The sequence below is a fragment of the Theropithecus gelada genome, chromosome 15, assembly GCF_003255815.1.
Source record: "Theropithecus gelada isolate Dixy chromosome 15, Tgel_1.0, whole genome shotgun sequence".
Classification (NCBI taxonomy): domain Eukaryota; kingdom Metazoa; phylum Chordata; class Mammalia; order Primates; family Cercopithecidae; genus Theropithecus; species Theropithecus gelada.
The window spans coordinates 18,495,443-18,639,621 of NC_037683.1; the positions used below are offsets into that span (position 1 = coordinate 18,495,443).

Below are 144,179 nucleotides of genomic sequence, written 5' to 3' on the forward strand. Positions count from 1 at the left end.
CAATCCCGGACAAGTAGTTTCTGCCTAATGTACTGATTCTGCCTCCTCCAGGCCCTGCAATTCTGGAGGCCCCAATGGCCCCCTGCATGGACTGGGTCCCCTGTTTTAAAATCACTTAAGGAATCTGAGGGGGATGAGAGTTAGAAAGGGCAGGAGGAAAGCATTCCAGGAATTTTCTCCTGGGGTGCATGTGGAGGTAGGGATGGAAGATTCCTTTAGGGATCTTCCTTCCAAAGCTATGTTTCATTTATTCATCCAACGAATGCTATTCAGTCCTGGAGCTAAACGCAACACCACTGATGGGTGAGAATGTTCATTCATTCAGCACCAACTGTGTGCCACAGAAGAATATGCACGTGGCCCCTGCCTTCCTGGAGACCACAGTCTAGAGGGGGAGGTAGGCAATAGTCATTGCAGGTGACTTTTGCTTAAATGAGGGTGGTGAGATTTGCAGGATGATACAGAGTGAATAAAGGAAGTTTAGGAAGAGGGGAAGCATTTCAGGCAGAAAATACAGCAAGTGAAACAGCCTCCAGAGAAAGAGGGTCTGATGTGACTGAGGAATTGACAAAAGAATGAATCTAAAGTTTAGGGCGTGAGGGGCAGTGGTAACACCTGAGAATCAAGCTTTGCAGGACACCAACCATAAAGGGTCTCAAATGCCATGCTAAATTGTTTGTACTTTATCCCGAGGACACGGAAGCCATGAGAAGGCTTTGAGCAAGGGAGGAACCCATTGTCTGCCATTTCTGTCTCAAGTGCTCACTATGTGCCAGGCATGGTTCTGAATGCCTTGTGTATGGGAACTCATCTTATCCTCTCATCAGCCCCACAAGCAAATACTCCAGGCTCATAATCCCTTAACCACGAGACCGAAATTCAAAAAGCTTCAGTGACCAAAAAGGTTTTCCGTAGGTCTGATGCCAAATCTGACCTGGACTAAGGAGAGGCTATTTTAGGTCTTCATTTCACTACCTGATATGAATATTTATAAGTTTTTGGGGAAAAAAAAAGAGTGAGTTTAATTATAAGAAATGCCGTAGACCCCACTGGGAGGTCACGCAGCACACAGGATATGTTTTGCATTAGACTTTAGAATAAGAAAAACTCTGAAACTCAAACTTTACAGGTTTTAGAGAAGGGACTCTGGACTTAGAATCTTTATGTTACAGATGAGGAGACTGTCATAGAGCTGGGTTAAGTACCCTACTCCAGACCACACAGCAATACAGATTCAGGCAATATAGATCCAGACTGTACTGGCTTCGGAGTCTGACCTCTGCAGCGCGCACCCTCTCTGATGGTGTCCAGGCCCAGCTCAGAGTTTCAGAGGCCCCTGGAGATGGGAGAAGGAGCTAGCACTGCTCAGCACTTGCTGTGAACCTGGCCCTGTATGGACCCTGCTGGCCCTTGCTGCACCCAGCTGTGGGCATATCTACCCCATTTCAGAGGTGGGGAAAGCAAGGATCAGAAAGGGGCATCAGCTTGGCCAAAGTTCTGCAGCAAGAGGGTAGCAGGCCAGGCGTGGTGGCTCACACCTGTAATCCCAGCACTTTGGGATGCTGAGGTGGGCGGAACACTTGAGGTCAGGAGTTCGAGACCAGCCTGGCCAACATGGTGAAACCCCATCTCTTCTAAAAATACAAAAATTAGCTGGGTGTGGTGGTGCATGTCTGTAATCCCAGCTACTCCAGAGGCTGAGGCAGGAAAATCGCTTGAACCCGGTGGGGCGGAGGTTGCAGTGAGCCGAGAGCGTGCCACTGCACTCCAGCCTGGGTGACAGAGCAAGACTCTGTCTCCAAAAAAAAAAAAAAAAAAAAAGAGGGTACGGTAGCAGAATTGGGAATGGGGCCCAGGTCTGGAGTCACCAGAACCCTGATCTTCTTGCTTTTCTAGGGACCAGCAGATGAGACACAAGCTGGGCCTGGTGGGGTTAAGGACGTAGACCCCAGTCAAAAGCAGATCTTGGCCAAGAGCCCCAGCCCCAGGCTGCAGGCAGCACAGCTACTGTACTCCAGGCCCTAGGTGACAGCCCCCACCCCACCCCCACCCCCATCAGGCTGCCTCAGCCTCACTCCTGGGCTGCCCCTCTGCCTCTGTGCCCAGCTCCCTCCAGAAAGCCTGTCCTGATTCCTCCAAGCCAAGCTTCTGTCTTCCTCATATTCAGGCACTCTGCTTATGCCCTTCGTACTCCCCTTCACTAACTCAAAGTGTTTTTAAGCCATTTTACTCACATGGCCTCACCTGCCCAGGGATGTGGGGGTCCTCCCTTCAGAAGGCCAAGTGGTGCCAAGGGACTGAGCACCAGCTCTGGAGCCAGAATAGACCAGGATTCAAATCCTAGCTGGGATCATTGTTAGCAGCGTGATTCGGGAAAATCACTTTACTTCTCTAGATCTCAATTTCCTGAACTGTAAAGTGAAAACAATAGTAATAGCATCTCCCTCACCGGCTGTTGTGAAGATTAAATGAGGCAATGCTTGTCAGATGCTCCAGCACGAGGCCTCTACTTGCGGTAGCTGCTGCCATAATCACTCTTAGCTGCCTGATTCATTTTTGACCCTCAGTAAGTTCTGATCATTCCTTTCCCTGCTACAAGGGATGCTCAATTTTAAAAAGGAAAAGGAAAAAAAGCCCCCGAGCCTGGCCCTTCACACTGCCAGGATGTGGCCCTTGCCACTTCTGCCTCATGTCCTAAGACTTCCTTTTGCGACCCCTGACTCTGCATTTGTACTTCGCATGTTCATGGTTCCCTGTCCCCTCTCCAGGGTTTCTTACCTCCTGCCTCTGCTTGTACCATTTTGACACCTGGCACTCCTTCTCCATGCCCCATTTATGCATGTCTCAATTATATGATTCACTCATTATTTACTCATCCATTTATTCATAACAAATGTTTTATTGAATGTCTACTTTGTGCCCAGCTCTGTACTAGCTACTTTCACATAAGCTAATCTTCATGACAGCCTTGCAGAGGAAAGAGTATTGTCTGCATTTTATAGAGGAAGAAACTGGGCTCAGAGAGGTTCAGTCACTTGCCTGAGATGACACAGCTAGCAAGTGGCAGAGCTGGGATTTGGCATGGTCCCATCAGCCTCCAGAGCTCAGCTATTTCCTCTCCATCCTGCATGTGCTAATGCGCAGGTTGGAAAGCAGGCATGGTAGGGGAAGGCAGCCCTCTGTGCCTGGGAGAGAGGGGAGTAGGGAAAGGAGAGGCCAGCTAGGTTCATTCTGCCAGGAGAACCTGGGGGAGGGGAGGCAGGAAGGGAGCTTCTTTGGGGGCAGTCTGCCACAGACAGCAGCAGGTTAGTCTAGGATGATCCCAGTCAGCTTGAAGAGTCAGTGGGAGTCCTCTTGAACCCTCCCCACCCAACTCCAGCCCCCTCTTCCAGCCTGAGTGAGAATGGGTCTGTGATGAAAGAGAGCTGGCTGCTTCCCCGCCGTCCTTCCCTTGTCCTGGGAGGGAAGGACAGATGACCCAGTGCAGGTCACTGTAGGAAGGCTCCAGAGTTCAGAAATGAGCCCCTCCCCAGCCTCCTCCTTCCAGGGCCACAGCTCTAAGGGGGAGCAGTCCTGAGGATCTCAACTCTGCCAATCCCAGGCAGAGGCCAGCTCTGGGCAACACGTGATCTGAGAGCAAAGGAGCAGATGTGGCCTGGGAAAGGGAACACACAGCCAGACCCAGGGAGATGGGGAGATGGACAGGGAAGCAAGGGAAGGGATGGGGGAGGAAGGGACAAGGAGACACACAGGGAGATGGAGACAAGGAGAGATAGGAGAGAAATGCACACAGAGATGCAAGCAGAAAGAGCCTAGGGAGGCTGAGCGAAAGCAGAAGTAGAGGCAGAGGCGTAGGCAATGAGTGGATGAGGGGGGAGTCCATTCAACCAGGAAAGAAGACACCTTCCTGACTACACACAGAAGGACAGAATGATGAGGGAATGGTCCCCAGGGGCAGCCAGAGGAACAAGAAAGTGGCCCTCAGCCTGCATCAGGAGGCTCTCGCTTCAATGCTGTGTGACTTTTTACCCAGACCTCCCCGCTCCAGACTTCAGTAGTCCTGCCAGCCACACGGGAGCCCTCTGCTCAATTCAGATTCCTGCACCTCTACAACCCCAATCTAGGGAGCTGAGGGCAGTGACGGGAAAGAACCTGAGCCTGGAGCGGCGGCTGCACAGGTGTGTCTCGTTCCTGCCCATGGTTGGCTAGCCACTTCCAGCTTCCATCGTGTCCGTGATGGCAGTAGCTTGGGTCCCTGACTTTTTGTGCATCCACATGTCTCTCTCTGGGTCCCATCAGGTCTGTGTTTATGTCTGAAGATTTTATAAAGAAGCTGCACAAAGGAAGTGAGGTTTGCAAAGTGCAGACCCCTGTCTTAGCTCTAATGCTTAGCGTGTGGGATATACAGCTGTTAGCCCTGGGTCCTCTTCCTCCCCACACCCACCCTCCAGCCTTGGGCCTGGTGTCAAGTCCAGGCCTGGACTATGAATCGTGACAGCCACCAGAAGCATTTGGAGGGCAGACCAAGATAGGAGGCTGGAGGCTGCCATCTGGGAATGGAAGCTGCAGGAATCGAGATGACCAGCCCTAGGAAGGTGACCCAGGAGAGCACAGTCACCAGCGGCTGACCTCAGGGGCTATAACAGGGCAAAGGAGCAGAGGTGGGCTGGGCCCAGAGCGCACAGTCAGGGCTGGGGAGGGTGGCTTCAGGAGTCACAGAAAGCACCTTCTCACTGTGGAACTATGTGAGGTGGAAGAGGGTCTTTACAGGGAAGGAGCTTCTCATTCCTGGGGAGGATAAGTTTCCAAACAATTGGACAAGGGTGTTATAGAGAGGATTCAAGCATCAGATAATGGATGGATTAAGATACTTCTGAGGCCCAATTCTGAGAATATCCTGGCCCTCCACCCAATAAAGCAATAGAGAAATCCAGAAAATGATGCCGGAGACAACTGCCTCAGGCTCCAAAATTTCCCACCTGCCTCGGGCTGGGTTTTGTCTCTTACTGGTTGCCCACAGGGTCACAGCTCAAGCCCTCCAAAGGGAGTAATGACAGTGATTATGATCATAACAACAGCAGCAAATACACAGCAGGAATGCACTGTTATAGCCCCACCAGTTGTTAAAAGATTGAAACATGTCCACACCAGTAGCCACTGCTCCAAGCATCTTGAGCACACCCACCCCTGCCAGCCCAGCTGCCAGGCCTTAACTTCACATTCCAGTCTCTGCCCAGAGAGAGAGCCTGTCCCACTCGGAGCATCCCTGTGCCTCAGTTCACCTGGAAAACATTATCCTGAATGGGGTGCCCAATCTTGGCCACAGAGGCTGCCCACTGCAGGTGCCCCCTCCTCCAAGGCCCCTCTCCCAAAGCCTGAGCAATCAAGGCTGCTGCCTCCCTGGGCTGGTACAAGTGCCCGCCTCCTCCCAGCCCCTCTCCTCACTGCAAACCCAGCTCATTTGCATGTGGATCGCGCCTGCCACCATGGGTGCTGGGGTCAATTGAAACTCAAGAAAAGAGAAGAAATTTATGCAAAACTGTTGATTGCATTTGTATGTAATGAAATCATCCAATATTCATCTGACTATAGAATCTAATCTGAGAAGAGAACTGAAGGACATGAGTGTCACTGCAAAACCGTAATGAGCCACTGTAGTGATTAAAAAAGCTCTTGAGCCTTCTGAAAATCCAGGCAGAAATAGCGTCTAATCAACTCTGAATATAGGAGGCGAGATTGGGCTGGCGCGTTGCGCACGGCCCGCCATGGCGCTGGGGGTGTATGGTAAACCCTGGTGGCCGCGGTCTGTGGGTGCCAATCGCCCGGCACCCACCACAATCAGCCGAGTCCTCGGTGCACAAAGCAATCGCTGCCTCTCGCCATGCAGAAAGAGCCCAATCACAGCTGTTGTGAAGAGCAGCTTGAGGCTTCTGCACCGGCCTCAAAGCCTCACCTAAGGCCTCTTCTGGGTTCCTTCCTCCAACCAAGAGGCAGGAAGAGTTTGGGGACCTGGGCCTGCCGTACCTGGACACACCTGTGGCCCAGCCAGCCCCAGGCAGGGGAGGGTCTGTGTCTCGCAGAAGCCCTGGCTCGTCACTGAAATGTCACCTCCTCTGTGAGGCATTCCCTGACTGCCCCATCTAAAGTGACAACCCCCTACCCCCACCCCCGACACCGCCCTCCCAATTCTTTTGACTCCTGCTTTGTTTTCCTTCACAGCACTCAGCTATGCCTGGCACTACGTCATTTCTCTATGGATTTAATGCCCGTCTCTTCCAAGTAGACTGTGAGCTCCACAAAGGCAGGGACTTTGTGATGGTTTGTTTGCCCTGTGGAGTGTGGAGAACCATGCCTGGCACTTAGTAGGTGCTCAACAAGCATCTACCAAGATGCTTAAATATTTGTTGAATGGCTAAATCAGTTTCACTAAGCAGTCACATGTATTTATTTGTGCATTCAGCAAATACTTGTTGAGTATACAGTGTGTGTCAGGCTTCCTCCTGGGGACTGAGCATGCAGTGTGAATGAGACAGTTCTTGCCTTTTCAGAGCTCACAGTCGGGGCAGGAGACAGACATGAAAGTCATTACATATAGTCAGACGGGATAGTGCGGTGTGGGAGAAGACCAGAGGCTTTCAGACCTGCTGAACCCAATCTGGGGAGGTCAGGGAAGGCTGCCCGGAGGGAGTGACATTGGGTTGAGAGCTAAAGGATATATAAAAGTTAGCAAGGCCAGTAGGGCCTGGAATGACCCAGGCAGAGAGAACAGCATGTGCAAAGTCCCTGAAGTGACACTTACCGGTGGGGAGCTGAGAGAAGCCAGAGCAAGGAGAGGCTGGGGTGAGATGGGGTCAGAGAGATAGTCAAACCTTGCAGTTAAGACCTTGGGTTAAGAATTTTGGATTTTTTCCTGGGGGTAATAGAGAGCCTCTGAAGGCTAGTGGCCTGATTTGCATTTGAAGAGTTTATCCTCTGGAGAAAACCGATCAGAGGGCCAGGCATGAAGAACAGAGAGACTGGTTAGGAGGCTATTCAGTCATCCAGGCAAGGGGGAGCCACTGAATGTTTTTGAGCAGGACATTATAGCAAAGGCTGTGTTTTTTTGTTGTTGTTTGTTTTGTTTTTTGAGACAGAGTTTTGCACTTGTTGCCAGGCTGGAGCGCAATGACGCGATCTCGGCTCACCGCTACCTCTGCCTCCCAGGTTCAAGTGATTCTCATGCCTCAGTCTCCTGAGTAGCTGGGATTATAGGCATGCGCCACCACGCACGGCTAATTTTGTATTTTTAGAAGAGACAGGGTTTCTCCATGTTGGTCAGGCTGGTCTCCAACTCCTGACCTCAGGTGATCGGCCCGCCTCGTCCTCCCAAAGTGCTGGGATTCCAGACGCCCGGCCTAGGCTGTGTTTTAAGGTTATTAATCTGACGGCGAGAGATAGATGGGAGGAAGAGAAGTGAGATAGAAGCCAGAAATCAGCCTGGCAGTCCATTCATTCATTCATTTGTGTATTCCTCATTCAACAGACATCTCTGTGTGAAAGCTGCCCTTCTCTGCATTGTAATTTATAGTTTCCAATCTGCTCTGGGTTTTGATACCAAGTTACCTGTTATTTTTTTTTTTTTTTTTTTTTGAGACGGAGTCTTGCTGTGTAGCCCAGGCTAGAGTGCAGTGGCCGGATCTCAGCTCACTGCAAGCTCCGCCTCCCGGGTTTGCGCCATTCTCCTGCCTCAGCCTCCGGAGTAGCTCGGACTACAGGCGCCCGCCACCTCGCCCGGCTAGTTTTTTGTATTTTTAGTAGAGACGGGGTTTCACTGTGTTAGCCAGGATGGTCTCGATCTCCTGACCTCGTGATCCGCCCGTCTCGGCCTCCCAAAGTGCTGGGATTACAGGCTTGAGCCACCGCGCCCGGCCAGCAAGTTACCTGTTATTAACACAGGTTCTAAAGCTGGCATCAGTCAGTTCTGAGACTCCAAGCGACTCTGTGGATCATGAGGCTGCTTATTTTGGCATGGACTTTCTGACATCAGTGTTCTTGTGAGTCATTTGCCCTGTTTAGGCCTTAAATTCCTCATCACTACAAAGAGGGTGCCAAACTAGATTATCTCTAATACCCTTCTCTGCTCCCCAAACTCTGCAGTTTTTTGCCCCATGAAGGCTTAAAGACGCCTCAAAGCCCGGTGGCTCAAAAATCCCAAGGTGTGGTCTGACCTGCCGTCTGTTAGACTCCACTCAGCAGCCAAAGCAGCAGGGAGGAATCAGGAAATCTGAGTTCAAGTCCCAGCTCTGCGATTTACTGACTGTCGCCAGTGGATGAGTTCTTCCCTTCTCTGTGCTTCAGTATCCCACCTGTAAAACAGAGAGCTGTCTAGAAGTGGGGAGAGCTATAGCAGACTCGAGACTCCCCCAACAGGTCAGACGGGGGTCCCAGTTCCAACACTCACTGCCACCTGTGACTTGAGCAAGGCACTTGGCCTTTCTAAGCCCGTTTTCTCATCTGTAAAAAAAATCTAAGCCCAAAGGGCTGTTGTGGGAATGAAGTTAGATAATGTGGCTTAGGGGCTGAGCATCACGTAAATGCTCCATAAGTAGTGGCTGCCTGGATGGGAGAGATGGGACTGATGTCCTTTCTCCTTCCTTCTCTACAATGGCTCCACTTTAACCAGCAACTGGGATTCGCTGGGGGCTGGGGAATCGTTTTTTGTTTTTTGTTTTTTTTTTTTTTTTGGAGATGGAGTCTTACTCTGTTGACCAGGGTGAAGTGCACTGGCATGCAACCTCTACCTCCCAGGTTCAAGCGACTCTCCTGCCTCAGTCTCCCGAGTACTTGGGATTACAGGCACCCGCCACCATGCCCGTATTTTACATCCATCCATGGAAACCCCACCCTTCAGCAGGTAAATAAACATGGTACATCCATACGGTGCAGTGGTCAGCCGGGGCCATATGTTTCAACAAGAATAGGGCCCTCAACACATGATGGGCAGTGGAAGAAGCAAGCAGAGTCCTATTACAGCACGATGCTATTTATACAAACTGGAATTACATAGACACAAAGCAATTCCTTTAAAAACAATGCCTAAAATGTTTAAAAGGGCAGGACGAATTCTGAGGGATTTCTATTTTTAGTAGAGACAGGGTTTTGCCATGTTGGCCAGGCTGGTCTCAAACTCTTGACCTCAGGTGATCTGCCCGCCTCTGCCTCTCAAAGTGCTGGGATTACAGGTGTGAGCCACCATGCCTGGCCAACAATGGCTCCATTTTAACCAGCAACTGGGATTCGCTGTGGGCTGCTAGAATTTGGGTTTGTTTTCTTTTTTAATCTGTAGCTTTGGGTGGAAGGGGTTAAATGCATCTCTAGCCCACTAGGATGGGTTGGGGAACACTGCTAGCTAGAGGCCTTGTTAACAATGTGGCCATAAACAACCAGCTAACAAGCAACAAAGGATTCCTTGGCCACAGTAAACAAGACTTCCTCCTTCCTCCCTGAACATTTTTGAATAGCAGCTCCCCACTAGAGGTAGATCCTCATCTAGAAGCCCTGCTTGGAATTTCAGGAGCCCCACCCTCCCACCTCCCCACACCATAGTGGATTGTGGATGTTGGAGCTGAGAAATAGTCAGCACCTTCTTGGCTTTCTTCCTGCAGTAAGAGGGTGGAAGACCTAGGCTCAGTCTCAAATACCCCTGTACTGGGAGTCCCTGCCCTTGAGGGGCAGCTCATGAACATCACAAGGGGAAAGGTGAGGGAGAAAGTGCTTAGAGCCCTGAGAGTTTGGTACAAGTGAAAAAGGGAGACCGTGTCTGATTGGCGGATGCATTCCTGGAAGACTTCCTGCAGTCGGAGGTATTTGGGATGGGTGTGGAGGATAGCTAGAATCTCTCTTTCTCTCCCTGGGAAAAAAAAATATTAAAAGTACAGGGGAAATAAAAACAGAAAATGAGGTTAACAACCACACCTATTTTCACAGCTCCAAATTAACATTATGTCAAGTTTTCAAGTACATGTCCACACACACACACACACACACACACACACACACACACACACACGATGACTTTAGCGTATTCTTTAAGTCTTCCCCCCACTCCCCAGTGTCAATCACCATTACGAATTTAGCAAGTATCCCTCACAATTCCCCCTGCCCTTTTAAACATTTTATAATGCAAAGTAGGCATCATTTTTTAAAGGAATTGCTTTGTGTCTATGTAATTCCAATTTGTATAAATAGCATCATGCTGTAATAGGACTCTGCTTGCTTCTTCCACTGCCCATCATGTGTTAAGGGCCCTATTCTTGTTGAAACATATGACCCTGGCTGACCACTGCACCGTATGGATGCTTACTTACCCGCTGAAGGGTGGGGTTTCCATAGATGGATGTAATCAGGGGAAGACATTCCAGGTAGAGGATGTGGCAGAAGCAAATGCATAGGGATAGAAAAGCAGGGGTCCAGGGGGGAGGGAGCACCGGGCATATTTGGAGGAGCAGGGGAGGTGCAGTTGCCACACTGGACATCTGGGTTGTGGGGGAAAAGGCCCCCCACTCAGAGCCACCGCAAGCCCTCAATAATTCCACTTAACCACTTTCCAAGTCCTCCCCAGGGAGGCCTATGTTACTCTTTCCATTAATTGTCTCATTAATGACCCACTGAAGTCAAGTACCCATTGTTCTCTGGGCCTGGGGCAGCCTCCCTGGCTTTGCCCCTAGAGGCATTTGTAAACGTCTTTCCTTCCCCTGCTTTCCTTTGGCAGGCATCCTTATCTAGTCCCTGCAGCCCCGGCCGGGCTGATGTGACACTTCCTTTACCCACACCCTGAGCCAGAACCTCGGGCTGCCCAAAGCCACCGGGCCTGGCTCACCCTCCCTCTCCCCTACATCTCCAACTGCCTCACTCCGTCTCCACCTATATATGTGTCTCTCTTCTCTCTGCTCCCCTCCCCTCTTTCTTTTTGTTTTTGTTTTAAGGAGCGAAAAGTTTAATAGGCAAGAAAGAAGGAAGGAAGAAGAAAACAGCTCCCCTGCATAGAGGCGGGTGGAGGGGGGGTGGTCAGATTCGAACAAAGAGAAATCCCTTCCCCTCCCTTCTTTCTAAACTGTTTCTCTTCCTGGTTTCTGTTGCCTTCTCTGTGTACTTCTCTGTCCTCCTCTGTGTCTGTCTCTATCTCAGTCTCTGTCTTCGTGGGTATCTCTTTCAGAGTATCTCTACAGATGATAATGTCTCTCTCTCACTGTCCCTGTCTGTTTTCTGTCTCTGGGACTGTCTCCATCTCTCTTCCTGGGTGTCTCTCTGTATCTTTGTCTCCTCTGCTGATCTCTGTGCTTGTATGTGTGCATGTGTGTGTGTTCCTATTTTTGTCTCTGATTCTGCCTCTGTTTCCCTCCCTCTGTCCCTGCATCTCTCAGTCTCTGTCTCTCGCCTCTCTCTGACTCACCTCCCCCAACCTGTCCTTCCTCTCTTGTGGGTCTCTGAACCCTTCTGATTGACTATTGTCCTGTTTCCAACCTCTGCCTCACTGCCACTGCTCACTCACCCATGGGTCCCCAACACCCACACAGGTCAAACCACCTCCCTCCCTTACTTCTCTCCCTAGTTACAGCTCCAGCTTCCCTTGGATGACAGCCATGAGGACATCAGAACTAGGAGTAGGCGTGATGTCCCATAGCTCCGAGACTTTGGGATTCATACATCTGTGAAGTTAAAAAACAGAATGAAAGGAACCCACAGAATGTGACCAATTATTTTTTCTAAATAAGGATTTCTAAAGAATCACCAACTTATCATTTTATATTAGAAAGGATATTTTAATTCCAAAAACAAAAGAGAAAGCTCTAAGAATAGGTAATAGTCCATTAACTTAAATAAGCAATTTTATAAAAACATTTGCTACATTACCTTTATTTTACTTATTTTGCCCTAAATGGGTGAAGATGTTAGGAATTGGCACAGGCTCTCTGGCCTCATTGGAAACCAGAGATCTTGCCCAAGCCTTTCCCACAGAAAAATGGAGAGACCTTTTTTTTGCGGGAAGAAAGGGCAAAACTGGAACAGGACCCAGAAGCTCTCACTGGCTACTCAGTACTTCACAAGTCCCTTTCCAGCCCCACTGGTCTCTTCGTGAAAATAATGTATGAGGCTGCCTAGTTGGGGGTCAGACAGCAGACTCCCTGATGCCAAGTGTTCCTCTGTGTGGAGACAGAGTCCTGCTCTGTTGCCCAGGTTGGAGTGCAGTGGTGCAATCTTGGCTCACTGCAGCCTCTGCCTCCTGGGTTCAAGTGATTCTCCTGCTTCAGCCTCCCGAGTAGCTGGGATTACAGGCACCCGCCACTACACCTGGCTAAATTTTATATTTTTAGTAGAGACGGGGGTTTCACCATGTTGGCTAGGCTGGTCTCGAACTCCTGACCTCAAGTGACCCGCCCACCTCAGCCACCCAAAGTGCTGAGATTCCAGGCATGAGCTACCGCACCAGGCCCTCTGTGTGTCTCTGGACATGTAAGTTAACCACTGTCTGTGCTTCCTTCCTCACTTGTAGAATGAGCGAAATAACAGCTAGCTCCTTGAGTTGCCTAAAATGTAGTAAAACTTGTTAGCCACTATTATTATCAGGAAGAGGGGGCCTGGGGAGTGGTGTCTTGAAAGAAGGGAGTTACCTGGATCCAGGCCTGAGCCAGGAAAGGAAGAGAATAGCACGGACTTCTGCCCTGCTCTCCCCTAGGCAAGCTGTGAGCCTCTGTCAGGGGCAGCAGCCAACCTGCGGTGGAGCTGTTGTCTAGGGAGATTTAGGGGCTCTGAAGCCCAGTGAGGCTGCTTTGGAACTCAGGGATGCATGGAAAATGTGGGATGTGGGCAGAGACCTTCTCCCTTCCTCTTCAGGGCTTCCACTCAGCATGCTCAGATGCCCTCAGCCCAGGAACCAGTACTTTTGTCACAGACACTGACACTCCCAGGAGTGGAGGTAAAGCTCCCTCAAGTGGCATTTGTGGCTGTAGATGCCAGCAAAGGGAAGCGCCAGTGGGAAAAGAGTACAGTAGATGCCAGTGGCCTTGGATGCCATGTGGTCCCTTAAGATGTCTAGAAGTGCCTGAGGCCGACTTAGCAGATGAGGTTGAAGGTCCTGGGCAGGCAGGTGAGGGTAATTAGAGAAACTCTGGGTTATTAATACAAATGTGACACCGCTTGCATCAAGCCCTGGCAGGCCCCTTAGAATCAGACAAACATTTCCTCAACACCTGTTCTTGCCAAGCACTGTGCTAGTCAGAGAATGCACAGACTAAGAGAGCAGGGGACTTTCTTGCCAGGAACTCACACAAGGCTTATCTAGGGTTACCCATGTTCTGCCTCTGAGTCAAGTGTCCAGAGACCCAGGTGAGGCCAGCCTGGAACATTTGCCACCTCTCTTCCCTGGTGAGCACCACTCAGGAAGGAAAGGAAAGGTATGCTGAAGGTAAGAATCAACAGGACTTGGTGACTTATTGGGTGAGGGACAGGGAGGCAAAAGTGGCTCCCAGTGTCCTGGCTTGGCACCTGGGTGGATGGTGAGGCTTTTCTTGGGAGAGGAAGTGCAGTTGGGTGGCTGAACTTCAGATGCTTGAGGCAAATCCAAGAGCTTAATAGGCATAGGCAGGTCTAGGGATCACGAGAGGCATCGGTATGGATAATGAATGAATGAATCGCAAGTATCGGGAGGGATAATGAATGAATGAGTTAGTGTAAGGAAGAACATGGGACCAAGAAGGCCTTATAAGACTTTGCCTTCTGGTGGGAAAGGGGTTTAAGGGAGCACATACTAGGCAAAGAAAATAGCCTAAAAGGCTTGAAGGTGAGAGAAAGCAGCACAAAATTATTAGCTTTCAGACAAGGTAAGAATTCCGTTTAGCTTAAGCACTGGTTGTATCAGAGTAGTTGTAAGAGATGCATCACAATTAAAGGAATACATCAGATCCAGATTGCAGAAGTTACTGAATGCCAGGGTGAAGAGTTTACATAATTCAGCAGGCAACAGGGAACCACTGAAGGTTTCTGAGAGAAGAGTGACATGATAAAATCTATGTTTCAGGTTGTTCTAACTTAACAGCGTAGGATGGACTGAAACACAGATCAGAAGAAAGAAATGTAAGAGAAAGGGCTCATCAGGCACAGCTATATATGCTCATCGGGCATATCTGCTGTCCCAATATCACTTGAGCCCAGGAGTTCAAGTACAGCCTGGGCAACATAGGGAGACCCCTCATTTCTTAAAAAAAAAAAAAAGAAAGAAAGAGAGAGAGAGAGAGAAAGAAAGAAAGAAAGAAAGAAAGAGAGAGAGAGAGAGACAGAGACAGAGATAATCACTTATTTTTATTCCACAAAAACTGAACTTCGTCTATGTGAAGCAACCCTTTTCCTCATTCTAATCTCTAATCCTTAATCTGCTTAGGGCTAGAAAACCAAATCACTTATGTTAATACTGAATATAAAGAAAAAGTAAATGGGTTCTACTAAACATATCACTATTATAAATAAATGTAAATGAATTTAAGTGTCTGTTAAAAGGAGCTTTATATATACTTATACATATATACAATAGATTATTCAGCCTTAAAAACGAAATTCTGATACATGCTACAATATGCATATACTTTAAGGACATCATGCTTGAGTGAAAAAAACTCGTCACAAAAAGACAAATACTGTATGATTCCACTTACATGATGTTCCTAATCAAATTTATAAATTCATAAATGGTGGTTGCTGGGTGCTGAGAAGGGGAAACTGGGGTTGTTTAATGGGTATAGAAAGTCAGTTCTGCATGGTAAAGAGTTCTGGAGGATGGTTGTACAACAATGTAAATGTACTAAATGCTACTGTACTGGTTAAGGTTGGGCATGGAAGCTCAAGCCTGTAATCCCAGCACTCTGGGAGGCCAAGGTAGGAGGATCACCTGAGCTCAGGAGTTCAAGACCAGCCTGGGCAACATAGCAAGACCTTGTCTCTACAAATAATAATAATTTTAAAAATTAGCCAGGTGTGGTGGTGCTGTAGTCCCAGCTACTCGTGAGGCTGAGGTGGGAGGACTGCTTCAGCCCAGGTGGTCAAGGCTACAGAGAGCCGAGATCATGCCACTGAACTCCAGCCTGAGTGCCGGAGCAAGACCCTGTCTAAAAAAAAATGGTTGAGTAAATTTTGTTATGTATATTTTACCACAATTAAAAATAAAAATAAGAAAAAGATTTTCAGAATGGTTCATCAAACAAAACCCAATTCCAAAAAAAAGAAACACCTAAAATAGTGATTCTGAAAGCCTAAAAATCAAGAAATGGGGAAAGCAAATGTAAACAAAAAGCAAGCAAGAGCTATAATCCCGATATACAACAAGACAAAATTCAGACTAATAGCATTGAATGAAATAAAGAAGATGTAAGCGTCTGGAGCGCTATGTATAAAACAACACAGCAGTACTTTCACAAAGCAGAATCCATTTTCATAAAGCAGAAAATGCAAGAAGAAAGAGAAGTGTTAATAGCAGGGGTCTGAAACACACCACTTTCAGTCCAAGACTCATCAAAGGGTCAAAAAATAATGGAAAACCTTAGCAACATAATCTATAAGCTACATCTCCTGCATACATATCAAAATTTGTACCCCCAAAATAGGGAACATACCATTTCAAATGCACATCATGAAAAATGACCATCTATTTGGGCAAAAGAGAGCCTCAAATTGGCTTTTGAGGATACAAGCTTTTATGATCACTCTTTTTCTAACCACCAAGTTTCACTGAGTGGTATCAATGCAACAAAGAATGTAGAAGCAGTTTGAAAACTAAAAAGCACCAAGCAAATATTAGTTACTGATACTGTCAATACTGTTATTGCTATTATCATCATTATTCACTGCTTGGTGAACACTTTGTTTCCTCTCTGATATATTCTAGGGCAGATGGTCAAACAGACGGGGGATTAATATGTAATCTTTACTGTCTTCATAAGAGCTACCATTTCTTTGGTGTTTACAATGTGCCAGGTATTATGCTGTTTTACACGCAGTCATTAATTAGGAACAACTTGCTATTTGTTTTATGAAAGCAAGACTTCTGCTTCTCTCATATCACTGTCCAGGTCCAGAACAGCGTGAGGTCTCCTTTGAGTAAGTGTTCAGCGAAGACTTGGGAACCAAAGTGCACTGATTAAGGACCTACTTCAGTCAGACGTGGGTTTGAAATTTCATTCTAGCACTTACTACATGTGTGACCTTGGGCAAGTTAAATACCCTTTCTGAACCTCAGTTTTTTTCACAGAAAAACAGATAATCATAACAGCTACATTAACAAGGACTGATCAGAAGTTTCAATGTAGTAACATGTGTAAAGGGTCTCACATGGAACCTGGTCCACTGTAGGCATTCAATAAATGTTGGTCTGCGGTTGAGGGAGAAAGAACAGACCTTATCAGGTAATCTTAGAATAGGGGCCTTTTTTCTTAAAAAAAAAAAAATCTTTAAATACAAATATCCTCCAATGCATGTGAAATAATTTATTTTTTAAGTAGTGTCATGGGGTAATAGTGAAATAAGTCATGGTAGATCCATATTACGGAATATATATATATGTAACATATATATATGTACAAACATGGACAGATGACCATGATTGTTACGGGGTAAGAAAAAAAAGCAAACATCAGAATATGAATAGTTCCCCTCTCTCCTTCTAAAAAATTATATGGCTGGGCACGGTGGTTCACACCTGTAATCCCAGCAATTTGGGAGGCTGAGGCAGGCAGATTACCTAAGTCAGGAGTTCAAGACCAGCCTGGCCAACACTGTGAAACCCCATCTCTATTAAAAAATAAAATAAAATAAAATACAAAAATTAGCTGGGCATGGTGGCGGGCACCTGTAATCCCAGCTACTCAGGAGGCTGAGGCAGGGAAAACTGCTTGAACCAGGGAGGCAGAGGTTGCAGTAAGCCGAGACTGCGCCACTGCACTTCAGCCTGGGCGACACAGCAAGACTCCGTGTCAAAAAAAAAAAAAAAAGATCTATGGCCAGGCAGAGTGGCTCACACTTGTAATCCCAGCGCTTTGGGAGGCTGAGGCAGAAGGACCACTTGAGGCCAGGTGTTTGAGACCAGCCTAGGCAACAAAGTAAAAAAAAAGAAAAAGAAAAAGAAAAAGCCAGGTGTGGTGGTGCATAGCTGCAGTCCCAGCTACTCAGGAGGCTGAGGTGGGAGAATTGCTTGAGCCAAGGACTTTGAGGTTGCAGTGAGCTGATTGCGCCACTTCACAACAGGCGACAGAGTGAGACACTGTCTCAAAAAGCAAAACAAAATGAAACGAACACACACACACACATATGCACAGAGAAAGGTCTGGAAGGATATATGCCTAATTTTAAAGGAGTAGGATTAGGGACTGGTGAGATGTTTTAACTTTCTACATTCCAACTTATTTTGTAATTTCCAACACACACACGAAAAAAATAAACAGGATAAAAATTATCAAATTCTCTTCAGCCTGAATATTTCATGGGACTTTGAAAGTCATTAAACTGAATAGAAGAGGTGGTTAATTCTTCCGGCAAGTGTGAGAATTTCCACTCAGCATTTCTTTTTGAGAGAGGCTGTAGGAGACAAGAGATGGAGAATGAATTGCTCCAGCATTACTCATTACATCCAAACAGGTAGTCTCATTCTTGTCCCTGTCACCACTGCAGCCCTGACACACAGAGTAACAGAGAAACTCTTTAATAAATGTCAACTGAAATTGAGTAATCAGCTGAAAGCCATTTGCTGAGCTGTCTGACTGCCCTGGGCTCGAGGTTTTCCTTTATTCATTTATCATGATACAGCTTTGGCCAACATACACACAGGAGAGAAACTGTTGACATGTGGAACCCAAGTACAGAAAATCTTTCATTTTCCTCCCTGTCTGTTCACCAAATAAGTTTTTGTTTATTTAAAGACTACAGAGGATTTGGCTGTTAAGAACCAAATGCCTTTGGAGTGGAGTTACAACATAATTTATCATTTCCTCTGTTTATTAAAAAATCCTGCATCTTTGAGAAGCACATTTGCAGTAAGTGGGGGATTTCGGCCACTCATGAAAGACTGTTGCAAAGCCCCTGTCATGTGACTTACCCCAATAAAGGCTTCTTAATTGCTGTATCTATCCCTGCTCTTCCCCCAGCTGACTTCTAATCGTGTGATGACCACTTAGGGCTGGTGAATGGGGTTACAGAACAGGTAAGTGGGGCAGGAGACTGTGTTAGTTTAACTTTGGCCCAATTTTGACCTTGAATCCTTACTGCATGTTTCACCAGTGTAAGTAAAGGGGAAAGTGCAACCCTTATTGCCTCCAGCACAGGACAGAATACGGAGGAACTCAAAGAGCAATGAGAAGTTGGATGCTGCTTAGAAAGAACTCAGCCAGGCCTTGCCACCACCAAAGTGGGCTCCATTCTGAAAGCAGACACCTTGCAGAATTGGAATGAACTTCCTACTTTTCCACCTGAGAGATTATTATAGATAGCAATTTAGTTCAGTGCACTATGTACTCCCTCAAAACAGGGGCCATATCTTACCCATTTTTGTATTGCCAGTACGTAGTACAGTACCTGACAGTTGGTGCTCACTAAATGCTAATGAAGACAGCAGGACAGTGGTTCCTTCTAGATTGGTGAGACACTGGGAGCCCAGAGAGGGCATGGAAGTCCTTCTCCCTAAACCTTGCCCTGTGTACCTCCTTCATTGGGTTGTTCAGCTGTATCTCTTATAATAAACCAGTGAATGTGTTTCCCTGAGTTCTGTGAGCTGTCCTAGGAAATTAACTGAACCCAAGGAAGTCAAGGACTCTAGTTTGTATTTGGTCAGTCAGGAGTATGGGTGGCCCAGACTCGTGACTGGCATTGAAAGCGTTGGCAGTCTTGGGAGATGGAGCCCTCAACCCATGGGATCTGACACTATTTCCAGGTAATGTCAGAAATGAACTGAATCAATAATAAAAAATAAATTTAAAAAAAAAAAAAAAGAAAAAAAAAGAAATGAACTGAATTATAGGATACCCAGTTGGTGACTGCTGGAGAACTGCTTGGTGTGCGGGGGAAACAAACTCACACACCTGGTCACAGAAGTGTTCCATGTTGAGTGTGAAAGTATAAAAGGAAAAAAAGTTAGATTTTTTCCTTTTACATTAGCACATTAGGCCTCCATTTGAATGCCAGCTCTGCTACTTGCTAGCTATGTAACCCTGGACAAGAAACTTCACTTCTATGTAAATGACACTGATAATGAATCATGAAAACCTTCTACCACTTATCAGCTTTGCTTTGTTACTTTGGGCAAGTTACCTAATACTGTCAAGACTTAGTTTTCCTATTTGTAAAATGGAGATAATACACATCTCTTAAGTTTACTGTCAAGATTATAAATAATGCCCAACTCATAATGGCTATATTAGGAATGAATGAATGAATAAAAAATAATTGGCGGGAAAAACCTAATAACCCAGCATCCAAAGATAGGCCACAATAAACCACTTGTCTGTCAACAATGGGCAGGCCCTGGGGGAAAGGTGTCTCACTGCCAAGTAAATGTTGAGACCAAGTACCAGAGTGGAAAATGATAGAAGGACAGTATTAATACCAGAAAGAAAAGAAGTCAGCATTTTCTGGGTAGCTACTATGTGCAATTTATTCACAATACAACATACGGCTGCCTACTGTGCTCCAAGCATTACACAAAGTTCTGAGGATATACAGGCTAATTAAATGCAAAAAGGATACTTAAGAGTTCGTACAAAGCAGTAGACTATGCTATGAGAGCCAGTAACGAGGGCCCTAAGTTAGAGGGGAAAGGAAGACTTCCCAGAGGATGTGATATCCAAGACAAGGCCTGATAATAAACAGGACTGGCCAGGTAAGGAGGGGAAGAGAGATCCAGGCAGAGAAAACAGCATGTGTGAAGATGACTCCGAAGCAAAACTACTGTTCTGGGTGCTTCACATACAGATCCTCAGTGATCATCAATCCAGACCAACTCTATTCTTTCCTTTGTGGTTGTTATTCCTTCCAATTTATTTAGATTTTATTGTTTAGTGAAAATGGGCCTCTAGTAAAGTGTCCAGTCACAGGTGAAGGCCAATATCAGCCCAAGCAGAATTTTAAAATGGGAACAGAGCCTAATTACTTGAAAAGGAGGCTCCTAAGATGAGGAGCAGGTGGTACTAAGCCTGCCAATGGCCTCAGTCCCTTGGCGACATCAAGTCAAAGCAAAAGCCTGAGTAAAGGCCCTTTGCCAGCAGCAAGTATTTTCTGAGAGTCACCCATGTCAGAAGGCCGAGAGCAGAAGAAGGAGGAAGAGAATGAACAAGTCTGAGTGTTCCACTGGAAGTCTGGGCCTCACAAGGACAGCCTTCTGTCAGAGTGGTGACAGTCTTCTGTGTGGATGGGGGAGGGAGAGAGGTCCCAATGTGCCACCCATGGGATCCAGCAGAAACTGGGCTCTGGAGTACTGCTGGTCCCCAGTGGACTTTCATCCAAGGAGTTCTTTGGTCTTCACTGCCAGATGCCTGTCCAGTTCTGCCACTGTGTCATCGGCCATTTGGCTGATCTGCAAGAACACAAAAAGAGAGAGCCTGATTAATGGGGCTGGAAAAGGGTAGGGGATGAATATTCCAGAAACATGAAAAGGTTATGTGAGAAATAATAATAGAGACAAAAGTTCACATTAAGTACCAGCCAGGCACTGTACTCAGAACTTTATATATATATATATATATATATATATATATATATATATATATATNAATATATACATATATATATATATATATATATATATATATATATATATATATATATTCTTTTTAACTCCTAACAGCAAACCCGTAAGATAGATACTATTATTATCCCCATTTTGCAGACAGGAAAACTGAGGCATTTAGATTACTTATTCAGGACACATAGCTAGAAAGCTAGAATGACAAAATTTAATCCACAGTATTCAGATTCCACAGCCCAAAATTCTTAACTAGTAATCTACAATATAGAGAAGCTAGTCTTATCTGTTCCTTAATGAGCCTCTAGAATTTCCTACACCTCAAATACTTTGTATATAAAGCCCTCATACAAATTGATAATAAGAATATTAAGATCCCAATAGTTAGGCGGAAAAAAAAAGCCTTGAAAAAAAAAAATGAGGTACATCTGGTTAACAAACATGGAAAACAGACATCAAAGAAATGCAAATTAAAACAAGATACAATTCAGCTATCATAGCAAAATTTGATGCTGTGGTTTTTAATTACAATATTCAATGCCAGCAAGCTATGATGAAATGGATAAGCTCATGTATCACTGATAGAAATTCAGATTGATGCAAATGTTCATACCATTTAACCCCAAAATCTCTCAACTGGGAAATTATCACATGAACAGGATCTGAAAAAATTTTCTGAAGTTCTATACACAAAGATATTTATCCCAGCTTTATATTTAATAATACAAAAATTAGAAAATCTAAAGTTATAGAATGGGGAAGTAGTTGAATACATATAGTCATTAAAAATGGTTAAGATTTTCTACTTCTTAAGGATAGGGTGTTAATATGAATAACATTCCAGTACATATCATGGAAACATGCTCACATTATCCTTGAACTGAAGAAAAGCAGGACACAAAATTGTGTATATACATAGTAGAAATGATCTCTAAAATATATAAACAAAAAATCGTGTATTTTTAAAAGCTGCAAGGAAACTTGTCAAAATATTAATAGTGGTTATATTTTAGTGATGGGAAGATAGGTAATGTATCGTTCATGTCCATCTCTGTCACATCCAGCCAAGGACTTAACACATATCAAGTTCTCAGGAAAAACACACTAAGTGAATAATTATTAAAGTTTTCTGTGCTTTTCTATATTTTCCAAATTTTCTGCAATAAACATGTACTCCCTCTAAGAATGAAAAACAAAACGCAATACAATATAGTAGCTGCTGCAGCCTCCTTCCTATGTCTAAAAGAGACTGAAAGCAGGAAGCCTTAGGCAGGAGGCTTTGAGGGCTGCAGCATGGTGCCAAGGATCTGCATGCTCAGCAGCATAGCGGCTGTTGGATATCTTTATTTGCAGACCACAGGCCTTGGCTAGGAATTGAGAACCAAATGCACTAAAAAGGGTAGAAACTAAAAAGGATTTACAGCAATTGGTCCCGGGCAGGGAGGTGGCCAGGCTCTCACCATAGCAACAGTTGTACATTTTTTCAGCTGGAAAAGCAAAGCACCTGGGGGCTGCCAGACACTGCAAGAGTGGCTGGACTCAGAATGACAGTTTGGTCCCTCCTCACTCAGCTAGCCACAAAGCCTTGAGATGCTTTTGCCCTCCTGTGGCTGCATTGCATGCGGTGTGGCATGGTGCCCAGCAGTACTCCAACACCTGCAGGCTGGCAGCCTGGGACAGCCAGGAATGATGGCTGAAAGCCTCCTCTGGAAAAATGGCTTTGAGGGTAGTTTGGGGACAAGGATGGGGACTGGGAGGAGGGAGAGTACTTAGGGTAACAATTTGATAACATGGGTTCTGGGTGAAATTAGTGGGGTGAAAATGTGTAGTCACATTTTCCCACTTTGACTCTCAGTTTCCTCATCTATCAAATGAATATGCAAACACATTTTAAACTGGTTATTTGCTATTTCGTGTTACTATAACTTTTACTATCACTTCCTAACTTCTTTCCAATTAATCAATTAATGAAAATAGGGCAGGTGTGGTTGGTGGCTCACACGTGTAATCCCAGCACTTTGGGAGGCTGAGGTGGGAGGATCACTTGAGCCCAGGAGTTTGAGACCAGCCTGGCAACATGGGGAAATCCCATCTCTTAAAAAAACACAAAAAATTAGCCGGGCATGGTGGCATACGTCTGTAGTCCCAGCTACTCAGGAAACTGAGATGGGAGGATAGCTTGAGCCCAGGAGGTGGAGGATGCACTGAGTAGAGATGGTGCCACTGCACTCCAACCTGGGCAACAGAGACTCTCTCAAAAAAAAAAAAAAAAAAATTAGTGAAAATATTTACTAACGTTTTACCACAGTACAAGCATAAGGTGTTCTTGGGGACAGCCTGCCTATAAGTTCATCTTTTCTACCTTTATCAGACGTCTTAAAATAATGATGATTAATAGCAACAAGGCCAACAACAGCTTCCACTTACTGAGTACTTACTACATGTCAGACACTTGGTTAAAACTTTACGAGCATTATTGCACACAATCCCTATAACATACAAAAGACTGTTATCTCTCTTTACCATATAATAAACATTATTTAACTTGACAGTTGCATAGTAGGAATGCAAAAGTGTTTTATCTTCTATTACTTCATTCAAATCCAACAACCTCACATAGCCTCTATAAAGTAGGTATAATAGGTATTATCCCCATTTTACAGAGGAGTAAATCAAGGCACAGAATGTTAACTGATCAGTCCAAGATCATATAAAAAGTCAGTGGTTGTAATCCCAGGATTCTGGGAGGCCGAGGCGGGAGGATCATGAGGTCAGGAGATTGACAATGACCATCCTGGCTAACACAGTGAAACCCCGTCTCTACTAAAAATACAAAAAATTAGCTGGGCATTGTGGGAGGCTGAGGCAGGAGAATGGGATGAACACGGGAGGCGGAGCTTGCAGTGAGCCAAGATTGCGCCACTGCACTCCAGCCTGGGGGATAGAGCCAGACTCTGTCTCAAAAAAAAAAAAAAAAAAAAAAAAAGTCAGTGGTGTGGCTGAGCCAGGAACTCACCCATCTTAATGGCCAGTTTGAGGCTCTTATTCCCCTTTGGAGGGGTCCCATAGCACCTGGCCGAGTCCTTCCTCATTCCAGACAGGCTGTGTTAGGGACATTAAGAGTCAATCCAAGTTCTACATTTAAAGTCGCAAGACTGGGGAGAAGAGAAGGATAAAGAAATAGGGCGAAAAATTACTGAAGACCAGCCACCATACTAGCCACTTTTAAGTATGTAGCATCATTTGGTCCTCGTATCAATCCTGTGCTCCCACTTTGTGGATGAAGAAACAGAGGTTCAGAAAGATGACACCATTTGCCGATGTTAACAGCTAAGAAGTAAAACAGCCAGGATTTTAATCTAGGCCTGTCCCACTCCAAAGCAAGAACCCTTGCCAATATAATGCACTGCCTCATAGAGATTATAACATCGTCATCATCGTTATCATCATCACATTTGCTACTTACAAATTCAGGAAAATGAAAGGCAGGGACAGAAAAGGGGAATGGCAGGAGCATGGAGTACACTCCTGTGGCAGGCCTGCCTATCAGCCATCCTTCCTGAGGCCTAGCTCAAAACACCCACTGCCTTGCCTGGACCAGCTCCCTGCCTGCCACCCGTCTGCCAGGAGCCTTTCCCTCCTTTAGCTCTGCTAGCACCCAGCTTTGCTCATTTCAGAGCAGCACTGTTTCTCAGGGAAAGGCAGCAGTGAAAGGATCTTGGCCAGAGTTACTGGTGGTTTCTGCCAAGTACTTTAATGTTCAGCAGGCGCATTTATAGCAAACCAAAGCCAAGGTGAAACAGCAGGCTGGCAGATGTCAGAGTCCTGAGCGGGAAGACCCCGGTCCCTCTTCAGCAAAGCTTGCCTGGAAGCGGGCTTGGGAAGTAGCGGGGGTGGGGGAACAGTTGAGGAAATTTGGGGGTCAAACATGACTACAGGGATAGAACCTACAAATGAATCATTTCATTCTTATTTTTATTTATTTATTTTTTTGAGATGGAGTCTTGCTCTGTCGCCCAGGCTGGAATGCAGTGGCACGATCTGGCTCACTGCAAGCTCTGCCTCTCGGGTTCAAGCGATTCTCCTGCCTCAGCCTCCCGAGTAGCTGGGACTATGGGCGCCCACCACCATGCCCGGCTAATTTTTTATATTTTTAGTAGAGACATAGTTTCACCGTATTAACCAGAATGGTCTCGATCTCCTGAATTCGTGATCCACCTGCCTGGGCCTCCCAAAGTGCTGGGATTATAGGCGTGAGCCACCGCGCCTGGCCTATCATTTCATTCCTATACACCAAAAATTAAAGAAGCATTTTTATAATAAAGCTTTAAAAAATCTGACCTCAAAAGATTTTTGAAAAGTTAAAAAAGATAATCTCACACAAAATAAAATCCAAATTGTTTATAATCCCATCTTCTGAAATGACCACCTTTAATATTTTGACATGTATAAGCTGCCAACCCTATGTACATGTGACTTTCCTTTATAAAAATAAAATCAAATGGCAGTATAATGTACCTTTTAAAAACAAATTCCAAAAAAATTTACCATGTCTATAAAATATTTTTATAACTTTCTATGTAGATTTTAATGAATGTAAAACAATTTACTTCCCACAGTTAAAAATTTATAGAGTTTCCAGTTTTCTACTATTATATATATCAATGAACATTTCTATAAATAAGGCTCTTGATTATTTATTTTGGGCAAATTCCTAAGTCGCTAAATCAGAATTGTATGGATTTTAGTGTATATTATCCTCTAGAAAGGTCATATGGATTTATACAAAGAATAACAATCTTTTCTATAGAGTGTGAAAATAAAAGCAACACTTCCCAGATAAGCAACATTTTCAGCTCAGATAAAAAATTCTAGGTTCAAGTGTTAGGGGTTAAAAAGGCAAATTAAATACATATATATTTTAAAAACACAGTAGTATGTACCAAGAATCTTATTAAAAATATGCAATCCCTCTGTACAGTAATTCCACACTTGGGACGTTCCAGTCTATTCTAAGGAAATCTCAACAAAGATACAGAGATATATATATACTCACTGCAACCTTACAAGAAAAAAGTTTAAACAAACTAAAATGTCCAAAAAGAGGGCTTATGAAAGTGAACACCACAACACCAACTATTTAACAGGCATCAGAAAGAGTTTTACAAAGAGTTTTTCAAGACATGAAAAATGCTAATGCCTTTGAGGTCAAACAGAAAATAAAAAGCTGAATACAAAATTGCATATATACTATATTTTGTCAACCATGCTTAAAAATATGTAGTTTTGTTTTTTTTTTTTGAGACGGAGTCTCACTCTGTCGCCCAGGCTGGAGTGCAGTGGCCGGATCTCAGCTCACTGCAAGCTCCGCCTCCCGGGTTCACGCCATTCTCCTGCCTCAGCCTCCCGAGTAGCTGGGACTACAGGCGCCCGCCGCCTCGCCCGGCTACTTTTTTGTATTTTTTAGTAGAGACGGGGTTTCACCGTGTTAGCCAGGATGGTCTCGATCTCCTGACCTCATGATCCGCCCGTCTCGGCCTCCCAAAGTGCTGGGATTACAGGCTTGAGCCACCGCGCCCGGCCTTTTTTTTTTTTTTTTTAAAGAAAAAAAAGGAAAAAAGAAATATTCCAAAATGTTAAGAACGGTTGCCCTCCAATGTGGGATGGTAGGATGAATTTTCCCCCATTGTTTTAAACAGTCTTCTGTACTCTAAATTTTCTCCAATGAACATATATTACTTTGATAATAAGGAACAAAAGTAAACAAAATTTTAAAGCTGTCTGATGAAGCAACAATCAGCCATAGCCTTGTTTTATATCTTTAAAACATGCATGCGCGCATACACACACACGCACACACACACACACACACCCCCCAAAAATTCCAGTTTGGGGCCTTCTGACAGCAGAAAGAATACCATGAAGTGTATATAAGGCTCTCTCTTATTCCAAACTTTTAACTCTATGACAGTAAATTAAGTTATTAACTATCCCGGTTAAGAATAAACATTTAGCTGGGCTCACACCCATAATCCCAGCACTTTGGGGGGTTGAGGCGGGAGGATCATCTGAGGTCAGAGTTCAAGACCAGCCTGGCAAACATGGTGAAACCCCGTCTCTACCAAAAATAACAAAAATTAGCAGGGCATGGTGGCACATGCCTGTAATCCCAGCTACTCGGGAGGCTGAGGCAGGAGAATCCCTTGAACCCAGAAGGTGGAGGTTGCAGTGAGTCGAGATTGCACCACTGCACTCCAGTCTGGGTGAGAAAAAAAAAAAAAAAAAGAATAAACATTTAAATAATATTATTTTTTGAAAGATGTCTATGATATATTGTGTCATATAAATAGTATGATACTTTTTCTTTTTCTTGTTTCGAGAGAGAACTTGAAGTTCTACACTAAAATGTTAACAATAGTCATCTGAGTGATGAGATTTCAATTATTTTCTTCATTGTTTTAACAGCAAAACTAATACAGCTATTTTCACTTTAACAAAAATCAACAGTAATTGGCTGGGCGCAGTGGCTCAAGCCTGTAATTCCAGCACTTTGGGAGGCCGAGACGGGTGGATCACGAGGTCAGGAGATCAAGACCATCCTGGCTAACATGGTGAAACCCCGTCTCTACTAAAAAAAAAATACAAAAAGCTAGCCGGACGAGGTGGTGGGCGCCTGTAGTCCTACTCGGGAAGCTGAGGCAGGAGAATGGCGTGAACCCAGGAGGCGGAGCTTGCAGTGAGCTAAGATCCAGCCACTGCACTCCAGCCTGGGCGATAGAGCGAGACTTCGTCTCAAAAAAAAAAAAAAAAAAAAAAATCAACAGTAAGAAGCACTAAAGAAAAATTCTTATCTGAAGAGGATGGCAAAAAGCCAGTGCTAATGAGTGAAGACTTCCAGCAAGGTCTTTGTCAAGAGGGTTTTATCAAGAATGCTTGCTATCTGATCATTCTTCCTCTTTCAAGGAGCTATGGGCTCTAGTCCCTGAGGCAGATGTCCTGGCTTGCTGAGTGAGGAGTGCCTGGCAGGCCCTGGAGGTCCATAGGCTTACCACCAAGAAGCAATGACAAGGCAAAGCAGTGAAGAAATCCCCTGGGAGAAAGACCAGGAGCTGGCCCAGCTGGAGCCAGGGCCCAGACTATTAATGAGGCCTGGTCAGTGCTCAGGAAAGGCCCGCCTAATCTCTGAACCTCCTCTTTTAGCTGATATAGGGAAAGAGGAGGGCAGAGAGATGGCAAGAGAGGAGCTCTGAGTGTGTGGGTGTCAGGTACACTAATGGTGCTTTCTAGCATACCAAGGAAACCATTCAAGGCAGAAATGACCAATCCCTTTTTACAGAAAACAGACTCCAAAGAGTCAAGCAACTTCCCCAAGGTCACAGGACAACAAGTGTAGAACAATCTTCTAGGTCATTATCTTCTACACGTGCTTTTACAGAATTACCTGAGAGCTTTTTAAAACTATACATTCCAGCTGGGCGCACCTGTTATCCCAGCTACAGGAGGACTACTTGAGCCCAGGATGACAAGACCAGCCTGGGCAACATAGTGAGACCCCCATCTCAAGAAAAATAAATTAATAAAATTAAGTAAAATAAAAATATACATTTCTAGGCAGAGCTACTGTATCAGAAAACATATCAGAAAATGCAGGAGTAGGGCCCAGGAAGCCACCTAAAATTCCCCCCGCCAGGTGATTGTTATGGCTCTCCTACTAGTAAATTGCTAGTAAAACTAGCATTTTAACTGCTGATGGAGGAGAAGGGGAGCAGCTAGTCAATTTATGGACTTCTTCAGGTTTCTCCTTGTTTCTCGCTTCTCTCTTCACTCCCTATCCAGCCCACACGCCTGTTCAATCTCCCTAAAATGCTGCTTTATCGTGGATGAGGAGGCTTTAAGGCCTATCAAACCCTTTATATTACATTGAACATTACTAATTCTATCTCTACATCTTTCTACAGGTGCCACTCAGGTTCAAGTCACCATCACTTTCTGGTTGGATTTCTGCAGCAGCTTCCCTGGTCTCCCTGCCTTCAGTCTTGCCCCCTACAATCTGTTTTTTACCTGGCCACTACAGTCATCTTTCATAAACATAGATGTGCTCTCTCCATCATCTAAAAAAAACCCTTTAAGCATGTCTCTGTATGAGAATCACCTGAGAAGGATTTAAAATACAGATTCCTAGGCTCTATCCCAGATTCACTGACTCAATCTCTGGAAATGGGGCCCCAGATACCTGGATTTTTATAAGCTACCCAAGTGATTATGGTACTTTGGTAGATTAGATGTTGTTCAGCAAATATTCACTTCTTTCCCCAGACCTCCATAAATATATGTATTTCCTTGTACCAAAGATATTGAGCTTGGCCCAAGTGACTTGCTTTGGCCAATCAAATGTGAGAAGAGTAGGTGTTTAAAATGTACTTGAGTGGTTGGGCTTATGATCGTGGCATCTGCTGTTACCACGAAAAGAGGCCCTAGGAAACCTGTTGGCTCCGGAAGATTAAGAGATATATAAAGCAGATTTGAACCCAATCCAAGATCTGGAGTCAAGCCCACTGAGCCCAGGCTAGAATAGCTACACCCCAACTGGCCCATGGAAATAAGAATAAGAAATAATGCTTTGATATTGTCGATCACTGAGTTTTGGGGTAGTTGTGTACCATTACTATGGCCACATGACTTATATAGTCGCACAATGTGAGAAAGTCTGTACATGTTAACGTTCAAACCCCTAAACCTGGTGTACAAGACCTTCCTTCTATTATCTAGCCACTCTGTTTTCTTTATTCATTCCCTAGTCTTATCCTATGTTCAAACCCGCATGATCTAACTGAATATTGTTTTTATATCACCATACCTTTGTACATATGGTTTTACTTTTCCCCCTTGTCACTCACTATTTTACTCCAATAGCTTAAGATTTATTCAAGTGCCACTACTCAGCACACTGAGAACATTAAGTGCTCACTTCTCAGCAACCAGAAAACCACACAGGAGAACATTAGTGTAAAGGCTCTGAAATCAGTCTGCCTGAGTATGGATCCGATTTCTACCAATTTCCAGCAGCATGATTTTGGGCAAGCTATTTAACTTACTGGAACCTCAGTTTCCTTACTACCTACCTCATAGTTTTGTAGTGATGAGGGTAAATGAAGTAATATAAAGTGTTCCACACAAAACCTGGCACACAATACAAGTGTCTTATCCTCCTCTATGGATCCCTCTGAATCTGGCCTTAGATTCTGGCCCTCTGTTCTGGCCCAGAACAGAGACTCAAGTCAATGTTGATAATGTGAATGAATGATGAGAGGTATTCTGTTTTAACTGTCCTCACCTCAAACATGAACAAATGATTCCTTGCGTTGAATACACAGATACTACTACATCTGTTGGCAATAGTACCTGTTTCTCTACTAGCCTAATGGTGTCCTCCGAGACTGTATCCTTGGATTTCTTCAGCTTGTTCATTGCGTTGGTGCGAACCTTCCGTAAAGAGTCTTTGGCCTTGTTGGTGTTCTGTTTGGCCAGTTTCACCAGCATTTCTCTGTGCTCTCTGGTTACTCTGATAAAAAACAAAAAACATTCAACAAAATCATTCTATACATTAACTGCTGGCCAAGAATTTAACATCACTCTGTCAACCAGTTCAGCAGTTTGTAACTTTCCTCTCTGTGGGCTGAACTCCTGGAATTTCCAGGAGGAGGAAAACACATGTAAAAAGGCTTTAAGTTGCCCAAACGTGGGCACACTGGGTTTGACTTTGTATAAGGTACCAAACTTCCCAGTGAGAGAACTGGGATTCAGATCCCAATATTTCTGGCCTGTATTCCTTCTGCTACTCTTGTAATCTGTTTCAAGTGAATCATGCACTGCTGCCATTACTTCTGCTTCCAAGCAGAAAGCTCTTCATAGTCAGTAATATGAAGCTTGGGACTGAAAAGGACAAAACCACCAAGAGCCCATGTTTCATTTAAGGAATTGGCTGAAGCACTGATAACAAAGAAAGGAGTGACAAGAAAAGAGGCTGGGAAGCCATATCACAGAGAGTCTTGTAAGATCACAAACCACATTTTACAGATGAAGAAAATGAGGCCCAAAGAAATTTGGTACCTTATACAAAGTCAAACCCAGTCAAACCCAAGCTGGCCTGTCACAAAAGCCAATGGTCTTAGTATGACAACATTCCTCTGCTCCCCCCGGGTCCTAAAATGGACATGCTTATGCTTCCTGACCCTCAAATCAACACGGTTCTTGCTCAAGAAAGGACAATCCCAAGTTCTGGGTACATGTTCAGTGTGGAATAGTGATGAGCAGCTGTTAAAGATTTAGTAACATCTACCTTATATTTTCTCTGCTGAGAAAAAAATAATTTTGAGAAAGAATAAGCTCTGAAGGGAACAGTTATATTTATGTAAATCCTTTTGGATTCAGCTATTTGAAGGTATTCTCAAAATAACAATGAGTCTATTTACTACTATTATTAAACCCCCCGGGCCACGTGAGTACTTTAAGTATGTTACTTCATTGATCCTCACAACTCTTCAAATGAGGAAACAGGCTCACAGACGTTAAGTGACTGGCCCGTGAGCATGAGTGAGAGAACTGGGATTCAAATCCCGATCTTTCTGGCCTACATTCTTTTTACTCTTGTAATCTATCTCAAGTAAATCATGCACTGCTGCCATTACTTCTGCTTCCAGGCAGAAAGCTCTTCAAAGTCAGTAATATGAAGCTTGGGACTGAAAAGGACAAAACCACCATGTCAGGAGTTTAGGGATTTGGATCAGATCTTGTTACTTTTATGGTTTTTAATTCATTGAACAAAAATCATGCTGACATGTTTAGGTCTCTTTTTTGTTCTGCCAAAGCATATGTCAATATAAGGAAGGAACAGGAAAATTAAAACTTGATCCACTGATTCAAAAAACTTAATCCTGCTGAAATACTAAGAGAGGCAGAAAATAAATGAATCTAAGCCTTTAAGAAACCTCATAAACTTCTCCAGAAAGAACATACTGAAGTATTTGAGTATTGTATTTCATATAATTTCAAATAGGTATCTCACTGTTTAGACAATGCTTAATAAAAGAAAAAAAATTATCTGATCAACTTTTCTTTTCACTACACTGTTATATTTTAAATGGAGGAAAAAACATACATTTAAAAAATATAAAATGAGACTAAAAAATCCTTAAGAATTAAAGGCTACATAAAGAAAACAAAATCATAATATAGGTAATTTGGCCTTAATAAAATGTATCATTTTGTATTTATTAATGCAAATGTGACATTACCACACTATTAACACCAGTTTCCACATGTAATAGTGTCCAATCATTGACATTATCAAAAATATTTCCATTTCAGGATGCAAAGAGGCAATAATCAAAGAGATACTACAAGGAAATGGAGAGAGGAGTGCAGTGAGAAGGGGGAAAGGGAAGGAGGAAGACAAACCATGCTAGGCACAGGGCGGGCTGAGAGGGAGAAGGGCATGTGTGTGCTCGGAGCTGAAAAGAATCTAAAATACAAGATCAGAAGCAGTTAGGGTGATGGCAAGGCACTGGTTCTGAAGTCAGACAGACTAGGTTCATACCTCTATCTATTGCTCAGAAGTTGACTATCCTTGGGCAAGCTACTTCATCTCTGTGAGCCTCAGTTTCCTTATCTCTAAAATGAAGATTTAAAAAGACACCTTACCGGAGGATTAAGAGAAGCAGACACAACAGATAAAGTATCAATAAAGAGAGCAGCATATATAGTAGCCTTGAATAAATGGTAGTGTTTATGAATGTTTTAATCAAACATGTTTAATTACTTCCTCATGAAACAATCACAGCACATCTGTTTTAGAAAAGAAACATATTTTATTATGGAAATATTTTCATTCTTTTCCGAATGTGATTCATACATCTGATCATCTCCACCTTGCATTCCTGGGGTTCTGTGAGTATACATTAGAGTTTGTGTTCCAGGCTTCTGAACTCAGCTGGTTAGTTCTGAGTACCCACTTTAAGTTGATATGCATTCACTCATCAAGCACTGGCTGAGCCTCCTACGCTCTGTGCCAGATCTTGGGCCAGACCAAGGAGCTTCAGAAGAGGCAGACCTGGCCCATCTTTTCCAGAGGCTCAGACTAGTGGTGGAGACAAACTTGTCAGCCACTACTTAGAAAGAGGATGACTGCTGCTAGGATGGAAGGATGGATCTCCTGTGGGAGGAGCATGCAGAAAACACAACACTTCTATCTTGAGATCTGGAAACTGCCTTATGGATGCACAGTAACTTGTTAGCTGCAGAAGAAAGCAAAGTGCATTTTGGGAAGCACAGTGGGAGATGTAGCGAAGGGAGAGCATGAAGCTGAAAAGGGTACATCCCAGTCAAATATATTCTACAGGCCTGGAGTTTTCAAATTCTTCTTTAGCCACAAACCTTGGCTCCAAAGAAAACTGAGGCAGAGACCCCATTTGTAAAGCAGATAAAAAGAGACTACTTCAGTTGAAGAGGAGGAGGGGTGGGCTCTATCCCAGGCCACAAAACTCAGCTCCGCCTCCACTTCTGGACCTGCCACTTACAGGCTGAGTGACCCTATGCAAGTTATTTAAACTCTCTGAGCCTTGATCTTCTCATTTGGAAACAGAAATCAAAAACAAACAAATGAAACAGAACCTCCCTTTCAGAGTTATTGTGAGATTTAGATGAGGTAATACATGGAAAGCATCCAGTACAAAGCCTGATAGAGAATAAACACTCAGGAAATGGAAACTGTCTCTGCTGTTGTTGTTGGTTACAGTTTTGGAAGCCGTGAAGCATATTCAAATAACGAAGAATCTATTCATGAAAGTTTTTAGTCAACAGAGAAATGACAGAGCAAAGATCTATGCTCTGGCAAGATGACTTTTTGAGATCTCACTGGTAATTTCATATCTCACAGACATTTCAAAATCCAAATGCTCTCAGAATGTAGCCCTGAAATTTTCTCTTTTCAATATTCATTCATTCAATCTATAGCTTCATTCAATAACTACTTACTAGGTACCTACTATAAGTTACTCACTATGACAGAAAAAAGGGAGACAGCATTAAATACACAGGAGTTTACCATCTGACAAGGAAGGCAGTCATTACAGAAACACATACAAATTAATGAATAAATTACAGTGGTAATATGCACCATAAAGTCATATAGAGTTCTACAAAAATAATTAAGTGGGGAAAGGAGTATGACCAACCTTTCTTTGTGGGACCCCAGGAACTAAATGTGGAGATACTGAGGCTAAGTGATATTTAAGTTGCGAAAGAGTTGGGGGGGTAGTGAAAGATCATTCTCACCAGAGGGAATGGCATGTGTAAAGAATATAGCTCTTATAGGATGAAAAAAAAGTGATAGTATTGAAAGAAGGCGGCAAAGACTATCCCAAAAGAGAAGGCTGGGGAGGCTGGCAAGAGAAAGGCTTTGTAAGCCCTTCAATGTCACAGTGGGTCTTAGTAAATCCACTGACAGCTCAACAAAATATGGTATAAGCATATAATGTTATTCAGCCTTAAAAAGAAATGAGAATGTGATATGTGTTATCACATGGATGAACCTTAGCATAAAAAACACTTAGCATAAAAAACATTATGCTAAGTGAAATATGCCAGACTCACAGAGACACATATTGTATGATTCCACTTACATGAAGTTCTTAAGAGTTGTCAAATTCATAGAGACGGAAAGTAGAATAGTGGTTACCAGGGGCTGGGGGAAGAGGGAAGTGGGGAGTTGTTTAATAGGTAAAGAGTTTTGCAGGATGAAGAGCATTCTAGAGATTGTTTATACAACAATGTGAATATACTTAATGCCACTGAACTGTACACTTAAAAAATGACTAAAATACAAGCCTGGACAACTCAGCAAGACCCCATCCCTACGATACACAATAAAATTAGCCAGGCATCATCATATGTGCCTGAAGTCTCACCTACTTGAGAGGCTGAAGCAAAAGGATCACTTGAGCCCAGGAGTCTGAGGCTGCAGTGAGCCATGATTATGCCACTGCACTTTAGCCTGGATGAGACAGCATGACCCCATCTTTTTTTTTTTTTTTTTCTGGAGATAAGAGTCTTGCTCTGTCACCCAGGCTGGAGTATAGTGGTGCGATCTCGGCTCACCACAACCTCCGCTTCCTGGGTTCAAGTGATTCTCCTGCCTCAGCCTCGTGAGTAGCTGGAATTAGTCGCAAGCCACCATGCCTGGATAATTTTTGTATTTTTAGTAGAGACGGGGTTTCACCATGTTAGCCAGGCTAGCCATGAACTCCTGATCTTAAGTGATCCGCCTGCCTAGGCCTCCCAAAGTGCTGGGATTACAGGCGTCAGCCACCGCGTCTGGCCTGACCCTATCTTAAAAAAAAAAAGAAAAGAAAAAAAAGACTAAAGCAGTACATTTTAAAAATGTATATTTTACATTAAAATAAGAAGAAACTTGATCAGATTTTTAGTTTGTGTAGACAGCAATATACAAACCAGATCTACATACATGTAAGAGTCTGACCAGGAGCCTCTAGGTAGGTAGACGGGGAGCTCAGGACCCACCCTTTTGCAGTTTCTTGGCTGGGTGAGGAAGCCTTTTCCGCTAGGGTCAGAGAGCCTCTAGCACAAGGCAGGGGTTTTGGCCGAGCTGGCAGGGTCATACTTTGTTTGTACAAGCTCCACCAGGCAGATCTTCCAGTAACATCCTGGATGGGGGCCTTCCTGAAAAATTCCTTGAGCATGTTCCTATGAACAATAAGCAGAGGGCATGCCCCACTGCTAACTCACACAACAGAGAATCCCACTGACTGAAATGATACTTCCTATTGTTTCAATGAGAATGTGACACATGTACAAAGCTATACACCAGGTGTATATCAGAGGAAGTCACGCTCAGCTCAGGTAATGACAGCAAAAAAGTTGTAATGCAACAGACACGCAACTTCAGAAGGCTCTTTGGACACTTAAAGGGGGCTTTAAAATGTAGAAAGGACATGGTTTAGGGCCAAAAAGACCTAGGCTGAAATTCCAGCTCTGCTACTTGTTAGCTTCAGAACTTTGAGTATGCTATTCAACCTCTCCAAACTCAGTTTTCTCCTATACAAAATGGGAGTAAGAATATTACAAAGAGGGTGGAAGTGAGGATTAAATGAATTAATGGGGGCAAGTACTTGGCGTGCTGTCAATATGTATGCACTGTAAAAGCTCAACAAAGGACAGCTGAGTTATTATTCTTACTACAGAATCTCTGGGACTTGGGGAGAATAGGATGTGAGCAGTGAGAGAGAAAATGGTCACAAAGGATTTTGCCACTTGGAGCTTAGGCAACTGAGGGGATAGTGAGTAGACAGAAACAGAACGTGAACAGAGGAGAGCAGTAGGCAATGGGGAAAGCGGGGGACATGAATTCTGCTCCAGCAGCTGTAGGGAGCAGGTTAAGGGAGAAGGAAGCTGCACTTTCAAGGAACGGCATATCAAGATACATTCCTGACACTGCCACTGACAGAAACCTTGCCACCTCCTCCCTGGGCTTTCGGGACTCCCTCTACGGGAGCATGGGCCTGAAATCAGGAGGATCACGTGCCTGCTTCACTGTTTGCTGGTGGGAGCTGCCCTATGCCTTGGGGCTGTGGGTCCTGAAGGAAATGTTTTTGTTTGTGTAGCCTAGCCAGATTTCCTATGCTTCTAAGGACACCACCCTCGCCTCATCCCACTAGCCTGTTTTACATACATTAATGTATCATAAAGACATTAGATCTTCTGTAGGTATCCTTTTAGCCCAAGGAAATCATACATTTTGGAAGGACTTCTAACACCAGTAGTAATTTTAGTTCTCTCTGGGGACACAACTGGGCACCTGCTTTCAAAGGACTATTCTGTGACTGATGCCTGGTTAAACCAGACATACCATCCCGAAACACAGCCCAGACCAGCCTGACTGAATGAGAAAGGAGGTTGCGGTCAGGGGTCACAGCTCCACATTCCCAGCTGAGTGGTCTTAAGTCACTTGTCTTCTCTTTCCCTGTCGCCACAGAAGGATGGAAACCCCAGTTTTGGGGTAAGTGGACATAACTCTTGCCTCAGCTCCATCATACATGCAAAAAAGCACAATTTGGTGGTCAGAGCAAACCTGATTTCCAAATCCAGCTCTGCCACTTACAAGTTGAGGACCTGTGGACTTTAATTTTTCCTCTCTGAATGCAAGGTTGTCAGGTGAAGCACTTAAGAGAACAGTCTCTGAAGTCAGACTGTTGGGGCTTGAGGTCCAGATCTATCAGTTTTCAGCTTTGTGGCCCTGGGCAAGTTATTTTACCTCTGCATCAGTTTTTCCATCTGTCAAATGTGTATAATACTGTTTACTTAACTGTTCTTCTCTGTTCCCATTCAGTCCCTCTTACAACAACTTAATTATTGTGAGAATTAAACAAGTTAATAAATGTGCTGGTACATGGGATGTACTCAATAAACATTATCTGTTATTTCCTCAACCGTCAAGTGCAGAGGGATGAGGGAGGCCGTACAGGATTTTTCCAGTGTTATGAGCAAATGAGAGAAGATAGCTAAATGACTTTGCATATAAGGTAATAAACTATTTTAAGTTCTCAATAATATTATTAATAAAAGTAATTGTAATGTTTCCTACTAGGGGAGAACATAGCATAGTGGCTACAAGTCCAGGCTCTGGAGAAAGATAGCCTGTTCTTTCACTTATTAACTGTGTGACACTGGGCACAAAAAATCCCATTCCTCTGTGACTTAGTTACTTCATCTGTAAGATAGAGATAATATACTGATCTCAAAAGGATGTTACAAGTATATTAGCTAATACATAAATGGCAGCCGGAACAACAGTTGGCACAGTGTTCCAGAAACAATGACTACATTATTGCATACTTACTACACGCTAGGCTCTGTTTGAGGGCCTAGGAATACAGCAATGAACAAAATTGACAAAGTTCTTCCTCTCTCCTCTCAAAGCACTCACATTCTAGTGAAAGCGAGACAGACACAGTAAACAATTAAGCAGATAAAATGACACAAAGTATATGAAGAAAATAAAGCAAGAGAAGGAGATAAGGAGAGACCACATTATTATCATGGTAAGGCCCACTTATATTTGCCCAGCCACCTGACCCCAATGTCATCTGCTCCCCTTCAATACTAATAATAACGAAAACTGTTGCAGAGCCATTTCCCTGTGTCAAGTTCTGAGCCGATGCATTCTCCATGCATTAGCTCAGTTAATCTTCATAACATTCCTGTGACATTAGTGGCGTGAGTACCTGGGTTTTACAGATTAGAAAGTGGACAGACTGGGCAACATGGTGAGACTCCACCTCTACAGTTTTTTTTTTTTTTTTTTTTTGAGATGGAGTCTTGCTCTGTCTCCCAGGCTGGCGTACAGTGGCATAATCTCGGCTCACTGCAACCTCTGCCTCCCAGGTTCAAGCGATTCTCCTGCCTCAGCCTCCTGAGTAGCTGGGACTACAGGCACGCGCCACCACATAAGGTTAATTTTTGCATTTTTAGTAGAGATGGGGTTTCGCCATGCTGGCCAGACTGGTCTCGAACTCCTGACCTCTGGTGATCTACCTGCCTTAGCATCCCAAGATGCTGGGATTACAGGCGTGAGACAGTGCCCAGCTACAAATTTTTTTTTTTTTTTTAATTAGCTGGGCATGGTGGGGCATGCCTGTATTCTCAACTACTTGAAAGGCTGAGACCAGAAGATCCTTGAGCTCAGGAATTTGAGGTGGCAGTGAGCTATGATCATGCCACCGCACCCTAGCCTGGGTAACAAAGAAAGACCCTGCCTGCGGGGAAAAAAAAATTGGGAAGTGGGGGTTCAGACAGATCAAGTAACCTGCTCAAGGTCACACAAAAAGTTCTTGGCAGACATGGGATTTGAGCCCAGTATAGCCTGACTCCTGAATTCCAGGCCTTCTGCTCTGTTCCTCTCTTGTTGGTGCTAGACAAATCTAGCAACTATTCTTACCAGTGGTGGTAATAATAGTACTATTCTCACATTAAGACCGGCTTAGATATATAGTTCATGCTACTCCCCGACACGTCCAAGAGTAGTGGGGAGAAAGAAGAGAGGGAATTTATGGAGGAAAGAAATGGAATAGTGATCTGATCTACGGTAGTCAACCGCTAGGTACCATAAATAGGTGCATGATACAAGGCATGGAGAAGAGAGGACGGGCAGGGACAAGAGAAACCTGTCCTTTTGTTTGCAATTTTTGCATAAGTGTTGGTGGCAACTTGCTCTTCAGCCTATCTTCCACTTTTGATTCTTGACTGAACGTCCTTGTGTGCTTCAATTGGTATATCTACGCTGGGAAGGAGCCCCATTCCACACACTTGGGACCTGCAATAGCAAGATGCACTCCTAAAAAGCCACAGGCCAGGTGAGAAGCAACACTGAACACAAGACAGGTGTTCAAAAACTGCATGAAGGCTTACCCAGGCCTGGAAAGTAGAAAGAAACAGTGTACTGGAACAAACCAGGAGAATGAATGGCCCTGCAAACGCAGCAATGGCAAGCAGGCAGTGGGAATAAAAGGGCTAAAGCAGCAGCTGCAGTTGCTCAAATGCAGTTTGTGTCTGCCCCAGCCCAAGTCAGGTCATGAGGCATTCATCTTTCAGGGTTTTTTTCTTTCAATATCCCTAAAGGGGTGTGTGTGTGTGTGTGTGTGTGTGTGTGTGTGGTTTTTTTCTTTCAATATCCCTAAAGGGGTGGGGGTGTGTGTGTGTGTGTGTGTGTGGTTTTTTTCTTTCAATATCCCTAAAGGGGTGTGTGTGTGTGTGTGTGTGTGTGTGATGTAGAAAAGGGTATTACCAGTATTTCCTGGAATGTGCAAACTATAGACACTACTCTGTAACAAGATCCACAAGGCAATATAGCAGCTAGCACAGGCAGGCCACAGAACTGAAAGGAAGTAGGTTTCACGTCGGCAGCCCAAGGAGCAAATGTGATAACATGGTAACAGCCCAGGCTTTGGAAACAGACAGATTCAAGTTTGAATAACGGCTCCTTCACTTACTAATCTGTGACCATGAGCAAGTTACTTAAACTTTCTGATCCCTAGTTTCCTCCTCTGTATTAAATCCATCTCAAAAGGGCATTTCTGGGCAGCAATGCGATCACCATGAAAATACGTACACAACTTTCGGAGGCCGAGGTGAGGATTGCTTGAGACCAGGGGCTCAAGAGGAGCCTGGGATACACTGTGGGACCTCATCTCTACAAAAAATTTAAAAATTAGCCAGACTTGGTGGCTTGTGCCTGTAGTCCCAGCTACTTAGGAGGCTGAGTGGGAGAATCGCTTGAGCCCAGGAGGTCAGGGCCACTGATTGTGACTGTGCCACTGTACTCGAGCCTGAGTGGCAAAAAGCCTGTCTCAAAAAAAACAAATTAAAAAGTATACAAGATATTAAGTCAAAGGGGGAAACAAAGCAAGTTGTGGTATTGTAGACATTTTATCCCACTTATGTAAACTAAATATATATATCCCACTTATGTAAACTAAATAAATAAATATATATATAAATATATATAGGTTTGCATATTCATCCTTTGAAATCTGGAAGGATACACTAACAATGGTTACTTCTGGGAAGAACAACTGGGGAACAATAAATGAACTTTTCATTATACTTCTGTAGGATTTGAATTTTTATGATAAATGTATGTTATTTTTGCAATTTAAAAAGATGAAAGCCATATATCTGATAAGAGTCTAATATCCAGAATATATAAAGAAATCTTGTAACACAAGAACAAACAATCCAATTATAAAATGGGCAAAGGACTTGAATAGACATTTTTCTAAAGAAGATATACAAATGGCCAAAAGCACATGAAAAGATGCTTAGCACCATCAGTCATCAGGAAAATGCAAATCAAAACCATAATAAGATACCACTCCACAGCCTCTAGGATGATAATCATAACAAGTGTTGGCAAAGGAATGGAGAAACTGAAATCCTCGTATATTGCTGGTGGGAATTTAAAATGTGCAGTCCTTGTGGAAAAGTTTGGAAGTTCCTCAAAAAGTTAAACATGGAGTTGCCATATGACCCAGCAATTAACTGGTCATAAACCACTCCTAGGTTTATATCCAAGAGAATTAAAAGCATGTTCACACAAATGTCCGTAGCAGTGGTATTCACTTAACAGCCCCGAAGTAGAGAAAACTCAAATGTCCATCAACTGAGGAACTAATATATAAAATGTGGTATAGCCATACAATAGAATACTATTTGGCAATAAAAAAGAATGAAGTACTGACACGTGGAAGAACCTTGAAAACATTATGCAAATAGAAAGAAGCCAGTCACAAAAGACCACATATTGTGTGACTTCATTTACATAAAATGTTTAGAACTAGGAAACCCACAGCGATAGAAAAGTGGATTATTAATAGCCCAGAGCAATCCCTAGGAGAAGGTTCTGGGGGGAAAGTAAGGAGTGCCTGCTGATGGGTAGAGCGTCTTTTTGGAGTGATGATGAAAATTTCCTAAAACTGATTGTGGTTACAACTGGTTGCACACCTCTATGAATATATACTACTAAAAACCATTGAGTTGTACACTTTCAGTGGGTGAATTATATTTCAATGAAGGCGACAAAAATGCCATATGCCTATCTAGTTCTCACCACTGAACAATACTTGTATCCTAGGTAGAAAGCCTGATGACAGGCAGCACGCCTCATGGCAGTAGAGACAGACAATACTCCCCCACAACAGTTAATAATCACCATGCAGGCCAGACGTAGTCTTATGCCTGTAATCCCAACATTTTGGGAGGCCAAAGCGGGTGGATCACATGAGGCCAGGAGATCAAGAGCAGCCTGGGCAACATGGCGCAACCACGTCTCTACTAAAAATACAAAAAAAAAAAAAAATTAGCCAGGCGAGGTGGCGCATGTCTGTAGTCCCAGCTACTCAGGAGGCTGAGGCAAGAGGATCGCTTGAACTTGGGAGGTGGAGGCTGCAGTGAGATGAGATCATGCCACTGTACTCTAGCCTGGGCAACAGACAGAGACTGTATCTCAAAAAGAAAAAAAAAAAATCACCATGCAGAAAAGTCATAGAATACTCAGTAACAATGGCTAGCCTGATCATGACAATTTAAAAAATAATATTAACTCTCATTTATTGAATTTCTTTCCTTTCTTCACTGGCATCAGATCTATACTGCTGTCTAAAGGTTCTCCCTGTCTACTCCTGTTCTCTTCTCCCCTCTATCCTTCACAGGAGTTTCTCCCAACAAATCTTCACAAAAGTAAATATTCTATGATCCCATTTTCAGGTGAGGAAACCAAGGATCAGAGAGTTGAAATAAGTATCCTAAAAGCACAAAGCTCTTTCTCCTGGTTTTCTTTTTAGAGTTTTAGTGACTGTCACCTTGGCTCCTGTAGCTGTCAACTGCACCTCTTCCTAGCTACACAGCTTCCCCTCTGCATTTACCTCCACCTAGGGACCATCCTGCCCTGCCTCACCCAGCTTGCTCTCCCTGGAAAAACCTGGTCATCATTTGTGAGAAACTGCACATCAGCGTATGAGGGGCGGGGGGGAATAAACACCTGAGAAAGAATTTAGGCTGAGGAACTATAACTCAGGGTTTTTTTTACTGTTATCTAGGACACTCCCTGGTCTCAGTGGCATTCTCCTTCCTATCAACTTGGAACAAAGTCTGGGGGAAAGAGCCTAGTCTAGCCATAAAGTTTATCATCCCCAACAATGCCCAGAGGAAAATGACAATGGCAATTATCTAATGATCTTGAAGCTTTAGGAAGCAGTTCAGTGGGCTGAGAGTGCCAAGGAGAGTCAAGGCTTCTTGCCTTTATCAGGAACGTAAAGAAATTCTCACGCCATAAGCAGGACTAGTCACTAGATTTTCTTATTTGGGATATACCTTCCAGGAGGTCTTGCTCACACATAACTCATATTCAAAGAACAAACCAAGTGCTTATTAACAATCAAACTACAGTATGTCCGAGCAACTTAAATTCCAAGATACTTCCAACATAATGACTCAACTCCTCCCGTCTGTAAAAATAGAGGAAAAGACAGGGGAAAAAAAGAACATGGGGCTTCAGGAAGGTGGTTAGTGAGGAAGAGAAGAAAGGAGGGCATTAAGGACTAAAACAGAAATCAGCAAACAGAAATAAATTATTACTTATTGGTTTTACTCCCCAAAAAATCAGGAAAAGGACATTTCCTCCTTAACCAGGAGGATTATATAATAACAAATACTCTAAGATAAAGGAATTAAAATTTAAGTACCTATGATATGCCAGGCCTCACACTATGAGCTTCATATAAAATATCCTAATACTCTTCAAAACCATAGATACCATTCCCATTTTACAGATAAGGAGGCTGAAGCTTCAAAAAATTGAGCAACTTGCCCAAGTTCACTGCAGTGGGCATGAAGGTATGCTGCTCAGATCACCCTCCAGTAGAACCTGCTGTGAGGGGCACAGATGCCTGACAACTTCCAGGCCCCACACCTTCGGATCCACTGTGACATTCCTGCTGAGATCACATCAAGGCCACATCCACTGGGCTTCTCCCAGTCAATGACCATGCATGGCAGAGGTACTAGAGCCAGGTTCTTATGCCTAAATGGGGCTGCTGTAGGGGCAATCTTTGCTCAGGAATGCCCCATCAGCCTGGCTGCACTGCAGTGTGAGTCTCCCTCCCCATAACCCTCTTCCTTCCCCTTCTCCACCAGTATCACACCTACACTAGGTCTACTCCTGCTCCCTCTCCCCTTTGTCCTTCACAGACATTTCCTGCACATCTAATTCCATCCTGGCATCTGCTTCTCAGAGGACCCAAACTGACATACCCACAGTGACAGAACAGGGATTTGAACCCAGGTCTGTCTAACCCCAAAGCCCATCAATCTCTGTCTAACCACAGAGACAGATTAATTGATCAATAAATTATGTTGCTAAGTCCAACAATCTCAGATCTTACCTTCTGTGACCCCATCACTCCCTCCCCTCTTTGAGATACTTTCTTCACTTGGTTTCCAGGACCCTACACTTTCCTAGTTCTCCTCCTACCTCACTGGACACCTGTTCTCAGTCTTCTTTGCTGGTTCCTCCTCATCTCTCTGACCCCCAAACCTTGAAGTAAAGTGTCCAAGGCTTAGTCCCCAAACCTCTTCTTTTCATTACCTACATTTACTCTCTAAAGTAATCTCATCTAAGTTCGTGGCCTCCTTTACAAGTTCATGATTCCCAAATTTATCTCTCTAGCCCACATCTGTCCTCTGAACTTCAGGTCCATATATTCAACAGCCTACTTGACCTCTCCAATTAGATGTCCAGTAGCATCTGAAAATAAATATGGACAAAATCTTCTCTTCCGCCAGGTGCAGTGGCTCGTGCCTGTAATCCCAGCACTTTGGGAGGCCGAAGTGGGCGGATCACTTGAGGTCAGGAGTTCGAGACCAGTCTGGCCAACATGGTGAAACCTCATCTCTACTACAAATCCCAGCCTTCCGAGTAGCTGGGATTACAGGCGCGTGCCACCACGCCTGGGTAATTTTTGTATTTTTAGTAGAGACAGGGTTTCACCATGTCGGCCAGGCTGGTCTCAAACTCTTGACCTTCACTAATCCGCCCACCTTGGCCTCTCAAAGTGCTGGGATTACGGGTGTGAGCCCGCACCTGGCCCTCATCTTCTATTTCTCTTTCCTCACTCGCTCTGCTACAGGCACATGAGCCCTCTTGCTGTTCCTTGAACATCCCAGGTAGACTCCTACCTCAGGGCCTTTGCACTTTCTGCTTCCTCTGCCTCAGTGCTGGATACAGGCATGGTTTGTTCTTGTACATCCTTCAATTCTCTGCAAGTATCACCTTCCTCTGAACACTTCATGAACATCTACTTAATATTGAACCACCACCATCCCCACCTTCACAGCATCCTGTATTTCCTTTTACTGCCTTATTTTTCTCTACAGAGAGAAAAATATGACCATCTGACACACACAAACTATATGTGTGTGTTGTTAACCATCTTCCCAGTAGATGCTCCATTAAGGACAAAGGCTTTGTCTGGCTTATTCAACTACTTTATCATCAGTGTCTAACACTATGCTTGGCATATAATAGGTACTCAATAAATGTCTGTTGAGTAAATTTATGAATGTCCTACAAGTTTTACATTTCAGCATAAAAACTCTTCATAAAAGCAGAGAAGTGGTTATCTGGGACAGAGGAAGAGGATTGAAGACTGACATGCAAAGGGGCAGAGGATAACTTTTTGGGGTGACTGAACTGCTCTGTATGTTGATTGGGGTAGTAGTTACAGGGACACATATATCTGTCAAAAGCCATCATCACATATACTTGAAATGGATTCATTTTATTGTATGTAAGTTATACTTTGATAAAGTTGAATAAAACTAAATAAATACATTATATCCCAGACTGCCCCTTGAACCAAAAAGTGCAGACAAGTTCACTGTGAGATTAGGCATCCTGATGTGAGTTTTGTAAATTATGTTCCACATAGTTTGGGTTATTATATAATTAAATTTTAAAACATCAATTGCTATCCTTTGCTACAAAAACGAAGAAGCAAACGCAAAATAAAAACAGAAAGTACTCTCAGAAGTCCACGGATGCAAGAATACAGACTTACAAGTAAAACAAACCCAAGTTTGAATCCTGCTCAACTCTACCTTTACTAGCTAAATGAACCCAAGCAAGTTATCTAACAACTCAGGCTGACTTCGCTCATGCATAAAAAATAGGGAACAGAATGTGTTCAATAATAGAGTATAGAGCCTAGAATGCAGTATGCACTCAGTAAACAGTCACTTTCCTTAATATTATTATTGCCCTACAGTGAGCCAGGGAAGGCATTAAAATACCAATCGGGTTTCCTAAAAGAGCCACATCAAGTCTGGGTCTAAGTACCAACAGAGGGGTCACTTGGGTGTGTTGCAGATGGTTTTCTGGCCCTGAAACGTCCATGTCTCTAAGAAGCACAGTACTATGCAGTGATGTTGCAAATAAGCACTCAATCAAGGGCAACAGCCACAGCATCCCCCACATTCTGCATTCACTTCTTTCCCAAGCACAGTCCCCACGCCACCACTTCCCACTCCCAGCAGAAGAACAGGAAGTAGGCCTTAGAAAATCATTCAGAAATAGTAAAAGAGAAAAAGTTTAAACTAAGATACTTGACATTTGGGAACTGGTTAAGTGTAAAATGCCAACAGTACACCTTTAGAAAAAGAGTGAGGAAGAATTCTCACAACAGAGAGCAATGGTACACTGTTTTTTTTGTTTTGTTTTGTTTTTTGAGATGGAGTCTCGCTCTGTCCCCCAGGCTGGAGTGCAGTGGCGCGATCTCCAGCTCACTATAAGCTCCTCCTTCCGGGTTCACGCCATTCTCCTGCCTCAGCCTCCTGAGTAGCTGGGACTACAGGCACCCGCCACCGCGCCCGGCTAATTTTTTGTATTTTTAGTAGAGATGGGGTTTCACCGTGGTGTCGATCTCCTGACCTCATGATCCGCCCGCCTCGGCCTCCCAAAGTGCTGGGATTACAGGCGTGAGCCACCGCGCCCGGCTTAAGTTTTTGGTTTTTTTTTAGGTACAGAACACTATGTATAGTACAATCCCGTATCATTAGAAGAAAAATGAAGGAGATACCAGACATATGCTTGACTTTACATTGGAAAAAAATCTAGAAAATCAAGGTACTAAAAGTGGTTCCCAAAGGAGAAAAGGATGGAGACATTTTCTCTTTTTTTTTTTTTGAGACAGAGCCTCGCTCAGTCGCCCAGGTTAGAGTGCAAAGGCACGATCTCAGCTCACTGCAACCTCCATCTCCCAGGTTCAAGTGATTTGCCTCAGCCTCCTGAGTAGCTGGGATTACAGGCGCGCCCTACCACGCCCAGCTAATTTTTGTATTTTTAGTAGACATGCAGATTCATCGTGTTGGTCAGGCTGGTCTCGAACTTTTGACCTTGTGATCTGCCTGCCTCAGCCTCCCAAAGTCCTTGGATTACAGGTGTGAGTCACCGTGCTTAGCCCCATTTAAATATTTTATGTAATTTTATTTAAAATAAAACCAACAGACACACTGATGAAGGAACTGGAAGACAATCAAGGAAAGACGTAACCTTGGTGAGGAATGAGTCAATCATATGTAGTTTTGTTTCCTGGGTGAATTCATAGTTTCCTTATAGCATTTATTTAAAGCCAGGCATGAACTCAGCAATCTCAAACCAAAGAACCACTATTCTACTTAGTGTGGTTTTCCCATAGATACTTGGTAAAACAATGAGTAAGGGAGTGTATTCTTATTTGTTTATTTGTTTAGGGGCATAATGATGATGTGAATAAGGTGGAGGCAGAAACTTGGCCTGAACAAAATGAACCCCTGATCAAAACTTTTCAGGGCCCCTGATTAAGGAGTGAAAAGATGGATATTCCAGATAAATCTTCTATCAGGAGACAGGAACAGTAAGAAAGGCAGTAACAAAGACCCCAATTCTAATCCTACTTCTGCCACTTACTAGCTATCTGATATTGGGCATCAACTTCTGTGAGCTTCAGGACTCTCATCAGTCAAATGAGCCTAAAATAGTCTCTTCACCACATAATGTTATAAGAATTTGGGGAGAAATTGTGAAGTGTTCAGCTCAGCACTTCTAGGCATTATACCTCTAGTTTAGGTGGTTGATAAACTGTACCTAAAATGTAATTGCCTGAATTGGAAAAATAGAAGAAACTATTTCAGTATATCTCCATTAACAGGAATGTTTCAAAAAAAACCAATCCAGTTGACTAACTTATCTACATAAAAATCACTGCCAGAGAAGCAAACAAAAGCTATCCACATTGTCAGTGGGAAAAGATATAATCCAGAGCCCCTAAGACTCAATGGTTATTTACCTGAGGAGATAGCCATGATAAAAAAAAAAAAAAAAAAAAACCTCACATACAGCCACGCAGAGCTGAGTCTCAGAGGCTGTAAAAAGAGGACTTGGTGATAAGGACCACTCAAGCTCCAAGCCTGACTGTTACTGAGTTAGGACTTATCTTCTACCTACTTCCCCAAAAGATCAGAGGCAGATTATAGTTAAGAGTCACATACTCAGTAGACTCATTTAAATAAGAATATGAGAATCAGAGGAATGTAATGAGGGTGAGGTAATAGGTGAGATCTGTTTCCATTGAAAATAAAATTTAGTTCTGGGTATCCAGAGTTAAGTCAAAAAAGCAAACCTACAGACTATCATTAGGCAGTGGAAGAATCAGGATCAATCAGAGGAGGCAAATTTTCCTAGAACTAAACTCAAACTTTCATCATCAGAAACTGATCTTAGAGGCTGGGCACAGTGGCTCACACCTGTAATCCCAGCACTTTGGGTGGCCAAAGTGGGTGGGTCACTTGAGGTCAGAAGTTCAAGACCAGCCTGGCTAACATGGTGAAACCCCGTTTCTACTAAAAATATAAAAATTAGCCAGGCATGGTGGCGGGCGCCTGTAATTGCAGCTACTTGGGAGGCTGAGGCAGGAGAAATGCTTGAACCCAGCAGGCAGAGGCTGCAGTGAGCCAGGATTGCACCACTACACTCCAGCCTGGGCGACAGAGTGAGACTCCATCTCAAAAAAAAAAAAAAAAAAGAAACTGATCCTAAGAATGTATGCTTCCTATTTCCCCTACCCATCAAAGTTCCAACTTAAGATTTGATGTGTTGTTTTCCTCCTCACAGCTTTGTCAATTACCAGCTGTGTGACCCAGAACCAATGCCTCACCTCTCTGAATCTCATTTTCTTCATCCCTAAAAAGGAAAGATGCTCCTATTTGTGAAAGGGGATGATTGAAATAGCATATTTGCTAGCATTAATTGAGAGCTTACTAAGCATCAAAAACTTCATGTACATTATCTCACTGAAATCTCCCAATAAGCATATATGGCAAGTCCTGCAAATTATCATTTCACAGACAAGCTGCCTGAGATTCAGAGAGGCAGAGACAGGTGCCACTGTCACACAGCCAAAGAGCAGGAAGTGCTGGAACTCAATTTCATGCTTATGTGACACCAATGCAAAATTTAAACGCAAAATTTAACCATTAAACTTTTCTGCTTTCCCGAATATGTAAGGCACCTAACCATTCCTGGCACATAGTAGGTGCTCAACCTATTAGTTCCCTTCCTCCCTCCTTCCTTTTCTCCTAAAATTATATAACATGTAGAAAATTAAAAGTTTACTGAAGTATGTTTATATAGTTTAAGGAAATCATACCACTTAATTTATTTTCTCTATTAACCTCACCACATCTCTGCTTATCATTATGCACTAACCTATTTTACAAATAAGGAACTAGAAGGCAGCAAACAGCTAGGGCAATGTGCCCAGAGTCATATGGGAGTCACTGCTAAAACCAAATAAAAACCTTGATCCTCTTACTTATAAATCAACCTTTATCCTCTCACATGACACAGCCTCCATAATAAAGAACAGATCATTCATTTTTTTATCTGGAAAACTACCAAACGTTATAATTCAGTAAGGGGCCTCATGACCCCACTACCTTGTCAAAGGGAAGAAAGTATATAAAAAATGAGGTTTGCAGGAGCAGACGGTTTTGGTCCATCAACTTTCTCTTGGATTACACCCATTAACCAAAATAAAATAATGTAAAAAAAAATGTAACAGATCCTCATATCTTTAGAAATTCGAGTTAAACTCACTGATCTTTCAAACTTACATACAATGCACCAACAGTGATCATTTACTCCTGTGGGGCTGCAGAAATGCATGTTGTCAACCAGATCTTTGAAAGAAAAATGTGATACACAACTGGGTCACCTTAAGAAGAATCTAAATCAGCAATGAGCATTTAGTAGCACAAATTCATAGCCCCATAGAATTTTGGAGCTTCAGAAAGGACCTGGCAGGCCACTAAGAATAATCCCTTCATCTGATATGTGAGGAAACCAAGGCTCAGGGCGGTTAAGTGGCTGTCCGAGGTTTCACAAACAGGACAGCAAAAACTAGAAAATAAACCCACTGAGTACTACCTACTACCCTTGTAAATCTTGCTTCTAATGTCCATGCGTACCTTTAGCACTTTCCAGAATTACGCATCTACACAGAAAATACAGGAGAAAGTTAACAGAAAAACTCAGGCTTCAAATCCTGACTGCCATTTACTTGTCAGGTGATCTCAGGCAAGTCCCTTAATTTCTCTGAACTTCACGTTTTTCATCTATAAATGTGGGTCCTAGTAATTTCCACAAGCTTGATGCAATACAAACAAGGGACCTGGCACACAGCCTGTGAGCTCCATGAAGGCATACATCACGTCTATACATCCCCAGCACAGAGCCTGGCACATATACATTCTCGGAATATTCACTGAGCAAATCAATGAACTTGCCAAACAAACTCGAACTATCTGGTTCAAGCAGGAAGACTTGAATCCAGGTCTATCTGCTTCTTAAACATTAAGTTATATTGTTCCCAATTCACATGATTTCAAAGCAGAGTGTTAATTCAGCCTCACAGAGTACTGAGAGCACAACGGAACAAGACAGCTATTTTCTGGCCATGAGGCAGGAAAAAGTTCAGTGTGGGAAGTTTCTGAACTCCCCATGTTGGGATTGATTCTTGTTGTTTGAATGGGTGTAGGTACATCATGAGGCTTTGGAATCATCTAAAACTGGGTTTGGGTCCAAGCTGCGGCACAAGTTGTGTGGCTTCCACACAAGCTGTGTGGCCTCAAAGGTATGACTTTACCTCTCCGAGCCTAAACTTCCATGCCTAGGAAAAAACCTACTTTACAGGGATTAAAGACAAATGAGGCAATATACGTAAAGGAATACAGGATAATGCGTGGCACAAAAAGACACTCAACTAGTGTTCAACTCCATTTCCCTTTTAGTTATCTGGAAGCTTCATTCATTAGGTCTTTGTTCAAATGTCCCTTTCTTCATGACCCTCCCTATCCATAATAAAAGCCCCAAGTCTCTCTATCCCCTTACTTTGCTTTTTTTACTTCATTGTCCTTACTATCACTTGACATTCCATTACGTACTTATTTACTGTGCCTATGCAACTATTAGGGAAGCCCGAGGAAGAGAGGGACTTTTTGTTGTTTCTTTTGTTTACTGCTATATTCCAACAGCTAAGAAAGTATCTGGTATGCCATTAGTGCTTAATAAATACTTGCTGAAAGACTGAACAAGTTAATTCAACACTTATTTGGGCCTTGTTATATATGAGGCACTGTGTAGGAATAGGGATTTAAATATTTTGCTATGGAATCAGAGAAGATGTGTCTCACTTGGACTGCTGCAGGAGCCTCCTGACGGTTTTCCTTGTGTCCACTTTGTCCCCCTACAGTCCATTTGTTAAATCAGCAGCCAGAGAGACCCTCACATAGTCAACATCAGATCAGGTCACTCCCCTGCTTAAATCCCTCCACTGACTTCGCATCACAATGAGAATAAAGCCCAAACACTCACCAGGACTTACAAAGACTAAACCATCAGCCTCTAGTGACTAGTCCAACCTCCTCTCCTACCACCCTCTCCCTGCATTTCGCACACACTGACTTTTTTCTTTCTCAAAAAGGCCAAAGTCTTGTATTTTCTCTTCTTTTTTTAATTTAAAAATGAACATTTTATTTTTATTCACCTAAAACTTTTAAATTCTAAAAAAATTAGCCGGGCGTGGTGGCGGGCGCCTGTAGTACCAGCTACTCAGGAGGCTGAGGCAGGAGAATGGTGTGAATCTGGGAGGTGGAGCTTGCAGTAAGCCAAGATCACGCCACTGCACTCCAGCCTGGGTGACAGAATGAGACTCCGTCTCAAAAAAAAAAAAAACTTTAAGTTCTATATATTTATATAACTAACAATATTCTGTTCTCATGCCTAAAATTCTTCAACTAGCAAGGACTAATGTAAAAAAAATAGCTCTTCAAAGAATATAAGTTAGAGACTACCAGTGTCAAGGTCTTTTCAGACTTGCGGCCTTTGTGCTTGCTGTTCACTCTGCCCAAAATGCTCTCCCCTAGGCTGGTTCTTTCTCATCATTTAGCTCTCAGCAAAAACGTTACCTCTATAAACAGTCTTCTCAGGCTAAAGGTGCCCCTGCCACCATCATCCTTACCAAGTCACTCCCTATTTGCTCCCACTGCCTTTTCTTGCCTCATGGCATGTCATTATCTGGAATGACTTTATTTATTTGTCCTACCCTCCCAACCAGAATGTAAAGTATGTAACGACAACAAATTCTCAAGCTTACTGTTGCAAACCTCACATCTAGTACATAACAGACACTCAATAAGTATTTCTGAATTAGTAAAGTGATCTCAAAAGATGTTTGCCAGGGTGAAAGGTGCAGGCAAGGTATGTTATTGGCCTAATGGTATAGTAGGGTGTTTGCTGGTTTCCTTCCAAGGACAACCACTCCATTTCATTAAAATATGTGAATTTCAGCCAAACTTACTGGGGAATGGGCACCCGAATTAGCGTCCCTTCCACTTCTGGGTTCAGATTCATTCCACTTTCTCTTATAGCCTTGATAGCTGCAGCTGTACACTGAAAACCAGATCAAAAGGTAAACAGAATTAGTAAATAATTATTACCAGATGCAAGCCCTCTGTCGATAACTGGCAACCCATCTTGGCAGAACATGGAAACATTTAGTTCTGTTACCAGCAAGATCAGGAAGTTACATTGGTGTAGAGTGCTTTGATCAAGCTGAATAGCAAACTATGTCCACTCCTGGTACCACTGTACTGCAGGAGGAACAAAAAGAAAGAAGAAAAAATAAAAAGAAAACAGCTCTGCTTCTTTGAAAAGATTTCAATGGTTTGAGGCAACACAGATCAAAACCACAATAAATCCTCAAGGGAGGGGGGCTGGTCTCTGCAAAGATTGGTGTAAAGTCAGATGAAAGATTTCATACGTAAAAAAATCCAGTTGACATTTTACACTCAAAATATACCAGTGCCGATTTGAAATGAGTAAATAAATTTAACTCATTCACATCTGTACTCACACCAAACTCACTCATATTTTGGAATGCAAAATGAATCTCTGCTGGTATATGCTCCCGCAAAGGTAGTGTGGTATACTAGCTTAAAGCATGGGCTTTGGAGTCAGAAAGATCTCAGTTCAAATCCCAGTGCTGGTAACCATGTGACCCTGGGCACATGGTTAACCTCTCTGTACCTATATTTTGTCATCTGAGACCATGTAGCACCTAAACCTCAGAGAGGTAGTGAAATAACATGAGCGATGCATCTTGCTCTGTGCCTGGCACATAGTAATACTCAGGCAAGAGCAGTTATATAAACATATTATATACATTTATTATACAAAGGTAAGAATGCATAAAACCCCCAAACAAGGTGGAGTTGATGTCCTCATATAGCTGAGGTACTGCTATCCTGCCCAACATCCTTCAGGGGCTTCTCTGAAAGTTTGCTCACTAATGGGCCAGCTGGCACACTGGCACACTCATTTCCCAAAGTGCCTCACCTCACACTCAAGCAACATTATAACTACACCTGGTATGTAATCCTAAAGAATAACAAGAAAGCAGTGTGTAAGAGAGATCCTTTCATTGGCATGACAATGTGGAATTCATGAAAATAAAGCCTCTGATATTTTCAAAAGAATTTTAGGCTTGACCAGAGCCAATCCACATCACTTGGATTCAAAGGCCAATTCCTGCACTTGAGCTCCTCCTAGACTTTCTAATTTAAATGAATGGGGGTTGATACACACCTATTTTACTTTTCTAGGTTCTCTGCCCATAAAACTCATTCATTTCATTTTTATATAACCTTATTGCTACAGCTACCTGAGGTATTACTATAAGGTCACAAAGACAAACCAGAACTTCCACATACACACGCAGAATCCTCTTGGGAGGCTGTACACAGAATGTAACATATTGTGGCCACTACCTAAAATAGTACATTCTTTTTTTTTTTTTTTTTTTTCTGAGACGGAGTCTCGCTTTGTTGCCCAGGCTGGAGTGCAGTGGCGCGATCTCGGCTCACTGCAAGCTCCGCCTCCCAGGTTCACGCCATTCTCCTGCCTCAGCCCCCGAGTAGCTGGGACTACAGGCGCACACCACCACGCCCGGCTAATTTTTTTTATTTTTAGTAGAGACGGGGTTTCACTGTGTTAGCCAGGATGGTCTCGATCTCCTGACCTCGTGATCCACCCGCCTTGGCCTCCCAAAGTGCCAGGATTACAGGCGTGAGCCACCGCGCCCGGCAGTACATTCTTAAAATAGTACCTCTGGCCACAGATTATCAGAGCTGGAAGGGATCTCTGACGTAACCAAGTCTCTTCATTATGTGAACAGGAACTTGTAGAATAGGGTCACACCCCCAAGAGTAGACATGGTCTTCCCTGACAGCCCAAGAGAGATGGTTTGAGGACCCCCATCCATCAAACTTCCAGTTACTGGCAGAGTTAAGAGGAGATTGAACAGGGATTTAATCCAATGATGCTGCTCTGCCTTTACTTTTTTCTAGATCCCAAGTTCAACGCATTCAATAATTATAACATTAAGGATGTGATTTTTCTTCTCTTTTTTTCTTTTTTTTTTTTTGAGACAGGGTCTCACACTGGCACTCAGGCTGGAGTGCAGTGGCATAATCACGGCTCACTGCAGCCTTGACCTCCCAGGCTCAGGTGACCCTCCACCTCAGCCTCCCAAGTAGCTGCGGGAGGGAAAAAAGAAAGAAGAGCTGGGACTACAGGTCCACACCACTACACCTGGCTAGTTTTTGTATTTTTTATAGAGATGGGGTCTCACCATGTTGCCCAAGCTGGTCTCAAACTCCTGGGCTCAAGCGATCTGCCCACCTCAGCCTCCCAGAGTGCTGGCATTATAAGCGTGACCCACCATGCCTGGCCTGATTTTTTCTTAAACAGCCAAATTTAATTTGGAATTACGTTTGCAGTATAAAGGTTATAATCAAGGTAATAAAAGAGCTGAATAAAGAAATAAAATTAATTTTTCTCTGCAAAATAAATGTCATCTTCCTTAAAAAAGAAAAAACAAAAAAAACCACACAGTCTAAAGCTAACAATAAAGAGAGAATCTCCACTATGAAGGGGTAATCCAATCTCAAGTCTTTCAATCCTCTACTATAGCTTCTCATGAATGACTGATAATCATTACTATAATACCCCATCACCACTACCTGCCTTGCACAAGCTGACCCAAGTATTTCCATACAACCTTCCCCTATAGGCACGAGGGCACCGACTACTGACACCAAGCTGGGCAGGAATTATGCCTCAATATTTACATCTTCCCAGTAAAAGTTAGAGTGCCAGGTACATGGTAAGTGCTCAGTAAAAGCTTGTTGATTGAATATATTAGTGATTTGGTTCAGATCTATTAGAAAAACTCATTTCCTTTACCTCATCTATATAACGGCTCAAAATCTTATTTTATACTTCAACTTTTCTGTGTCTTTTCATATTCAGAAAAATCGTGATTCAAAGTTTTATTTTACAAAGAAAACTACTGAATTCTACATATTTTTTCCTTTGACATGGTACAACACAGAACCTCAGGGAATTAGTCATGTTCTCCTATGACATCTGAAAAACTCTTTAGTTCAGACTAAGAGGCATACGTTCCTATAGACTTTCCATCTCTTATGTGTCATCCCTTCAAGGAAAGGATGCTCCACAGTATCATAGGGCAAACAGGTTGCTCTCAAATGACATAACTAACTGGTTGTGGCTGCTTGCAGTAGTGTATTGAGAAAGATCACAAATCTCATCTGGGGTCAGGCAGAGAAGAGTGATGTGATCAATCAGTAGTGTCTGCCTTTGTTATTCTAAGTTAATCTGTGCTAAGTAACAACAACAACAACAACAAAAATAGGACTTTTGTAGACAGGTGAACAAGTCCTTGAGAATTTGGATTCAAGTCAACTCTGCTAGTGCCGTATCAATTACTGACCTTCCATTTTCTTCATATCCCAATGTAAAGTCAAGTCTAAGAAAGTAGACACATAGTCTGTCTTAATAATCAGTGAATTCCCAGCACCTCAAATAGAAACCAATCACTTGTAAGGACTCAAAAAATATGTGCTGAATTAATGAATGAATGGTGAAAGGAGCATAGGCTTTTTCATGTCCAACAGAGATATGTTCAAATCCTGGCTCTGTCACAACAGTGTGAACCTAGTGGAGATATTTTACTCCTTTGAGTCTCAGTTTCCTCATCGATAAAATGAATAAATAATGCCTAATTTTACAGAGTACCTGTACTGATCATATGGAACAAAATATGAGAAAGAGACTAGTGACAAAGGAGACAATCAATACACATTCATTTTCTTCCTTCCACAAGAGCAATAATGGAGCCTGCAGAGTTGTGTGTGGTTTTTTTTTATTTTTTATTTTTTTCATTTGCCTTGTTTTATTCAAATCATGCTGTGGTTTTTATTCCCTTCTTTTCTTTCCCATCATTAACTCTAGCTGCAGGCAAGTTTATGGAAGGCAGCAACTATGTGTATCATTTATCAAGCAGGACACATGTTAAACAAATGCAACACAGTTTTCTGTCTTTAATGCATTCAAAACGATTATGCATGTAAATCTGCATCGTGTCACTACAGCGTGACACGGAAATGCTCGGGTTTGGAAAGAAAGCCAACTGTATGTGAAACAGAAAGAAATTACATAAACACAGAGAGGATTAGCTCAGCATTTTAAAGCCATGAACCTGGGTACTCTATGGTCAGCTTCTAAGCTGGAGGAAGGAAATTTTTAGTTAGAGCTATTTGTTTAGTATGTACAACAGATGAGATAAAGGAATTCAAAAGACAATGTAACTCACACTTCCTCATTCTGTCCCTGTAAATGAACCTCTCTACTGATATACTTGTAAGGATTTTTCCAAAACCCATGGAATTCTAACTTGAACAAATGGCAAAGATGTCTTGAGTTGAAAAATGAAGATATACCCCAACTTCCTAAGAAAAAATTAAGCTGTTAATATCTCCTCCTGCTTCGTAAGATGCTCTGGTGGCCAATCAGGTGCTTCTTCTGTGAATGCCATTTTCTATTTAATAAAAGAAGTGGCTGGCTCTGAAAAAGCAATCTGCCTGATGAGGTCTTCAAGCTGTGTAATTAGGAGGCTATTCCCTAAATTGGCCCGCAGTGCCTATGGGATTAGATGAACAAGGAGGAGAGGCCTCAGTGGTTCAGAGGGGGCCAGAAAGAGAAAGAGTTGACAGCTCCCTTTTCATCAATTTCTCTGTTCCTCAGTAACACCAGGAATGGGTGCCTCCCTTTTATCAACCTAATAACAGGTATTCATCCATTCGAGGAAAATTTACCAAATGATTCCATGTGCCAGGCACTGTGTTTGGTGTTGGACACATGAGCAAATTAGACATTCCTACATTCCAAGTTTACACTCTAGTAAAAGTGAGATGACAAATAAATGCATACACAAATGTATACTAGTAATAAGTACAATAAAGAAAAAGAATTGTGCTGTATAGGAGAACCTAGTGTGGAGGAATAATTCCAATTGGAGAGGTCAGGAAAGGCTTCTCTAAGAAGTGACATTTAAGCCATGATCCAAAATATAAGTAGCAATTAGTCATGCAACAGCGTTCCATGCAATGGGAACAGGATATGCAAAGGCTCTAAGGATGATAGGGTTTGGTGTGTCTGAGGAACTGAAAGACCAGTGCGGCTAAAGCACTGCACAAGGATGACAGTGGCACAAGACTGGCAAAACTGAAAAGACAGAGGCCAGATCAAGCAAAGCCATCTAGACCACAGTGAGGATTCTGGACTTTTTCTTAAAGATTGCTGGGAGCCACCAATAAATGCAAAGCATGGGAATGACAAATGACAAAATCTTTTATATGTACATTTTTTTACTTATTTATTTAATATACAAGATCTTGCTCTGTCACCCAGGCTGCAGTGCAATGGCATGATCATAGCTCACTGCAGCCTCAAACTCCTGGACTCAAGTGATCCCCCCACTGCAGCCTCCTGAGTAGCTAGGACTACAGGCCAACCCACCTCACTAATTTTTTTATTTTTGAAATTTTTGTAGAGCCAGGGTTTCACTATGTTGCCCAGGCTGGCCTTGAACTCCTGGCTTCAAGTGATCCTCTAACCTTAGCTTTCCGAAGTGCTGGGATTACAGGTGTGAGCCACCATGCCTGGCACAATATATATTTTTCAAAAACTCATTCTGGTTGTAGTATTGGAGAATGGAGTAGGGGAGTGGTAACAGCACCCTCACAGGTGTGCCTGGCCCATTAGCTATCAGAGCCCCTTGATTTGAAACTGTGTGTTCACAGTAAGGGCGTTCCCTGTCTCCTACCTCTAGCCTAGTTTGTCAAATCCAACAGGTCCAACGTTGGTCTATGACTTTGGAATACAACTACTGAAACAGACAATAAGAACAGGAGGATTCCTTCACCTCATATTAGCAGATGAGGAAATGGAGGCCCAGAGAGTGAGGCAACTTGCCCAAGGTCAAAAAGCCAGTTGGTGGTAGAGATGGCACCCGATTCCAGGTACTCTAGGACTCCTAATCCAGGCCAATTCCTAGTGGACCAATAACAAAAAGGCCAATTACCTTCCTCAACTATACTTAAAATCATAAAGCCTCAACGATGCAATGACCTAATACAACCCACCTTCCAATTATGGAAGCAGAGTGTTCCATGCAATATTCTGCAATGGTCAGTCTAGTATAAAAGGACTTCCTGGAGGGTCTACTCCAAATACTAATGCAGAAGTCACAAATTGGTGGCCCTCAGGCCACATTTGCCCCACTAAAATATGGTTTTATTTGCCTCATAGTCTTAAAAAAAAAATGGAATTAGTCATCAATATTTAAAGAATAAAGATGTGACATTAAAATGTGTGTTACTAGCTTCTAGAAACAAAAATCGTAGTATCAGGTAACGCTGATTACCAGGCCTACATTCTGCCTGGCAATGATCAGCAGGAGCTGGGCAGAGGCATTCCACTCAGACAAGGCACAGGCTCTCCAGGTCACCAGAACCTTTCCACGCTGGCCAAACACCAATCACTGCATCTCCAGTATTGTTTTTCTTAGATGGGACCCGTTTGGGTATTCAAACAACTTACCTAGCCTCTGTAGCATTTATGTTTAACAGAAAAGGAATCTGGCAACGGGAAAAGAGCTTTGCCTTATCCTTAAGTTCTCTTTATTATGTCTTCTCTCTTGTTTCATTCTAAGCTGAAGGAACACTTACTTCCTCCTGATATGACCCAGTCTCCTCCATTCCAAAAGAGACCATGGAGAGAGATTTTAGCAAGGCCACCTTACCTCTGGGAAGCTGGCCATATTCACCAAAATCAGCTGTGGCGACTTCATGGAGATCTGGCCAATCTGGTTTAAAGCAAGTTTCCCATCAGCAGTTACCACAGCAATCTTGTCAAGGGATCCTAGAAGAAAAATTATACAGTTTTAGAATTCCAAAGAACCTTAGTAGCCCCAAATCTAAGTCTCTATCTAATTCAGATTCAGGCTGGATGCAGTGGCTCATGCCTATTATCCCAGAGCTTTGGGTGGGTGAAGTGGGAGGAATGCTTGAGGGCAGTAGTTTGAGACCAACCTGGGCAAAACAGCAAGACCACATCTCTACAAAAATATTTTTTTAATTAGCAGGCATGGTGGCGTGTGCCTGGAAGACGAGCTACTCAGCAATGAGGCTGAGGTGGGAGGACTACTTGAACCGAAGAGGTAGAGGTTACAGTGAGCTGTACTGGCTACTGCACTCTACCGTGAGCAACAGAGTGAGATCTTGTCTCAAAACAATAATAATAATTCAGATTCAACAAACATTTAGGGATTCTTACCATTGTGACAAGAGTGTACAAGGGGCTTTCACAGGAACAGCAGTATTCTGTGATAGAAAAAGCTTGAAATGTTGACAGAACTAGGTTGGAATTCCTCACCAGCAACTAGGGTGGCCAACCATCCTGGTTTGCCTGGAGCTGAAGAATTTTCTGTGACAGGGCTTTTTGAACTAAAACTGGAAACAGCTGATCACCCTCACAAGCAACTCTGCCATTTACTTGCTATGAAACCTCGGGTGAGTTACTTATCTTCTCTGTGCCTTGGTTTCCAACTCAGTCAAAAAATAACTACCTTAGAGGATTCGAGTGAGGACTGCAGCTAAAGGAGTCTAACTAAATATAAACAATGGAGTATACAATAAACACCAAAAAATATGCATTAAAGTTGGTAACTCTTATTATCCCTTTTAGTCCTTACAACGACCCTGTAACACTGCATTATTACTCCCACTTTACAGATGAGAAAATAAGACTTGGGAAGAATAAACAGGCCAAGATCACAGGGGTGACAAAAGGAAAAACAAGTGCCAAGACCCAAACTCAGGTATGCTTAATTCTGATTTCAATCAAGGCTCTTTCCCTTACAAATGGAACTCAAACCCGGCTGTACATCAGAATCACCAGGGAGCTTTGAAAATTAGATTCCTGGGCCCCACCCCAAAGAGATCCTGATTCTGTAGAGGCTTCAGAGCCTGTGATTTGGGGAAGCCTGTAATTTTTTTTTTAGGTTCACCACATGATTCTGACACAGCCAGATTTGGAACCATTTGCTTATACGACCCTTCACTGTGGTACTTAGATCCCCTTTAGAAACTAGCTCATTAAACAAAACAACAACAACAACAAAACTATTAACATTTTCCTGTTATCCTGGATATAATCTTTGTCTGCATCTAAATTCTGGAAAACCCTGGGAAAAATTTTCAAAAATGGCAAGAAGGCAAGCAATAAAGCTACAGTTACAGATGGAAAAGAGGCATTACTCAAACTCCCTTATTTCCTATGCAAATGAGAACTAGAAGAAAAACCTTACCATTCACAGTAGGAACCACTCAAGGATGGCTCATTCTGAGACACAAAGGGAAAAGTGGGGGAAGGAGTCTTATAAACAAATTGGAGTTGTCCTGGCAATATGTTGTTAGAATAATGCAGTACCATACTGTGGCCCAAAGATCTGATTTGAGATACTCAACCAGATTCAATGTCATCATGAGACAGAAGGTTGCTGACACCAGTGGCTTCAACCTGGAAAAGTCCAGGAGGTATAATGGTAAAAGTCTTTGTTACTCTGAAGACCAATGACCTGAGTTCAAATACCAACTCTGCCACTTTCTGATTGTGTGACCATGGGTAGATTCCTTCAGCCTTCTTGGCCTCTGTTTCCTGATTTCTAAATGGGACATAAAAACTGTACTTATATCTCGCCGGGCACAGTGGCTAACGCCTATAATCCCAGCACTTTGGGAGGCTGAGGTGGGCGGATCACGAGGTCAGGAGTTTGAGACCAGCCTGGCCAAAACAGTGAAACCCCGTCTCTACTAAAAATACAAAAAATTAGCTGGGCATGGTGGCAGGCGCCTGAAATCCCAGCTAGTTGGGAGGATGAGGCAGGAGAATCACTTGAACCCGGGAGAAGAAGGTTGCAGTGAGCAGAGATCACGCCATTGCACTCCAGCCCAGGAGACAGTACGAGACTCTGATTCAAAAAAAAAAAAAACTGTACTTACATTTCATAGGGTTTTTATGAAGATTAAATGGCAGAACGTAGGAAAAGCACTTAAACTGTGTCCCAGTAAATGCTATTATTACTTCTTGACATTCTGTGTTTTAATTTCTCTAATATACTCTAATATTCTCTAATTAAACTCTGTTCTGAATTGCTTCAGGACCCTTGCATATATTTTTCCTTCTACTGCAAACACTCTTCTCTGTTCAGATAAATTCTGCTCATTCCTTAACAGTCAGATACAGTGGCATCTAATCTCAGCAATCTTGTCTCACCTCCTAGGCTGGATTACAAACCCCTTTTATAAGCCCCCAGCATCCGAGCACATTTCCATAATAATGACAATTCTCTATATTTACTGAAAACTTCCTATGAGCAAGACATCATGATAAATGCTTTCTATAATGTATTTGCTGTTAATATCATATTAACTCTATGAGATAGTTATTATTTCTATCTTACAGACAAGAAAACTTGAGGCATACAGAGTAACTTGCCCAAGATGACAACAGCTCTTAATGGAGCCTGAATTCAAACCCAGGTCTGACCAACTCCAAAGTCATTTGGTCTTCACCACTCAGCTTTGCTGTATGGTTTTATACATACTGATTTACTTGTTTGACCCTTCACATCAGGTTCTAGGCTCCTGGAAGGTGGGGACAATATATTTTCTCTCTGTATCAACAGCACATATTAATCAGCACAGAAAACGTGTTCAATAATGCTTTGATGATAAATGAATGTATGCATGGATGGATGAAAGGGAAGAGGACAACAATGAATAAACAAATAAACCTGTATCTAGACAACTGTTAAAAGGTGTCAGTTATCTGGGAGATAGAAATTGCTGTGAGAAAGAGGAAAATGTAGGGGGGTACCCGTTGGTTCAAACAGTAATTAAAGATAAAATGGAAGAATCTGGCAAAAGAGACTAGCTAAATTTAGTCTGTTTCATCCAGTCTCTTCATGGCCCAAAGTTCTATATAGAACATTATACAAACATAATCCTGAAGAGAAAGGAAAGAGGAAATACCAACAGGAGGCCTTTTGAAATGGATCTTAATTCAGTCTTCCTGATTTGCCATAAGATCCTTTGCCACAGAAGTCCCCACACAGACTTTTCAGAATGCAATTGTGGTGGTTACCATTCCTAAATCCATATCGACATAATGCATCAAATCCTTTTCCCTCAATCTGTCCCCAGCGAGAATCTCCCTCAGCCTCATTCCTGCCCCTCATTTTCTCAGAGGTTAACATTTAACAAATTACACTCCCAACCTCTTTCCAGGCCCATCATCTTTTTAAGTTCAACAAGAGTGGAGCTTGCTGGCTAATTTTAAGTATCACATTTCTCCCTGAGCTCCTCTCAAACCGCTCTCTGGTTTCGGCTGCAGAATGTTAACAGGCCAGAAAGCACAGGGGAGACAGAGCACTTTATCAGTTTCATACCTAAAATAATAAGCAAGTTTAAAATAAACAGTTGAGAGAGATTGAATGGCACGCTCTACTGTCAGCAAAGGCAGAAATGCCCCAGCCCAAAGGTTGACAAATGACGGGAATGGTCTTCTAGTTTCACATTGGATCTCATCTCTGAACTCGGTATGTTTCTGATAGTGTTTATAAGTGGAGCTGTATTTTTCACTTGGTTTTCTTAAGAGCGAACTATTTCTAGTTTTCTTATGAACTACCCTAATCAAGACGTGAGTACAAGCAGCCCAAGCTCCCACAGGTACCTTCAGAGGGGGGTCCCAGGTTTGACTTTAGGATGATGACAATTTGCAAAAGGCTAATTTAACAGCAATTGGATTTTTCCTGCCTGCTTGAACCATCAGCTGACAACTCACTTCTCCATCACATCTGCAAACAGTTCGCCTAGACAGTTCTGACATTTCCCACTTAGAAAAGCCCCTTTCAGGAAGTTATTAACCCAAACGGAATATTCCTGGTCAAGCTCAGGGGTACAGAAATGCCTCACGTGGGCAGGTCTGTATCCATTTGGTTCCCAGTAAGGGATAAGAACTGCCAAACAGGACAAATTGGAAAAATCGGACCAAAGACGTCAGTTACTATGATACTACCTAGATGTGTTTATAGTACATTCAAAATAAAAATCTCATTTTTTTGAGAGTATAATTCCATGATAGCAAAGACAATACCTATTTTTGTTCACTACTATGCACTAGCACAATGCCTAGTTCCACAGTAGACAAAAATTTGCTGCATGGATAAATAAACGTAGTGTTAACTACACGCCAGGCACTGTGCTAGAACCATAATATATGTTACCTCATTTATTTTAACTCTCACCCCAAAGCTGTAAGTTAAGAATCAAACAAGAAAACAGAGGACCAGGAAACTAAAGTAACTGCCCATGGCCACCAGTTAGTAAGTGGTAAAGCTGGGACTAAAACTCAACTCTGCCAAACTCATGCTCTTTCCATTACATCCCTCCCCAGAACACTGGTTCAGTCACTAACCTGGTGAGGTCCTTATATTGAGAGTCTTATTGAAATTATCCTTGAGTGCTTCTATCACAGACTTCATTTCTTCATTCACCTCTTCCAAGTTGATTATATCCTCAACCAAGGCAGCATTAATATTCACTCTGGTTTGGGAGTGTCCTTTCCCTTTGGCTAAAAAGTGAACATTCAGTGAATAAAACAACAGCAGCATAAACAGAGCCAATAAGCAATTGGTGAAGAAGTGCCTACTATGTACACGGAAAAATGTCAAGTGTTAGAAAATTATAAAACATTATCACTCCACTAAAAAAGAGCCTATATTAACTGAGTGTCAACTGTGCTAAACACCTTCTCAGATATTAGTGAGGAGACAGACTTTATAATCAGACACCCCAGGTTAAAAGTCTGGTTATAATGCATACTAGCTTTATGACCTTGGGCAAGTTACCTTTCTGAGTACCAAGTTCCCTACCTATAAAAGAATAATAACATCTATATTGCAAGGTTGCTACAAGGATACAAATTAAGTCATTCAAACTCCTAAAAGAACACTATTCACATGGCAGGGAATCCATAACTAAATTAATCTCTTACTTTTCAGAAAAGTAAACAGAAGATGAGAAAACCAAAGCTACTTGCCTAATGTCACAGGTCAGGAAATGGAAAAGTCAAGATCTGGTTCCAGATCTGCCTAATTTTAAACCCATGAACTTTCTACTAGCCCATCTCCACAAAATCTAATTAGAGAGGCAGGAAATACATTAATTCATTAAAAAATGAACACTAAGACAAGAATACACACATATCTGATGGCTGGTACAGAGTACAGACAAAAGGAACAACAGTAGTTTACAGACATTAAACACTACCAATGGTAGAGACAATGGCTTATATTTTAGAAAATCAACAGCATTGGGAGCTGAATATAATTTCATTTTATGTCTAAATCATCCTAGTGATTTTTCATATACATTCTATGTGTATACATAGGTAATTTCTGTGAATGATGCAAATATTCTCGCATTTCTTTTATAGGGGATGGGGAAGGAGAAAAATAAAATTTTAAATAATATTTACAGTTTATTCATTAAACATTCAACAAACATTTATTGAGATTCATTCAATAAATTCTGTTGAACATCTACAGTGAGCTCAATCCTGCACTATTTGTGTAGCATATTATAACTTGCAATGCAATTTCAAGTACATTCTCCTCCTTGCTATCCAAGATTGCTCTCTGAGGTAGGAAGAATAGAGATTAGTATTGCCCTCATTGCACAGATGAGAAATCTGAGGCACAAGTCATTTGAATGTTTTGCCCAAAGTAAACAACTGGTAAGCAACAGAGTGATTTTTTAAAACATTTATTTGCCCATGTTACCATTATGATTTGAAACCAATGGGTTAGGTTTTTTTTTTTTTTTTTTTCCAGAACTGATAGAAGATGTGGGGCTTGGCACGGTGGCTCACGCCTATAATCTAGCACTTTGCGGGGCCGAGGTGGGCGGATCACGAGGTCAGGAGTTCAAGACAAGCCTGACCAACATGGTGAAACCCCATCTTTACTAAAAATACAAAAATTAGCCGGGCGTGGTGGCATGTGCCTGTAATCCCAGATACTCAGGAGGCTGAGGCAGGAGAATCGCTTGAACTTGGGAGGTGGAGGTTGCAGTGAGCCGAGATCGCACCACTGTACTTCGGCCTGGGCGGCAGATTAAAAAAAAAAAAAAAAAAAAAAAAAAAAAGATGTGGATCTTCGGATTGAGAAACACAAGTTTCAAATGGGACAATAAAAGTAAATTCACACCTAGACATGTTGTGACTGCAGAAAACAAAGGACAAAGAGATCTTTATAAAAGCCCAAGAGAAAAGACAAATTATCCATGAAGGATTAAAATTTAGAATACTTTCCAAGAGCAACAACAGAAGCCAGAAACAATGGAAATAATATCTTCAACTTTAAAGTTTTTTTTTTTTTTTTTTTTGAGACGGAGTCGGGCTCTGTCCCCCAGGCTGGAGCGCAATGGCGCAATCTCAGCTCACTGCAAGCTCCGCCTCCTGGGTTCACGTCATTCCTCCCCCCCTCCTCAGCTTCCGGAGTAGGTGGGACTACAGGCGATGGCCACCACACCCGGCTAATTTTTTAGTAGAGAAGGGGTTTCACTGTGTTAGCCAGGATAGTCTCGATCTCCTGACCTCGTGATCCACCCGCCTCGGCCTCCCAAAGTCCTGTGATTGTAGGTGTGAGCCACCACGCCCAGCCAACTTTAAACTTTTAGAACCAAATATGTACATTAAAAATTTAAATATATGTCTGTCAATATTGGAATGAATAGTAATATTTATGAATGAAATACTATGCAACCATGAGAAAGAATGAACTACATACAAAAATTTAAATGAGTCTCACAAATCTGATGTTGAACACAGAGGCCAGACACAAGAATACAAAACTGTACAGTACAAAGGCCAGATATGAGAATATAAACTGAACAGTAAAAAAACAGAGAAAACTAATTCATGCTACTAGAAGTCAGAACAACAGTTATCTGCAAAGGGTCGAGGGTAGTACTTACTAGAAAGAAGCACAAAGGGGACTTCTGACATGCTAGGAATGTTCTGTTTTTTGATCTGGATGCTGATACATAAGTAATTTCAGCTTGTGAAATTTATGATAGCTGCACTTTCCTAGAGTGCTTTTTTATTTCCATAAAAAGGTTAAAGAAATCAGTTAAGGGTACCCATCAAAACAAGAATTAAAAGTATATCTTCCAAATCAGCAGAATTTAAAAAAGAGAGAGAGAGGAATAGAGAAATTTAATCTAATAGGAAAAGAAGAAAAAAGGATTTAAAAAGGTGTATTTCAAAATAGCTAAAAGAACTTAAATGTTCCCAATACATAAAAATGATAAAAGCCTGAGATGCTGGATACCCCATATATGCTAACTTAATCATTTATGCATGTAACAAAATATCACATATACCCCATAAGTATATACAAATACGTATCAATAAGAAATTGTTTAAATATGCATTAAAAAAAAAAAGAAAAAAGAAAAAAAAGGAAAAAACATGATATAAGGAAAGTACAAAATAAGGCCGGGCATGGTGGCTCATGCCTGTAATCCTAGCACTTTGGGAGGCCAAGGTGGGAGGATCACCTGAGGCCAGGAGTTCGAGATCAGCCTAGCCAACAAGGTGAAACACCATCTCTACTAAAAATACAAAAAATTAGCTGCATGGTGGCACATGCCTGTAGTCTCAGCTACTTGGGAGGCTGAGGCACAAGCATCACCTGCAACTGAGAGGCAGAGGTTGCGGTGGGCCGAGACTGCACCACTGCATTCCAGCCTGGGCGACAGAGTGAGACTGTCTCAAAAAAAAAGAAAGTACAAAATAAAATAACACAAATATGCAGTGACAACAATAAATATAAATGGATCAAAATGACCAGTTAAAAGTGAGAGATCAGTAAGATTTTAAAAAATCTAGTTGAATATAACACGACAGTTTTAAAAAATTATACAAGATCACAGAAAGTTTGATGGATAGGGATGGAAAAATTCTAAGCCTGGCAAACATTAAGCAAAAGAAGGCTGGTGTAGCCACATTATCATCAAACAAAAAATATTTTAAGACAAAATTCACTACTGGAAATCATGAGGACAACTTCAAAATGATACCAGAAAAAATTCACCCGAAAGATATATAACATATCTAAGATTAAATATATCAATTAGATAGCCTCAAAATTAATACAATTAAAAGAAGAAACTGGCTGGGTGCAGTAGCTTACACTTGTAATCCCAGCACTTTGTGGGGCTGAGGTGGGCAGATTGCTTGATCCCAGCAGTTCAAGAGCAGGCTGGGAAACATTGCAAAATCCAGTCCCTACAAAAAATACCAAAATTGCCCAGGCATGGCAGTGTGTGCCTGTAGTCCCAGCTACTTGGGAGGCTGAGGTGGGAGAATCAGTTGAGCCCAGAAGATTGAGGTTGCAGTGGGCTGTGATTATACCACTGCACTCCAGCCTGGGCAAGACCCTGTCTCAAAATAAAACACAACAAAAAAGGAGAAAATGATCAATCTACAAGCATACCAGGAGAGTTCAATATACCTTCCTTGATAACTGATAATTGAGCAAATAAAAAAACAGAAAAGTTGATCAACAAAATTAGTCAATTTGATCTAATACAATACACCCAACAATAAGAGAATATACAGTATTCTCAAGCACACTTGGACCTTCTATGAAACAACCATGTTTTACCCACAAATCAAATCTCAACAAAGACAAAATAATCTATATCATATAGAATATGTTCTCTCAACAGAGTAGAATTAAGCTAACCCCAAAACAACCATTTGTTTGAACAATTTTAAACACTTCTTAATAAACACTCATGGACTATACAGAAATGCATAATGGAAATGTTTAAATATTGAGAAATGACCATAATAAAAATACTGAATATCAAAAACTCAAGTCAGGCACGATGGCTGACACCTGTGATCCCAGCACTCCGGAAGGCCAAGGCGAGAGGATCACTTGAGCCCAGGAGTTCAAGGTTACAGTGAGCTATGACTGTGCCACTGCACTCCAGCCTAGGCAACAAAGCAAGATCTTGTCTCTAAAATAAATAAGTAAATAACTTCATAGGAAGCATTTAAAGTTGTATTTAGACAGAAACTTCTAACCTTAATACTTTAAAAACAAAACAAAACAAAACAGGCTGGGCGTGGTGATTCATGCCTATAATTAAAGCACTTTGGGAGCCAAAGCAAGCGGATCACCCAAGGTCAAAAGTTTGAGACCAGCCTGGCCAACATGGTGAAACCCCATCTCTACTAAAAAAAAGAAAATTTCAAAAATTAGCTGGGCGTGATGGCGGGTGCCTATAGTCCCAGCTACTCGGAAGGCTGACGCAGGAGAATCGCTTGAACCCAGGAGGACGAGGCTGCAGTGAGCCAAGATCATGCCATTGCACTCCAGCCTGGGTGACAGAGGGAGACTGCAACTCAAAAAACAATAAAAAATAAAAATAAAGAAGAAAGTATTATTCACAGTGGTAAGATATGAAAACAACCAAAGTGTCTGTGGATAGAGAAATAATGTGGGTGCATGTATGTGGGGGTGTGTGTGTATAAAGTGGCATATTATTCAACCTTAAAAAAGGAGACCTTGCCATTTGTCATGGATGAACCCGGAGGACATTACACTAAGCAAAATAAGCCACACACAGAAAAATACTGCATGATTATACTTGTATGCGGAATCTCGGGGTGGGGGTTTGCTTGTTTGTTTTTCAGACAGGGCCTCACTCAGACTGGAGTGCAGTAGTGGGATCTCAGCTCACTACAGGCCTCAGCCTCCCTGGGCTCAGGTGATTCTCTCACCTCAGCATCCTGAATAGCTGGGACTACAGGCACATGCCACCATGCCTGGCTAATTTTTGTATTTTTTTTCTTTTGTAGAGAAGAGGTTTCACCACATTGCCCAGACTGGTCTCGAACTCCTGGGCTCAAGTGACCCGCCCGCCTCAGCCTCCCAAAGTGCTGGAATTATGAGCGTGAGCGACCATGCCTAACCACAGGTGGAATCTACAAAAAAGCTGAATACACACAGAGAATAAAATAATACTTACCAGGGATCAGCAGGGTGGGGTGGTGGTGCTGGTGAGCAAATGGAGAGATATAAGTCAAAGGATACAAAGTAGTAGATATGTAGGATGAACAAGTCTGGAGATCTAATGTACAGTATGAGGACTATAGTTAGAAATATTGTATTATACTCTGGAGTTTTTGCTAAGACAGATTTTATGTGCTTTTGCAAAGAAAAAAGGGGGTAACTATGTAAGATAATGGGTATGTTAACTTGCATGTAAGTAACCATATCACTGTATGTATATGAAAGCATCGTGTTTATAATAGAATTTTTCAAAGAAAAAAAGAAAACAGGAAAGGCCAAAAATTAATGAACTAATTGTCCAACTCAGAGGATGGAAAGAGAACAAGTACATAGGAGAAAGTAAATAACAAAGAACGGAAATCATAAAATCGCAAAAAAGACAGATCAAAAAATTAAAAACTCTTAAAATGTTTACAACTACTGTCAAGAACAATTAAGAAGAAAGTAGATGCAGATAAATAATATTAAGAAAGAAAAAATGGACATGATTATAAAAACAGTATAAATCTTAATGAGAAAAATCTAAGTAGTCTCATAATCATTAAAGAAACCAATTCTAGGATTTAAGGTCTACCCACACACACACACACACACACACAAACGCACGCACACACACACACACAAATACCAGATCCATATTACTTTACAGGCAAGTTCTATCAAACACACAAGGAACTGATAATCCTGTTTTTTTACAGACCATCCCATTAGGAAAAAGAGATGCATTCCCCAACTTATACTATGAGGCTCAGATATTCTTAATACAAAAGCCAGAGAAGGATAATACTAGAAAACTATGCTCATGAAAACTAGAAAGTTACATTACGGCTAATGTCACATACCAATATAATCTAAAAAAATCCTAAATTAATACTAGCAAGCCAAATCCAACAATGTATAACACAGATTATGTATCAAGAACAAGTAAGACTCATACCAAGAATGCAAAAGTGGTTTAACATCATAAAAACCTACTGATGTTGAGTCACATTAATAGATTAACAGAGAAAAATATGATTATCTCAGTAAATGCAGTAAGAACATTTGATTAAAGTTTAATATCCATATGAAACAAACTCCTAGCAAAATAGGGATAAAAGATATTTGCTTAAAAGAGAATACCAACAGCAAAGCAAACATAATGTTTTTCTGTTTAAAAATTTTTTAAATTTTGTGGGTACACAGTATACATATTTATGGGTTACATGAGATACTTTGATATATGCATGCAATAATAATCACATCATAGAAAATAGAATATCCATCCCCTCAAGTATTTATCCTTTGTGTAACAGACAATTCAATTATACGCTTTTAGTTAATTTTAAATGTACAATTAAATTATCACTGACTTTATTCACCCTGTTGTGCTATTAATTACTAGGTCTTCTTCATTCTTTCCAACTGTATATAATTTTTGTATCCATTAACAACCCCCAACTCCTTCCCACCCCTCCACTACCATTCCCAGCCTCTGATAACCGTCCTTCTACTCTCTATCTCCGTGAGTTCAAATGTTTTGATTTTTAGATCCACAGAATTGTTTTGATTTTTAGCTCTCACTTAAAGAACAAGTAAAGTTTGTCTTTCTGTGCCTCATTTCACTTAACGGAATGACCTCCAGTTCCATCCATGTTGTTGCAAATGACAGGATCTCATTCTTTTTTTATGGTTACATAGTATGCCATTATGTATATGTACCACATTTTCTTTATTCAGTCATCTGTTGATGGAAACTTAGGTTACTTCCAAATCTTGGCTATTGTGAACAGTGCTGCAACAAACACGAGAATACAGAAATTTCTTCAGTATACTGATTTCCTTTCTTTTGGGTATATACCCAGCAGTAAGATTGCTGGATCATATAGTAGCTCTATTCTTAGTTTTTTGAGGAACCTCCAAACTGTTCTCCACAGTGGTTGTACTAATTTACATTTCCAACAACAGTGTACATGGGTTTCCTTTTCTCCACATCTCGCCAGTATTTGTTATTGACTGACTTTTGGATAAAAGTCATTTTAACTGGGGTGAGATGATATCTCATTATAGTTGTGATTTGCATTTCTCTGATGATCAATGATGCCAGGCACGTTTTTATGTGTGTGTTTGCCATTTGTATGTCTTATTTAGAGAAATGTCTATTCAAATATTTTGCCCATTTTTAAATCAGATTATTAGATTTTTTTTCCTAGAGTTGTTTGATTATTAATCAGTCTGGTTATTAATCCTTTATCAGATGAGTAGTTTGTAAATATTCTCTCCCATTCTGTGGGTTGTTTTTTCACTTTGTTGATTTTTTCCTTTACTGTGCAGAAGCTTTTTAACTTGATGTGATCTCACTTGTTAAAAAGTGAGATCTTTTAACAAGATCTCACTTGTTAAAAAGATCTCTCACTTGATGAGATCTCAAACAAAAAATCTCCATTTTTGCTTTGGTTGCGTGTGCTTGTGCGGTACTACTCAAGAAATCCTTGCCCACTACAATGTACTGGAGAGTTTCCCCAATGGTTTCTTGTAATAGTTTGATAGTTTGAGGTCTTAGATTTAAGTCTTTAATCCATGTTGATTTTTGTATATGACGAGAGACAGAAATCAAGTTTCATTCTTCTGCATATGGATATCCAGTTTTCTCAGCAACATTTATTGAAGAGATTGTCCTTTCCCCAATGTATGTTCTGGCACCTTTGTCAAAAAAAGAGTTCACTGTAGGTGTATGAATTTGTTTATGGGTTCTCTATTCAGTTCCACTGGTTTTTGATGTGGTTCGGCTGTGTCCTCACCCAAATCTCATCTTGAATTGTAGTTTCCATAATTCCACGTGTCGTAGGAGGGACCAGGTAGAGATAATTGAATCATGGGGTGGTTTCCCCCATCCTGTTCTTGTGACAGTGAGTTCTCAAGAGATCTGATGGTTTTATAAGCAGCTTCCCCCTTCGCTGGGCACTCATTCTCTCTCGCCCTCATGTGAATAGGTGCCTTCCACCATGATTGTAAGTTTCCTGAGGCCTCACCAGCCATGCAGAACTGTGAGTCAATTAAACTTCTTTCCTTTGTAAATTACTCAGTCTCAGGTACGTTTTTATTAGCAGTGTTTGAGAACAAACTAATACAGTAAATACTAACACACTACTGGAAGAGTGGTGTGCTGCTGTAAGGATACCTGAAAATGTGGAAGCAACTTTGGAACTGGGTAACACGCAGAGGCTAGAACAGTTCAGAGGACTCAGAAGAAGACAGGAAAATGTGGGAAAGCTTGGAACTTCCTAGAGACTTGGAGGGTTCAGAAGACAGGAAGATGTGGGAAAGTTAGGAACTTCCTAGAGACTTGTTGAATGGCTTTGATCAAAATGCTGACAGTGATATAAACGATGAAGTACAGGCTGAGGTAGTCTCAGATGGAGATAAGGAATTTGTTGGGAACTGGAGCAAAGGTGACTCTTGTTGTGCTTTAGCAAAGAGACTGGTGGGTTTTTGCCCATGTTCTAGAGATCTGTGGAACTTTGAACTTGAGAGAGATGATTTGGGGTATCTGGCAGAATAAATTTCTAAGCGACAAAGCATTCAAGAGGAAGGAGAGCATAAAAGTTTGAAAAATTTGGCCAGGCACGCTGGCTTACCCCTGTAATTCCAGCACTTTGGGAGGCTGAGTTGGATGGATCACGAGGTCAGGAGATCAAGACCATCCTGACCAACATGGTGAAATCCCATCTCGACTAAAAATACAAAAATTAGCTGGGTGTGGTGGCACATGCCTGTAATCCCAACCATTCAGGAGGCTGGGGCAGGAGAATCACTTGAACCAGGAAGTCAGAGGTTGCAGTGAGCTGAGATCATGCCACTGCACTCCAGCTTGGCAACAGAATGAGACTCCGTCTCAAAAAAAAAAAAAATAGTTGGAAAAATTACAGCCTGACAATGCAAAAGAAAAGAAAAACCCATTTTTTAGAGATAAATTCAAGCCGCCTGCAGAAATCTGCATAATTTAACAAGGAGCTGAATGTTAATCACCAAGACAATGGGGCAAATGTTATGTCAGACACCTTCTACCAGTCCCTTCGATCACAGGCCTGGAGGCCTAGGAGGGAAAAATGGTTTCTTGGGCCAGATGCAGGGCCCCCCACTGCTGTGTACAGCCTTGGGACTGCATGCCAGCTGCTCCAGCCACGGCTAAAAGGGGCCAAGGTACAGTTCAGGACATTGCTTCAGAGGGTACAAGCCCCCCAGCCTTGGCAGCTTCCACATGGTGTTGGTCCTGCGGGTGCGCAAAAGACAAGAATCAAAGTTTGGGAACCTCCGCCTAGATTTCAGAGGATGTATGGAAACACCTGCATGTCTAGGCAGAAGTCTGCTGCATGGAGAACATCTGCTAAGGCAGTGCAGAAGAGAAATGTGAGGTTGGAACCCCCACACAGAGTCCCCACTGGGGCACTGCCTAGTGGAGCTGTGAGAAGAGGGCAACCATCCTCCAACCCAGAACTTGGTATGTCTATCAACAGCTTGCACTGTGTGCCAGGAAAAGCCGTAGACACTCATTGCTAGCCTTTGAAAGCAGCCAGGAGGGGCACTGTAGCCTACAAAGTCGCAGGGGCAGAGCTGCCCAAGGCCATGGGAGCCCACCTCTTGCACCAGCATGACCTGGATGTGAGACATGGAGTCAAAGAAGATAATTTTGGAACTTTAAGGTTTAATGACTGCCCTACTGGATTTTAGACTTGCATGGAGCCTGTAGCCCCTTTGTTTTGGCCAATGTCTCCCATTTGGAATGGTTGTATTTACCCAATGTCTATACCCCCATTGTTTCTAGGATGCAACTAACTTGTTTTTGATTTTACCGGTTAGGTAGAAGGGATTTGCCTTGTCTCATATGAGACTATGGACTTTAACTTTTGAGTTAATGCTGGAATGAGTTAAGACTTTGGGAGACTGCTGGAAGGGCATGATCATGTTTTGAATTATGAGGACACGAGATTTGGGAGGGGCCAGGGGTGGAATGATATAGTTTGGCTGTGTCCCCACCCAAATCTCATCCTGAATTATAGTTCCCCACCTCTCATGGGGGAGGTGGAGATAACTGAATCATGAGGGCGGTTTTCCCCATCCTGTTTTTTTGATAGTGAGTTAGTTCTCAAGAGATCTGATGGTTTTATAAGGGGCTAATCCCTTCAGTGGGCACTTATTCTCTCTCCTGCCCCCCTGAAGAGGTGCCTTCTGCCATGATTGTAAGTTCCTGAGGCCTCCCCAGCCATGCAGAACTGCAAGTCAATTAAACCTGTTTCCTTTTTATTTTTTTAATTTTTTTTTTCTTTTTTTTTGTGAGAGTCTTGCTTTGTCACTCAGGCTGGAGTGCAGTGGCACAATCTTAGCTCAATGCAACCTCCGCCTCCTGGGTTCAAGCAATTCTCCTGCCTCAGCCTCCCAAGTAGCTGGGATGACAGGCATGCGCCACCATGCCCAGCTAACTTTTGTATTTTTAGTAGAGACAGGGTTTTGCCACATTAGCCAGGCTGGTCTCAAACTCCTGACCTCAAGTGATCCACCCACCTTGACCTACCAAAGTGCTGGGATTACAGACATGAGCCACCGTGCCTGGCCTAAACCTTTTTCCTTTATAAATTACCCAGTCTCGGGTATTTCTTCATAGCAGCGTGAGAACGGACTAACACGGTCTACGTATCTGTTTTTATGCCCATACCATGCTGCTTTGGTTACTATAGCTCTGTGGTATAATTTGAAGTCAGGTAATATGATTTCTCCACAAACATAATTCTTAACATTAACATATAAGAAGTGTTTCCTATAAAGTCAGGAATAAAACAAAGATGCCTATTATCACCAGTCACATTTATTCAAATTATACTAAAGTTCCTAGCCAATCCAATGAAAGTGGGGGGGAGAGAAGGGAGGACAACAGGACAGGAGGGGAGAAGAATGGAAAGGGACATATGTGCAACACAACACATGTACAAGAATGCTTATACTAGCATTTTTTTTTTTTTAGCTCAAAACTGGAAGCAACCCAAAAGTCTGTCAACTGTGGAATGGATATTAAATTGTGGTATATACTTTCAGTAGAATATCATTAAAAAAAATAAAAATGCACAACCATTATGTGCACAACATAGACATATGTCACAAATAGATTACTACCAATAGAAGTCAGACACAAAATCCATACTGACTTAACAAAGGACAAAACTAATCTGTGGTGTTAAAGTCAATGTAGTGGGTTATGTATCCTTCCAGTGGGAGAGTAACAACTCAAAGGGACATGTGGTAAGTTTCCAAAATACAAGTGACAATCTATTTATTGATTTGGGTGATGACTACATGATTGTTTTCACTTTGCAAAAATTCACTGAAGCACAAACTTATGATTTATGTACACATTTTTCTTTATATATAACTCAAAACACTAACATATATAAAAGTGACCAAAAAAAAAAAAAAAGATAAGATTCCCCCAGCAATAAACCTGATTAAAGAACTACACAAGATTTTTTTTTGTTTTTTGTTTTTTTTTGAGACAGGGTCTCATTCTGTCCCCCAAGCTGGAGTGGCAGCAGCATGATCATGGCTCACTGCAGCCTTGACCTACTGGGCTCAAGCAATGCTCCCACTTCAGCCTCCCGAGTGGCTGGGACCACAGGGATGCACCACCACATCTGGCTAATTTTTGTAGAGACAGGGCTTCCCCATGCTGCCCAGGCTGGTCGGAACTCCTGAGCTCAAGTAATCCAACCCCCTTAGCCTCCCAAAGTGCTGGGATTATAGGTGTGGGCCACCACTCCTAGCCTTGTGCAAGATCTGTCTGGAGAAAACTTGACACTATGATCATAAATTTCATATAGAAGAGGAGAAAGTCAAGAAGAAAAAGCATATGTGTGGTGAGGGGAAAGATTTGTATCACTAAATTGAACTTTATGACAGTAAGTCAGGCAGTATGAAATTTATTGCAGGGAGAGATAAGCAGTTCAATAAAATCAAGAGCTCAGAAACAATACCATATATATAAAGAAACTCACACAACGGGGGGACATTACAAATCTGGGAGTAAAGAGTAGGCTAATCAATAAATGATTTTAATACAACTTGTTATCCACCTGAAAAGGAAACTTCAAAAATTACCTCACATTATATTCAGAAATAAATTACCTTGCAACAGAGGGGTATTTCTTAAAGAAGACACAATTAATAAAGGACTGAAAAATATGACATTAAAACCCATTTCAACAAAAACATCATAAACAAAGTAAAAAGCAAAGAAGATACTTGTAACACATATTATTGACAAAGAATAAACATCCCTAATATAAAAGAAAGAATCGAATAAATCTAAAAGAAAAAGTCAAACAACCAACTTCTGCAGCCTCTAACGCCTCACCTCAAGCGATCCTTCCACCGCAGCCTCCTGAGTAGCTGGGACTACAGGTACAGGCCACCAAGCCCAGCTTTTTTTTTTTTTTTTTTTTTAAGAGGCAAGGTCTCATTATGTTGCCCAGACTAATCTCAAACTCCTGGCCTCAAGCAATTCCCACGCCTCAGCCTCCTGAGTAGCTGGGATTACAGGTGTGAGCCACAGCACTTAGCTTAACCAACTTTTATAGAGGCAAGCAAAGAAGACAAAACTGAATAGCCCACAAAATATGAAAAAATGCTGCTTATGCACTGTAGTCACTGTCTAGTGTACTAGAAGACTGCAATACTGTAGGCATCAAGAACTAAAGTTTCTGGTTCTGCCATTAATTATATAGGACCATGGGCAAATTTCTCACTAATTATCTCAGTTTCTTCGTTTATAAAATGGTGAGATCTGGATTAACTAGATAATTATAAGGATTTCTTCAATGGAAAATTACTTCTTCAATGGATAATTATAAGGATAAAATTAGTAAATGTATGGAAACTTTAAAAAATATAATGTAACATACAGATCAAAGGTTATTACTATTAACAGAATATAAGTCTTCTAAGCATTACCGTTCTTTCAGCAATTTGTTAATTTTCCTATTACAGAAAGGGGAAGATCTGCATGAAATCAGAAAAGAAGAGTCAGTGGGAAAATATTCAGCAGCATATATCTAGCGCCATTCTTGGGGGAGGACTCCCTAATCCACCACTGCAAATTGCTGGTGTGACTGACAATTTTCTATCACTCATTCTTTCATTCAACAAAATTTGTCAAAAATACTATATCCAGGCCCTGTTAGGTGCTAAATAAGAACAATATAGAACCTACCTTCATCAGGTCCAGCATAGAAGGCAGAAAAATGATAATCAATCTTACATTTAATTAATTAATCACTGCTGTTTTAAGTGCATCAAAGGTAAAATAACAGAATGCACGAGTGCAGTTAACAGGGGACTTGACCTAGTCTTAGAGGTCAGGGAAGGCTTCCCAGAGGAAGTAGCATTTAAGCTGAGACCTGCAGTACATCAAAGTCTCATTCTTGGATGACACAAGCCATTAAGATCATCCATCTAAATCCATGACTCTAATACCCACTTCACCCAACAACCTTCTGGTCTTAATTATACTTCCAACATGTATCTTCCTATATGGAGACAATATATTGATCCCTGCTACAAGCATTCTGGCTCGCTTGGCACTTATACCTCTAACTCTAAATCTAAAAGAAAGAAATTAGGCATTTTCTGAGCTACTAAGAAAACAAATGAGGCAGCATGGTAATAAGAAAACAGGCACTGGGTTGTAACACCATCTCTGCCACTGTAACCTTTTAAGTTAATCAAATGAAATAGCTGAGGCCCCATTTCCTCATGTTAGCAAGGGGAGAAATTCAGTACATCTGAGATACCTGCCAGCTATAATTCAAGGGCCAAATTTAAGAAAGGGGTGAAGTAGGAGAGAACATCACATGTCTCTACCTTTGGCTTTCTTGGTAGCGAAATGGCGGACTGGTACAGCTGAATAGGCCACGTACTGCCTATGGCCATGCTGTCTTTCATGCACTGTCTTCAGTGTAACTTCTGAAACGGGTTTGATAGAGGCTGCAAGATAATTGCGAAAGGCAGGGTGGAACATGCGGAAGCACTTTAATCCCAAGGCCATGACTGAAGACGATCCTTGGAAACATCCACTAAAAAGAATAAGACAAAAAGCAGATCTAAGTAAAAGAGACCGTATTGCAACTTCAGATAATTCGTACTAATTATCAAGCAATTCCTATAAACTGAGCTAAGTACTAGACAATTTAAATACATTATCTCTAATCCTTTTCCCAACTGCCCTAGAAGAAAGTATTATTTGCCTCATTTTACAGAATGAAGAAACTAAGGCTTACAGAGATTTAAGTAACTTCCCACTTTGGACTCCAAACCCCAAGTTCTTTCCACTGCACCAAAATGCCCATTAAGCAAATATGCAGCAGACTAAAATTTTAATGATTCTAATTAAACCCTTATATGAGAAAAGCACAAAATCTTGATAAAGTTTAAAGAGAGAAGGCAGAGCACTAGAAGAGGACTTTAAATAAGAAAACCATCTCAACAGGCATAAAATGACTGGAAAAATTCACACGACAGCATTTAATTAAAATTTTCTTTGGTTCCTTACGCACTGATTACCAATTAGGATGCCCTTTAATGTGAGTCTAAAGCATGATTGAGGTTTGAGGTCTTCCATGGTATAAAACTAGAGCTCTGGAAAATGCCACTCTCTACTGTGTTAACACAAGTTACGCATTCTACATCAGAGGTCTTTGACCATGGAAAGATGCCATTGCCTACAACTACCTCAGGATATAACACAGCCCTAGCTAACTGACAAATATATCATTAATAGCTTCTGCCAGTAATGTTGCTATGGCTCAGCTAAAAATTAAGAACAATTAGTATCAAATACCTGGAAGCTGCTTCCTTTGAGTAACAGTCCCACATCTTATGTTTTTTAAAAAATCCCATCCTAAAATTTTGATCCAACATAATGGAATGAATAACATGGGCTTTGCTGTCAGGAAGACCTGGAAGCCAATCCTAGCTCCATTACTGACTAAATACTCCTGAATATTTCTGCTCGTTGATTTCTTCAACTGTAAAATGGGAATAATTGTACTCATTTCTTAGGGTTGGGAATAATTAATGAGGTTATGCAAGTAAAGCCCTTGACACAGTACCTAGCAAACAGCAGAAGCCCCCCAAAATAATACCTGTTGAAAGCTATCACCTTTTCTTTCAAACTTTTTAAAAAATATTATCTTTATTATCTTCTGAGACTGAGTCTCACTCTGTTGCCCAGGATGGAGTGCAGTGGTGCAATCTTGGCTCCCAGCAACCTCCACCTCCTGGGTTCAAGCAATTCTCATGCCTCAGCCTCCCAAGTAGCTGGGATTACAGGCACACACCACCATACCCAGCTAATTTTTTTGTATTTTTAGTAAAGATGGGGTTTCACCATGTTACCCAGGCTGGTCGTGAACTCCTGAGCTCAGGAAATCCACCCGCCTTGGCCTCCCAAAGTGCTAGGATTACAGGCGTAAGCCACTATGCCGGGCCTCAAAAACTATTATGTCAGGGTCAGACACAATAAAGAAACCTTGTATGTTAATAATGATGTACAAAATAGCCTACAATTAGACCTGGATGTAAATTTCAACTTTAGGCAATTTACTCTTCTGAACATCACTTTCCTCATCAATGATAAAAATAACTTTGAACTTAAAATAAAATGAAATAATGAATACATGTAAACAACTAACATAGTGCCAGGAATATAGCAGCTTAATAAATGATGGCTATTATTTTTAAAGCAAATGAGTAGCACAAAGACAAATAACTTCTCTTGATGGAATTTTTAATAGTAAGGGATACTAGAAGTTAGTGATCAGTGTATGAAGTCTATAAAAACAGATTTGATGAAAAAAGGAATATTTTTCTTCTTTATTAGTATCAATAGCTACTATTAATTGAGGTCAAGTTTGGACTGTTTGCTTTACCCATATTATTTCATTTAATTCTCTCAATAATGCTACAAAGAACATATAATAATCCCCATTTTACAGACGTTGAAACTGAGGTTCAGAGAGATTAAGTCACTGTCCAAGGACATGGAGCTAATAGCCAAGCTCTATTTTAGCAGAACTGTTCACAGAGGTTTGGCTCAGAGTGAAGTTTCTATATCTAGGTTTTTCCCTAATAAAACCAATGCCTAATTCATACTTACAACCAAATATGGCTGTAGAATAATGAGTAGTTTTTTATTTTAGTCTACAGGATCTCAATCTGGCTGCTCCATTTAAGATAGGTTTCCTGGTGTTCCTGTTGCAGGTCATAATACCAACTCACAAAGCAACAGGAAATCAAAATGGGTTAGAAATAAACAACCTTTGACAGAAAACGCAGCACCCAAAAGCAGACCCAGTACACGTGAACCGGAAGACAACTCTATAAATAAACCACATTGCTGAAACGCGTAAGGCGTAGATTTTAATTGCGCAGAAGTCAGAAAATTTCAAAGTGGAAGTTCAATAAAGGCAGTCCTTTAGGTCCTTTACCTTAAGGGTGTACAAATTAACATTCTGTTCAGCACAGATAAAAGAATTAAAGTTGAAGAAAAATTTGTTGAGATCCCAAGTATTCGCCAACAAAATTAAGCTATACATAGAAGCAATGTGGGGAAGTGTCTGAGCTCTGGATGCAGTCTGGAACTGGAATCTCAATTCCTCCACTTACTAGCTGTGTGACCTTGGGGAGGTCATTTAGCCTCTCTGAGCTACAGCTTCCACATCATCATCATAGTGATATTAATGAGGCTTTAAAAAGATAACAATAATGACAATACCTAACATTTATATAACAATGACTACGTGACAGAAACTATTCTAAGTGGCTTACACACGTTAACTCATTTGAGCCTCATGATAACCCTGAAGTACTATGATTATTCCCACTTTACAGATAAGAAAACAGAAGCAAAAATCTGCCTAAGATTTGAATTCAGGCAATCCAGCTCCAGAGTCTATGTTGTTAACTGCTATACTATGCATATAAAACACTCAGCATGGCTGGGAACAGTGGTGGGTGCCCATAGTCCGAGTTATTTGGGATGCTAAGGAAGGAGGATCACTTGAGACCAGGAGTCCAAGGCCAGCCTTGGCAACATAGTGAGACCTAATCCCTTAAAAACAGCAACAAGCCGGGCGCGGTGGCTCACACCTGTAATCCCAGCACTTTGGGAGGCCGAGGTGGGCAGATCACGAGGTCAGGGGATCAAGACCATCCTGGCTGACACAGTGAAACCCCGTCTCTACTAAAAATACAAAAAAAAATACAAAAAAAAAAAATTAGCCAGGCATGGTGACGGGTGCCTGTAGTCCCAGCTACTTGGGGGGCTGAGGCAGGAGAATGGCGTGAACCCGGGAGGTGGAGCTTGCAGTGAGCCGAGACCGTGCCACTGCACTCCAGCCTGGGTGACAGAGCGAGACTCCGTCTCAGAAAACAAAAAACAAACAAAAAACACCAGCAACAAAACACATACACACAGTACAATGCCTGGCATCCGGTAGGTACACAATAAATTGTAGCTATTATAACAGCATTCCGACTATTAATTTTTTTTTTTTTTTTTTTTTTTTGAGACAGAGCCTCGCGCTCTGTCACCCAGGCTGGACAGCAGTGGTGCGATCTCTGCTCACTGCAACCTATGCCTTGCGGGTTCAGGCAATTCTCCTGCCTCAACCTCCTGAGTAGGTAGGACTACAGGCACCCGCCACCACGTCCAGTTAACTTTTGTATTTTTTAAGTAGAGATGCGGTTTCACCTTTTGGCCAGGCTGGTCTCGAACTTCCAACCTCAGGTGATCTGCCCGCCTCGGCCTCTAAAAGTGCTGGGATTATAGGCATGAGTCACCGCGCCTGGCCTGAATTTTTTTTTTTTTTTTTTTTTTTTTTGAGACACAGCCTCACTCTGTCGCCCAGGCTGGAGTGCAGTGGTGTGATCTCGGCTCACTGCCACCTCTGCCTCCAGGGTTCAAGTGATTCTCCTGACTCAGCCTCCCAAGCAGCTGGGATTACAGCCGCCTGCCGCAACACCCAGCTAATTTTTGTATTTTTAGTGGAGACGGGGTTTCACCATGTTAGCCAGGATGGTCTCAATCCCCTGACCTCGTGATCCACCTGCCTGGGCCTCCCAATGTGCTGAGATTACAGACTGAAACATTTCTGTTAACTACTTGAAGCACGCATTCTTTTTCCAAAGTTGAGCATCTCAAAAGATTTCCCTGTTCTTCACAGAAGGTTCATTTTAATTTTGGCTAGATGACCAACCCAAAGTCCTGGCTTATCCAGTCCCAGCAACTCCTTTCAATCCAGCTGTATACTAGCTTATAACATAAGCACTTTTATGAGTGTGCATATACACAGGCCCTTGTATATAAAATACTTTCACATGTATCATCTTATTTGGTTCTCATAATAACTAAACAGTGTTAATCACCACCGGTATTTTACAAAATAAGAAAAGTGATCTTTCACTTCTCCAGTGCTCCCCCTGCTCCAGAGTCTTCAAACATGCCATTGAATCTCCTTGACGATCTTCCCTCACTTCTTTAACTGTTTGTCTCCGCTTTTATTTCAGATTTCAGCTTAACCATCACTTCCTCAGAGGACGGCTTCCTTGGCCATCTCCTACGGCCCAACTAGGTCAAGTGTCCTGTAGTCTGCTTTCACAACACCCTTAACTTCATCATAGCACTTAATTTTTAACCAAAAGCCAATATTTATGTAATTATTTGATTAATTCCCTCCATATGACTATAAGCACTACAAGGACTAATCTATGATTTTCTTGTTCACTGCTGTATCCCCAGTACCTAGTACATTGCCAGAACACAGAAGACACTGTGAATGTGATGAATACATCAGTGAAAGTCCAGAAAGATTAATTCCTTGTCTAAGGTCAACCAGAATAGGATTGGAATCTACCCTTACTATGGTAGGTTCTGGGCTTCCCAGCGTTGCCTTCACTGTCTCTTGGTTTGCCACACTTTTGCTTAGAGATAGTAGAGCATGTTCTTCTCTAAATGCAGTGCCAGGTAAAGAAAGGTACTTGTAGTACCTGACTATACACAGAATCATCATGCACCTGGCACGGCCAAAGAAAGAATGAGACAGGTGCAGAAAGGGCTTTTGCCTAAGAGTTAAGACATCTGGATTCCAATATGCCTACCTTATCACTCCCTGCCATCTGTCATTTAGATTCATAATCACAAGTATTCAAAAAGCATTTGCGGCAGCTCTACCAGTGACTTGTGACTTGTACCAAGTGATTTCTCCTAGATTTTGTTTCAACCATAAAATGAAGGGGTCAGATCAGGTTTTCATTCTTTCCAACTATAAAGCTTTCCAAAATTGGGGGAAATGCAATAGTGTGGTTTGAAACAAAAAAAGGCACTAAACTTAGAGAAAACTCTGAAAGAAGTCTTGGTTCCAGCACTTCCTAGACACGTGACCTTAAATCGGTCAAACTCTCAGGACCTCCGTCTCATCTGTAAAACGTAAATAACAATACTATTTGTCAGGGTTATGTAAATGGAGAAGGGCTACTGAAATGACAGTTGCTTTGCCACTGGGTGGCACAGAGTAGTAGTTAAAAGTTCAGGCTTAAGAGTCGGATAGACCTAGGTCTGAATTTAAGCGCCCTCACTTTCTGACCGCGTGACCCTGGTAAAATTACCTATTTGAGCTTCCGTTTCTTCATTATGGGAGGTAATAATATCTACTCCCACGGGATTGTCCTGAACCTCAAACGTTCCCGTCAAGTGTGAGGCTACTCTTTAGTAAGTTCCTCCAGCAGCCCCTAAATTCCTAGCTGGTAAAAGGAACCCCGCCCCCACCCCATGAGACTCGCTCCGATGCTACAGGTCCCGCCCTCAACCTTAAAGGTCAAGCAGGACTCGAACGGGTCGGGCACGGTAGTCTGGTCCCCTGAGGTCCCCCAGAGGTCCCTGAGTAAGGGTCTCTGGCACTCAGACCACACGCGCACCTCGAGGCCCTGTCAAGGACACTCACCAGCTATCGCCCAGGTTACTAAGGAAAGACTCGTGCGACGGCGGCGACCGCAGCTGCGCGGGCGTCGTGACGTCACGAGGCGAGGAGGCGGCGCAGGCGTAACGCGTCACGGGCGGCCTGGCAGCTGGCGGCATTGAGGCAGACGCGGCTAGAGGTCCGTTTGACCGCGGCGTCGGGACTTGGTTTCCGGGCATGAGCTGAGAGCACCACGCCGAGGCCACGAGGTGAGTTCGGCCGCGACATGTCCCTGCACCTCAGCGCTGGGCCCGCGAAGAGGTCTTACAGGAGGCCGCCCTCCCGGGACTGCATCTCAGGCCCCGCCCCGGATTGTCCTGTCGCTGGCCCGGAAATAACAATCCGAGCAATGACCCCTCGCCTGTGTGAATTCGCAGCCAGAAATCGGGAAGCCAGGGTTCCAGGCTTGGCCAACCGCTTGCTTTTAGAATCAAGTGTCTCCTCTTCTCTGGATTGCACTTTCCCCAGATGACTATTTCTGGCTTCCAGGGTTGTTTGCAGCTCAGCTGGAAGGATGAATGTAACCGCGTTTTGTGAACTCTGGTAGTCTAAAGGCTTGTTGCTATTGCAAAAGCAAAGCATTTTGGTAGTCCCATGCCGTCTTGATCTTTTATTACCCTTTACCTTTCCTCAAAAAGCCATATACTGAGCTGTCACCAAAATTGTCTTATTTAAGACTCACAACGACCTCATGAGACAGAAATAATTGTACCCATTCTAGGAAGGAAAAAGAAACTAAGGCTCCGAGTGGAGAAATGACTTGCTTCATTTAGTAAATATTGAGCACCAGCCGTGAGCCAGGCAGTGTACTTAAGTGTGGAAATAGAACCATGATCAAGATTGGCAAGGTCCTGTCCTGTGGGAGCTTATGTTCTAGTGAAGGAAACAGAAAGGGAAACGTTAAATAATATATTGAGTTAGCATTATATAGGAGGAAAAATGTGGAAAGGTGGCTATGATATAGAATAACAAGGGACTCTGTTAAGGAAGGCTTTTCTATGGAGAGGATACTTAAAGATCATGTGACTTGCTAAAGGCACAGTTACTAGGTGCAAAAGTCAGAATTTGAATCCAGACCCACATATTCTGCACTCTTAGCAGCAAAACATGGTACCTTTTTGTAGTAATAAGTATTAATAGCTATTGGTATTATTGCTAATTTTAGACATGAGAAAATCAGAATGTCCTGTCATTCAAGTCTCAAATGTTGTCTCCTTTAGAGAAGCCTTCCCTCCACTCAATCTGAAGTCGTCCAGTGCCTGTCACATCACCCTGCTTAATTGTGTTTGTGGCGTGTATCACTAATTATATCTTCTTTATTTATTTTGCTTTTGTTTTGTCCTGCTCTCCTTCCAAACATAGGCATCCAGAGGATAAGGACCTTGCTTGTTCACTGCTCTGACTCCAGTAACTAGATAAGTCCTAGATAATAGAAACAGTGAATTTATTTTTTTGAATGAATGATTTCTTTAAAAAGTAGGGAAAAAGGAAAGCAGAGAGAAGACAAAATGTGTCTCCCCTGGGATTAAATTTATATCTATTTTGCCTTTCTCCCAGGAGGTTAGAACAAGAGCTGTGTCTTTTTCATTTCTCTATTTCAGTACATAGCCCAGAGTTTAACAGTTCCTAGTTGCTTGGCTTACATTGCTGAACAGATTAAAGATGTGAATGGGAAAGGAAGAACAATACCTCATGTGCAGGGTATTCAATAAACAATTAACTAGGGACTGCTGTGCTAGACTTTATAGGGTGTGCTGAGATGAATAAGAGGTAATGGCAGTTGTTGTGACTGACCTCACGGTTCCTGTAGTGCTGACCTCCGAGGCACTTCTGGGTATAGGACACGTGTTCTCTAGCAGGGATTTCTGAATTTTGGCACAGCCTGCTGTCTTACCAGCCCCTAAAGCTTTATTTTACATCTGTCATCTCATTTTTGGTCCTTGAAGCCTTAAGTTTTAAACAGGGCAAAATTTATTAAAGATGGGGAAACTGAAGCTCAGAGAGAAGTAACTTCCAGTGGAAATACCACAATTTGTGCTGGGCATGGTGGCTCACACCTGTAATCCCGGCACTTTGAGAGGCCGATGTGGGCGGATCACTTGGGGTCAGGACTTCAAGACCAGCCTGGCCAACATGGTGAAACCCTGTCTCTACAAGAAAATACAAAAATTAGCCAGGCTTGGTGGTATGCGCCTGTAATCCCAGCTACTCAGGAGGCTAAGGCACGGGAATCGCTTTAACCCGGGAAGTGAAAGCTGCAGTGAGCCGAAATGTGCCACCACCCACGAGCCTGGACAACAGAGGAGAGTCTGTCTCAAAAGAAAGAAAGAAATGCCACAATTTGAAACAATGTCTTCTGACGCCAAGCTTTCTGCTCTTTCTACTGCTGTCTCCATCATAATCCTGTGTTCTCCTTGACTGTGAGATGAGACATTTCAGAAACTAAGACTAGTAATAATTTAAGCTAACATTAATTGAGTGCTTCCTAGGTGCCATGCACGGTTCTAAATGCTTTAGGTATATTAACTCAGTGAATCTGCACCCTAATTTCATGAGGCATTATTCCCGTTTTACAGATGAGGGAACTGAGGCCAACAGTGGTTAAGTAACTTGCACAGAGCTACATAGCTAGCAAATGGTGGAACTTGACTAACTAAGGAGGAAATTAGTCTCTTCTTCCTGGTCTGTCCCAAAAGAATAAACATGATAATAGCTAGTATTTATTGATTACTTACTGTTGTTAGATACAGTATTTAGTGATTTTTTACTGTCTTTAATCTTCACAACAACTCTATAAAATAAGCACTGTTCTCTCTTTAGATAATGAGGAAACTGAGGCCTAGAAAGTTCAGGTAATTCATCAAGTCACACAACCTGCTTTCAAACCCAGTTCTGTCTATGCACAGATTTCTTTTTTTTTTTTTGAGACGGAGTCTCGCTGTGTCGCCCAGGCTGGAGTGCAGTGGCGCGATCTCGGCTCACTGCAAGCTCCGCCTCCCGGGTTCACGCCATTCTCCCGCCTCAGCCTCTGAGTAGCTGGGACTACAGGCGCCCGCCACCACGCCCGGCTAGTTTTTTGTATTTTTAGTAGAGACGGGGTTTCACCATGTTAGCCAGGATGGTATGCACAGATTTCTTATATGGCCTCTTCTCTTTGCTATATTGTCTCTTCCTTGAGGAAAAGGAATGGAGTGCTGCTCTTCCCTGCCCATCCCTTTTAATGCCATTAAGACTCTTCCTGGTGGTTTCCAAGGCTTATTTTGGGTGACAGTTGTTGAACTAAAGTATCATGTAGTAATAGAGACTTTGGCCTCCTGCCCAGTCAGCCTCTGGCTACAGAGGAGGAAAACTTTAGTTTCTCCACACAGAACCACGCCCCTTTCACCTTAAATGGCAGCTTATGTGCTCTGGCTGCCAGAGCAGTTGTCCCAAGGGAACTGGTTCTGGAGCCCTGGTTGTGGAATCACTGAGGCCTTTGAAGGACTGCCCAGAGGGCATGCCCTTCTTGAGTAAATGTTTGTTGAGTTGAATTTGAAGTCTTGTGTTCACACTTTGTTACTCCCCTCCTGCCTGAATGTTCACATTTCCTTTAGTATTTCGTAGACATTGATGGAAGCAGAAACCAAAACTCTTCCCCTGGAGAATGCATCCATCCTTTCAGAGGGCTCTCTGCAGGAAGGACACCGATTATGGATTGGCAACCTGGACCCCAAAATTACCGAGTGAGTCTAAATTACCTTAGTTCTTTACCTACAATATCGGAATGTTTTGTGGTGGTGATGTCAAGAAGAATTGTGGGATATAGTTTGACCCCTTTACTTACATCTTATCTTTGAAGAGATAAGATGTTATTGTTAGCCTGTTATCTTGTCACTTTTTTTACATTTGGACTCTGCTACTGCAAGGACACAGACTTGGGTATCCTTTAATCCATATACCTGTTTTTTCCTATCTGCCAAAGACGTTCTCCCATTTCCAACTATTGGAATCCTTGTACCTAGTAGCTCTAGGGAATTATTCTCTAGAATCAGCCTTGGGAATACATTTGTACCCAGAATGAAGGAACAAGCAGAAGTCTCAGTACCTTTGCAAACAGGCAGAGGAGACCCCTTGACTGTAGTTCATGTTAAGCAGCCATAGAACTATAGAAGGTCAGAGTTGTAAGGAACCTTAGAAATCATCCATGTCCCTTTGGTTTTCATTCATTCATTAAATGATTTGAGTGCCAAGTGCCATGCTAAGCAGCTTTCAGACTTCTTAAATCTGAAGAACCCTGTTTTAAAGTAAAAGTAATAATCAGAGCTGTATATAAAATAACAGCTCAGAGTTGCTCTGACTAAAAGGGAGAAGAGATGGAGCCAAAATCTTTTGTCAACTACTACCCTTTCTTTGGCCATCCCTGTTTAGGCTCTGTAGAACTTCTAGGGCTCCACAGAGCACACTTGACAACCTCTGATGGGACCCAGCTTTTTTATCTTACAGTAGAGGAAACCAAGTCCCAAAAGACAGAAGTACCTTGCCCAAGATCACGAAACTGATTGAATTGCCCTGACTCCCTGCTCTTTTACATCACAGCCATTAAGATGAAAAGGAATTTCTTAGCTGAGAAAATTGAAAGATTTTTCCCTTCTGCCAGTTGTTTGATAGGGGGAGGGTGGTGGTTGGTGGCTGAGTAGAATGAGTGGATTGGCCTGTATGAGGTCAATGCTGAAAGCCAGTTTGTTTGTTTGTTTGTTTCTCTTTTTTTTTTTTTTTTTTTGAGACAGTTTTGCTCTGTTGCCCAGGCTGGAGTGCAATTGCACAATCTTGGCTCACTGCAACCTCCATCTCCTGGGCTTAAGCGATTCTTGTGCCTCAGCCACCCAGATAGCTGGGACTACAGGCAAGCACCAGCATGCCAGCTAATTTCTGTGTTTTTAGTAGAAAGGTGGTTTCACCGTGTTGACCAGGCTGGTCTCGAACTTCTTACGTCAAATGATCCACCCACCTTGGCCTCCCAAAGTGCTGGGATTACAGACTTGAGCCACCGTGCCAGGCCGAAAGCAAGTTTTGAGCATATCATCAGTCCTAGAAGTTACTCCCTTGGAACAGTGTTAAAGACAAGGGGAGGCCGGGCACAGTGACTCACGCCTATAATCCCAGCACTTTGGGAGAACGAGGCAGGTGAATCACCTGAGGTCAGGAATTTGAGACCAGTCTGGCCAACATGGTGAAACCCCGTCTCTACTAAAAATAAAAAAATTAGCCAGGCATGGTGGTGTATGCCTGTAGTCCCAGCTACTTGGGAGGCTGAGGCACAAGAATCGCTTGAACCTGGGAGGCGGAGGTTGCAGTGCACAGAGATTGTGCCACTGCACTCCAGCCTGGGTGACAGAGGGAGACCCTGTGTCAAAAAAAAAAAGGGTGAAGAGAGGAGATGAGGAAACCTGCTTCTTTGAGTGTGAGATGAGACAAGGTATATATGAGAGTTAGGATTAGGAAAGAGGAAAAAAAGGATATAAACTTATAAATCAGGATTATAACAAAAAGTTCCTTAAACCTACTCAAGCTCATATCAGCCAAATGTAAATACATTTAATTCCCTTAGAAATTATGATGGTATTTAAGATGTGTTGCCCATATATTATGTTATCTTGGTCACAGGGACCCTCGAGTAGATTGCATTTATTTCGGTTCTCTTTTATGGTTCATGGCTTTTGAGGGTGACTTTATAAATCTGAACAACCTCTCAACTAATGTCTTTTCATCAAAGAAGTTTTTTCCATCATCCAAAACCCAAGCTATGAGGGAATGCTCATAGTGCTTTCCATTCCCACCTCTGCCTGTCTAAATGGAAATCTAAAGTGTGGAAACAACGTTGGTTGTGTTGGCCGCACTTCTCTGTAATGAGACTTTTGTTCTAATTGTGTCCTGCTGCTTGACAGGAAGATTCAAACGGGCATTTGCCACCTCAGTTTATGTCATAAGTTGGAGTGTGTGGATGTTTTTTTCCAATTAGAACACTGGCAGGAACATTGAATCAGAACTTTCCCACCGGTGTCTCCGCTCTTTTTACATCAGGCCAGAGGTAGACATCAAGTAATAAACTGTAGATCAGAGCGTGCTGGCTGGAAGTGCTGGGCTTTCCCTGTGGCTGGTTTCTCCACTTCTATATCACCAAAGACCATTTTTATTATTTTTTTTCCTATGGATTCTTTTTTGTTTTGTTTGTTTGTTTGTTTGTTTGTTTCACAGCTCTGTCACCCAGGCTTGAGTACAGTGGCACAATCATAGCTCATGGCAGCCTGGAACTCCTGGGTAGCTGGGACTACAGGTGCTCGCCACCATGCCTGGCTAGTTTTTTGTTTTTTGCTTTTGTTTTGTAGAGACAGGGGTCTCAGTATGTCTCTTAGGCTGGTCTCAAACTCCTGGGCTCAAGCGATCCTCCTACCTCAGCCTCCCAAAGTGTTGGGATTACAGGCATGAGCCACTATGCCTGGCCATCCTATGGATTCTTTACCTTAAAACATTTTATCTGTCAAACAGACTGGTTTATTAAATTGTAATAAATTTACGCTTAAAGATAAAACTACCACCAAGCGTGGTGGCTCACACCTGTAATCCCAGCACTTTGGGAGGCTGAGGTGGGTGGATCACAAGGTCAGGAAATCCAGACCATCCTAGCCAATGTGGTGAAACCCTGTCTCTACTAAAAATACAAAAATTATCCAGGCATGGTGGTGGGTGCTTGTAGTCCTAACTACTCAGGAGGCTGAGGCAGGAGAATCACTTGAACCCAGGAGGAGGAGGTTGCAGTGAGCCGAGATCATGCCACGGCACTCCAGCCTTGGCGACTCTTTATCTCAAAAAAAAAAGAAAGAAAGAAAGAAAGAAATAACTACCAGTCATAGCTTATGGTTAACATAAAATGTTAATATTACCTCATTTAATTTACTTAATTACAGCAAAGGAACCTGACATTTTAGTAAAGTAAATCTTATCTTGTAGAAATAGATGATTTCCTTCCGTGTTTTTGAAATACAGAAACTTCTGGATCTTGTTCCTCTCAGGGCATGTAATGGTGAGCCTGGATGAACTATAAAATACAGTCATTCCCAAACATTGAAGGATTACATAATGAAACTTATGTGAATATATGGTACCTGTCTTGGAGTGCAGTCTCAAAAAGTATTGCTTGAATCCAAATCTCTAAACTTCTAATGACTCTTTAATAGAAATTTGCAGAGCATCCTCCAGCTTTCCTGTTTAAACCTACCTTCTGTCTACATATTGCTGCCAGTTCCTGCCATTTCCCCATTCAACAGACCCTTCTTCCCAGTCTCTTTCCTATATGTGTCCCTACTCTCTACCTGATCTCTTTTATAAACTGATTTGAATACCTCTCCCTTTCAAATATTCTTTTACCTCTTGTTAGAAGACAATATAAACTTACTGTCATGAATGAATATGTAAAACAATGGCAATTTTTAAAAATAACCACTTTTCCACCCAGTTTTTTAGTTTATTCTGTGATTATTTCTAGTCATTCTATGTGTGTGTGCCTGTTGGTTATTAATCTGAGTCCTGCTCAAGTTGCGCTAGGATGTCTGTCAGCCTCCTCCCAACAGAGTATGCGTTTCTGACTGTCTAGCACTCTAATATTACTCTTCTTGTTTGTTTGTGTTCACTCTCTGGTTGTACTACTGACCATTTTAGGGCTATGTTAGATGCCAGAAATATTTGTATGACTAAATAGATCTTGGAGATTAGAATTCGAGGGAGTGATGATGCATTCTTGTTTATGGAGGTAGTACATTCCAAACCTATGTTCTTTCCACTGTATTCTGATTCCTGTCAACTATATTATATGTAATAATTTCTTACCTACAGAATGAGAATGTTCAACTAAATGATCTGAGCATTACTTCTAGCTCTAATACCATATGAATCTCTCTTACGTAACCCCTTAAAACTTTGTGAGGTAAGTGGAACAGATATTGTTTTCCCTATTATATAGGAAATGAAGAGTGAAGTGAGTTGGCTCAGTATACTGAAGTAGTTAATGATAATTTCCCACCGCCTAATTTAGTGTTGTTTGCACAAATATTCTAATTTTTGAACAGTCATAATCAAAAGTATCCTATTTTAAATCTTAAAATGTAAGGTTTTCTTTTTCATTGTTATGAGACCCAATCTAACTGTAAGTGTAAGCAGTACCTCTGAATATCATTATTAGTGCCATCCACAAAGAAGCTGAAAAACTTAATGATCTAAGGCATTATCTATTTTCTACACTGTGGTTTTCTTTCTTTTTTTTTTTTTTTTGGAGATGGAGTCTCGCTGTGTCCCCCAGGCCTGAGTGCAGTGGTGCGACCTCGGCTCACTGCAAGCTTCACCTCCTGGGTTCACGCCATTCTCCTGCCTCAGCGTCCTGAGTAGCTGGGACTACAGGCGCCCACTACCGCGCCCGGCTAATTTTTTGTATTTTTAGTAGAGACGGGGTTTCACCGTGGTCTCGATCTCCTGACCTTGTGATCCGCCCACCTCGGCCTCCCAAAGTGCTGGGATTACAGGCGTGAGCCACCGCGCCCGACCGGTTTTCTTTCTAAAAGGGATAATACTGACTTTCTTTTTCAAGTATTAGATGTGCTGTGTAAAATGCCAAATTTGTAGCCACTGTATTATGCATATGGAAGTATGAAAGAGAACAAAGCCCATAGAAATGCTAATAGAAAGAGGATTCTGAGTGGAGGGAAAATCGTAAATAAAGGCCTATAAGTAGGAGTAAGAAAGATTGTTATGTGTAAGTAGATAATCAGGAAGATCTTTCTGACTTAAGCAAAGTTTGAATACTGGATGGGAATGAAAATAGTGGCTGCATTGATAGAATACTCTCAGGTTAAGACAGGGTCTTTAAAATTCATTCAGACAAGTCTGAATTTCATGAAAAAGAGACTCATTGTGGGTATTTAGTGGGAGACTGACATCATGAAGTGATGTGGGTTTGGTTGTTGTTATTGTTGTTTTGTTTTAGAGACAGAGTCTCACTCTGTTGCCCAGGCTGGGGTGCAGTGGCTCAATCTTAACACACTGCAACCTCCACCTCCCAGCCTCAGGCAATCCTCCCACCTCAGCCTCCCAAGTAGCTGGCTGTACAGGCGTGTGCCACCACACTCAGCTAATTTTTTTTGTAGAGATGAGGTCTCACTATATTGCCCAGGCTAGACAATGATGTATTAGTAGAGAAATTTTACATCAATATGTAGGATGAATTGGAAGGGCAGAAACTGAAGATGAAGATTCACTGAGAGAGATCGCCATGAACTAGTCTTGCCATCAGTTATCACCTAGATAGAGACAGTGAACTTGGAGACTGATGAGTGAGTCTGAGATGAGGAAAGTGATTGAAGTGGAGTGGAAGGTTGAGGTGATCCTGAGATTTCTTACCTGAGGAATATAAAAAGATCATGTCCCCCCTGACCCGAGGGATAGCTGGAAGGATCATCAGTTTGTGGCAGGGAGGAATTCAGTTTGCGGTATGTTAAGTAAACTTAAAAGCAGTGGCGAGCCATCCAGGTGGAAATGTCCTCCTGATACAGACTTTCAGGGATAAACTAGGTAAGCTGGAATGCAAGGGAAAATAAATGCATGAGCATGCGAGAACAGTGTGTTCACCCCAGAAGAAACCTGTTTCTCTCTCAGCCTGTTCCTTATGTCTCCTCATTGTCCATACTTCTTTTTATGACTTGGTTTACATGAAATGGCCTTCACTGTTTGGTTACTTAAATTGGAAACACAACAAGACCATTTAATAATGTACTTAGCATAAAACATAAATATCCATCTCATAGTAATTTCTATATACATTTATAAAGAAAATTTTCTCTACAACAAATTGTGCACCAAAAATAATCTTAAATGTCATTTCATGGGCTTCCAATTGCCTACAACATGAAATTAAAATTTCCTCAGCCCCTGACATCCTTCACAACCTGTCCTCTGCCTACCTTTCAGCCCCATCTTACTGGCTACCCCCACTCTATTCCAATGGATCAGACCCTTTTTCACCTTTGTCTTTGCACATTGCTTAGTACTCACTCACACTGACACAACCCAGTCACAGATATCATTCCTTTCACGAAGCTCTCCTTAACCACCACCTTCCCTGCACCATTGGTCTTCATTCTGTGTACTCATATTCATCCCCTCTGTGTACAAGCATCACATTGTTTTGTAATTGTTTGATTACGTCTCTCTCTCTATTAACTAGAATGTGAGGTCCTTGAAGGCAGGAACCTAGTTTTATTCATCTGCATAGCCCATATGCCTGCTTGGCTCTAGACACATTGTAGGTATCTATTTTAACATTTGTATAGATTAATTACTTCTGTGCCATTAGGCAGAAAAGCTGTCTTAAAGACCAATTACAGAAAACACTGATTAAGTTGCAGATATATGTGTGGGGCTGGTGTGCTAATTTTCTAGCTCCTGAAGGCTGCAGGGCGCACATTTCATTAAGTGAAGCAAGCCTATGCTGAGTAGTGTGCTCTCCCGCACTTCAGCAGCAGATAAAAGTGCTTGCAGATGTGAAAGCAAGATCCTTCAGGCTTTTTTCACTATCAGAGCCTGCAGTTCCCATCTCCAGGAAGCAAAATAGTAAACATTTCATTTCTTTTGTTTCGGTGTTCCGATAGTTTTAAGAAATTATCAAACAAGAAAAGAAATCCTGGAGAAGTTGAAAGACACAGACCTAAGCAGATGTTCCTGGAATCTTAAGGTCGCACTTCTTGGGCAGAATGTATTTGTTAGCTTTACAAAGAGTAATCTTTTGTCAGTGTGTGTGTGTATTTTTTTTTTTCTGAGTAAATTAAAATTCATTCCTTAGGAAATGCCAATCGTGTTACCTTCCTGCTATTAAGTAGAATGGAGCTAATGAAAAGATGACCAGCCCACAGTAGCCTTAGATTGTTTTTTTGGTTGTTTTTTTGTTTTGTTTTGTTTTGTTTTGTTTTTGAGATGGAGTCTTGCTCTGTCATCCAGGCTGGAGTGCAGTGGTGCTATCTCGGCTCACTGCAACCTCCGCCTCCCGGATTCAATCGATTCTCCTGCCTCAACCTCCTGGGTAGCTGGGACTACAGGCATGTGCCACCTCGCCCGGCTAATTTTTTGTATTTCTAGTAAAGACAGGGTTTCACCCCATGTTAGCCAGACTGGTCTCGAAGTCCTGACCTCAGGCAATCCACCTTGGCCTCCCAAAGTGCTGAGATTACAGGCGTGAGCCACTGCGCCTGGCCTAGATGTATTTTTTTTTTATTTTTTTATTTTTTTTATTTTTTAGAATAGGTTTGACTCCCCATTCTGTGGCAACTGGCACGGCGTTAAGATTTGGATGGGTTTAGTAATTGGAAGATGCAGCTGTGAATTAAATATCCTGGGGGAGGCTCTTCTCGCCCATCTTTGTGTGTGAGAGACTCACCCTTGCTGTAAGCCTATTTAAAAGTCAAGTAAAACCACACATTTGCACTTAAGGTGTCTTCCTTTCCCCTGAAGTCACTTCCTACATTCTCTCTAGTGGTTGAGGTGTCCTGATGGGAGTTGGGAAGTTGGAAAGTAGGAAATCATGGTTGTTTTACCTTTCAAAATAGACCAGATTAATATCCACAATATGCCTTGGGATCCTTGCATTTGTCGCAGTAAACCTGTATTATGTCTTTCTTGTTCCACTGTGTCAGACGCTAGATCCAGGATAATGGACTTGCTTGTTGATGTGCATTAGTATCAAATTTAGTGTAGTGTATGGTCCATTTCATATCTTTCTGCCTCCCAAAGGAGATTCTTGCTCAAGAATAAAATTTTGATGAGTTTCTCTTAGAAAACAATGTGAATATAAATGTGGCTATAACGACAACTTTACTGACTCCCTGTGGGGTAGAATTCCCAGTAATAACAGATTTAGCATGTGGGCTGATACCTTTTTAGTATCACAGGGACAGCATTGTTTAGAGAAAACCTTGACTCCATTTGAATAGCACGGAGGATGCCAGGAGGAAGGCCAAAGGGAAAGGAAACGGGAGAGCTGTTGGTTTGTCTCACCCCCACATCAGATGACAGGAAGTCGGAATTGAGATTGGCCACAGCAACCTGTTAAGGCCACATCTGTTTGAATAACTTAAAAGCTCTATAGAAACCAAGTAAGTTTTGGAGTAAGGAATTTAAGAAGAGGATGAGGGGCAGAGTGGTAAGCAATAGCTTGGAGTGAACATCCTGCCAGGAATAAATTTCTTCCTTGACCATCTGTATTCTTTACTTGACTATACCCTAGAGTATAAACTGTTTCACAGCAACTGAGGTTGGTTAGTTACCCATATCTGGATGATTTGTAGGACTGGCCGGGTTCCCCTGACCTTTGTGAAACCGGCCTCAGTCGCATAGTTGTTCCACATTGTCCTAATGTTCAGTCATATCAGTCGTTGAAACTCTCAAGTGCTATGGAAGTATCACTAGCTGTGGTTTGATTAATGGTAGAGTTGCTCACAAGTACAATTTGGGTCTAAGAATTAACTACAAAATCAAATAGGAAGATCTTCCAGGACTGTTTTTTTTGTTTGTTTGTTTGCATGAATGCATGTGTGTTTGTTACTTTGTTTATTTTTGAGATAGGGTAGGCTTTGGCTTTTGGAGGGTGGGTATGTGTTTCTAATGGAGTTATAGTTATTCACAAATGCTATTTCATTGCCAAGGAATTACAAATAAATAAATCAACACTATTTTTGAGCTTTTCAACAAAAGAAAAACAAATAGGGCTTGTAGGCCAGACAGCTGTTTGTAAGGTGTGGTTTTTTTGTTTGGTATTTTTGTGTTGGACAGATGCATAGCCATGACAATTCTAGTTCCCATTCCAAATAGAGGCAAACAACTCTGTTTGCCAAATAAACTAACATAGCAGTTTAGAGGAAGGCAGGGGGCTGGGGTGAGAGATTTCATCCCTGGGGTAAATTATCTCCTGCTTTTGTCTCACACTTCAGGCTGAGTGGCCAACAGAATTCCCAGAGCATACTCATGGACTCTTCTTTCTCTGCAGATACCACCTCCTCAAGCTCCTCCAGAAGTTTGGCAAAGTAAAGCAGTTTGACTTCCTCTTCCACAAGTCAGGTGCTTTGGAGGGACAGCCTCGAGGCTACTGTTTTGTTAACTTTGAAACTAAGCAGGTAATTAAGCTTTCTCCCCATTTTATAGTATTTATCAAACTCTGTCATAATTATTTGTGCATCTCTCTTGCCTACTAGAATAGCAGTTCCCTGTAGGCAAGAGCCATGTCTGATTCATCTGTGTGCCTTACATTGAGTCCTAAAAGAGATCCTCAGTAAACAAATGAATTAGTGACTTTCACAATTCACTCTCCCTTGGCCAAGGTTTAAGGCAACTGACTGACCTACATTTTTGACCAAATGCATTGGGATGCCCACATTGAGCACATGTACATCCCCCTCTCTATTCTCTTTTGTTTGTTGCTTTACTGGCTGGCCAACTGACAAAGCCTTCTTTTCTTTCAGTAGTTTTGCCCTGTGGTACAGAAACCTACCTGTGATGAGACACCCATAAAGACTCTTTTATTATTTCTTCTCAAGGTCTCAGAACAAATGCATATAAATTTTAATGTATGTAGAAGAGAGCATTCACCTTCAACCATGATATATACATGGATCTCCTTGTATTAAAATTTAGTCCTTGAAGTGGAAGTACATTGATAAAGAAATTGAATTTGATTGTTGCTAAATGTAGAGATGCTGCATAGTACTTATAAATTTATTCATCATATGTAAGAACATCGCATAGTTAATGTTATGTTAATAATTTGGGCCTGGCTCACACCTGTGATCACAACTACCCAGGAGGCTGAGATGGGGAGATTGTTTGAGACCAGCCTGGGCAACATAGTGAGACTCTGTCTCTAAAAAAAATTTTTTTAATTATGTGTGATGGTGCACCTATAGTCCTAGCTACTTGGGAGACTGAGGCAAGAGGATCACTTGAGCCCAGGAATTCAAGGCTGCAGCAAGCTATGATCACACCACTATACTCCATCCAGCCTGGGCGACAGAGCAAGACTCCATCTCATAATAATAACAATAATTTGTATGAGTGTTTTTCTTTATTCTGAAATTAATGTGTGAATATTATAGATGAAAATATAGATAACTGGCCGGGTGCAGTGGCTCACTCCTGTAATCCCTGCACTCTGGAAGGCCGAGGCGGGCGGATCACGGGGTCAGGAGATCGAGACCATCCTGGCTAATATGGTGAAACCTCATCTCTACTGAAAATATAAAAACAAATGAGCTGGGCCTGGCGGCGGGCGCCTGTAGTCCCCGATACTCGGGAGGCTGAGGCAGGAGAACGGTGTGAACCCGGGAGGCGGAGCTTGCAGTGAGCCGAGATCGCACCACTGCACTCCAGCCTGGGCAACAGAGTGAGACTCCATCTCAAAAAAAAAATAAAGAAAATATAGATAACTGAGAAAGAAAATGTAAATCACTTGGCCTAATACGCAGAAATAATCACTGTTAACATTTAGTCATATATCTTTCCAGTCTTTTTTTGTTTCTTCACATTCACACACACATAAACACACATTATGCAGTGTTGTAACACACAAACAGAATCGTATTACCATGTTTATCATTCAAAGTATACTAAAATTTTTCTACCATTTAATCACATCAAGATACCATTTTGTATCTTGATATTGTGGTTTCACTGGTGTTTGTATGTACCTGTGTGTGGGGGGAGGTAAAATCATTGATCTGTATCTGAGATTTGGGCATTTTGTGATTGTATGTGACTTAGACTGCATTTAAAAACTAATCATTTTTGATAACTACATAATGTGAATATATAATATTTGACTAGTCCCCAATTGTTAGCTATTTGGGTTGTTTCACTGGTATTTGGGTTGATTCACTAGTATAAATATCACAAAAGTGAGTATTTTTACAGCTCTAATTATGTATATTTGCCACATTTGTGGAGATGGAATGGCATCATCAAAGTCCATGCATAGTTTTTCTTTTCTTTTCTTGTTTTTTTTTGTTTTTTGTTTTTTTTTTGACAGAGTTTCACTCTTGTTGCCCAGGCTGGAGTGCAATGGCACAATCTCAGCCCACCGCACCCTCTGCCTCCCGAGCTCAAGCGATTCTTCTGCCTCAGCCTCCCGAGTAGCTGGGATTACAGGCATGTGCCACCATACCCCGCTAATTTTGTATTTTTAGTAGAGTCAGGGTTTCTCCGTGTTGATCAGGCTGGTCTCAGACTCCTGACCTCAGGTGATCTGCCCGCTACAGCCTCCCAAAGTGCTAGGATTACAGGTGTGAGCCACTGTGCCCAGCCTATAGTTTTTCTTAATACAACTGCCAGATTGTCTTCAAGAAATGATATATCAGTATGTTCTGAGATTGTATGGTAGTGTCATTTCTCCTTGCCAGTGCTGGGTATTTTTTATTTCCTCTAATTTTTTAAAATATGATAGCCAATAAGTAATACATTGTTACTCTAAAATATGATAGTCAATAAGTAATACATTGTTACTGTAATTGTTCAAGTATTTTGAGTGAAGTGAAATAATGCACTATATAATTAGCAGTCTTTTTTTTTTTTTTTTTAATACGGTCTTGCTCTGTTACCTAGGCTAGAGTGCAGTGACACAATCATTACCCACTACACCCTTGACCTCTGGGTTCAAGTGATGCTCCCACCTCAGCTGCTGCAATAGCTGGGACTACAGGCACATGCCAGCATGCCTGGCTAATTTTTGCATTTTTTGTAGAGATGGCGTTTCACCATGTTGCCCAGTCTGGCTTCAAACTCCTGGGCTCAAGCAAACTGCCCTTCTCTGCCTCCCAGAGTACTGGGATTCCAGGTGTGAGCCACCACACCTGGCCAGCATTTTTAAATATTTTATTCTTTCTTAATGATAAAATGAAGTGCAGTGAGAATTCCTTTTTTTTTTTTTTTTTTTTTTTGCCCCGAGACACGGTCTCTCTCTGTCATCCAGGCTGGAGTATAGTGGCACGATCACAGCTTAGTGCAACCTCAACTTCCTGGATTCAAGCAGTCCTCCCATCTCAGCCTCCCAGGTAGCTGGGACCAGAGGCACACACAACCACACCGGCTAATTTTTGCATTTTTTGTAGAGTCAGGGGTTCATCATGTTGTCAGGCTGATCAAACTCCTGAGCTCAAGCAACCTGCCTGCTTCGGCCTCCCAAAGTGCTGAAATTACAGGCGTGAACCACTGTGCCCGGTCTGGGAATTGTTGCAGACAACTAAAATCAGTGGTCATGTTTGGGCATAGATGTTAGCTTAAAAACACTGGAGTAGAATACAAAGCCTAGTTTATATTTCTGGCTCTTTTATTTATTAACTTTGAGCAAGTCTCTTAACTTCTTTTGGCCTCGATTTTCCATCTAAGAAAGGAAATTAAAAATACATATTCTTCGTAACTTATGGGAAGATGGGAGAATAGATGAAAGTATAAGAAAACATAGTGGGCATTTAATATTTTCGAATATATGAAAATATTTGAAATAATGTATACAGGTAGAAAATTATTTTTAAAAACATTTAAAAATAAAATATTTAAAAATAAAATGCCCCTGCTGGCAACTGCTGCTACTTTGGAACTAATAGAGTGCCCTATAAGTTCTTATTCACCAAATGAAGCTTAAAAGAATAAAATGTTTCTTACCTGACACTCTAGCTTTGTGTGCTGTAGTGGGGCAAGGATGATTAGTGAATATCCAAAGCCTACTACACAGTGAGAACTCAGTAAATATTTGTTAAATGTCATACTGGTAAGTTCTGTAGGAACAAAGAGAATCACCAGTCAAACCAGACTGGAATGCCTACTGGCTTCTATAGCCTCTCCCTGCTCCCTGGGACATCCTATTCCTCCTCTGTTCCTTAAGCATTTCTTCACCCTCACTAAACATGGGTTACACTTGGCCGAATGTCTCATGGATGCAAATGGGGCAAAGAAGGTTTGGCAGGATGGAAAGTACAGCCAGGTTTCCTGGGAATGACCCAGAGTGACTGTTAGCCAGCTTCAGGAATTCCTTTCAACCATATTACTCCTGTGTCTGATGGGGAAAGGGTCAAGGAACTTTCGGTTCTGAAAACCAGGTGCATAGATTGACTCACACAGATACCTTGCTAACGGTCTGTTTGACTCACTCCTGCTTTTTCCGGCCTAGTTTCCTTGACTCCCATGCCCTTTAAAGCAATTATTCCTCACTATGAATCCAGAGAGTACGCCCTAGTCCAGGATATGGTTCCAGGGCCCTTGCGGGGAGTATAGTTTCTTGACATAGGAGGTGCTACCCTAGCTAACGGAAGTGTGCATATGGCTATCACCTAATGGGAACAGCACTATTACTAGCATATGTTAGGTGCATATCATATACTTCATGCTTTATATTCTTTGAGTCCTCACAGCAACCACTGAGGAATAAGTATCCATATTATCTATTAAAAATTATGTATTATTTATCTATATTTTACAGTTGACAAAGCTAGAGACACTTAAGTGAGCTGCCAAATATCATACTGCCAACAAATGACAGACCAGGATTTGAATTTTTGTCTGACTGACTTAAAAATTCACGCCTTTAGCCAGGCACAGTAGCTCACGCCTGTAATCCCAGCACTTTGGGAAGCTGAGGCGGGCAGATCGTGAAGTCGGGAGATTGCGACAGTCCTGGCCAACATGGTGAAACCCCGTCTTTACTAAAATATACAAAAAAATTAGCCAGGCATGGTGGTTCACGCCTGTAGTCCCAGCTACTCAGAAGGGTGAGGCAGGGGAATCGCTTGAACCCTGGAGGCGGAGATTACAGTGAACTGATATCGCACCATTGCACTCCAGAGCCTGGCGACAGAGCAAGACTCTGTCTCAAAAGAAAAAAAATGCCCTTTTTAAAATTCTGCCTTGTAAAATTGTAAACCCTTGCCAGTTATTTACCAAAAACAGTTTGTTAGAAACTGAGCCATCAAAGCTAGTGAGGCCCTGTGAGAATACATATAGCTAGTTAAGCACTTCAGTTTTTAACTAACATTTGTCCCTTTCCTGGACAGGAAGCAGAGCAAGCCATCCAGTGTCTCAATGGCAAGCTGGCCCTGTCCAAGAAGTTGGTGGTGCGATGGGCACATGCTCAAGTAAAGGTATGTCTGAAAGGCTAGAAAGGCATCAAGCCTCATCCTAAATAAGCCTTCTGAAAGACAGTTATCCACTTACCCGTTTATGTCCCAATCTCTTCACGCCAGAAACAGCCATACTTCAGGCTCCTACTTGTATCTGCCATGTGTGTTACCAGATGATTTTCTTTTGAGAACATCTCAGGAGGGATTAAGTTCCTTGGTTATTTCTCTCCACATGCCCACAGATCCTGGTTTTGATTTTCTCATGTGGCCAATAATTACTACGCTCAGACCTCTGTCATTTCTTCAGGTGGAGGGTTCTTTGGAGGAAAAAAATGTATTTATTTTTAAAATCAGTTGCCATAGGCATTATTAGACTCTTCCCAGCCTCTGACTCTGGAGAGTTTGAATTTGTTTATTCTAAATGCTTGAGAAATGGGTAGTTCGTATGAGTGCTTAAAGCACTGGCATCTCCTTACTCCAGAAATCTTGGGAGTTACCAGGGTGTGGGTTCATGGGGCTTTGCAGTGCCTGTATTGTGTTTAAGTCCCGAGAAGCAGTAGGCTGCCCTGTGCATTCTGTAATTAGTCTCTTGGGAGGATGCACTAGAAGAGCTTCAGCCATTAAAAAAAAAACAACAACAAATGGCATTCTGTTCCAGCTGGCACAGAGGTGGTAAAGTGTGTTGACTGGAACGTTCCCAAGAGTTGATCTGCCTCCTTCTGCACTGGGGACTTGAAAAACCTGCGTGCACAAAGATTTGTGACAGTTTTGAGTTGGAACTGAAATCTTTAGCTCTAAGCATGGTTTTTGATCAGAGACTCTCTACCCCCCGCCCCAACAAACTTCCCAGTAAAGAGTCACAGAGACTAAACAGACATTTAAACTCAACATCCAAGCTGAAAAAGTAAGTTCAGATACTTTAGATCCTTCTGAGTAGTCCAGGTAATCACAGAGCCTTCTCAATTTCTAGGACACATTGCCTTAAAAATAGAAACAACAAGGAGAATTACCAAATGCTTTTTTACTCAAGGGAAAATCAAGTCTCATTTACCAAACCCGTTTTCTGGTTCTGCATCTCATTGAAAAGGCATGCAAGAGAAATCATCCTCCATTCCTGTCTTTCATTTGAAAATCTCTTTGCCTCACGGTTCTCTTCTCTTATAAATCTTTTTTGACCAGAGGCTCCTGATTGCTCTTCAATATTATATTTACTTTTTACAAGAAGTATGTAGTTATCTGACTAGGGCATGGTGGCTCATGCCTGTAATCCCAGCACTTTGGGAGGCTGAGGCAGGAGGATGGCTTCAGCCCAGGAGTTCGAGGCCAGCCTGTGCAACATAGTGAGACCCTGTCTTTATTGTTTCTAATAAAATTTTCAAAGAAAAAAAAAGTATGTAATTATCTGACATCAAATTAAACTACTACTTTACTGTAGAATGTTTTCTATATCAACAACTGAAAGCTGCTGCAACTTTTATTCTTCACTCAGGCCTGTTAAGAGTTGAATGTTATGCTTGGTTGGTACTTTGCAAAATTTAAAGGGTTTTTTGTTTTTTGAGATAGGGTCTGGCTCTGTCACCCAGGCTGGAGTACAGTGGCAAGATCTTGGCTCACTGCAACCTCTGCCTCCCAGGCTCAAGCAATCCTCTCACCTCAGACTCCTGAGTAGTTGGGACTACAGGCATGTGCCAGCATGCCCAGATAATTTTTGGTTTTTCGTTTTTTAACAATAGAGACAGGGTTTTTGCCATGTTGCCTAGTCTAGTCTCAAACTCCTGAGCTCAAGCAATCTGCCCACCTGAGCCTCCCAAAGTGCTGGGATTAGAGGCGTGAGCCACCGTGCCTGGCCAGTTTAAAGTATTTTTAATAAAATAAATATTGTAAGAGGCGATATGTGACAGTTAAAATAAGAATATAAGAAGGCAACCCTCCTGTGTGTTTGTACCATCTGGGAAATTGAAAGTTGACATTTTTTTCCTACCAAATAAGGAGGAACTGATGACAAGATGGAAGCATCTTTTTCTAAACTTACAGCCTTTAGGCCAAAACTATGTGATGTTTTTCATTAATTCTAAATGTAAAGTAGTCCAAAAATTGTCTAGAAGTAAGATGATGCGCTGACGGTATTAGTTTCTGAACCCACGTACTACAGTAAAGGGCTGGTTTCTGCCCAAGTGAAGTAATTTCTCTGTTTCTCATTTTCAGAGATACGATCATAACAAGAATGATAAGATTCTTCCAATCAGTCTTGAGCCATCCTCAAGCACTGAGCCTACTCAGTCTAACCTAAGGTAAGATGATGTACTATAGAAAGACACGGTAATTCAGGAGCTTCAGCCATTTCATTATTCCATGTCTTCATAAAATAGTGAGTCTTCAGACTCTTAGAGTTTATTAATTTGACAAGAGATATGTTCAGTTAGTCTCCAGAATGTATACATTTCCTCTCCTTCCATCCACCTAAGGTCATGTAGTCCCCATTTACAGAGTCATTCCTTCGAAAAAGACTGGGTGTAGCTACTACACACGAACCCTTGTGCTTGGCACTGGAAATACAAAGACAGATCAGTCATTACCCTAAAAACAAGCATTTTAATAAGGCCTTGGGTCTCTTGGGCGTTTGTCATTATATACTAATTTTTACCCAATCTTAAGTTCCCTTATACAAAATTTTGGTTTGCAGATATTTGATTCTGTGTACCATTGCAACAGCCATGACAGTTTTGGTTCTAGTTTGTACAAATTATTAGTTATTTCTTTGAAGTTTAAAACAGGAGAACTAAGGGTTGGGTAGAGGAAGGGGAAGTTAAGTGGATGGTTGAGCAGAAGTAGAAGGTGGGTTTTTTGTTTGTTTGTTTTGTTTTGCATTGTAGCCTAGGGAGACATTTTAGCAATAACTATATCCAAGATTTATTGAGCTTACTCTGAAGCAGGCACTGTGCTAAACATGTTACATGTAGTATGTCATTTACTTACGGCTGAGATCACACAGATGGCAAATAACAGTCAGGATTCAAAGCCAGGTCTATTAGACTTCAAAATTCAGTCTTGTAGTTACTATTTCAAAGAAGCCCCAGGCCATAAGTGCAGGACTAAAGCCTCTTCCGGGGTTGGGGAAGAAAATATGTGAAGGAGCATCAGTGATACATAAGGGTCAGTAACCAACAATCCTAAAGTCAGGAAAGTGATGCCTGTTTGGGTGGAGCACCAAGCAGGGGGAATAAATGCCTTTCTTGTATATTACCTGCACCAAGCAAAACAGATTTACAAGCATCTCATTAAACCTAAGGGAAGGTGTTCCTGAAATGTTTTCAGGAATGGTAAATTAGTAAATTTAAATTAATTTTATGGTTACTCATTTAAGTTTAATATGATTTTTTTTATTTTTGCTCTAGGGAATTAAGTGACTTCTATAGATTCACTGGGAACATATATCCACTGTGTTATTTTCCTCATGAGATTTGAACCTCCTTGATCACAGATTGATCTCCATGAAGGTTTTCGTAAATCTAACTCCTATTGGAAAGAGATGACTGCATTTGTGCTTGATGGTCTTCATGTTACAATGAACATGTCTTTAGTTTCTTATGATTTGTATATGCCACTTGTTTACAAGATAGCCTAGGGTTTTCCATCTATTTTTTTATCCAGAGGACCGCAGCTTACATCTCTCTATTAACATCTATGCCTAATGAGAGAAGGTTGCTTCCCTGTGACTCATACAAAATCAGTGACCGGCTGTCCCATTAATGGAAGAGGGGCCAGAATGCATCTCGGTAATACATCAGTGTTCTTTTTATTGTAACTTAGTTTTTAAATTTCTTGCCCATGTATACCTTTTGAGGATCTCCAAAAGGCCACGTATACACTCCTTCCAAGTTTCTCTCACTGGCTATAGACCATTAACAGCATCAAGAATGGAAAATGAAGGTAGCCATAGGCCAAAAAATACCTACTCCCTGAGTGCTCTGCGTTCAGGTCCAGGGATGGCAATGATCTCAATCAAAAGCAAATTCCTCACCACTTCTCTAGGATCTCCTCTCCCTTCCTGTGTAATATAAGACTATTCAGCTCTTAACTTGATAGAGAAGAAAAAATGAGGGCTTTAGTGATAAGTTGAATTCTCACTGCGATTTGTTAACTGTGTGAACCTTGATCATATTACTACCTCTGCATTTGTTTCTGTATCTGTAAAACATGGATGATAACCCATGTAGAGCCATTGCAAGGATTAAAAACATAATAAGTAGGTCAAGTGCAGTGGCTCATGCCTGTAATCCCAGCATTTGGGGAGGCTGAGGCAGGAGGATTACTTGAAGCCAGGAGTTCAAGACCAGCCTGGACAACATAGCGAGACTCCATCTCTACAAAAAGAGTTTTAAAAAATCAGCTGGATGTGGTGGTGTGTGCCTGTAGTCCTAGCTACTCGGGAGGCTGAGGCAGTAGGGTTGTTTGAGCTCAGGAGTTCAAGGTTTTAGTAAGCTGTGATGGCACCACTGCACTCCAGCCTTGGTGGCAGAACAAGACCCTGTCTAAAAAAAACAAAAACAAAAAACAGTATAAGTAAAATGCTGGGCACTGTGCCTGGCTCATTGTAAGCACTTTGTAAATGATAGTTTTTATTAACACACATTCATCAATAAAAAGAGACTGTATAGGATTTCCAGAATGGTTTCTTTCCATTTTTATTCAGTGATTCAGGTGAAACCTGGGCTGTTGAGTCAGTTTGTATTCAAATCTCTGCTCTGTCATTTACTCGCTGTGTAACATTGGGCAAATGAACCTTTCTGTGCCTCAGTTACAACATCTGCAAAATAAGGAATATAACCTGTCTTAAAATGTTGTTTTCAATTCTACAAGAATTATTTTTAGTGCCTACTCTCTGCCAAGCATTAAGGTGCTGAACAGTGTCTGCGTCTGAGGATTAAATGTAAAAATATATGAAGTACTCCTAACAGTGTCTGGGTTTATGTTAAAAATTTAATAGATGGCCGGGCGCAGTGGCTCACGCCTGTAATCCCAGCACTTCGGGAGGCCGAGGCTGGCAGATCACAAGGTCAGAAGATGGAGACCATCCTGGCTAACACAGTGATACCCCGTCTCTACTAAAAATACAAAAAACTAGCCGGGCGAGGTGGCAGGCGCCTGTAGTCCCAGCTACTCAGGAGGCTGAGGCAGGAGAATGGCATGAACCCGGAAGGTGGAGCTTGCAGTGATCCGAGATCGCACCACTGCACTCCAACCTGGGTGACAGAGCAAGACTCCATCTCAAAAAAAAAAAAAAAAAACAATAGATGGCTCAGACTTGATGTCTTTGTTAGAATGAGAGAATTAGTTACATATGTAAAATGTTTAAATGTTTGTAATTTAGTGTCTTGTTGCTTCTCTAATATTCCCAAGAGGCTCAAAGAGATGAACTATACAGGTATTTTCTGCAGGTATTTAGGCCCACTCTGATCCTCTGCTATTCTTTTTCCAGTGTCACTGCAAAGATAAAAGCCATTGAAGCAAAACTGAAAATGATGGCGGAAAATCCTGATGCAGAGTATCCAGCAGCGCCTGTTTATTCCTACTTTAAACCACCAGATAAAAAAAGGACTACTCCGTATTCTAGAACAGCATGGAAATCTCGAAGATGATGGTTGTGAATTACTGTAGCAGCAAAAGCAAATTGGTCTCCACACCTAAAATCGTCTGCCTTTGTACTTTGTAGATGTGAATGGTACTATTCAACGGAGCACAATCACATGTTAGCATTTGGTAACATAATGTTTTTGGATGTTCTTATGGATGTTTCTTCCCTGCACTATGTATGGAATTGAGCATCATCCAGAATAAATAGGATTGTATCCCAAATTGTGATTGAAACCCTGGGATGCTCTAATTGGCTGGTTTGTTTGGATTTGTAACTCCAGAAACATTCTATAGTGTGCCAGAGCAAAAGGCAAATACACAAAATGTTATTACTTAAATCAGGAAACTAAATATATTAGCGTCTGTTAAAAAATTGAGCATTTTTCTACGCTTATGTGTCTTTACAACACAAAGAAAAAGTAAAAGACAGGGAGGGAAGTGAGAGACAGGTTTTAAATCATGTTCAGAACTGTTGTTCCAGAATTTACTATGGCAGTCCCTCCAACTGGACTGAAAAAGAGAAAGTTCTTGGCAAAAAGGAGCTGATTCTTTGAGCAAATATTATAGTAATCTGTTTAAGAATTATGCTTATTGTTTCAAAATCCCAGCTAGGAAAACATGGTGTATATCTTAAAGTTGTTCATGTTAAAACTAGAATCAAATTTAATATTTTATACCACAACACAAGTTCTATTTGGAAATTGAACTTTTATTCTATAGCAATCATTTTTTTCAAATCTAGATAACCATGCCTTCTATAATAACAAATGTTGCTATTTTCATGGGACTTTTAAAATTACATTTATTGCATGGGATTGTTTTTATAGCATGAGAATGTTCTGTTTGGAATTATATCATGGTCAGTCTAAATAGAAAAAGCAAAATTTCTTTGAAAACCTAAACATTGCTGTATTGGTCACTATCAAACATACAATTTTCTAATAATTGTGTAGCGATCTAAGTGGAAGAGATTGCATTAACTTATGCAGGACAAGGAGAGGACATGCAGTGGGTACAGAAAGTCAATGGAACAGACGCCACTCTGGCACCAAGACTGTGATGACTTTGTGTGGTAGGTAGTTTTAAAGGACTGCATGCCTTGGAAATGATTCTTCACTTGGAGAACATACTTGCCTCTAGATATTTCACTCTAAGCATCCTAAATATAAGAATAGAGAAAGATAAGTCAACCAACAGATTTGGGGATGTTTCTTCAGCACATTTTGGTCATTTTGGTGCCAAGTTTGACATACTGTTTAATTGGGCAGCACTTTTGCTCCTTTACCAGGTATGTATCACTTTGTTACTCCAGGTGCCATTCTTGGTGATTACAGACTGTTTATCACTATCATTGTTAGCAAGAGGAAGCTTTTGTTATAGGAACTTAACATCTTCCCATGAGTATAAATGAATTTAAGACATTTGAATCAAAGCTTCAGTAGAGGGAGGTTTCAGAATTCATAAAACTGGTTCAATGAAATTATTTTTACTTTTCCCAAGGTTAATCTTTTTAAATATCTCTAGACATCAAATACTTTCTGTATGTGTTAGCTGTGTCTGTCTATGATGCAAGTAACTCTCCTCCTATTTGGGGGATAGTTCAGAGAGGTAGGAGCATTATCTCCCATTTTTCTGGTGACTTCTTGGAGTATAGAATTCACCATTTTATCCATAAGTCTTTAAAGGGTAATGGTGGAGTAGAACTTACATAATGCAAAATAGTCTTCTATTTTTAATAGGAACTTAGAAAAAACTTAATATATAGAGTTGTTTCCTTTAGAAACCAGAGCTATTTATTTGTATTTAAAGCATTGTTTATTATTTGTACTGATTCTTATCCCTCTGTGAATAAATGTAAGATGGTGTCTGTGTGGTTATATCTTCTCTCATTCACTTAATGGCATAGACTGCAGTTCTCTGACAGGCTTGTTTCCACTCAGGACTCTGGCCAGCATGTCCAGGTCGGGTGCTGCTTGTAAGTGCCTTCTCTGCAGAGGGTTCTGGCTAGAGTCAAACTCAGAGGCAACTCTCTTTACCCTTTATGCCTGCCTACCTCTGTTGTTAGAGATGAGAAGAGAGACCAGCTGTTTCCATTGCAAATGTCAATATTTGAAAAGAAGTTGTTAATGGAAATTTCTGCAAGTATCATACTATGTTTAGTCTCTCATAGTAGAGATTTCAGAAGAATAAATGTATATATCATAAATATGCTGAAAGCAGTCTGATGAAAGGTTTTTAAATTTCAGGTGTTAACTTGGTCAACTCTGTTAGGAGGTTATCTGTACTTAAGGTAAAATTTTTCTTTGGTTTACTGGTTAATTATTTTGGTTTGCTAAAATTATGTCACTTATAATTTGGGTTTATATACAAGAATGAAGAATTGAAGGAAATATTGAGGAGAGAGGTATGAACTATTTTTTTCTCAATTGCTATTTTATCAAATGCAAAATGTAATCCTAACCAGTTGATTTTCTATAATTTATATCTCAGTACTGGGGAGGAGTATCACATGAGGAAAGATTTTTCAAAGCATGTCAGCTGAGGCACAAGAATCGCTTGAACCCAGGAGGCAGAGGTTCCAGTGAGCCGAGATTGTGCCATTGCACTCCAGCCTGGGCGACAGAGTGAAACACCATCTCAAACAAAAACAAAGCATGTCAAAAATCATTAGCACAAGTGGTATGAAACCAAGTATTCTGTAGCTCTGTCTCTTATTTATTAAGATATGCAGTTTCCTGAATCAATAAATATATCTGTGATTCTTTTATACTACTATATAAAAGAATAGGAGTAATTCTTGCCTTATAAATTAAATGTTAAAGATTTCCTGTATGTAATCATTTGTTCCTAAAATATGATTTAGTCCCAGCATGTTTATCCTTGTTTTCTCTTTTTCTCTCCAGCTCTTATCTAGTCTGTCAACAAATCCTGTCAACTTTACCTTCCAAATGCGTCTTGAATCCAGCCATCTCACCACCTCCAACACCACCACCATTTTTGTTAAAGCCACTATCACATTTTTGTTAAAGCCACCATCATCTCTTCCCTGCATTACTACAATACCTTCCTAATTATCTCCCTGCGTTTGCTATTGATTCTTTAGGGTCCATTTTCCATACAGTAGCCAAAGCGATTTTTAAACAGTTATTTTAAGAATGTGATTCTCTTCTTGGTGGCTTTCCATCACCAAAATTCAAAGACCTGTAAGACCCTAATGACATGTCCCTCACTACGTGTCTGACTGGATAGCTTGCTGTTCTCCCCTTGCTCACTGTGCTCCAGCCACACTGGCCTTCTTGCTATTCTTTGAATACAAGGGAGCTTCTACTTGAAGGCATTTACATTGGCTGTTGCCTTAGCTTAGAATGCTCTTTCTCCAGATAGCCGCAGAGCCCACTCCCTCACCTGACTGTCTCTGCTCAAATGTTAATGATCAAGAGGCAGTCCCTGGCCTCGCTTTTAAAATTACAACCCTGTCGCTCTTCAATCCTTTCCTCACCATTTTCTCAAAAGCACTTACCCCTAACCAACATTATATCTAAATTTTTTTGTCTCTTTTTATTGGAATGCAAGTTTCATGTAAGCAGGAACTCTATATCACTGCTATACCCTCAGCATTTAAAACAATGGCTGTACATCATACATGCTCAATAAATATTTGTTGAATGAACTACAAGAATTCTGGTATTTGAGAGCCAAAGGGCCTTAAAGAGACCATCTCATATAGCCCCCTCATTGTCCAGATGAGAAAAACGAGAACCCAGAGAGACAAAGCGATTTGGCCAGGGTCACATGGTTAATGGGGGAGCTTTAGGTAGAACCCAGGCCTGCAAACATCTAGTCCAGTGTTCAGCAAACGCCTCTGCCACCTCATTTTGTATGCCTACAATTTAAGAATGTTGTTTTGTTTTCATTTTCAAGTGGTTGAGAAAAAAGTTACATGTCTATATACACACTATATTGTGACATGAAAATGACATGAAATTCATATCTCAGTGTATGTGAAGTAACTGTTAGAACACAGCCATGCCCAAGCATTTACATGTGACTGTTTTCCCCATATAATAGAAGAGTTGAATAGTTACAATGAAGACTGTGGCCTACAAAACCTAAAATATATACTATCAGTCCCTTTACAGGAAAAATTTGCCGAGCCCTACTCTGAACCATATTCCATGACTGGAAATGTGTTTTCTAAACCACTGTAGAGTCAAAATTCTGGTATTAATGCAGAGAATAAAAGCAACAGATGTCAGAATGATGTGCACTGAATATTGTTTCTTAGTGTCTCTGACCCCTTTTGGGATAGAGAACTGGCTATACCAGCCCTAGTGGCATCGCCGTACTGCTTAAGGCTATCAATGTGGGCTAAATCCTCTCATTGTCTCTGTGAGGAAACTAAGGCCGTAAGAACTTGGGCATCAGACTTGTAGCCCCAGCTATGTAAGCAGATTTGTCAGGATTCCCAGCTCAAGTAACAAAAACCCTACTCCAACTCCCTTACAATAGAACGTGTATTGGTTCATGTAACTGAAAAGTCCAGGTGTTCAATGATATGATTAGGAATCTGTCTATCTCTTGATTGTGTTTTTCTCTGGCTTAGTTTCATTCTCAAGCAGGCTCTTCTTTGTGGTCTCTGGAGAGGTCTTTTGAATCACCGGTTAAAAAGAAAAAAACAAAAACCCCAAAAACACCGATCTGTCGAAATTTATCCCAGTACGCAGGTCTGTATCTTCTTTCCTCTGCATGCAGTCTTACTTGGCTAGGATTACTGATTATGCTGAATGACATTTAATTTTTACATACCCTGTGACTTATCTAAACTGGAAGTATAATTTTAAAATTTCGCCTTAAAAAAAAAAACAAATTATGTGTTCCTTTTCTGAAAACAGGTCTATCCCATTTGAGAAGCTTTCTGGTGAGCGACCTCATCAGAAGGAAGGTTACTCATTCCTGAAACAGACGGCATTTACCATGGGTGAAGCATGGAGGGTATAAAGATGATGAGGCAGGAGCCCTGTGCACTGTGATGTGCCATGATAAAGGGAAGACTCAGCAGCTTCAAGACGCCAGAGGATGGGAACCAGGCTGGGAATGGGACACGGTGACATAGGTGATTTCCCCTGAGCTGAGTGGCCAGTGTTTAATAAGCTGCGTAAGGGGTTTAAGGGGAACGTTGAACAAAGAACAAAGCCCCGAAGTGAGAGAAATTGAGATATAATCTAAGTAAGGAGTTAAGATACTTCCAAATACCTAGACCAATAGGATAAGCCAGGTTTATGACGCCTTCTACAGATCAGTCCCACTAGGCATTCTCCTAACCGGACTAAACTGTGCACCCCAAACATGATGGACTCTCCTGGATTCCCCTGTCCTTGTACAAGATGTGCCTCCTGCCTGGGAAGTCCCTTCTGCCCACCCCCATCACTTGTCTAACAGATATTTTCCCACCCATGCTCATTCCTCTAAAGCAGTTAGTTGTCTTTCTGCGTCTTAACTACCTGGGTCTGTTTTCGCACTTATCACTACATATGATGCGCTTTATAATTTAAAAAACTATTCTTACTGAAAGTAAGATGAGTTTCAGGGGCAAATTACCTCCCAGAAAGCAAACAAGTCAACTCTCTTCTCATAGATGGGGTAAATTCCAGCTGCTGTAAAATCTGCACTTCCAAGGATTCAGCTGCTATCCCTATGCTGATATCTCTGAAATTCCTTTTCCTAGATCCAGGCTTTCTTCTGAGCTGCAGACCCATATGTCCTGTTCACTCCTGGGCCCCTCCACTTGAATATTCCCAGGGTACATTGTCTCAAAACTGAGCTCATTGATCCTTCTTGCCCTTCCTCAATTCCTCCCGTGTTCCGTGTCATTGGGAAAAAGTAAATAAAAAATTAGAAACCTGAAAGTTACCTCGGACATTTTCCACTCCCCTACTCCCTATATCCAGTCTCCTCAATGTTATATAGCTGATGATATTATATATTATACATTTGTATGTATTTATACCATATATACTACATATATATGATTCTATATAACATCATGTATAACCTTAATATATAAAGTTGACCAGACATGGTGGCTCATGCCTGTAATCCCAGCACTCTGGCCGAGGCAGGCGGGTCACTTGAGGCCAGGAGTTTGAGACCAGCCTGGCAAAATAGTAAAACCACATCTCTACTAAAAATACAAAAAATTGACTGGCGGCGGTGGCTCACACCTGTAATTCCAGCACTTTGGGAGGCCTAGACAGGCGGATCACCTGACGTCAGGAGTTCAAGACCAACCTGACCAACATGGACAAACCCCGTCTCTACTAAAAATACAAAATTAGCCGGGTGTGGTGGTGCATGCCTGTAATCCCAGCTACTTGAGAGGCTGAGGCAGGAGAATTGCTTGAACTCAGGAGGCGGAGGTTGCGGTGAGCCAAGATCACGCCATTGCACTCCAACCTGGGCAACAAGAGCAAAACTCCATCTCAAAAAAACAAAAACAAAAAATTAGCTGGACATGGAGGCACACACCAGTAATCCAGCCACTTGGGAGACTGAGGCACAAGAATCACTTGAACCCAGGAGGTAGAGGTCGCAGTGAGCCAAGATGGTGCACTCCAACCTGGGCAACAGAATGAGACTCTGTCTCAAGAAAAAAAAAAAAAAAAAAGGTAAAGTTGATTAGGAAACTGGATGTGTTGTAGATATATGCATATGATCATATATAACATAATAAAGTAAAATAATAAACTTTTAATTATATTATTTCTGTTCATCCTCCTTGTTCCTGCAGCTTCCTCATCCCTTGTCCCTTAGATTATTAGTTAATAAACCTTCAGTATTGCTGCAATCAATTAAGTACTTACCCCTTCAAATCTATCTTGAAACCAACTACTTAAGTAATCTTTCCAAATCTCCAACTTCGCCGTGTCATCTTCATGCTTACAAGCCTTTGGTGGCCCCTCATAGTTCCTATTTTGAAGTTGAAATTCCTTAGCATTCTATAGAAGACTATTTGTGAGGCTACTTGTAAGCTGTATCTACCCTCTGCTGTAAAAAGATTAATAGGGGAGATTTATTTTGAATAGTGTGGTCAGGGTAGAATTCTCTGAGGAGGGAACATCTAGCACCTTGAGGATCCCCACTTAGCTAGTGCCTTCTGTGTGCCCATTCCCTCAACTTCTTAGTGATAACAGTGATAACAATGATAACAATGGCTCTTGGTGGTGAAGAACTTAACTCGTTGATGCATCGTGGTCTCCTGGTATCATCACAGCACTTGTCAATGGGTTATCTAATAATGTCCATTTTATGGTTGAGGAAACTAAGGCTCATAGAGTTTGTGACTTGCCTTCGGCCCCGCAACCAGTGTGTAATAGGGTCAGGTCATCAACGTAGGCCACCTGGCTCCAAGGCTGGAATCCTTAACCACTGCACTGTGCAACTCCTGCAGGATGCTGCTTCCTGTGTCACTGTAGGCTTATAGACTCCAGCTTCCAAGATGAATCTAAACTCCTCAACACTCAGCCCCCCACAATCTGGCTCCTGTCTACCTCCCCAGCCTCATCTCCCTTTGTTGCCCCAGCCAACACTAACTGGGAAGTCACTCTTCATCCTGGTCCAGCTCCCTTCTGCGCTTGCCTGTCCACACTTACTCATCCTTCAGGATTTATCTGAAACATCACCTCCTTAGGAAGCCTTCCTGATCCACCACCCGTAAGCCAGGTTAAGTGCCCCTCCTCCTTGCTTCTATAACACCCTCTGTAGCACCTGTCACATTGCACTGAGTTGCTGGCTTTCTTCTCTCTTAATAGACAGTGGGCTCCTCAAGGGCAGGGACAAGGACAGCTTCCTGTATTTCCTGGGCCTATTGTGGAACCTGGTATGGAGTAAATGCTTCACAAATGTCTGCTTACCTGAACTTACTTAGTGAACATCAGAGCTTCCTGGAAGGGGACTTCCAGTAATTATAATTGTTCACATTTGCAATATGTTTTCAGATATGCAATATTGCTTTGCAATATACTTTGAGGCTTTGATTTGTCCCCTGCCTTCATAAAGAATTTGATGTGGTACCTACTAGAATAACAACCAGAAAATTCAGACAGTCCGTGCCATAATGATGGCTAATGTTTATTGATCGACTACTGTGTGCCAGGCATATATCTGAGTCCTGTTACATGGATCATTTGCGTAGTTTTCACAACCATAGGAGTGGAACGTGGTTACCCCCACTTTACAGATGAAGAAACTGAGGCTGATGAGTGACTGAAGAACTTGTCCAGGGTTACCCAAGTAATAAAGGGAAGCGCCAAGGTTGACATCAAGGCCATCTGGCCCCAGAGTTTGGTGCTTCTCAAAACCCTTTCACAGTGATTATCTTATTGACTCCTCTGAGATTGATATTGTCCCCAGATATTGATATTGAGAAAAATGAGTTTCAGATAAGTGACTTTTCCAAGTTCACCCGACAGGAGGTGGCTGGGCTGTGATTGGCGGTCTGTCTTATGCTCAGGCTCTCTCTGTCACTTCCACATCACTGATTCACATGTGCATTTTGCAAACAAGGACACTGAGGCCAGGAGAGGTAAATTGCCGGCCTAGGGTCGTACAGTTTTTACCCCATTCTGTGCTCTTTCCTCAAACAGGAAATACCTAGGAAGCTGATGGGGTGAGGGTAGGGTCCTAGGCTTGGAAGGGGACTGCTGCCCGTGTCTCTTCCCATTGTCCCCTTCCCATTTGTCACAATCTGAATGTTTAAATTTCGTATTTAGTATTTACTCTGAAATGGCTTTCATCTGATTTCCCCCTTGCTCACCAATTTAGCTGTCAAAGTAAATAAATGTGAAGCTGGGTCTCCAGCCTCCCCCAGCTCACATTACCTTCCTAGAATTACTCCCCGGCAGGGTTGAACCATTGCTGGGGGCCTCCCACAGAATTATCCAGTTACTAATGAAGCCTCTTTCAAACTGAACCCTTGGGCCTAGACTCAAATGGGGGAAGATGCAAAATTCACCCCAGAGGACCAGATGACCACATCCTGTTTAGTGACTGGGAGAAGAACTGTGAAGTGAGAAGATGCCATTATTCATGTAGGGTGCTTAATGCAACTTCAGGGATGTATAAATGAATAAAGCTACAACACTTTTAAAAATATTAGATTTTGTTGTTGTTGTTGTTGTTGTTTGAGATTGAGTCTCACTCCATCACCAGGCTGGAGTGCAGTGGTGCAATCTCGGTTCACTGCAGCCTCTGCCTCCGGGTTCAAGCAATTCTCTTGCCTCAGCCCTCAGCCTCCCGAGTAGCTGGGACTATAGGCGCCTGCCACCATGCTCGGCTAATTTTTGTATTTTTAGGAGAGATTGAGTTTCACTGTGTTGGCCAGGATGGGCTTGATCTCCCACCTCGGCCTCCCAAAGTGCTGGGATTACAGGCATGAGCCACCGCACCTAGCCAAAATATTAGTTTTTAATGTATAATTAGTTGTCACTTCAATTCTGAGAGGTTAGTATCGTTATCCCCATTTTGCAGGTAAGAAACTGAGGCTCAGAGAAGCAAAGTGACTCAAAGTGACCCACAGTTTCTCATAGGAAGAAATCAAGTATCCTAATGGAACGTACTATGTTTGCTCATCCTAATTTTGCCAAGGTCACTCCTATCTGGACTCTTTTTCCTAATGGAGTCATGAGTCATTGGAAGAGAGATTCCTTTTCCAAAGTAATTTCACTTCTGTCCTCTTTGAAGTTAGGCAAGTTCTGGGCTCGAATAATGGTTCTGCATCTTCCTTAGGTAAGTTATTCAGGAGAAGATTTGATTTTTTTGGTTGATTCATCCTTGGCCTTCATAAATAATTTGATGTAGTACCTAGTAGAATAACAATCATAAGATTCAGCCAGTCCATGCCATAATGGTGGCTGTTTATTATTTGCTTACTATGTGCCCGGCATATTTCTGAGTCCTCTTACATGGATCATTTGTGTAATTTTCACAACCATAGGAGTTGAACTCTGTTATCCCCACTTTACAGATGAGGAAACTGAGGCTGATGAGTGACTAAAGAACTTGTCCAGCGTTACCCAAGTAATAAAGTAATAAAGGGAATAAAAAACAGATGCCAAGATTGGCATCAAGGCCATCTGTCCCCAGAGTCTTTGTGTTTCACTAATGACTTTACTGCCTTTTACTCCAGTTTTTATTATCTGAGCACTTAATCAGAATTCAGGATAGGTAAGAGTTTGGGTTCTAAAATCTGAGTGTCAGAGCTTCAAATGGGGCTCCTGTAAGCTTGTTTCCTCAACTATAAAAGAAAGATAATAATATGACCTCTTTGTAGGGTTGTCGCAAGGATTAAAGAGGATAATGCATGTAAAACAAAGGACTTAGCACATAAATGCTCAATAAATGTTAGTTATTATCATTCTAGGACCACATGCTTCACATTCCCCCTCATTAGAGTACAGCAGCTTGTTTGTCCAGCCTCTGAACCTTTGTGGTCCTCTCTCTACCTGAAATACTTTCTTCTCCCTGAACCCATCCAAATTTCACCTGCCCTTTAGTTTTAGCTCAAGCCTCCTCCACTGCTCATGTCTAAGAAGTTTTGCAAAGCCAGTACAATCTACATGGTCTTCTTTCCTGGAGTCCTCACAAATCTAGCATATATGTAGCATTCTGTAAGGTTTATTAACCTCTCAATTCCCCAAGTCACCCAGAGGGGAGGAAGAGAAGGAGATAAAGCAGGTCCTATTGTTATTTCCATTTTGCAGATGAGAAAACAGGCTGAGCCTATAAGTGGTGAGGCTAGGAGTCATATCCAGATCTTTTAACAGATAATGTAGAGTGTATGTGTGTGTGTGCAGAAAGTAAACATGGTCATGTCTGTAGCCTAGAAATCAAGAGTATGAGCTCTAATGTGAGATGGATCTAGTTTTAAGTCCTTAGTTCTGGCAATTAGCCACGTGCACCGTTTTGGATATATCACCTGAACTCTCTGAACCTCAGTCTCTTTATCAGTAAAACAAGCACCCTGAGAGATACTACCTCACGGGATTATTGTGAAAGGAAAATGAGATCATGATTGTAAAATGCCTAGTATCATGCCTGGCAGACATTAATAGCTGTAATAACTGGGAATAATCCCAGTAGTAGCTGAAATTATTATGTGCAAAGGAGATATTTGAGGGGGAGGGGTTGTTCTTCTGTGTTCATGTTTGAGAATGCATGTGTATGTGTGTACACATGTGCATCTATGCATACACCTCACTTGCTTTCACAATGCAACTTGTTCTCTTCGTATAAAAGATTAGAGTTCCAGTGAGCCGAGATTGTGCCACTGCACTCCAGTCTGGGCGACAGAGAGAGACTCCATCTTAAAAAAATAAATAAAATTAAATTAAATAAAAGATTAGGGTTCAAAGGGAAACTCTTTTCACTCTGAATTTCTGTGTCTATGAATTTCTGTGTCTGAGAGCAATGAATGCAGGGGGTGGGAAATGCCATTAGCTGAGGCTGGGGCTGTTTTTGTGTACCTTGGCATCAGTAAAGAAACAGATATTTGTATCTCTGGGGAATATGGGTGTGGGTCTTTAGTATCGTGATGGTGTGCAGGCACCCTCTACCACCTGCATCTGTCAGAACCTGTCTGTGTATGTGCAAACTGAGACTGTAACTATTGGGAATCTATGGCTGCAGAAGTGTGTGTGCTGTGTCTGCCTATAAATGCCTATCAATGGTTGCCTCACCATCTGTAAGGATGTAAGTACATATTTGAGGGTGCCTGAGTAGAGGACATAAGGTTATACATGGGTTTGGAGCTCTGTGAAAGTCTGTGCCCTCTTGAGTATGGCTGTGTGTACAAATGTAAGAACAATTGTGTGTGTGGGGTGTTTACATCTGTCAGTGAGGGCAATTATGGAGGTGATGACATGTGTGATGTAGTGAGGATGGGCTGTCACAGTGTCTGTAAGGCTAGATCTATGTCTGAGTGTGCTTATTTGATTTTAGAAGATGATGTATGTTTACATGTGTCTCTTTAGGCTCAGTTTGTATGTGGAGAAGGGGGCTGAGGTGCTAAGTGTCCGCTTGTGTATGCTGCAGGGTGTTAGTGTGTGTGCGGCTCCATCTTTGGGTTTGAAGATTCTGTGTCTGTGTGTCTGGGGGCAGTGTCTTCTGTCTAAATGCCTGGGCCTTCCTGCCTTCCCTACCATTCTCATTGTCAGTAGAACCCTAGAGAAGATGAGATGGGCATTAAACTGTGTGGTTAAGCAAATCCTGAAGGGAAGGGGGATGTGCCAGGCAATCCCTTCCAAGAGAATTCAGGAAAACTACCCTCCTGTCTCACCCAACCTGATCCCACTCAGTCCTTGGGAGCTGGTACACTGTCTGGTTCTTATGTAGCAGAGGTATCTGTGCGGGTATGTGAGGGTAAGTGTGGTGCCTCGTGCCTGTGTAAATGATGTGAACAGGTAATCGCTTGCATTAGTGTGTACACAAATGTACCAGGCATGGGATTGCATCAACACAGTATAACAACGTGTGACCTCCTACGGAATCTGTCTCCGCAGATGGTATGGCCATGGGTCCCTCCTGTACCTGTGAGTGGGGCAGTGTCTGAGAAAGATGGGTGCCCCTTGAGGGAGGGGCGGTAGTGAGAGCTGGGTGGATGTGTGCCCGCCGGTGCCTTTGTGTACCGGCGTGTCTCCGAGTCTCTCTGTCGGCAGCTCTGAGTTTCTGTGTATCTCTGTGTCTGTGTGTGCGTCTCTCTCTCTGGGTCTCTGCCTCGTCGTGTGTGTCTTGCTCTCCCTTAGCGGGGAGGGGATTGGTCACGCATGACTCATCTTGAACCGAGCGGGGCTCCAGCGGCAGGGCGGCCGCCGTTGCAGCTGGAGGGGGAGGAGGACGAGGAGGAGGGAGAGGAGGAGGAGGACTACCAGGAGAGGGAGGAGGAGAAGAAGGAGGGGGCGGGGGCCTCTCCAAGTTTGTCGGGACCTTCTTGCGAGGCAGCGGCGGCAGCAGCCAGGGAGGCCGGGGCTGCGCGCGGGCCGGAGGCGGGGGCTGGGGCCGGGGCCGGGCCCGGGGCGGCTGGGCCGGCGCCTCCGCTCTCCTCCTGTTCCTGCAGCAGCCTCTGCTCCCACTGCGGCTGTGGCCCCCCTTGGCGCAGCTCTCTGCGCTGCGCGCCCGCTGAGCCCGAGGTTCCCCGGCCCATGTACTGGAAGCATGAGAACGCCGCCCCGGCGCTGCCCGAGGGCTGCCGGCTGCCGGCCGAGGGCGGCCCCGCCACCGACCAGGTGAGCCGGCGAACGACTGGGTGAGCGGCCCGGGTCGGGGTCGGGTAGGGTAAGGGACCCAGCCGGGCCGAGCCGGGTGGCGGGCTGCTGCAGGAAGGAGGGGTACGAGGCTGAGCCTGTGAGTGTGTGCTTGTGAGTGTGCGAGCGCGCGCGAGCGAGGAGGGGGGGTCGCGGAAAGCGGGAACACATTATGCAAATGTTGGAGGAATTTCTCAAAAAGCGATTTAGTAAAGACACAGGCGAATCAAGAGGAGGCGAGGCCGGTATTGTCCGTCTGAATAGGCGCTGATAGCGCCGATGCGCCGGGGGTTGTGCGGGCGCAGCGCTGAGAATCCCGACGCGGGGCCGGTCCTGGGCGCGCGGAGGGGCTGTAGGGTGCTTTTCCCTCCCCTTGAGCGCCTCTCTTTTCTCTTTTTGGTCCCGTTTCGCCCCCGATCTCGCTCCCTTTTTGCTCCGGGTTTCCCTCCGACTGGCCCTCGAAAGGCGCCTGAATCCGTGTCAATACCGCCGCTTCAATTTCGCGGCGCGTGTCAGGCGGGCGGGCGGGCGGGTGCTCACCGCGCTCGGGGTTTTATTTTCTCCAACCACCCTCCGCCCCTCACCCATCTCTTTTTTATTTTCTTTCTTTCTCTCTTTTCTCCTTTTTGCATTTTGTGCCGAGGGGAGAAGGGAGCGAGGAAGGGGGAGGGGTGGGTGGAGAGAGAAAAAATTCGATTTTTAATTACTACCATTAAAAAATCAAATTTGCAATTCTTTGGGCGGCCTGATGGATCTCACTGATTGACAGTTGGAATTGACACTCTGGCTACCTCTTATCTTGGGCATTCACGACAATTTCTAATTGCAGGTAGTTTGTGTGTGTGTGCGCGTGTTTTTTTTCCCCCCTCAGAGGCTTGGATTGCAAGGGAACTAAGCGATTACTTCAAGAGCCACGGGTTAAGTGCAGGGAGAGGGGGAGAGAGAGGGAAAAAATCCAATCCAAATTCAAATTGCTTCATTAGAGAGACACCGCTTTTGTGGGGAAGGGCTTTAAATGCCCACTACAAAGTTAGGACTCATTGTTCGGCGCCGGTTTATATAACAGGCGCGGGGAGGCGCTGGGCTCAGGCTGCGCGGAGCCAGTTCAGCAGCCGCCGCCGCCTGCGTTCCCTCCCCCCTCCCCCAGGTGATGGCCCAGCCAGGGTCCGGCTGCAAAGCGACCACCCGCTGTCTTGAAGGGACCGCGCCGCCCGCCATGGTGAGTCCGTTTGGCCCTGCCTGCGGTGCCCAGTCCTCCAGCGGCCCGGCCCTGGGGACCTGGCCAGGCTTTCCGGCCACGAACCGCTGCTCACGCTCCTGGGGGACTCCCGGCGGGCGTCGCTCCTCTCTGAGCCTCGGTTTTCCGGCCGGGAATGTTGGCTTTAACTGTTCCTAGCACCCAGAATGCGCGTGTTAAAAGTTGGCGCCGTCCCTTCCTCTCCAATAGGCCCTTCCATCCCTGTCCTTCAGTCTACGGCGCGTCGTTCCGGGGAGATTTCGTTGTCAATTGGTGTTCGGGGGCCCCAGATTTGTCTTCGAGGCAGCCCCAACTCTGGGTGCCCGGGTCAGCGCTCCTCTCTCCTCTCCCCCGCCGCAGGCGCAGTCTGACGCCGAGGCCCTGGCAGGAGCTCTGGACAAGGACGAGGGTCGGGCCTCCCCATGTACGCCCAGCACGCCATCTGTCTGTTCACCGCCCTCTGCCGCCTCCTCCGTGCCGTCTGCCGGCAAGAACATCTGCTCCAGCTGCGGCCTCGAGATCCTGGACCGGTATCTGCTCAAGGTGAGACAGGGGTAGGTGTTGAGTGCGTATTGTCGGGGCGTGGGACGCAGCACGGGAGACTGCAGGAAAGCACCGCAGGCGCCAGGTCCTCTTACTTACAAATCCTGGCTCCACGCCTGCCCGACTGCGAGGCTCTGGGCAAGACTTAGGGTCTTGTCTGCACCCCCGGGTTCCGTCTGAAAAATAGGAAGAGCTTATTTCCATTTCCCTGAGTCTCAGTATTACGCAAGAAAAACAGGGGAATCGCATGCACCTTCTGAGCTTCAGCATCTCTGACTACAAATGGGACCGGGGAGGCTGGGGCCCGGCGTGAACAAGGCCCGCGCTGAGCCGACCCCTGTCCCCGCCCCCTCCCCAGGTCAACAACCTCATCTGGCACGTGCGGTGCCTCGAGTGCTCCGTGTGTCGCACGTCGCTGAGGCAGCAGAACAGCTGCTACATCAAGAACAAGGAGATCTTCTGCAAGATGGACTACTTCAGGTAGGCTGCGGCCGCCGGGCCAGCAGTGTCGCAGAGGGCTGGCCCCGGGCGCATTCGGAGGCCACTTTTGCGGCATGTGGTCTCTCGCTCCAGAGCCCCGGCGTCCGGAGTGCACTTCCGGCGCGCAGCGCTGGCCCAGCCTGTCGGCGCGAACCCAGAGCTCCAGGCAGCGCGCTGGTGCCTGCACAGGTTCGCGCCCCCGATCTGCCTTCGGTCCTCGCGGTCCATTGGGTTTCGGTATCGTCTCTGGCTCTGTCTCGGGTCCTGCCTAAGTCTCAGGCTCCAGTTCCGACCTCGAGCGCCTCGGTGGAGCTCTGACGTCCCCAGCTCTGGTCGGGACCCACTCGGATCCTAGCCGTCATCCGGCTGCATTTCCAGTGCGCTCGGTCTTCGAGTTCCAACCCTACTTGGACATCAGTCATGCTGGGGTCTCTCCCAGGCTGGACGCTGAGCTGGGCTCCGGACTCTTGCCCTGGCTCTGACCCTGGCTCCGCTCTGGGTTCGGGTCTGGTCCAGCCCCAAGCACCAGCCCCGCAACAGTCTCAGATCCGATCCCATACCCAAGCGCCTCGTCCTGAATCCCAACCTCTGTCTCCAGTTCCATCTCAACTCATTCCCCGGCGTCACTGGAGTGTCACTGGAGAGTCTGGGGTCATGTGCGGGCCCCTGGCGCCTGTTCTAGTCCCAGCTTCGCTGTTGTTTTGGCCCAACTTTGGCCTCTCCAGGGTCTAGGCCTTGCCTTTGCGCCGCAGGGATGGGAAGTGGGAGAACCCGGCACCCAGAGCCCTGAGTGGGATTATCCCAGGCTGTGCTCCACGTACTGCAGACCGCGTCCCAGCAGCCGACAGCAGCCTGGCGCATCCTTCTGTTCTGCTCTGTCTGGACCACTTGCCTGGGCCTCACTTCTAGCCATGAAGCCAAGACCTGACCTGATTATGGGGTCGAGGTCACTGCAGGGTCATGGTCTTGTCTGCTAATCCCAGTGGGAGGCATCAACCGGCCAGAGGCTTGCACCACCAGGCCTATGGGATCGGAGGAGAATGGTGGGGAACTGGTTCCTGAGAGAGATGCTTGTTTCCAAGTGCTTTCTCAAAAAGTGAAGAAAGCTGCTTCCCTATAACTACCCTTCAACCCACAGACATCCTTCCTATCCTTGCATAGGAAGACGTCATGGCTTCAGTCTTCCTGGCCAGACCCCTGCCCTAGAAAGAGCCTCTGGGAATCAGGGAATATGGTGGAAGATGATCTCCTCCTGTGCACTGGCACTGAGCCTCCAGGGATCTGGAAAGAGAAGATCTTGAGTCTAGGGGGAGGTTGGCAGCATTTGGGGCAAGGGTACTCTGAAGAAACCATGGGAAGCATGGTTAAAGAGACAGACTCTTCCTTTATGGGATGGATGTGAAAGAGTGTGCAGCTGGGGTGGGGTGGGGATGGCTCAACCAGGTGGCCTAGGACTCAGTGTGCAAGGAGTGCCTGTGTGTCTGTATTGTCTGGGATCTGTGCAGTAGTGCTGGGGAAAGCATCACTGGGCAGGGTTGGGGGTGTGTGGATAGCATGTGCGTTCGTTTATGGACAAACATTCATCTCTTAGTTCCTGTGTGGGTGTCAAGAGTAGGTGTCTGTATGTGAATGTTGAGACTGTGTGTGTGCGTGTATGTGTGCGTGTGCATGCACGCAAAGTAGTGAGGACAGGATTACATCTGGACTAGGATCTGGAGGTGAGAGGGTGAGGTGAGGAGATTCTGAAATCCTATCATTCCACTCCACCATCTCCTCTGAGGGGGTATTCCTGCGTAAGGGCCTCCACCCAGACACTGAGGGATGAAGAGGGTGTTATGAATGTATTTGTGAATCTGGATGGCTGTGTGTGTGTGTCTCTGTGTGTGTTTGTGTGTGTGTAGTCAGAAGGGGGTTAATGGTGTGTAACCAGAGTGTGATGTCTCCTCTCACTGTCCCATCTGACTACTGGTTTGGTCAGGACAGGAAATGGAGGTTACAGTCACTGTCTAGCCACCTCCCTGCTCTAGGCCTGACTCCAGTTAGTATAAAACATCCAGATGGGCTGGACACTGTGGCTCATGCCTGTAATCCCAGCACTTTGGGAGGCCAAGGCGGGTAGATCACAAGGTCAGGAGATCGAGATCTTCCTGGCCAACATGGTGAAACCTATCTGTACTAATAATACAAAATTAGCCGGGTGTGGTGGTACGTGCCTGTAATCCCAGCTACTCAGGAGGTTGAGGCAGGAGAATTGCTTGAACCCAGGAGGCGGCCATTGTGGTGAACCAAGATCACATCACTGCACTCCAACCTGGGTGACAGAGGGAGACTCTGTCCCAAAAAACAAACAAACATACATACAAAAAAACATGCTAGATGATGCTTGGGGGCTTCCTGGATTCCTCAGCTACTAAATTCAGGGTGCCAGCTTGGGAACCCCAGCAGAATGGTGTCTGGGCCTCTCCCATAGACTAAGGCACCACCAGGACACCTCTCCTGGCTCTCCTAACAATAGATTTGGCAGTCTTATTTGCTACTTGCCCAAATTTCTTTTCTGCTTCTTCAGCCTTAGCTCATGCCCATGCTGGACTGAGCCTCCTTGGATACTGTGCTTTACTAGACCTTGAAACTAGTCAAAACACGGATCCTGACTCCACTGTTGAGAGCCTCCCCTTATTCTGGAGTCCTCTTCCTACTGCAGTGGGGTAGAGTAGGGTGTGCAGCCACTGTGGGAAGAGGCAGGAGACTGGGCCCAGTCTGGCCAGTTGTGACCTTGGCAAGTTGCTAAATCTCTCCTCCCTTAGTTTGCCCTTTCCAAGGCTGTCTCCCAGAGCTGCCAAAGAGGCCACTCTTGGGGGAAGTCTCCATAAAGACTCCCTAAATGGCGGTTGGTATGAATGCCTCGATTATCACCATTGTCATCTTTGGCAGGGTGGATGCTGGGCACAAGCCCACGATGGCATTTCCCCACGCAGCTTGAGGAGCAGAGCCTGCCTGGAGGGATGGGACTGGGCCATTTCTGGGCTGCAGGTTCTGAGCACTAATCTTTTTCCAATGACAAGAGCCCTGAAAGCAAAACTAAACCAGATTTCTGGTTAAGAAAATGGAGGCAGTAAAAGCTCACATTACCTGGATTGAGAGTAGAATTGTGGCTCTTCTGATCATTTCTCTCCCTGCAGGCATAACCCATCCCTGGCAGCCCCACCTGTAACAAAAATAATAAAACCCACAAAAAGGGAAAGAAAAAGCCGGTCGAGTGCCAGGCAAGGACTATTATCTGCACTGCAATGCCGTCCAAGCTCTGGGTGGCTGCTATGAGGAAGCTCTTCCTGGAGAGAGTGTGAATGGTGGTGTGGGAGGCAGAATTTTCCTCTAGGGAGCTGGGGCCCAGGGAGGGGTCACATGCTGAGATTCTCTAGGCTTCTGTTTCCTGAAGCCCAGGATCAAGAGTCTGGTAGGAGGTGGACTGGAGCACTCTGCCCAAAGTACGGAGAGCCCATGGTCCTCTAACCTCTGGTATTTTCCCCAGGGAAGAGGGTCACCTAGGTTCTATCCCCCACCTTGTCCCTCCTTGACATTATCTTATAGACCCTCCTTCAGTCTCCATTGGCAGAGCTAGCACTGGTGGTTCAGGGAATTAAAGGTTAGGAAGGAACTCCAAGTTCATCAGGGAGAGGGTCTGCAAAGCATAGAGGAGACAAGGAGGTCCAGAGCTGCTCCTGGCTCATTTGCATTGTTGGGAGAGGTTGGTTCTCACTGGCTCCGTGTCCTTGGCCAGGCCACTGGACTCTGTCTCAGTTTCTCCAATTCACACTCTAAACAGGATCCTTACCAGCCCTTGTGGGTTCAACCAGATCCCTACTTCCCCTTACTCCCTGAGATTCCCAGCAGGAAAAAAAATTACCACCAGAAAAATGTGATAGGACTCTTAATTTCTTCACCTTTTTGTTAAGACCATTTTTCTTTCTGTTTTCTTCCAAAAATGGAAGAAAATTCTGGAAGAAAAATAGTGCTCCTTTCTGGGACATTCACATTTCCCCTGCTACCAAAAACTACAGCCCCAGCTTCCCATACCTGCAGCTGCTGCCTTACAATAGAGCATGGCCCGATCTACAGTGCCCTCCTGGCTCCCTCAGCCTGCTGAAACATCATGCCCATTGTATAAGGGAGACTAATGTCCTGAGAAAGTGCCATTGCTTGCAGTCACACAGGACACCAGTCATCAGAATGTATGGAGTTCTTGTCTAAGCCAGGAACTGGGCTAACCCTTTACCTGCTTTATCTCATTTAATTCTCAGGTCCACCTTGTATGTATGATACTCTCATAATCCCACATTATGGTGGTATTGGGGTGGGATTGAGGAACTGAGACCCTGAGAGATGAGGTCACACGGCTAAGTGGTAGAGACTACATAAGCCCTACAGCGGCCTGGCTCCAACCATCCCTGCCCCTAAACACTCCCATACTCTTCTATAGGTGAGATATATCAGCCACCCATCTATGGATCATGGGGCCCCTCTCTGCTGATCCTAAGATTCCCTGCCCAGTTTGGTTGGCACACCCACTGTGTTTTCTGATGTGTGGCTCCCTGGGTGATCTTGCAACACTGGGGCAGGAGTGACTTCAGAGGCCTGTGAGTGGAGCACCTTTGTCAATATCAGGTCACTGTGGTCCCTGGCCCTCCTGCCTTCTGACAATGGGAGTGGGGAGTAAAGGGTTAACTGCATCCCCTCCTGTTTATGGGGGTGGAGGTTCAGTGAGTGCCCTGGAGGCTAAAGTTCCTCTTCCTAGCTAGGCCCAAACGACTTCAGGCAAGCCCCCAGCCTTCTCTGGCCCTCCGCCTTGAGCCCAAGCTCTGTCGCGGGCTCCAGCGGGAGAACCCCACCCCCTCCCGCAGAGCGAGGGTCCCAGGGGAAGCTCGGAGCTGGAAGCGGCCCCCCACCGCGGCAGAGAGCGGCCCATCGGCGGCCAGCTGTTGGGGGACAGATGTTGGGGGAACTGAGAGGGGAGCTGGGGGAGGAGCCTCAGGGCCGGGACCTCCGAGAAGCGGTCGTTTTAACCTCTTAATTGCTGGTTCTGTTTTTTTTTTTTTTTTTCTTTCCCCCCTGGCGTCTTCCCCTACGGGTTTACCTGGAAGGGAAGGAGCAGAGAGAATACCTAGGGCTCCACCTCCAACCCACCTTGTTCGCCTCACAGGATCTAAGGCCTTCAAGAACGTCTTGAACCTAAAATAAGTGAACCCCCGTTTGAGTTTCGGCCTCTTGGCTCAATAGCTTGGTAACTAACATTGGCGTTTCCACTCTGAGGTTTGGTTTCCTTGTGCAGAAAAGGGGTAGCATAACAGTGGAAGAAGGGGTCCAGGTGAAACTCAGATGGGCTCTTTCGTTGAGGCTCATTCATCCAACAAATAATTACCAAGCGCTTACTAGATATCCAGCATAGTAGGCCGGGAAAGTGAGTCTGACTTGGTTAAGGGCGCAGAGCCCCCTTCGTAAAACCACGAGTACCCAGATATCTCTGCTCTCCTTTCAGGGGGTAGAGGGCACTGCAGTGCGCGACGCCCACCTTACTCCTTTTAACAGTTGCCAGGATGAGCAGTATCTGTCGAACACCTCTCCATCCCCAAAGCGCCGTGGGTCCTTTGCATCTAGGCCCTTCGTATGCCGGGATCCAGGGACGCGCAAGGCCCGGACCTCACAGCAAAGCTGGGGTGGCAGTAGACACACCCCCTAATCCCTTTGGCGCTCTGGTGGCAGTTCCTGCACATCTCTTTCTTGAAGTTTCGTTGTCTCCGCCGCCGATTTCGCTGTTTCTGGAATCCGGTGGCTCCGGCCTCGCAGCCCGCCTGGGAAGGAATGTCGTTTTGTCAGAGCCTGGATCGATAAGCTTTCTCGCGCCCTTCATGCTGGTGACTCCTGTCCTGGGTCGGGGACAAGCTGCAGGGCAGTCTGCAATGCAACCAAACCTACATAATCCGCCCTAACCCCACCTCAAGGTTCCAGCGCGAGGACGATTTCTTAAACTGGGCTGAGCCACGAGGAACGCAGGAGGATCCTAGAGCTGGGACAGCTTCCAGCATTTCGGGTGACACGCGGAGCATAAGAAAGTTGCTGAGAGGTCACTAGCGGCGCCTATTTCGGACCAAGGGTATGAGGACGCTGTGACCTACCTGTGTAGGCGCAGAACGGACTCGGGCGTCGGGGACTCGCGGGGCAGGAAGATCGCGGTGCGCAGAGAGTCTTTGACTCGTCCCTGGCCAAGGAGAAAGAATCCCATGAGCCAAGCGCACAGAAGGCTCAGCCGCTGTTGCCCAGCTTCTGATGGCCATGACCTTCCCTTCTCCGGCTCTTTCCGCTCCCTGAGGACGCACTCACCGCCTTCTCCAGGCGGGTGGGCCCTTGGCCCCGCGCGCTGGAGATTCCAGAATCAGCGGCCCGGTGTGAGGACGCGGCACTGCTAGACCAGCCCCGCTTCCTGTTCATCCATGCGGGATTCCGGCTTTCCTCGTCGCCATGCCAGTTGCTCCGCAGGTTCTAGGTACTTCTTGCACTTTGGAGGAGGCCTCAACCCCAGCTCCATACTCTGTGGAGTTTCCCCAAACCACTCGCCAGCTCTGAACCTTCGATTCCTCGTATGAAAACCTGATGCCAGAGTCCCCACTTCACCGGGTTGCAACGAAACCGAGAGGGTGCAATGAAGGCGTTGCGCCCCAGGACCCCGGCCCGTAGTAAGGGCTCTGAGCGCGGCTGGCCTCCCCCTCCTCCTGCAGCACACATAATCAGAAGCCAGCCTCCCCTCAGAGGCCAGAAAGTGCTCCCAATCCGGATACCACCAGCCCGGTGGCGGAACCCGGGGTCGGCCCTTCGCGGGGAGTAGGCTGGGTTGGGCAAAGCGGTTTCCTCTCCCCTTTACGGCGGGACGGGGAACAGAGACCGTGGGCTGAGCTGGGCACTCCGCTGGGGAAGCCGCGCTTCTGAGGTCCGGAACCGCCTCCGCTTAGGGGAGCGGTGGACTAGATTAAGGTGCTCAGCGCCTCCTGAGGGGACCGCGCCGCCCTCGGAAGGGTCCTCTCGCGCTCCTTGTCGGAGACAGTAGGGTTGAGGTTGAGTCTGCGAGCGGAGACCGGTAGAAGCCTCTGGGCTCCTGCACTCAGTCCAAGCCAACGCTGTTTTTTTCAACCGACAGTTGCTTGAATTTGTCAAGGCAGGCAGGCTGTAACCAGAGCGTTTTTGCCGGACTGTTTCCTCCGTGCACACACAAACGATTCCGAATGCTCCCCCGGGTGGAGGGGTACTGGCCCTGGGGACGCAGAGGCAAATCTTCTTGGTTCCCCACCCGCAACCCCAGGCCCCCAAATCTAAGAAGGTGTAAGGGGTGGAAGGGAAGAGCCAGAAACGAAACATTTACAAACCAGTGTGGTCAGCGCTGAGAGAGCGGTGCAGGAGGCCGTGGGACTCTGGGGGAGGGTAGGTCAGTGCAAAGGCCTGGGGGTTGGAAAGTGCTTCAGAGGAGGCCATAAAGACCTGGGAGTGACCTTCCATTGTGGCTGACTGGGACACATGCCTGGATGGTGGGGCGGCATATCTTGAAGTTTAGGGAGGAGATGGGCCTGAAGAGGATGTGGTCGCTGGGGTTTTGCAAACCCCAAGGGTTTTGGACCAGATCCTGAGGATAGAGTGGAGCCACCATAGGATTGTAAGCAAGGCAGAGACAGGATTTCATGTGCATGCTGGAAACTTTGCTGGGACTGCTCTGTGGAGGATGGCAGGGGCGAGATGGGAAACAGGGAGACCCAGGAGGAGGTTGACAGTGAGGATTGCATGATGGGAGCCTGGCCTAGGAGGGCAACAGTGGAGATGGTGAGAAGGAGATGGATCCCAGAGATACTTGCGAAACAGAACCAACAGCATTGATGATTGGCTGGAGGAGGGGTTGAGGAGAGAGAGGAGTGCATGATTATGATTTTCAAGCTTCAGGGGCTGGGCGAGTGGTGGCACCATTCTCTGAAACAGAGGGTGTACCGGAGGAAACAGGCTGCCAGGGTTGGGACAGAGTCATAGGTGGGTCATCCACTTTAAAGAACACACTTTCCTTGGTGCCCGGGGTCAGGCCCTGGGCTGACTTCTGGGATGGAGTAAATCAGACTCTGCTGCCTCTTGGAGGGGCTTCCAGTCTGCTGTTGGAGGCAGCTGCACCCAGATTGCCAGACTACAAAACCAGAAGGGAGAAGGAGAAGAGGTAGAATCAAGGAAGGCTTAAGGGGCAAGAAGACATTCAATCCAGACTTTTTATTTTTATTTTTGTCTTTTTAACATTTAGTATTATTAATAGAATGTCACAGGCTCCAGAGGGACTTGCTGGGTACTTAGCCAACTACAAAGCACTAAACAAACAGTAGAGTCATTGCTGTTGTCATCTAGTTCAGTGCAGGACAAGGAAAATGATAACTCAGAGTTAAACAGTTTGCCCAGGGTCACAAAGCCAGTAAGTGCTTATCTGTCTGTTCGTCTAAGAAACTGCACTTCTGTGCTGCTGGGGCTATAGCTTATATTCATCTCTGGAGTCAGGATGGCTAGGGTTCCTATCATTGCAAGCGGTGTGACCTCCTGCAAGTTACTTTACCTCTCTGGTCCCCATTTTCCTCACCTGCAAAATGAGGATTAATTGGGATAATCAACGTAAAACAATTAGAATCTTGCTGGGCAAGTGGTAAGTGCTCAATAACTTGCCTATTATTACTATTATTGTGTTTTTTCTAACTTGTGATGTATTTTTAACAAACAAATTAATATGCAAATATAAGTGACCATCATAGAAAATTTGGAAAATTCAGAAAAACACCAAGAAGAAAATAAAAATCACCCATCAGTTCACCTCCTAGGTGGGACTAGGTGTAGAGGGTTGGTGCGTCCAAGCTAAGGCTAATGCCTGAGCTGAAGACTTACAGGCGAGGAGCCTAGGGGCTGGCGGGCCATTGGGTGGTGGAAGGCAGGAGGAAGGTTGGCCTGTCTGAGTCTCGACACCCCGTGCCTGTCCTCTCGACCTGCAGCCGATTTGGGACCAAGTGCGCCCGGTGTGGCCGACAGATCTACGCCAGCGACTGGGTGAGGAGAGCTCGCGGCAACGCCTACCACCTGGCCTGCTTCGCCTGCTTCTCGTGCAAGCGCCAGCTGTCCACTGGTGAGGAGTTCGGCCTGGTGGAGGAGAAGGTGCTCTGCCGCATCCACTACGACACCATGATTGAGAATCTCAAGAGGGCCGCCGAGAACGGTACCCAACCTGCTCCGCCTGGCACCTCTGCCCCCAGCCCTTTCCCTCCCCACCCCACCCCAGCACCCCAGGAGCCACCCACACTCCTCTATAGATTGGGCCTTCCCGGTATAGCCCCGCAGGCAGTGTAGGGGTGGGGCGGCGCACAGATCTTGCACTTCCGGCTCGATCTTTTGCTTGAAAGTTAGAAGTCACTGCCCTCCTTTGCAACTATGTTTCCTTATCAGTAAAATGGCGTTAACGACAGAACACCTTCCCAAAGATAGACGAGCTGATATGTTGTAAGGCCAGGAGGCACTCAGTGAACTCTAGAGATGGTTCTCATAACCGGGCAGCCTACTCCACGTTTGAACAGCTCTCATTGGCCCGGGGGGCTGATCGCCTCCAGTTGCCCAGGACCAGGCTTGGGCCAGTCCTGGAGAGATGACTTGGCTCCCATTCTCTCAATTCCTATACTAGCAGCTCCAAGCCAGAGGTTTGAGGAGGGGTTTTCATCCCCCACCAGGGTCTCTAACTACAAGGGGAAAGGACCAGGTTTCTGAGTCTGGAGACCAGGCTCTCACATACTGTGTTGACATATGAAGTTTCCTTTTCTCTCTGGGCCTCAGTCCCCACATCTGTGCAAGACAGATACTGGACTAGAATGATCCCTAAATCTCTTCTGGCTCTGCCACTGTGATTCCCCAGATTGCCCAGGAACAAGATTCAGGTCTTTCAGGGATCCTGGGGACCAAGACACAGACGGGATGGAGCTGGGGAAAGGCACTAATTGGCTGTGGGCAGAGGCAGGGACTCTTTCTCTAATTCCCCTGTTAGGGTCTGTGAAAGCTGCTAACTTCTCTGTAACAGGGATTATTTTATTTAATCCTTACAACAGCCCTAGGAAGTAGGTGGCACGTCCGCATTTTACAGAAGAAACAGGATTTGCCAAAAGTTATATACTAGTAGATTTGCCTAGTTCCAAAGCCCAGCCTCTTAACTACCATACCATACCGTACCATGCCATACCATACCACCTTGGCCCTAAGCTCTAGGGTACCTTAATCCCATCTCATAAAGCCAAGGAGGCTTCAGGGATGTTGCTGCCTCTGTTTTAGTTTCCCATCTAAAAAAACCAACACACCAATCCTTGCCCTGCCTGCTTTCCTGGGGGACATTAATACCACAGAGTGTCTGCCCAATCCCCAGTTCCTCTGGGGAGGAGTATGAACCACACTGCCTCAACTTCTAGGTCCCAGCCTGGGGACTAGTCAGGGACTGCCAGAGTGTTCCTGGCCATGGCCATAACAGGGCCATCATTTTCTCCTGCCAGGATCAGGACTAAATGGGTCTAAGGGGCCATCTAGTGAACTTGGGTTTCACTTGTTGCCTGCTTATCTGCAGTGGTGGGCAATGAAATTATCTGCAGTGGTCAGCAAGTCAGCAGCAGAGCTGGGATGGAAACCCAGGAGTCAGAGCTTTCCCACACTGTGGTCGAACAGTGACCACAGGCTCCTTCCACACATGGTCCAACCAGGACCACCTGTAGTCACAGCCTTGCCAATTACATCCTAGCTCTCACAGCCACACCTGTCCACAGACTTAACATTCTGAGGAACTTGAAGGTTGGGGCTTCTGATGTCTCTTACTGATCAGCCCTCAGTATTGGCTACTGTTTCACTTTTTAAACATAACACACACACACACACACACACACACACACACACACACAGACATTCATTGTAGAAAAATTAGAAAAGATGGTAAGCAAAAAGAAGAAAATAATGATTGCTCCAAATGCTGCCTCCTTCATATTTTAATGTGTATCTTTTCAGATTTTTTCCATGTATGTTACAGTGTTTGCTTTTTTCCTTCAACATAATTTTTTCCTAATTAAAAAATTACAATAAATTGTGAACAATGGTTATTTCTGAGTGCTGAAATTACTGGTGATTTTTATTTTCTTCTTTGTGCTTATGGAAATTTTCTAAGACTTTGAGGATATTCAGAACAATGAAGTATTAAAAATAAAATGGGAATATAGTTAGTGTTTTAGTATGATTGTAAAAGTAATATGAGTGGAAAGATAATATCTAACATATACTCCGGTTAACAAAATTCACCCTTAGAGAAGTAAGGCAACATATGATTTTTTTAAAAAAACCTCAAAAGTTACAGGAATACTGAAAGTAAAAAGTTTCCATAATCACATTCCTGGAAAGTAAACCACTGTCAACACCTTGTTGTATATTCTTACAACCTTTTTTCCTTCCGCTCATTTGTACAAAATTAGGAGCATAGTTCCATTACTTGCTTGCATCCTATCTCCTCTAGCCTTTGGTTTCCCCCAGTTTCGCCAGGATGGAGCCCAGTTTGGGGCATTAGGGTCAGCTAGCTTTCAGCTTCTAGTCGAAAGAGCCAGAGCAGGGGCTTTCCTTCTCTCCGAGCCTCAGTTTCCTCCCATGTATAAAGAGGTAACGCCACCTCTTCTCAGGGCTGTAAGACGTGGTCCAGTCGTGTAAGAAGTGTCCAGTACTGAGCGGACGCTTAGAAACCCCTTCCCCAAAGACTGAGCTCAGGGACTAGGACCCTGGGATCCCCACTCCCAGCCAACTCCCGCTCCTGACCCTTCCAGGGACAAGCTCCCCCCACCCCCGTCCTTTCCAGGCTGCCACTAGAAGAGATGGGAACGCGTGGTCAGCCGCTTCTATCGCCCCCAGGGAACGGCCTCACGTTGGAGGGGGCAGTGCCCTCGGAACAGGACAGTCAACCCAAGCCGGCCAAGCGCGCGCGGACGTCCTTCACCGCGGAACAGCTGCAGGTACCGTGGCAAGCCGCGGGCGGCGGGGGCGTGGGCGGGGCCGAAAAGGTCTCCTGGCTCCACCCCTCTGCCCGGACCCGGGTGGCGGGGAGGGGCCGCAGCTGCCTGGGGCGTGGCCTGCGGGCTGGCGCCGCTGATTGGGCCGGGGTCTCGGAGTCTCCGCGTGCGGGCGCCTCACCGCCCTCCCCGCCCCGCAGGTTATGCAGGCGCAGTTCGCGCAGGACAACAACCCCGACGCTCAGACGCTGCAGAAGCTGGCGGACATGACTGGCCTCAGCCGGAGAGTCATCCAGGTGGGACGGGGTGGGCGGAGCCTGGGGACCGCGGGCACGCCCCGGAGCTCGTAGCTGGGCTCGGCGCGGAGGGTCGTGCGTGCACGTGGCCATCCTTCTCCAGGAGGCGACGAGGCGGTCCCGCCTGGGGTACCCTGGCGGCGCGTCCGACTCTTTTCAGCGAGGCTGAGGCTGCCGAGGCTGTCGTTCCAGGTGTGGTTTCAAAACTGCCGGGCGCGTCATAAAAAGCACACGCCGCAACACCCAGTGCCGCCCTCGGGGGCGCCCCCTTCCCGCCTTCCCTCCGCCCTGTCCGACGACATCCACTACACCCCGTTCAGCAGCCCCGAGCGGGCGCGCATGGTCACTCTGCACGGCTACATTGAGAGTAAGTAACCGCAGCGCCCGGAGCCGCTGGGCCTGCGGGGAGAGGGGGGCAGAGGAGCGCGCGCGGGCGGCTGAGGCCGAGGTGTGGGGTGGGGGGCCTTGGGGAGCCTCGTGGGTGAAGAAGCGGGACCCGAAGTCATTTGGATCTAGGAGTTGGGGGAGGAGGGGTAAAATCTTCGGCTGTGCCTTGGTGGAGCGGAGTCCTTCGTAGAGGCAAGCGATTTAGCTATTCAAAAAATACTTTCAAAGCACCCAGTCTGTGCAGCCTGGTTCTGGTGGGCATGGAAAAATAACTAGGCGTGTCGTTTTAAGTGGGATGATTTCTGTAGGAAAGGTGCTGGATACAAGTGACTGGAGATGCTGCGGGGTGGAAGGGAAGGGGCTGGGCTGCCCCTCAGCAAGCAGAGACTGAAAGGATGGATAGGATTTAGTGAGGTACCTGAAGTGGGGGGAACGGAATGCACGCAGGCCCTGGCCCAGAAAGCATCGTGGCATGGGTGTGTTTTGGGGTGCAGAAGGCCACTGTGGTGGGAGTGTCCAGGGTGTGAGGCCTTTGGCAAGTCACCTAACCTCCTTGAGCCCTGGTTTCCTCATGTGTAACCTGGGATGTCAATAATGCCTGCCTCACAGGGTTGTGAGACACCATACATGCATTCAGTAGCTATATCTTTAGTGCCTTCTGTGTTCTTTGCACTGGCATACGACAGTGAACACAGTAGACCAAAGCTGCTGTGCTCCTGGGGCTTACTCCAGCGTGGGAGATGGTGGAGATGATAAAATCATAGGGAGGGAGCAGGCATGTCCGTGGCAGGGAGCACTGTGGTGGAGATGCAGGGGCAAGTGGGTCATGGTGAAGTGACTTGTGAGTGGGAACCTGGAGGAGTGAGGGAGGAGCCCCGGGGATTTCTGGAGAATGAGTGTTCAGTGCATCTGCTGCTGAGCAGGTGCCTATCACAGATTTGTCTTTCCCTTTGAAGTTATTCCCATCAATTGTTTCCTCCATGCTGAGCATGACCAAAAAATAGAAATGACTACGATGCACACACACACAAATCCTCCCTTCTCTGGCTCCATGTAACAGGGAAAAAGAAGGGAAATCAGAGAGAGAACTGCTGCTTACTGACCATATGCCATATACTCTACTGACTGCGTCTCTAAACATCAGAGGCCACCATCTCCTTGAATAGATGAGGAAACCAAGGGCCCACTGTAAGTTAGTGGGAGCCTGTATGCCTTAATGATCAAGTGTGGGCTTTGGTGTCAGATTGCCAGGCTTCACATCCCAGCCCTGCCATTTACTAGCTGTGTGACAGTGGGTGAGTTTCTTAGCTTTCTTGAATACTCATTCCCTCATCTGTAAAAATGAGGATAATAAGAGTATCTCAAAGCAGTGTTCTGAGCATCAAATGAGGTAACCAATTGAAAGTGTTCAACATTCAGCAAGTGCTGCATAAGTATTGGCTGCTCTTGTGATGGTAGGAGTGGTTTTGGTTGGCAGAACTAGGAGTGCAGAGCCCTGTCTCCGCACTAGGCTGCCAGTTGGAAACCATGTCTCTATATAGTTCCATTTCTGAACTATCTGCTCAGTAGGAGCGACATTTTCCCCCTTTCTTTTCTAAACAATGACTATATTCAGGCTGCACAGAGCCTGTTAAAGGTGCCAAGGATCAGGAGCTCTATAAGTACCAGGGTTCTGAGCTACCTGCTAATACTTGGTGTAAGGTCAATAAGAAATCTAGATGATCCCTTTGGACTTGGGGCCATGATTTCCAGAGTCCCCGCCAAGACTCCATCCGTACACTCTGTTGACCAAACTTAGATCTGTCTTTGATGCTTAGAGAAGAGGCTGAGGTGCCCTCTCCTCTTACCCTTATGGTGGAACTCAGCTTGGGGAAGAAGAGGTTGGGGGTGTGTGCACCTGCACCTCTTGCTGCATGACTGACTGAGAGTCACCACAGCAGTTTGCTCTATGGTAAACTATAGTCATGGAGTTGTGAATTTTCTGAAGCCTTGAGCTGGGAAGCTAATGAAAGTGTTAGAACCAGACCCCAGAAAAATGAGTTTTTCTGTAGAGTTTGCTCTGCAGTTAACTAAAGTCACAGAATACTGAGTTTCCTGGAGGCTTCGAGCTTGGAATCTGATAAAAGCTTTGGAACCAGACGCAGAAAAATGCAGATATACATACATTTTCCAAGTAATCTGAAGTTGTATATGGACTCCTTGAACACCCCAGGTGAAGAACTCCCAATTTCATGTAACTTCTTTATTCTACAAATGGGAGAACTGTGGCTCAGAAGGGAACAGTGACTTGTCCTGGTTTATATATCAGTTGTAAGTGTCTCTACAATGCCCTTTCCCTGTGACCAAAGAGAATGAAGCCTAAAGAAGAGACCAGCAATGGACTTCTCTGCTGTATTGATAAACAGGCTGAAGCATGAGAAATTTGGATCCGACCCAAAGGTGGACTTTCCCCAACAGTTTTAGATGTTGGAATATGGTATGGAAATTCATTCAGCAAATACTTAAGAGTACTTACTAAATGCCATGCCTCACTCTAGGTGCTGGAAATCCACAAAGATCTAGAATCTAGAAAACAGACAAAAAATCCTGCCCTCATGGAGCTTGCATTCTAGTTGGCAAAGACAGATAATATAAAATAAATAATAAAAATATGCAGTAAGCCAGGCTGGGCGTGGTGGCTCATGCCTGTAATCCCAGCACTTTGGGAGGCCGAGGCGGGCAGATCACTTGAGGTCAGGAGTTCGAGACCAGCCTGGCCAATATGGTGAAACCCCCTCTATACCAAAAAAACAAAAATTAGCTGAGTGTGATGGCGCATGCCGGTAGTCCCAGCTACTTGGGAGGCTAAGGTGGGAGAATCACTTGAACCCAGGAGGCAGAGGTTGTAGTGAGCAGAGATGATGCCGCTGCCCTCCAGCCTGGGTGACAGAGTGAGACTCTGTCTCAAAAAAAAAAAAAAAAATGCAGTTAAGTCAGATGATAAGTGCTAAGGAAATAAAATAAAGCGGGGAGGAAGACAGGGAGGGTAGGGGGTAGATGTTGGTGTTGGTTGCAGTTATAAAGAGAGCGGTGACATATGAGTACAGAGTCCTCTAAGAGGCATGGGTAAAGTCATGGTGATACCTAAGAGATACAAACTTACTGAGGGAGGGTGTGAATAGATGGGGCACAGCCTTGCTTGCAGGGCCTGAATGGGCAGGGTACAGCCTTGCTTGTGTGTGCATGAATATGAAAGCACATATTTATTTAGGAGTGTTTATCAGTGAGCTAGATGCTTATACCTCACTATCACATAGCTTTTCATAAACTATAAAGAGCATCACAACTGGCTGGGCGCAGTGGCTCACTCCTGTAATTTCAGCACTTTGGGAGGCCAAGGCGGGCGGATCATGAGAACAGGAGATCGAGACCATCCTGGCTAACATGGTGAAACCCCGTCTCTACTAAAAGTACAAAAAATTAGCCGGGTGTGGTGGTGGGCGCCTGTAGTCCCAGCTACTCGGGAGGCTGAGGCAGGAGAATGGCGTGAACCCGGGAGGCAGAGCTTGCAGTGAGCCAAGATCGTGCCACTGTACTCCAGCCTGAGTGACAAGGTGAGACTCTGTCTCAAAAAAAAAAAAAAAAAAAAAAAAAAAAAAAGGCATCACAACCAATCCTACTGAAATCTTGCCCAGGGTTTCCCAGGAGGTAAGTGGCAGAGATGAAACTGGTTTCAGGGCTCCAGTTTGCAGAGCTCGGGGCAGGTGGGATCCTGTGTGTAGCCTGGGGGATGAGCTCCAAGGCATCCTCTCGTCCACAGGTCAGGTACAGTGCGGGCAGGTGCACTGCCGGCTGCCTTACACCGCACCCCCCGTCCACCTCAAAGCCGATATGGATGGGCCGCTCTCCAACCGGGGTGAGAAGGTAAATGGAGCCAGGTTGGGTCTGGTGGGTCAGAGCCACCCTGTCGGGGATGGGCTTCTGGCGGCATCCCCTGTTAACAATTTGGTACCATGCTGCCCTTCTCTGTCTCAGATTTGTGAATTTCCTTTACTCAAGCTTTGAGATTGCAGGGAGGGCTTATATCACTCATCACCCTACTTCCCATCATCTCACTGGTTCCTCCTTTTCGTTCTTGTCTGTTGGGAGTGAATATCCTGAGCTGATGGGGCTCAGGGATAGCTGGCCAGCCAGTGACCTTGGTCAACTGGCAGGGCCTCCTCTGTGGAGCCAGGATTTCTGGTTGTCTCAGGCTTTAGGAAAAAGGGTGCTTAGCTGTCCCCATTCCAGGGCTTCAAGGTATTGTTTCTGAAGCACTGCAACCCTTTGTTTAAACTTGCCCATAGTACAGATGAAGGTGAATGGAGCTGCTCTGTGAAACCGTGGAGAGAGGAGGAGCCTCACTTCCCTCCCAGCTCCAAGACACCTCACAGTTAGCCTTGAAAGCCAGTGCTCTCAGACAACCCTTTCATTTTAGAAATGGGAATATTGAGGCCCAGATAGCTCAAAGTCAGAGACTGGCTGAGAACCTTGCTTTTTTTTTTTTTTTTGACAGAGTTTCACTCTTATCGCCTAGGCTGGAGTGCAATGGCACAATCTTGACTCACTGCAACCTGCGCCTCCTGGGTTCAAGCGATTCTCCTGCCTCAGCCTCCCGAAGTAGCTGGGATTACAGGCATCTGCCACCACGCCCAGCTAATATTTTTTTTTTTTTTTTTTTGTATTTTTAGTAGAGATGGGGTTTCGCCATGTAGGCCAGGCTGGTCTTAAACTCCTGACCTCAGGTGATCCACCCACCTCAGCCTCCCAAAGTGCTGGGATTACAGGCATGAGCCACCGAGCCTGGCCGAACCTTGCATTTTTTAATTCACTTGTTTATTTGGAGACATTTCCTGTGTCCTGTCTGTGCCCAGCATCCCTGAGTCTGTTGCCAGGAGTGGAAATGAGTAAAGTGTGGTCCCTGCCCTTGAGGAGGCCAGAGTCTGGAGGGGGAGGCAGATCCCAACAGTTACAATACAGTGTGACAGGGGAAGCCATGGGAGCTGGGGAGGGGGAGGGGGGCAAAGGAGAGAGGCAGGGAAGACTTCCCAGAGGAGGCAACCTCTAAGGCCAGGCCTGAAAGCTGAGGCATCAGGGAAGGCATGAGACACCAGAGCTCTCAGGGAACCCTGAGCCATTCAGCATTGTTGGCAGGCACATCTGGGAGGATGACAGGAGGAAAGCAAGAGCCTTGAGGCTGCCAGGTGGAAGAGTCTATATTTTATCCTGTGGCAGTGTGGGGTCCTGGAGGGCCTGTTGCAGAAACATCACTGTAGCAGTCTTCAGAGACTGCTGGGTTGGAGGACACCCAGTAGGAGGCAGGGAACCCTGTAGGTCAGTGGGTGTGGCAGTCCTGAGGGAGAGGGTCAGAGCATTAGGGCTGGAGTCAGGAGCCCTCCAGTTCAGCAGATCCCAGTCTTGGTGTGCTCAGAATCACCTGGGCAGAGATTCCTAAGCCTCGCTCTCAGAGAGTCTGATGGGGTGGTATATAGGGATTTGCGTGTGTAATACTCAGCCTGTGTGATTCTAATGGGCAGCTGGGGTGGGGACCGCTCCTTTAGGAGGGTACTTCTGGCTCGGCCTCCTGATTGAGCTCAGTACACCTAGTATGTACTGAGCTCTCTGTGCCGGGCACCACAGGAGAATGTGTATGGTGTGGAGGTACAGACAGCCCTGGACAGATACGTTTGTAAGTAAATGGTAATGCCTAACGCAAAATCCCACAGAATCTGTAATGAGTGAGCATGCTCCAGGAACATCATTGCCGCTGAGACTGTCACATTCACAGGAAGAGCTGCTGTTTGCTGAGCTCCTTCTGTTCAAGGCAGCTACTTGTCACATGGCATCTGGTTCACACCTCACAGCCACTTTGTGGACATAGAGATGGCCTTCTCATTGTAAAGAGATAAACAGATTCAGAGAGGTGACATGACTTGTGCAGGGATGCAGTGAGTTTGTCGGACTCTGAAGTCTGCGTGGTTCAGTAATTGCTTCCTTTTGTGCAGCGCTTTACTGTGTACACAGCCCTCTCTCCGAACTCATCCTTCATAGTCTCCCTGGGAGGATGATTGTGATGACCTCCATTTCATACTTGCAGAACCTGAGGCTCAGACAGAGCAGTGCTCATCCAGAATCACAATGTGAGCATGGGCCGAACTGGCCTGGATCCTACAGCCACCTGCCCCAGAGCTGTCCCTTCCTGTGGGAGGGGATTCATCCTATTAGACCTGGCTCTGGGACTGCAGAAGTGAGCTGACATGATCCCTGACCTCAGGGAGCTTGTGGCTTAGCACGGGATGTGGGCAGCTACATTGCAGGAGAATGGGCAGCTGGAGTAGGCGAGAAACATGACCTTAGAGGACCCAGAAGAGGGGGAGGTGAGCTCTAGGGGAAAGACAGGGGACAAGAAGAAGGGCATTCCACATCAAGAGAACAGCATGTGCAAAGGCCCAGAGCATGGAGGAGTTTGGGTCGGAGGGGACCCTGGGGGGTGTTCAGTATGGCTGAAGTTCAGGGAAGTGGGGAGAGCCGATGGGGGCCACAGAACAAAGGATCATCGAGAGAGGGTCTTGGACATTATATGGAGGGCAGGGAGTGGGCCCTGGAGGTGCAGAGGGCTGGGCTCAGTGCTTGGAGAGGAGCCTTTGCCTCCTGGTTGCTCAGCTAAGCTTGTGGTTCTGTTTCGTTTAGCCTGGGGGATAAGCCACGCTGGGGGCTGTCAGTTTTGGCTATAGACAGTTTCTGGCCCCTGGTTTTGGCTGCTGAGCCAGAGGTTTCCCTTGCTGGGCTGTGTCCCCAACTTTGCATCCAGAAAGTCTGCATGAAAGTGTCTCTCCCTCCTTTGTGACCTTCTGTCCTCTCACTGTCAGGCCTTTCTGCCAGCTCCTAGGGACTTTTCTTATCCACAACTCTTCAGATTCCTGGGGCTTGGTGGGTGGCAGAGTGTGGGATGTGTGTGGCCAGCACAGAATTGCCTGGGCTTTCTTCCAAGTCCCTCCAGGCCTGAGCCTGCCTAGCTGTGAGGAGACTCAGTGTCTCCCTGGGGCTGGCCCCTGAACCCACTCATCTAGACCACCACTGGCCTGGAGAACAGTGCTCTGAGCACTCAGGGGAGCATCCCCTGCCTCCACTGCATCATCATTTGGTGCCTGTGAGGTTCCAGATCCATATTTCTTCCTAGTTATGTCCCCTGATCCCACAAATTCAACACTTGGAAAATTCTCAGAAATCAGGGCCAAGCTGTCATTGATCAGTGGAGGAGACAGGCCCATGGAGGGGAAGGGTCCTACCAGGGTCACCACTCTTGAGAGAGCTTCTCTTAATAAGGGCTAACAGCCAGGCATCCTGGAGTCCAAAATGGAGCAGTGGCCAGGATGGGGAAGGAATGTCCACCCCGGCCACTCTGGATTTAGGCCAACTCGGAATCCCAGCTCTGCCACCTCCTTCCTGTGAGATCTGGGAATG

The 144,179-nt window shown here is 43.9% G+C and overlaps 3 protein-coding genes across 11 annotated transcripts in view; 2 read left to right on the forward strand and 1 right to left on the reverse strand.

Moving 5' to 3' along the window:
- Positions 1 to 19,642: 19,642 nt before the first annotated feature.
- Positions 19,643 to 85,330, reverse strand: MRRF (mitochondrial ribosome recycling factor). Of its 4 annotated transcripts, none has more exons than XM_025359057.1 (7): positions 84,570 to 85,330; positions 78,433 to 78,644; positions 63,873 to 64,028; positions 59,137 to 59,255; positions 52,270 to 52,361; positions 30,155 to 30,314; positions 19,643 to 20,584 (listed from the first exon to the last, which is right to left on the reverse strand). In XM_025359057.1, the coding sequence occupies exons 1-7, from the start codon at positions 84,761 to 84,763 to the stop codon at positions 20,507 to 20,509; spliced, it is 1,011 nt and encodes a 336-aa protein (XP_025214842.1). In that variant the 5' UTR covers positions 84,764 to 85,330; the 3' UTR covers positions 19,643 to 20,506. The 4 variants fall into 4 exon arrangements, with proteins under 4 accessions (XP_025214842.1, XP_025214845.1, XP_025214844.1 ...); XM_025359060.1 differs by having other exon boundaries at positions 78,433 to 78,555; positions 84,570 to 84,667; XM_025359059.1 differs by lacking the exon at positions 30,155 to 30,314.
- Positions 84,642 to 110,707, forward strand: RBM18 (RNA binding motif protein 18). 3 transcript variants are annotated; one of them, XM_025359061.1, is made up of 6 exons: positions 84,642 to 84,793; positions 88,178 to 88,306; positions 97,645 to 97,771; positions 102,692 to 102,778; positions 104,963 to 105,048; positions 108,237 to 110,707. In XM_025359061.1, the coding sequence occupies exons 2-6, from the start codon at positions 88,194 to 88,196 to the stop codon at positions 108,394 to 108,396; spliced, it is 573 nt and encodes a 190-aa protein (XP_025214846.1). In that variant the 5' UTR covers positions 84,642 to 84,793; positions 88,178 to 88,193; the 3' UTR covers positions 108,397 to 110,707. The 3 variants fall into 3 exon arrangements, with proteins under 3 accessions (XP_025214846.1, XP_025214848.1, XP_025214849.1); XM_025359063.1 differs by having other exon boundaries at positions 84,668 to 84,793; positions 88,188 to 88,306; XM_025359064.1 differs by lacking the exon at positions 84,642 to 84,793 and adding an exon at positions 84,924 to 85,018.
- Positions 110,708 to 121,437: 10,730 nt separating this feature from the next.
- The window catches only part of LHX6 (LIM homeobox 6), a 26,034-nt gene continuing 3,292 nt past the window's right edge, over positions 121,438 to 144,179 (forward strand). The window contains exons 1-9 of one of the 4 annotated variants that reach the window (XM_025359546.1): positions 121,438 to 121,668; positions 122,834 to 122,905; positions 123,284 to 123,466; positions 123,825 to 123,946; positions 132,997 to 133,217; positions 135,917 to 136,017; positions 136,215 to 136,310; positions 136,503 to 136,677; positions 140,497 to 140,600. In XM_025359546.1, the coding sequence (XP_025215331.1) occupies positions 121,585 to 121,668; positions 122,834 to 122,905; positions 123,284 to 123,466; positions 123,825 to 123,946; positions 132,997 to 133,217; positions 135,917 to 136,017; positions 136,215 to 136,310; positions 136,503 to 136,677; positions 140,497 to 140,600 (1,158 nt within the window). In that variant the 5' untranslated portion in view covers positions 121,438 to 121,584. Of the gene's footprint in view, positions 121,669 to 121,894; positions 122,017 to 122,833; positions 122,906 to 123,283; positions 123,467 to 123,824; positions 123,947 to 128,522; positions 129,225 to 132,996; positions 133,218 to 135,916; positions 136,018 to 136,214; positions 136,311 to 136,502; positions 136,678 to 140,496; positions 140,601 to 144,179 lie in introns of those variants that run through there. The other 3 variants (XM_025359547.1, XM_025359548.1, XM_025359549.1) reach the window with 3 other exon arrangements.

What these genes read in the sequence shown, in the direction of transcription:
- MRRF (XM_025359057.1), bottom strand. Translation starts at nt 84,763, where the DNA reads ATGCCCGGAAACCAAGTCCCGACGCCGCGGTCAAACGGACCTCTAGCC. An exon ending in ATATGGCCAGCTTCCCAGAG is followed by an intron (nt 52,362 to 59,136) that starts GTAAGGTGGCCT and finishes TCTGGTTTTCAG; the next exon opens with TGTACAGCTGCAGCTATCAA. An exon ending in ATTCGGGTGCCCATTCCCCA is followed by an intron (nt 30,315 to 52,269) that starts GTAAGTTTGGCT and finishes GTTTTTTATCAG; the next exon opens with AGTAACCAGAGAGCACAGAG.
- RBM18 (XM_025359061.1), top strand. Translation starts at nt 88,194, where the DNA reads ATGGAAGCAGAAACCAAAACTCTTCCCCTGGAGAATGCATCCATCCTT. An exon ending in GGGCACATGCTCAAGTAAAG is followed by an intron (nt 102,779 to 104,962) that starts GTATGTCTGAAA and finishes TCTCATTTTCAG; the next exon opens with AGATACGATCATAACAAGAA. An exon ending in CCTACTCAGTCTAACCTAAG is followed by an intron (nt 105,049 to 108,236) that starts GTAAGATGATGT and finishes TTCTTTTTCCAG; the next exon opens with TGTCACTGCAAAGATAAAAG.